Here is a 126,110-nt window from a genome sequence, read left to right on the forward strand (position 1 = left end):
ATTCCAACTCTACCTGCATCTTCTTCGACAGGAACACCTTCGGTGCCCTCTGTTGAGGATAACGCTGTCTTGAACAGAGTTGCCATCGATGTATTGATAAACTTAAATCAACTCAAAAAATAAATAAAAAACTAAAATCAAAAGACATCTCCAATGTCCAAACTTGCACTTGATTGCATATTATGTCATTAGGCAATTGTATAGATAATTTAGTGGGAATCCCAAGTCTTTATTCTGAATATACAACTTTCAAAAAGCGAGGGAAATAAACAAGACTTAAAAGCTAAAATCTTTTGTTAATCTACCTTTTCCCGGTTACTTTGTTTACACCACTCCTATGTAGCTGTTCTCTATTGGAATGGCAACCGGAGGGGGCGGGGATGGGGAGCCACTCCCCATTTTCATCCTCGGAAAAATGAAAAGTCCATCTCCCCATCACTGTTCCCGCCAATAGGAACAAGATTATTCCCATCCCCATCCTTACCAGGATTCTCACTCATGATTTTTTATGATGTCAAATTCATTTTATTTTTTATTTTTATTTTATTTTAAAAATTAGAAATAAAATAGTTATAATTTATAATCCTATTACAATAGATCCAGACACACTCAAGTATATTTTAAAAACATTTACACACACATAAGTGGGCATCCCCACCAGGCAGGAGTGATCTCCCCATCCCTACCAATAAGGATGAAAATTTCTCCATGAAAGCTGATCCTCATCCCCACCCCATTCGGGGCAAGTTCCCATGGGTATTAGGAAAATGGAAAAAATTGTCATCCCTAAGTATCTAGTTCAAAACAAGTGAATGAATCCAATGATTTTGTTAGTGAAATTCCTAAATGTTGCAGTAAGATGTAGTCTCTTTCCGGGTCAAAGAGACACCTCAAGGCTAATGTAGGGCAATCATATGCTTGATTGTCTTTTGCCTCATTCAATGTTCCCTGTTGAAGGAAAATATATAAAAATTATACATTCATTCGTGAATGATTAAACCTAGGTCTATCACATAACAAGCACGAGTCTCACTGCTAAACCACACTACTTCATTACGTTAAAATAACTTGAATTTAGATTTACACCGATGTAAAAGGAGTTGTCGGTTAGTGATCAATGTAATGTGGAACCGGGTGGATTTTAGTTTTTACGCTTAAACTGTTTGGTTGTTAGGGTGTAAATTTTAAATGTATATTTTGTGGGTGTTTGGAATACACGATGGTTTAAATTTAACCATTATAATGAGTTTAGTGCATATTTCCAACAACGATTAGCGCATATTTCCAACCCAAATGAGATCTGAAAAAAGATGAGAAAACGCCACTATTAGAGTAGAAAAATGGTGAGAAATAAAAAAAAAAAATGATGAGGATGATGCATGTGGGGATAGAATGGGGGCGGATCTGAGAACGATGCATCCCTTCCGAGATTGATGCATTCATTCCTCCAGATCAGAAAAAATGGTGGACCTGCGTCGTTGCTAACAAAGAATATTGGTGATGTTTTGAATGTTGCAACGGATATAGGAGGTGCAAGAAGGGAGTTTTATACCGATGCGGGAAGACGATGGAGTTTTACATATAGGGATGGCAATTTTCCTCATTTCTCCAATTCCCGTGGAGATTGGCTTCAAATGGGGTGGGGATGGGGATGATTTTTCCTCGTGTGGACGGGGATGGGGAAATTTTCATCCCCGTTAGCGGGGACGGGGAGAGCACTCCCCGCCCCGTGGGATCTCTACTAATATATATGTATATATGTATGCATATATTATATATGTATATATGTACACATACATCTATTATATATGCATATATAATATTTTTAAAAATATGTTTGAATTTGTTTTAATAGGATTGTAAATTTTAATTATTTTATTTTTATTTTTTTAAATAAAGTAAAAAAACAAAAATAGTTAACATTATAAAAAATCATGGGGAATGGGGATCCCCCGCGGGGATGGGGATAACCTTGTCCCCGTTAGCAGGGACGGGATGGGGAGAGGCTACCCATCCCCGCCTCGCCCCGTTGCCATTCCTATTTACATATCGATGTAAAACTTGGGCATGGTGGAGTTTTACATTTTGTTTACAGTGTAAACCAACACTTCAAACAAATGCATGCTAACTCAAATCAGGATGTAAACTTTACACTGGTTTGATTTTCCACCTTAAACAAACGTGGCCTTGATCCAAATTTATTAACTTTAAAATTGGTTTTTTTCTTTTCTAAATTACATGTGCAAGTTTTCTAAATTTGACATTGGTTCCCTATGGCATATATGCATGTTTTAGTTCTTATTTCATTTTTCAACATTTTTTAAGTGTATGTGATTAATACTTGTCAAAAAGACAACTATTAAAATATGTTTTCCTTCTATGTTTATTATGCCTCATTCATAGTCATTTAGGCTGAGTTTGGGAGGAGTACAAATGCAAATATGTAAAGTGCAAAATCTTATATTTTGTATGTATTTATGCTGTACATATTTGCATTTGTACTGCTTCCAAACTGAGCCTAAGCATTAGATTTGGTGTTACTGATACAATTGTGGATTTATACAAGATTATGGGTTTCCCATATATATTTATATTTGTCGTGATCATTCTATTGTATCTATGTGTTTCACAAGCATATTTCAATTCATATCTTAAATGAATCTAGATCTCTTACTTAGAAGAATCCTACCCACACCTACTCAAAGGAAACTATAATTGTACATTGAAAACATATCTGCATGAATGGCAACATGTAAATATCCAAGATATTCCCAATATAATACGACTCCAGATCTCCTACCCACAAGAACTCTGCCCATGCCTACCCACAATACACTACCCCCCGTGAATTGGGAACATCTCCCCCTGCATAATACTATGTAGAGGATGAGATGTTCTCCATGTGTGGCTGCGATTAACATGGGTAGAGTTCTCGTAGGCAAGAGATCTGGACTCATATAATACAACTGTAGTGTCTTGCGGGTAGGATCCTTGTAGGTAGGAAATCCCAACTCATCTTAAATTTGTCTTTTTATTATTCTTTGTGATACCTTGCAAGATGTCAACTAGCTAGTTGATATGGTCTTAGCTGATAACAAGGACTTGGGATTGAATCCTGCCTGCACCATGGACCATGGTTGGGAGTGGTGGGGTTATGGGTTTGGGGATCCCCAATTTGTGTAGTCCTATGAAAAAAAAAGAAAAGAAAAACCTTTTGATACCTCTATTTTGAACATTGATTCTCTGTTAATTGCTAAATTGAGGAATTTTAAATTTGTTATTCCATGACTCAATAATGCAATGGTATTTATAAACATTCTTGAAAAATAATGAATAGTCATTCATCCACTAGGGGTGAGCAAAAAAAATCAAAAAACTAAATTGATCGAAACCGAACCGAAAAATCGGTTAATCAAATCGATCGGTTCGGTTTCAGTTAACCAATATAGAAACCGGCGATTAATCGAACTGACTGGTATACATATATTTCTATATATTTTATATATATTTATGTATATCATATATATTATATATATTATATATATTATATATATTATATATATTATATATATTATATATATTATAAATGGGAAATTGTCTAAAACTCACCATGAGTTTTTAGCATTTCTCTTAAACTCACCATGTCACTAACTTGACATTAAACAGACTAACAAGTGTTAATATATTACCATTTTAACCTTCATAGAAAAAATAAAATATATACGAAATAAATTAACGGGTGTTAATATATTACCATTTTAATATTTAGACATGAAAAAAGGAAAAAGTTCAAAAAATATTTTCAAATATAAAATACATAAAAACATAGAAATTACAAAAATATAAAAAAAAACTATCAAAAATGCAAACAAAATAAAAAAAAATATTTTCAAATTATAGAAACTATAGAAAATGAAAAACAAAATCAGAAAATAAAAAATTGTACAAAAACAAAAAAAAAAATATAGAAAAACACAAAAATTGCAAATAAATAACAAAAAATATAGGAAAGTTATAGACTATAGAATATAGAAAAATGTAAAAAAACAGAAATTATAACAAAACACTAAAAAAAGCAAAAAATAAGAAAATAAAAAATTGAAATAGACCATTTTTCCTCTAACTCACCATTCAAAGGTAATTTGGTCATGAAAATTGTTAGTTATGCTGACATGGACACCTCTGTTAAAAAGCATTAACGGTGCACTAATGGAAGGTGAGTTTTTGGAAAATAAAAACTTGCTGACATGGTGAGTTTTAGACAATTTCCCATTATAAATTAATAAATATGTATTATATATATTTATAATATATAATATATTATTTATTATTTAAAATATAATATATTATATATATTTATAATGTTTTATTATATATTTTTATAATATATTGTAAAAACTAAAAAACCGAAAAACCGATGAACTGAACCATTCAACCAGTTAACCAACTACCATCCACCATCTAAACATGCTTCATATCTCATTGGGAGATGTTCCCAATTCACGGGTGGGTAGTAGTGAAGTGTCTTGTGGGTGGAGATGTGGGAAGAGTTGGAAGTTGCATCTGCCCCCACAGAATGCGCCCCAAAAACGTGTCTCACAACACTTCCCATATGTGTATTGGACTATTGGGAACATCTCCCAATGACAAGTACAAAAAATGTTTTGAATGCACGCTGAGATGTGCATGTGAGGCGTTTTTTGGGTGCTTTCTGTGGTGGCCAAATGTGAACTCGAAGATTTGGTGGGTAAGAGATCGAGAGAGATGAGAAGGACCAAATGGTGTTATATATAATTTAATACAAAAATGACACTAACCACTAGACTTGTTCATGGGCCGGGCCGGACCGGGCTTTTACTCATCATTAATGGAAATACGCTAGGCTCGAGCTCGAGCCTGGCCTGACCAACGGGCCTATAACTTGGGCCCGAGCCTGGCCCTGATAAAAAGCTCGAAGTCCAAGCCCGAGCCTAAAGCCCGACCTAATAAAAAAAATTACAATTTTCCCTATTCAAATTAGAATTAAAAATTCAGATGGTTTTTTTTTCCTATTTAAATGAACAATGGGCCTATAAGATGGTTTTTTCCCTTTCTTTTATGTTTTAAATCACAGTTTTACTTTCTTAAATCAAAAAAATTATTCAAATGGACATAATCACATAACCCATTTTAAGTCTAATTTTAGGTTGGATCGGGCCGGGCCAGGCCCCATGAACAGGTCTACTAACCACATGTTTGTTTTTTCTAACATAATTTGAGTGTGCATGTGCATTTACAACATAAGCATGAAGACAAAGAGCACAAGTGGTTGGTTATTCATGACGTGGCAAGAGTTTATTGCTAACAAATTTGGGGTCAGTAACAATTACCCCCTGAACTTTCACCTTGCAAGAAATACCCCCTCCAGTGGTGTTTGATCATTTATTAACTTCAGAAAGGATTCTCATTCGGCTATTTATTTATTTATTTTTTTAAAATAAGTACTCCTTCCATTAACAATTCAGATCTCTTACCTACAAGAATCATGCTCACACTTACCCACACGGCACTGTACATTAGGAACATCTTCCCGTAAATGGTAACATGCAAATAGGGGAGATGTTCTCAAAAATGATTCAAATTTAATTATTTAATTTTTTTATTTTAAATTACCCTTTTGTTATTTATTTGAACAATTTATGATTCAATTAGCTTTCTAAAAAACTCTTTTCAATTCAATTCCTCTAATAGATTCTTACAAATTTTTAATTGAATTCAATGTACACCCGCAATAGTAGAGGTTTCTTTCTAATAGATATAAGTTTAAGGTTTTCTTTGATTTTTCTTAATTTATTGGAGGAAGTAGATAAATTTTATATTTTAAGATGAGGATAGACATTCGTGTAAGTGAAATGAAACAAAGAATGTAAAGATACTTGCTTTTCTGTATCATGAAATGATTCTTATTATTTTAGTTGGTTTCGATCAAAGAAAATGGAAGTGTTTTTAGATCATCTAGAGAAAATAAACGAAAAAATAAAGAAAAAATTAGGTTGAATATTTTGGTAATTTAATGTACATTATCATCTCACTTAACGGCCAGGGGTATTTTTAGCAAAATGAAAACTTAAAGGGTCTTTGTCCAAAATAAAAATTCAGCCATGGGTCTGTCCCCAAGGGACAATAATTTCTGTCCCATCCATTGACAGCCGAACACGCCACCCTCCCCTCTTTCTTTTGAATTTTGACGGTATTAGCGGTCTAGACTCCAAAATTTATTTAAAACAATAAATCTGCTTTTCATTTTCTTTCTTGCCCCACCACCTCTATACAACATCAACATACAACCCAGATCTCACCGTTGCAAAAGACGACCTGCAACTCATGCCTCCCTGTAAGAACTAATTACTCAATTTTTTCTACTGCAACTTGGTTATTATTGGCTACAAAGAAAACTCGCACAATCGAAGGTTGAAATAGGGGAATTCATTTGCTTTTTCAATGAAGAATATTAGAGAGAAAACTGAGACAAAGGCCCCTTGGATGACAACAAAACTTTTTCTTATTATTTTTGATAGAAAATGGTTTGTATTAGTTCTCAAAAGGCACTGTGGCACTCATCATTAATCAACAAGAACACAATTGATCATGTTTGTTAAGCTTGCAGAGCTATCTATGTTTATGCTTTTGGTTGGGTCGTTTGTAGACTCAAAATATTCTGGTTTCATATACAATGGCTTCTGAGGTACTGATTTGAGCATGGGTGGTCTAGCATGGATAAGAACCAATTGTACAGTGGAGTCTTCTCTTTCTCTACCAGTTTCGTGTTCGGCATCATCCTTCAGTGCAAGTACTCAGATATAAGTGGCAATGGAATGGCTTTCGTGATCGTGCCGTCAAGAGGCCTCCCGGGATCTCTACCAATCCAATCTCTAGACCTCTTCAACTATTCCAACAATGGAAACTCATCCAGCCATGTTGTTGTAGTTGAACTCGACACACTTGAGAATATTGAATTTGCTGATATAAATAATAACCATGTAGGTATTGACGTTAACAACTTAACGCATGTTGTTTTTGCACCAGCGTCTTTTTTTACTGATAAAAATGGTGGGCGCAAGAACCTAACCTCAAAAGTGGGACAATATTGTGATAGTGGCGGTTCTAACGGCAGTTCCGATGGCAGTGTTGTATTGCAGAGGAAGAGAGAGAGAGGGAGAGAATAGAAAGAAGGGACAGATTAATTGGAGTGGCGAGGGAAGTTGCAGAGTTGCCTTCAATTGTGGGTACAATTTGCTATGCATGTGTGAAGGGGCGGTGGGGAGGGAGGAGAAGAGAAGAAAGAGGGACGGCGAGGGTGCGGAATTGTCTCCGATGACAGTGAATGAATTTCGTGGTTTGATGTCAATGAAGGTGAAGGGGCAGTAGGGAGGGAGAGGGGAAGAGAATAATAGCGGGAATGATGGAGTGGAGGGAGAGGTAAGTTCGTGTTAAACGTATCCGAAAAATTTTGGGAATGAGACGTTACAATGAAAATAGATAAATTAGTAATTACATTTTAATTTATTTTGACTAAAAACAAAACAAAAGCTTAAAAGCATGGCCAATGTCTCAACAGCGTATGGTGTTGGGCACCAAGACAAAGTTACGTGGCCGCTGTGAACTTCCATGCTGACAAAATTACACTTGTTCCACTCATTGTCGTCGTGCTAGTTTGATCGTTGCGGTCACCGTCTGTATTCACAATTTCATCGTCTGCCACGTTAAAACCTTTGGAAGAACAAAAACAACCAGGCCTTTCGTTTCGGGTGGAGCGACGATTACGAAAGGGCAAGAAGCGCAGGAGAGGATGAAGAACGGGACCAAGAGATGGGGTTTCGTAGCCAATCAGGAACTCAACACAGCCTCAGGCATCACCGTTAGAGGCGTTCTCAATATGGTCATGGCGGCAGTTGATCCTGAAGATCCTAGGTCCACCATCCCTCTCGGCCATGGCGATCCATCTAAGTTTCCCTGCTTTCGTACGTCTGAGGTTGCCGAGGACGCCATTGTTGAGGCTGTTCGTTCCGCCAAGTTCAATCATTATTCTCCCACCGTTGGAATTCTTCCTGCAAGAAGGTAACCAACTTTTTAGGCAAATTTGTGATTTTCTTCTATTGGTTTACAACTTAACATACTACTGTGTTCTATTTGGGAATTGTATGGTTCTAATTAAATAGAGACGTATCAACGAGGTGTACTCTTTTAATTGATGTATACTATTCTCCCTGAACAGAGCCATTGCTGAATATCTTTCTCTTGATCTCCCATACAAGCTATCACCGGACGATGTTTTCCTCACTCTTGGTGCTACACAAGCCATTGAGATTTCTCTAACCGTCCTCGCTCGCCCTGGTGCAAATATTTTGCTTCCAAGACCAGGGTTCCCGTATTATGAAGCTCGTGCAGCTTTTAGCCATCTGGAAGTTCGGCATTTTGATCTTCTCCCTGAAAAGGGTTGGGAGATTGATCTTGATGCCGTAGAAGCGCTTGCAGATGAGAACACAGCTGCAATGGTTATAATAAACCCAGGAAATCCTTGTGGGAATGTCTTCAGTTATCAACACTTGGAGAAGGTGAGTTATATACTTGTATAGGATCTGGCATTAGTCTATATACTTATTTCTGATGAGAAATTGGGTTCTTATTTAGCATCTTAGGGAGAAATTCGGTTGGATGTGATGTTAATATCTGCTGTTCCTTTGTGTTTAGGTTGCTGAGACTGCAAAGAAACGTGGAATTCTGGTGATTGCAGATGAAGTTTATGATCATCTCGCTTTTGGAAGCAAACCTTTTGTGCCGATGGGAATATTTGGATCAACAGTTCCTGTCCTTACTATTGGCTCTATATCAAAGAGATGGATAGTGCCTGGTTGGAGAGTTGGTTGGCTTGTGACAAGTGATCCAAGTGAAATCCTTAAAAAGACTAAGGTTTGTATATCTGACTCCTTTTCAGAACATTTAATGGCAATGATCAAGTATTGCTTCAATTAGTTTTGATTAATATTTTAGTAGGCATTGTCATAGAACATTCAGCATATTCAGAAGATGCTTAGTTGAGAAAAGTTCTTTTCGTTTTAGAGGGTAGGGATTTTCTCTTCTCCCTTACCTTTGGCTCCTCAAGTATTTACCTGTTCAAGAGTTTAAGAGTGACATTTTTTTTATCCCTGCCAGATTTCCTAGGTCAAAAGTTCAGTGCTAACCTTGCAATCTATTATTGTTGCTATTAGACTAGCCAGCTGGACAGTTCTAAATTTGTTACAAAGAATGTTCTGGAACAGTTAGACAAGCGGGAGTCTGTTAGACAAGTGGCTCCATCTGCTCTGTAACTCTATAAATACTTATTTCTGAATACATTCATTATCGGATTTCATTTCCAATTTCTTGCTTTGTTTTCATGGTATCAGAGCCAGCGGTGAAGTAGCCTGATATCTTCTTTTCTTTTTTCTTTTCTGAATCAATCCGCTGCAACCATATGGAGTCAGTCCACAACATGTGATCCGTTCTGATAATGGACGTGAATTTGTGTCTAGCCCATTGCAAGATTATTTGGCTCAGCATAGTATTCTGCATTAACGCTCTTGCGCTGACACGCCACAACAAAATGGCGTTGTTGAACACAAGAATCGTCATCTCTTGGAAGTGGCCCGAGCCTTACGTTTTCAAGCATCTCTTCCTATTCAATTGTGGGGGGAATGTGTATTGACAGCAGCATACCTTATCAACTTCACTCCCACACCGGTACTTCAAGGGAAATCACCATATGAAGTCCTCTTTGATTGGGTGCCGTCTGATAGGCCCCAATTAATGCCAGGAAGAGGAAAGGTCAACAATCAGCTAAGGGGGGGAAATAATTGAACAATTATTCACATGAGGGCAATTATAGCTGGAGGGAATAAGGTGAGTCTTGGGGCATTTATAGCTATGTCAGTTATGAATAAAAAGAGTTTTTGGGCATTTATAACTAGGCCAGCTGGGCATTTATAGAGGGAGTCAGTTATGCTATCAGTAGAGTATAAGAAGGGGCTTTGGGGGATGGGGGTGGTATGTTTTCTTGGAGTAAAGAATATTGTGAGTGTTTGGGAGAGCCGGCGGTCTCTCGAAGAACCGACCAACTGTTAATGTTTTCAGCTGAATGAATACTAGTTTCTTTTGTTGATGTTCGAGTGTGTGAACGCTGCTGTAAGTCTGTGAACTTCGTGTCAAATTTCTGGGTCATATCACCGTCTTATGTTCATTTACGAGTGTTTGGGTGCTTATGCTATACCCATGAACACTCCAAATCACAAGACAAGTTTGCTGATCGTGCATCTAAATGCATATTTCTAGGCTATCCATTTGGTCAAAAGGGATACAAGCTATATTATCTATCTTCTAAGCACATATTTGTGTCACGGGATGTGTTTTTTTATGAGACAAAATTCCCTTTTGAGAACCAACAACCAACTATTTCCAACACTCCTACATTTTCTTTACCTCCACTCATTGATGACATCATTCTTCCTGAACCATCATGCTGCATTGACAATCATCATACCACTATGCCCACTGAACCTATTGGGTCCACGGAACCAACACACTCACTAGAACTCCACCTACTAGAACCATCCACTAGACCCCAACGCACTTGTAAGCCACCCATCCGGCTCCATGACTACATATTTAATAACTCCCAAACCACATAACTAGAACCCCACCATATTTCTCAATTTTTACATTATGATGGACTTTCCCCATCTCATGTCACATTCCTTAACCATGTCTCTTCTCATACATAGCTTCAATCCTTCTCAGAGGCAGTCAATGACCCCAATTGGCAGCATGCTATGGTAAATGACAGTATCAGAGAGAAATAATACATGGACTTTGGTGGACCTACCACCTGGCAAGAAACCCATTGGTTCACGTTGGGTTTATAAGATAAATACCATTCTGACGGAACTATTGACTGCTATAAAGCGCGATTGGTTGCCAAAGGTTATACCCTAGTGGAAGGCTTGGATTTTCACGAGACTTATGCACCGATTGCCAAACTTGTGACTGTTCGTTGTTTACTCTCACTTGTTGCTGTTAAAGGATGGGAACTTCATCAACTTGACATGAACAATGCTTTTTTGCACGGGCACCTTCATGAGGAAGTTTACATGGTGATTCCACTTGGTTTCTCCTCTCCCAGTGATTAGGGGTGTCAACGGTATTCGAAAATCCAATTTCAAATTCGAGATTTGGTATAATCGAATCGAATTCGGATAATTTGAATACCTAATCGGTCGAATTTGGATATCCTATTCATACCGAATAGCTAATGGGATTTGAATTTGGATATGACCTGATTCAATTCGATAAATATCCGAATTTGATCGATTATTTAATTCTTATATATAATATATAAAATTTTTAAATGTTTTATATAATTTATATCTATAATAATTAAATTATATAAATAATTTATATGTTTATATAAATAAAATATTTATTTTATATATTTATTAATTGCCTAAAATAATTAATTAGTTGAATTCAAATCGAATCGAATATTCAAATATTTAATCGGATTCGAATTTGAATATTAATTTTCAATATCCGTCAGATATTGAATCGAATTCGGATATCGAATTTTCTAATCAGATTCGAATTTGGATATTACCTGATCCGATTCGAATTCGATCCGTTTACACCCCTACTAGTGATCGTCGAGTTTGTAGGATTCATAAATCACTGTATGGTCTTCAGCAAGCTTCCCATATGTGGTTTGAAAAATTCACCCCGCTGTTCGGGACTATGGGTTCTCCCAATCAGCTGCTGACCACTCGTTATTTTTCTTATGACATGATGGTCATTACCTGGCTGTCCTAGTTTATGTAGATGATCGTATCATCACTGGGGATGCTCTTGAGTTGATTGCCTCATTTAAACAATATCTCAATAATTGCTTTTCTCTCAAAGATTTAGGTACCTTGACCTATTTTCTTGGAATTTCAGTCCAACGGTCTACCAAGGGCAATTTTCTTTCCCAACACAAATACCTCATGGACATCTTACAAGAAACCAACATGCTGCGTTGCAAGCCGTGTTCATCTCCAATGGAACAACAACGGCATTTTGTTGATGATTCAAGTCCTTTCCTTACAAATCCTTCGTCTTATCGCCGTCTTGTTGGACTATTGGTTTATCTCACCATTACCCACCCAGAAATCAGCTTTGCTGTCCATGTACTTTCTCAGTTTTTGAGTGCCCCGTGTCAAGAGCACCTTGATGCTGCTCTATGCATTCTTTGATACCTTAAGTCCTCACTGCTTCATGGCATTCTCCTCCCATCTGATAATAACTTCATATAGAAGGCTTATTGTGATTCTAACTGGGCCAATTGCCCACTCACTTGCCTCTCTACTACGGGATACATCATCATGCTTGGCAATTCGCCCATTTCATGGAAGATGAAGAAACAACACATGGTTCTAGGTCCTCGGCTGAGGCTGAATACTGTGTCATGGCTGTAGCAACCACTGAATTATTATGGTTGAAACGCCTTTTCCGAGACCTAGACATCCCGTTTACAGTATCAATGCAACTCCATTGTGACAGTCAAGCAGCCCTCCATATAGCAGCAAATCCCGTATTTCACGAACGAACAAAGCATATCGACATAGATTGCCACTTCATTCGTGAACACATTCAATGTGGCGATATCCAGACCTTTCACATATCTAGCAAGTTCCAGCTAGCAGATTTATTCACCAAGGCTCTGGGTATTGATCAATTTACCTTCTTATCGGGCAAGTTGGGCATTACAACTCTTCTTCATGCACCAACTTGAGAGGGGGGTATTAGACTAGCCAGCTGGACAGTTCTAAATTTGTTACAAAGAATGTTCTGGAACAGTTAGACAAGTGGGAGTCTGTTAGAAGTCTATTAGACAAGTGGCTCCATCTGCTCTGTAACTGTATAAATATTTATCTTCTGAATACATTCATTATCGGATTTCATTTCCAATTTCTTGCATTGTTTTCAGTTGTTGTTTGGTGAAGAGGCTTTGGTGTTTGGGTTGCTGATCAGGGATTATGACTTGATTAACATGCATGCATATATCTTTTTTAACAAATATGAAGGATCATTCACAGTATGGGGATTGTTGTTGCTGCTGTTGTTTGGTGAAGAGGATTTAGTGTTTGGGTTGCTGATCAGGGATTATGACTTGATTAACATGCATGCATTTATCTTTTGTAACAAATATGAAGGATCATTCACAGTATGGGGGTTTCATCCATCCATTATGTGATGCTATCCAGGTATCTGTAATATAATTCATCACCTGTCAAGCTCTGTTTCCTTTCAGTGTGTTCAGGCAGTCATTGTGTATTGTTAGGAAATAAATAAATTCTTAGGGGAGATGAAATGTCTGTTCACTTGAAATATTCAATTATACTTTGTACTTGTAATTTTCCTTCACACCAATGAATATTTTTACGTAGAACATGCTCTGTATCTTCTTTTAAAGGACTAAAAGGGAGAAGGCAATAAAGATATGCCAATTTTCATTGTATTCATTGTTGACACTTGAAATTATGCATGACCAATTCTAACTTCCCTTGCCTTTCTTCTCAGATTGTTGACGGCATTAAAGGTTGTCTCAATATCTCCTCTGACCCTGTAACTTTTATTCAGGTTTGTATCTAATTATAGTTTAAATTTGAAGAACATATGTATCCTTCAAAATTTTATTTCTAATACTACCATAAGTTTTTTGTTGGATAACTAAGGTTGCTTAATTGAGGGTGGGCCTTGGTGCAACAGTTGGGTTGCTCCATTACGACCTGGGCAACAAGGGTTCAAATCTTGGAAACAGCCTCTATGTGTCTGCAAGGGGTAAGGCTGCTTACATCTGTCCCTCCACAGACCCCACATTGGTGGGAGCCTCATGCACTGGGCTGCCCTTTTAATTAATGCTTCTTAATTCTGTTCTTTAGTAAATTTTAGGAGCTTCTGGATGTAAACTATTTGATGCACACAATATGCTAATGATCCCATACCGATATGGAATCAGTGCGTCAAATATAAGAAGGAACTCAAGGCTTCAATATCAACATCATAATTCATAACAACCTACTCTCTTATTCTCCATTTGTTTAGTAGAACCACTGAACCAGGTAAAATTTTACCTGGTCCAGTTTTTCATGCATTTGGTTGATTGTTTGTTGTACTTTGCAGTTTCTTATCGAACATAGGACATATGCTTGGTCCATTTTCTAAAGCTTTCTCTTCCATTGGGTTGGAAGATTGCCTTTTAGTGGATGTGTTTTTTAGGCAGGGTTGTTTATGAATCTTTTCCCCCTAAATATGCATAGAGTAGAGGCTAAATCTTCGGTTTTCAGGATGAACACCCAGTTCTCATAGGTCCAAGATCCAAGAACCCTTATCCATTTCACTTGCCAAAAGTTGTGTCTGCAGATAGACAGAACCAGGAATTTGCCTTGAGGGGCCATTGTATATAAATTCAATATTGATCGTACACACACACACACACACATATATATATATATATATATATTAATTAATTAAGTGAATTACAATAAATATTATTTTAGTTATGTGATTGGAATTTTTCATTTTTTTAGTTTTTTATCTTTAAATATAATATAAAGTTTAAATCTTAAAATCAATGGTTAGGTTGTACAAACGTCTATGGAAGGATATAGACTTAAAGAAAAGGAGTAGATCAAAAGCAGGAAGTAAATGTCTTGGATATAATCAAAGATTATATAATAACAAAGAATCTGGAATACAATGTTATCAATTAAACTCTAACAATAAAATAAGCTTAAAAAGTTCTTAGAGTTATATGATTAATCCCATCAGTAAATGGATATAGTTAACATAAGTATAGAAGATTGAATACATAAGAAGCTGTATTGGATAAATATAATCTTACCTCTTTCAATGGAGAACGGGAAGTAGGTTTGCTCCAACAGACGTATGAAGAGAAACAGTAGGGTCTTTAATATGCAGCTACTCTTTGATGCATCTGGATGGAAAGAAACAGCAGGGTCTTTTGTCGTTAGGGAGACTCAATAAATATTATCAAGTGGTTAGGCCTACAAGGTATAGGACCTTAGAGAATTGACACTATCTTTTTGAAGCTAGAGATATCATCTACAGTTTGCAATCAACTTTGAGATGGGTTCCAAGAGAACAAATTCATTAGCTGATAATCTTGCTAAAGCTAGGGAATATTTGTGTAGAAATACTTGACTGTCTTGACTCTTGCATGGGCCTTTTGTTATCCTTTTGCAGTGTACATTCTCTTATGTACATTTCTGCTTTCTTATTACCTCTCTCTCTCTCTCAAAAAAAAAAAAAAATCAGGGTCTTTAATGGCAAATCCTCACAGCTAGATGAAGTCTGTCAGAACACCAATTAATAAAATGATGCCATACCTTTTCGAAAAAAAAAAAAACTGACATACAAAGGGAGAAGGAAAATTGAGAGAAGGTCTGAGCATTTGAGTATGAGAAGGAAAATTGATGCACTAACTAGATTGGCCAGCTCAAAATTGAGAGAAAAGGAAAATCTGGTCTTTTTCTTCTTTTTGTGCCCCACGTTTCCAGGATTTCTAAAATATGATTAACTTCTTTGATAATTGAAATGTGGCAACTACAATTCCTAATAATTAAGGGAATTGAGAGTGGGCAATTACAGATATAACTTAGATTTTCTGTGGGGGCTCTAACAGAAATTTATTGATCATACTGAAAACCTAAGAACCCCTCCCCAACAATACAGACATATACATATATGTATGTATATTTCTCTTTCAGTAAATTTGTTTTCCTATGACAATTTCTTCTTAATAATCAGTATACGAAGTACAATAGTATTTATTAGTGGTTAAATCGTTTTTAAGATCAATGTTTATAGCATCTGGCATGTTCCTTAGCAATACCACTTTCATATCTATCATGACTTTGGGAAGAATGACTTTGAACAACTGTAGTCATGGTTCCTTGCATGGGTAAAATATCCAAATTTAAGCTCGAATTGGTAAATTTAGTTCACGTATTTAGCATGGCAATGCAAACATTCTTACCTTTCTTTAATGTTGTTTAATGAAATGTTTGATGCATCAGGGTGCACTTCCTCAAATCCTTGAAAAGACTAATAAGGATTTCTTTAGGAAGATCATAAATATATTGAGGCAGTCTTCAGATATTTGTTACGAGAAAATAAAGGAGATTGATTGCATTACTTGCCCCCAAAAACCAGAGGGTTCCATGTTTCTAATGGTGAGGACATAGAGATACCTGGGATGTGTTTTTTAAAATACATTGTAAACTTTCTTATTTATCCTTCTGCAATGCAGGTGAAACTGAATCTGTCACTTCTAGAAGACATAAATGATGATATAGACTTCTGCTACAAGCTGGCCAAAGAGGAATGTGTGATTGTTTTGCCAGGTGTGTGGAAAATTTACCAACTTTCTATACAAAGATTAGTTATCTGCTTACCACTATTCGTTACCATGCTAATCATGTATGCATTATTCATGTACTTAAGGTGGTTGATCCCAATTTTCTCCCAATGTATTACTCTGTTTTAATGGGTTAATGGCAATTAAATATGGCTCCATATTCCTCCCCTTTCAGCCTCTTGTCTTTCTGTTCACAACCACATGTTCTCTGTGAAGGCATAGTCCAATTATTGTGCAATGTTGTACATATGAGAACATGCTAATAAGAGCCATATAGAAACCTATGTTGGGGCACAATGACAGCTTCCAGAAGTGGTAATATTGTTCATCTATCCAACTTGTTTGTAATTTCTTTTCATCTTGTTGTTCTTTTAGTGGACAGTAAACACAGTTATATTAATTGGAAAACAGGAAGGATAAAACCAATAGGCATAAACTAATGCCAGCTGGTGAAGTCAGTGGATACCCACTGACCTGGGATTGAATCCTGCCTTTACCCTCCTCATCCCCACTCCCATATTTGTGTAGCCAAAAACAGATGGACATCAGCCAAAAGATGTGAGTCCATCCCTCAAGATGTAGAAACCATTTCAGCTATGGAATCTTTGCGTCAGGAATAAGAGTTACCACACAATTCCACCCCTTGCTCATCAGCTGAATTATCCACCCTAGAAGAAATGCATTTCTGATAATGAAGGGCATCAAGGGACAGGGACATGACATGTGATCCTTGCTGGCCTAATTGCCCCAGTTGATGGTGTTATGTGGTTCCCCTTTTGTCATAAATGATTCAAGTGACTGAACTATGGGTCCTCCAAGGCCATGAGAGAAGGCCATCTCCTCCATCTTAGAAATGTTCTCTCCAATCAGGCCACTGAAGGCCTTGAAAAATGTTGTTTTCCACATCTGAGATTTGATTCCTGATCCCATCTGAGCCAGGGTTATCAGAAAATCGGCTGCCAAAGTACAACCTGCCATAGGTCATGAAAAAAAAGGGCCATTACCCAATGTTGGTCTGTTATGGATGCCTTCCTCGGGAAGACGTACCATCGCCGCCGGCAACAACAGGCCCCGGGCCCACCGCCAGCAGCAGCACGGATTCAGTGATGCTCATCCTACCCAGTTCGGCAACGGCAGCCTTATCTATATTAGATTAGCTCATTTTGCTTGTTCTTATCTCTTATCTTATCTTGTTAATAGCTTATCAGATTAGGATTAGCTTAGCTTATCTTATCTTGTTAGTAGCTTATCAGATTAGGATTAGCTTATCTTATCCTTAGCAAGATAGAACTGGAAGTCTCCCTATTCAGCAAGGAGACTCCCTTTGATTAGGACTCTTGTAATCTCCTATTTAAGGAGACCCCATTATTGAATGAGATATCAAATTATTCAGTCAAGAGTGAGTTAGGAGAGTTGGTGATCTCTTGGACAAATCACCGAAGGTGCCAAGATAGGTTCATCACGAGCAGGAAGGAACAAGGGAAAACAGGAGGTTTTCCCCGTGGACCGACCCGTGACGAGATCCTATTCCCGGGCCCTCAACAACTTGGTATCAGAGCAAGGCGTCATGGGAGATCTGGAGCAGCTACCTTCCAGGGTCCATGACCTCGAGCACCAACTCGTGGAGACCAGCTCCGAAGTTCGTGAGATCAAAGGTGAAGTGCGAGAACTGTGATGACTAATGGAGATGTTTTTTTCCAGCAGGGAAAGGAACTCTGACGGAGGGACAGCAGCTAACGATCGCCGGCCAGATCTGCCGGAGTCTTCCGACGAACAGCAGTCCGTCGGCCATGGAGCAGCCATCATCCCCAAGTACAGCAGGCTGGAGTTCCCATCATACAACGGCAACGGAGACCCCCTAGGCTGGCTGTATCGCTGCGAGAAGTTCTTCCGGAATCAACGGACAAATGACCAGGACAAGGTAAGCCTAGTCGCCTTTCATTTAACAAAAGAAGCACAGCTTTGGTTTTATCGGTTAGAGCAAGAAGAACCCGGGCTCAGTTGGCCCCAGTTTAAATCCTATTGCCTTCTTCGGTTTGGACCCCCATTGACTAGCAACCCACCGGGCGAGTAATTAACCTTAAACAGACCGGAACAGTTGCTGAATACCAGCGACAGTTCCAAACCCTCCTCGCGAGGGCATCCTTCGTGCGACCAGACCAGCAAGTGGATATGTTCACAGCAGGGTTAGCAGAACCCCTGCGAGTGGATGTCGAGATGCATAATCCCCCAAATTTGGTCACAACCATGAACTTAGCCCACGCATTTGAGCGCAAGTTGCAGCTCATCCACGGAATTTTTAATGTGGGTCGTCCACCGAACTCGTGGGTGCCCCCAAGACCAACAACAACGACCCCCTCTTCTGCTACCAGCCGGGAAATGAAGCCTCCCACGGCCACCACCTCTAGAGCAGTGACAAGTATAGGCAGTAACATGGTCACTCCTCCCATCAAGCGCTTGACCAGGGCAGAAATGGCAGAGCGCCGAGCGAGAGGTCAATGTTTCAATTGTGATGACCTCTACTCGGCAGGACATAGATGCAAGAGGCTTTTTTGCCTTCTCATAGATGAGCAAGAGGAGGAAGAAGGGGAACCTGTCACATTCGAACCAGAGATCTCTCTCCATGTGATCACCGGTATTAAAACCTCTCAGACCATGTAGTTACAGGCACAGATCGCAGGTCAGCTAGTGCGCATTCTCGTCGATTCAGGGAGCACACACAACTTCATAAGTGAACATTCAGCCCTGCAGTTAAAACTACCAATGGAACTCCAGCCGTGACTATAGGTAGCCGTCGCAAATGGTGAAAAAGTTCACAGTCCAGGGATTTGTAAGGACGTCCTAGTACAGGTCAATTCTGAACTAATTCTTGTTGATTTATTTGTACTCTCATTGGATGGGTTCGATATTGTTCTCGGGGTCAAATGGTTAATTACCCTAGGCCCGATTTTGTGGGACTTCAGCGCACTCACCATGACCTTCCACCTGAATGGCAAGCAAGTTTCATGGCACGGTTGTAGGGTTAAAGAAAAGACACTGCAGGTTCATGCACTCTAGACAGAACCAGCAGCCATGGAAAAACTTCTCGCCGAGTTTTCAGATCTGTTCTAGGAACCGAAGGGCCTTCCCCCTTCCCGAGCTTGTGACCATCGTATTCCTTTGGTGGCGGGTTCAGCACCAGTCGTTGTCAGACCTTATCGCTACCCTCACTTACAGAAGGATGAGATAGAAAAACAATGTACAGCGATGCTGAACCAAGGGATCATACGCAAAAGTCACTCCCCCTTCTCTTCACCGGTTCTGTTGGTGGCGAAGCAGGATGGAACGTGGAGGTTTTGTGTTGACTATAGAGAACTCAATGACCGGACGATCAAAGATAAGTTCCCTATTCCCGTTGTGGACGAACTATTGGACGAGTTGCATGGTGCCCAGTATTTCTCTAAGTTGGACCTCAGGTTCAAATATTTCCAAGTTCGCATGGCTCCCGGTGACGTGAAGAAGACTGCTTTTCGCACCCACCATGGCCACTTCGAATTTTTAGTCATGCCATTTGGACTCTCCAATGCACCATCTACATTTCAGGCACTAATGAACGAGGTATTCCAGCCCCATCTGCGCAAATTTGTTTTAGTTTTCTTTGATGATATCCTTGTTTACAGCAAATCATGGGTAGAGCATGTCCACCATCTGAGGACCGTTTTTGTACTCCTACGCCAACACAGCTTATTCCTGAAACGATCCAAGTGCTCCTTCGGGGAGCGACAGGTTCTTTACCTTGGCCACATCATCCATGGGCAGGGTGTAACAGTTGATAGTTCCAAGATTCAGGCTATAACAGAATGGCCCAAACCTCAATCCGCCAAGGCCTTACGCGGGTTCCTCGGTTTAACGGGTTACTACCCCAAATTTGTACAGAACTATGGAGTGTTGGCAGCCCCATTAAACAACCTGTTGAAGAGAAACTCCTTCCGGTGGGATGACGTAGTTAACGAAGCTTTTTTGTCACTGTGAAATGCACTGTCTTCAACCCCTATCCTGCAATTACCTAATTTCGCCCTCGAATTTACAGTCGAGTGCGATGCTTCCGGAGTGGGTATCGGGGCCGTACTACAGCAGCAAGGGCACCCGATCGCTTTCTTTAGCCATAGATTGGCCGGCCGGCATCTGAAGCTTCCAGCCTATGAGCGCGAACTAATCGGCCTTGCCCGAGCCATCCAGCACTAGAGGCTGTATTTGTGGGGGTGGTCGTTCATTGTCAAAATTGATCATTACAGCCTCAAATACCTGTTAGAGCAGCGTCTCACCACTTCCCCTCAGCAGCATTGGGTTAGCAAACTGCTCGGGTTTGACTTCCGGGTGGAATATAAGGCGGGATCCTCTAATCGCGCAGCTGATGCCTTGTCAAGGCGAGAAGAAGACGCGATGGTTCTATGTAGCATTTCCCAACCTCGGATCTCTCTGTTTGACGACATTAAGAAGGCAACACCACAGTCCCCGGAATGGTCGCTCTTACTGCAGAAGATCCAGACCGGCTCGGCCGACCCCGATTGGTCACTTCACAACGGGTTGGTATTGTATAAGGGACGAGTCCATCTTCCAGCAGACTGCCCGTTGATTCCCACCATCATCACCAGCATCCATAACTCCACCCACGAGGGCATTCAAAAAACACTACACCGCGTTCGGACTGATTTCCATTGGCGAGGTATGAAAACTTCTATTTGAGATTGTCCAGAATTGCTCCACATGCCAATAGCACAAATGGGAAAACCTACACCCGACAGGCCTCCTTCAGCCCCTTTCCATCCCATCACAGATCTGGGCCGACATCTCCATGAACTTCATTGAGGGACTTCCCAAGGTAGGGGGAAAATCAGTTCTCTTTGTGGTAGTCGACCGCTTCTCTAAATACGCGCACTTCATTCCTCTATCACACCCGTACAGTGCCACTTCGCCTTCTTTACACATATCTTTCACTTACATGGGTTGCCGGAATCCATCGTCAGCGATAGAGACCCGGTCTGCACTAGTGCCTTCTGGAAAGAGTTATTTCGACTACACGGCACCACCCTGGCCTACTCATCAGCTTACCGGCCACAAACCGACGGTCAGACGAAAGTGGTTAACCGCACTATCGAGATGTATCTCCGCTGTTTCATAGGCGATCAACCTCGACGGTGGTTGGAATGGCTTCCTTGGGCCGAGTACTGCTACAACACAACCTACCATTCCTCCCTTGGCATGACTCCCTTTCGCGTCGTTTACGGCAAGGATCCTCCCCGCTTGCTGTCATATGAGCCCGGATCTACTCGCTTGGACGCAATCGATCACTCCTTATAGGACCGCAACGCCCTCCTCGCCGACGTCCGCATTCGCTTACAACAGGTCCAACTCCGCATGAAGCTCTACTATGATAAGCACCACCGGGAATTGTCGTTCGATCCAGGACAATTTGTTTGGTTGAAGCTCCAGCCCTACCGGCAGCGCTCCTTGCGCCACAAGGCTGCCCCAAAGCTGGCCCCTAAGTTCTATGGGCCCTACAAGGTTCTGCGACGGATTGGCAGTGTGGCCTACCAGCTAGAATTGCTAGAGACTAGCCGAATTCATGATGTCTTCCACATCTCCTTGCTGAAATCATTTACGGGTGTTCCCCCGGACCAAGTTCCCTCCCTGCCACCCTTGAAAGATGGCAAACTGGTCCCCCAGCCTAAAACTGTCACCCGCTCTCGTTTCAATCGTGGAATCCTTGAAGTCTTGGTGGAATGGTGTGATCTACCACCAACAGAAGCCACATGGACCCCATTGGCAGAGTTCCAAGCCACATATCCAGCTTTCGAGCTTGAGGACAAGCTCGTAGTCCAGGAGGGGAGTAATGTTATGGACGCCTTCCTCGGGAAGACGTACCATCACTGCCGGCAGCAACAGGTCCCAGGCCCACTGCCAGCAGCAGCACGGATTCAGTGATGCTCATCCTACCCAGTTCGGCAACAGCAGCCTTATCTAGATTAGATTAGCTCATTTTGCTTGTTCTTATCTCTTATCTTATCTTGTTAATAGCTTATCAGGTTAGGATTAGCTTAGCTTATCTTATCTTGTTAGTAGCTTATCAAATTAGGATTAGCTTATCTTATCCTTAGCAAGATAGAACTGGAAGTCTCCCTATTCAGCAAGGAGACTCCCTTTGATTAGGACTCTTGTAATCTCCTATTTAAGGAGACCCCATTATTGAATGAGATATCAAATTATTCAGTCAAGAGTGAGTTAGGAGAGTTGGTGATCTCTTGGACAAATCACCGAAGGTGCCAAGATAGGTTCATCACGAGCAGGAAGGAACAAGGGAAAACAGGAGGTTTTCCCCGTGGACCGACTCGTGACGAGATCTTATTCCCGGGCCCTCAACATGGTCCCAGTTATCTGGGGTCTTGGGAGGGGTAGGTACTTTGCTTGTATTACCAACATTGTAATTTCAGATCAAATGCAACAACTATGTATCAGAATTCTTCTTCAGCTTCCATTCTAGAAGATCATCATAACCATACAGAAAACAGCTTCTATCTTTTCTTACATGTCATAATGTTGAGTTTCTGATTGCTATACTACCCAGGTATCTCTGTCTCTCATTCCCCTATTTGTTTGATATACTTTTCTGTCAAAGAAACAGAGTTTGTATTGTTCTTACTTGTTAATTATCCCCAGAATACTTGAAGAATTAAGGCTAGATGAGTCCATGCCAACAATACCAAATCCCCAGAGCAATATATGACTAGAGGTTGTTGGTTTCAACAGTAAGACCTCATGGTAAAAAATTTATTAAATAATTGCTGATCGAGCCAGATACATGAAAACTATGATGTCAAGCTACATAATTCTTGGCCGAGTAAAAACCCTGGTCTGATGAACAATTAAAGAAATCTCTTTCTTTCACATATTCACTCTGACCTTGGGTTGTATAACCGGTTGATTGGTGGTTAACTGGTTATGTAATTTCCAGTAGTGTCAGGCTTATGGTATCAAAATACATACATGTAAACCTGATTGTGTGTGCATGGAGGCATGCAAGCAACATTTTGTAAAAATGTAATACTACTTTGCAAGGATTTGCTGCTTATTTCAACATTTTTTTTCCTTAATGCTGGAGTTCGGAAGAACCAATTCGTAGTTACCGCATTATCCTATACTATTATTATTATTTAATCACTTGGGAATAACATTTCTTGCAGGAATCGCTGTGGGAATAAAAAATTGGCTCCGGATCACTTTTGCAGTTGAGCCGGCTTCTCTTGAAGAAGCCATGGGGAGGATAAAATCCTTCTGCCAGAGGCACGCCAAGCGACCACAATGAACTATCCAATAATCTCTCTCTCTCTCCCCCCCCCCTCTCCCACAAAAAAAAATCCCCATAAAAGGAAGTAAACAGTACTTCTAGTCAACCAATCTGGAAGAGAATCAACTGCGCGTTGGCTCTCTGCTCCATTTTGGTGGTACCGTTATTTTAGTTTTTGTGCTAAAGCTTCTCTGAATCTGAACAATAAGAGGAGGTATTCTCACTTGAATACCGTAACTATGGTTTTTTTTCCTTAGTAGGGTTTGTAAATTGTTTATAATTAAAAAGAAAAAAAAATCTAATAGTGGAGCAAATGCACGGTTTGCTGTTGCACAAGCACCATTATTTTGCGTTTGGGGTTATGCCCAAGTAAAGAGATGAATGGATGAATGAGCTACTGGGCTCATCTGGAGTGGAGTTGGGGAGTACCTAGGGGGAGTCCGAGCCAGTTGATTATTTACGTCTCTTCTATGTCTCCTTGACCCAACCTGCGAACCCAACCCAACAGTGGAGTTATGATTGGTTCTGGACCAATCACCAATATGAATTAGGGTCTGCTACTCATTAAGCTCCTCATATCGACCTCATAGCCACATCCCATCATATATTGGGAACTCCCATGTGTGGCCAAGATATGCTGTGAGGTCGATGTAAGGAGTGCTCTATGAAGAGTAGATCCGGACTCCGTCAATATGTATGGAACTAACGTGGCATATCATAATTGACCAACTTAGAAGGCAAGTAATTGTAGAGTGTAGATGACACACCGTCTATTGGATGGCTCACTGCCTATTGGTCACATCTTGCCATTCCATATCCTCTCCATATCAGTGGGAATAGAATTCTGTACTAGCCATTTAGAGGTGTAAAACGGGCTGGGCCACCCTTGGGCCGGCACGTATCAGGTTGTGCCAGGCATGGCTCGCCAACTATGACTCCCTAGGTCAGGTTGGGTTAATGGATTTTGGCCTACGACCCTAAGGGCTCATGCCAGCATGGCCCACATGCCAAGCTCGGCATGATCATGGCAGTTGTATAGCTGTTATAAGGGGGGTATAATGGAAAAATACCCCTACTATAAAGAACTAGTGTAGGGAGTATTTTAAGTAAAGTGAAATAAACTTTATAAATGACCAAAATACTCCTTTCTTAACAACTATAAATAGCTAATTTATGAGGGTATTTTGATTAATTCAATTATTTCTGACCCTTAACCCTTGCCCATTTTTATCACAATAACAATTATTCTCATTCAATCAAATACAATCTCCCATTCTCATACTTTCACGTTATTCTATAGTCTATTTTCATATATTCTTAAGTTTTTTTTTTATTTATTTTTTTAATTTCAACAAGGAAGGCTTGATCAAGTATCTCAAGTTGAAGTTTGCAATTTGGAAGACTTAAAAGCTTTGCATTCAAGTTTTGATACCAAATCGGCATATCAAACTCTAAGGGCTAAAGTGTAATTATTGGGTTAGTTGGATTTTTTTTTCTAAATTTTAGATTTCATGTCTATTAAAATGATCGGTTCCTCTTAAACCCATTCTCAAACCCAATTTAATGTTGGCCCTAGTAATTTTAGAGTACCAAAAAAGAAAACCAGTTATGTTTGGAATTATTTCACCATGAAGGATGTACCGGAAAAAGGCATTAGAGAAATTTGCAATAAATGTAAACGTGTTTTTTACTGTCAAAGCAATAATAGTTTTGGAACTGACCATTTGAAAAGATATCTAGTAGACTTTTAAATGTACAACATAGAAAATTTTGATATTTTAACATGGTGGAAAGTACAAGAAAATAATTATCCTATGCTTGTTGTTATGGCACGTAATCTATTAACCCCTCCAATGTCCACAATAGCATCAAAACTTTGTTTTAGTATAGGAAATAAAGTGCTAGATGAAAGGAAGAGTCGGATGATAAATGAAACATTGGAGATGTGCAATTATCTAAGAGATTGATTCGATATAGAAGATAAACTGCAAAGATAAAAGAAGACATTACTTTGACATGTCATCCAATGTATCACCACTTAGTGGGACTTGAATAAAATTTTTTAGATTATTGTAAATTTTGAGATTTTCATCAATTTTATTTATACATTGTAAGTTATTTGTAATTTTTTTATTTGTTATAGAATTTTTATAATTTTATTGTTTTTTTCAATTTTATTAATCGGTGTATATTTTTATTTTATTAATTGATTTTTCATACGAAATAAAATTTTAAGATGATTTTTTTCAAATTGTTGTTACAATTTACAATCATTGAATTTGTCATTTTTCCTTTAATTTTTCTTTTTTAATTTCTTTTGTAGTGAAAACAAAAAAAAAAGAAAGAAAAAAAAATACAAGATGGCCCAGCCCACGGGCCCGGGCTCATGTTGGGCCCTACCCCAACCTACACGAGTCGTGCTAGCACAACCCACTATAGTGCGAGAATCATAAAAATGTGGGCACCTCTAGGCCATTCCAATAATTTAAAGCCAATTGGAAAAATTTAGGATGAAAAAATTCCCTTCCCCATCCCTCAAGGCGGGTTCCTACTAAAATCTGGGAAATTGGAAAAATTATCATCCCCATCCCCGCTGTGCGGACACCTACTACAAGGAAAATGGAGAAACTTGCCATCCCTAATTCACTTGTAATACTTGTAATGAAATAGTATTTTAATTTGAAATAACAAAAACTATAAGCAAGCAAAAAAATGGAAGGAGTAACTATAAGTGACATAATGACAATAGTGAATGAATCCTCTTCACTCCCTCCTCCCTGAAGGACCGAGTAGATGTAGAGGTGGACAGCTGAGATCTTGGCATACCAAACCTGCACACAAGGAGAATAAGAGTAGCTGCACAATATAGGATCCGAGACACCTAGCTCTCAAACAAAATTGCAAGAGAGAACTGTCAAATCTGGATGGGACCGAAATTTGGAGGTTGCTTGACCTTCTAAGTTATCTTGATTTTGCACATATGGCTATCTTTGTGATAGCCATATATATAGGTCTTTCCCTAATGTTCCCTTCCTTTTTTTGAGGAGGGAACTTAACCGACTTGAAGGTTTAGAGGGAAGACCAAGTTAAGAACTCTCCAGATTGAGACAAATGTCTCATACTGACCAAGGATCTAGCCACATGGTCATCCAATCTAGACTGGGTCAAATGGATATCCAATAACCCAATAAGAGCTCGAATTTGGATTCAGAACAATCCAACAATATTGATATCTTCACGCATAAAAACATTTACAAATAAACAATCAAATAAATTTTTTTTATAAAAAATAAATAAATAAATAATAATTTAAAATAAATGATTGTGTGTGATAGTATTACGTAGAGATAACCATAAAATAATCATCTTCTATCAACATGTAGCTTGTCACATAACCATTCGATATTCCAACATGTTGATGATCAAAGCGTCGGCCTATGGCCACTCTAACAACATCCCTCCCACTCCAGTGGTTAGTTACTGGTTGCAGGCTCACAGCTCTACGTCCCTGATCAAAAGTCAAAACGTTCTCTTAATCGTTTCGAGGGCATTTTCATCCGCAATCCGAAAGAGAGCGATTAAAGGGGTTCGTGGAAGAGCAGAATGTTTTGACTTTTGAGTTGGGGCCATAGGACTGTTAGACTGTAAGCCTGTAGTCACTTGAGAGAAGAGGATTCTTAAACCCATTAAAAAGATCGAAGTTTAACGGCTGACGTGGCTTTACAAGAGAGGAATTCGATCATCAGATCATATGGGTCGTTAGGCAGGATCAAAGTTGTGATTCGTGAGCAGTCTTCTTACATGCAAATTTGCAAAAGCAACTCCACTGTGGCTAGCATTCGACACTTTGACCTCCTCCCGCTTTCGTCACATCTCAACTCCTCTTCTCTTTCTTACCAAAAAAATAATTGCACCCCTTCTTTCGAATCATCGGTCATCTCTTGTTTTTTTTTATTTCCTTTGTCATTCCTTAATTCTTCTCCTCTTCAAGTTTTCTCCCTTCCCTCCATGGAAGTCTCCTCATCTCATCAGAAACCAGGTAAGTCCTGTTCTTCTTTCTTGACGTTTGAACCATTGTAACAGTGGTTAATGGTGACGGTGATCTCCTCGATTCTTTTCTTGTACTTTTTTTTTTGGTTTTTATTATTGTTTGGGCACAATCTGATTCTTGTCCGTGGTATTTTGAAGATGCATCTGAGGCTGAAAATGGTAACGATCTTCGGGTGCCTGTCTTCTCCTCCTCTGACGAGGTGAAAATTCTAATTTTCTCTTCTCCTGATTATAGTAGTTTCTACTGTTTCTGACGCGTCTCACTTTGTTTCACACTTAGAAGCTAGTCAGCTACAGTATTATTTGTGTTAATTTGTCACTTAATTATCTATTATTGACCTATTTTGACTAGCAATAAAGGATGTTAAGATAGACTGTAACGTCCAAGTAGCTTCTCTCTGTTCCTTTTCTGGACGGTCCGTGTGCCTTTAGCTCTGCTATATGAAGGTTCTGTATGGTTCTCAGAGTCCAGACTGTCCAAGAGCTGAGTTCGTCTGGATTGGCCATTTATGCATTGCTCTTCCTGCTTTTTACTTATCTATTTATCCATGGGTGTATGCCAGCTGCTGATCTGTTGAAGTTTTTAGAGACTTCAATTACAAAATGAAAATGCATAAAAAAGATTTCCTTCATCCCGAGGTTCTCCTATTCCTATATAGAGAGTCCAAGGCCAAGAGAGGTTGTCTGGAGAAGTTGCAAGGTCATTATTGTGATCCGAATAATATATTTTTAGTGATAAAAAAAATAATATTTTTTTTCTGCAACATAGCATAACGTGCACTCTTGTGGGTGAATTGGTAGTTACCTCTATGGGATTCAAGGAACCAGAGTTGGGTTATGATCTAATCATTTTATCACTTGTTCTTCAGTGAAGTGTGAAAACAAGAACGAATACACAGTGGGAAAAAATTAGATAAACTAGAGTTACCAATAAGAAATTTCTAGTTTCAGATGGCATTAATGGAAAATTAGATGTATCAAGCTGGAATTCTGCAAATGCAGACTGCAGGGTAACTGCTACACATGGTACTTTACCTAGTTTGCCATAAATTCTGATGTGGTTATATTCAGAAAAGCAAGTACTTGATATGCTTAACATATATGTATATCTGCAGCTACTTTCTGGCTTCTCCAATCAACATCAATTTTTTTTTATTTGATGGGGATTATCTTCATGAACTGTATGAATTAAATTTATTGCAAATCAAGTCAACCTAGGCTGGCTGATTTAATTGACAGTAATCAGCACAGTCTAAGGAGTCCCCTATTTTCTAATAAACTGATGAAAATTGCATACAGTTTGAAAAAAACCAGTGTAAATTATTTGTTACATTACCATAGGCCATGAGGAGGGCCAATGATGGCACAGAGAAAAAACTCTGTAAACATGCAAATGGTTTTGGGGTTTAGTTCATACAACCTGGCAAATCCTGGATAAAACATGGACTAATTGCATGATCCCAAATGTCCTATCTTCTGTAACATATTCATTTGTTCTATAACTGGCTAAAAGAAAAGAGAGATGGGAAGGGGAAGTAATCACTTAAATTGTTGAGTTTTGGGATGGAATGACCCTTAGTTGCAACTCAAGAATAAGGACTTTTCTGCTGAAAGACTTGATCTGCTGTTGATTAGGAAAACAATTAGAATTGCCTGCAATTCATGCAAACTTTTTTGTATTCAAATGGACCTGAGAAATCAATCTTGCATTTATCATATGCATTCATCTGATTGTAACCATGATCGTTGTTGTTTTTTTCTTATGTATTTAATTATTAGGTGCTTCAAAGACTACAGGGGAAATGGAAATCAGGAAAGAAGCAACCATATCCAGTAATGTATTCTAGCATTTTTGGTGGAATTACACTTGATCCAGCACTGATGGTTATTCCAATTGATGATCACATGGTTCACAGAGGACATGGTGTTTTTGATACATCCATGATTCTTGATGGGTAAATCCAGTATTTCCAATTCACAGTTTTAATTCTTACCTTAGCTTACATGCCAGCAATCTGTATTTCAGTTTTCCAACTTGCACAGTTGCACGCCATAGGTAATGCAAACCAGATCAGTAGCACTGAAACCAAGGCTTCACCTTTTAGTGTGGCACAAGATACCTGCATATCTGTTAACAGTGTCACTTATTGAATATGTTGTTTACTCTAGATGCTTATATGAGTTGGATCATCATCTGGATCGGTTTCTGAGATCAGCATCAAAAGCAAAAATTTCTCCTCCCTTTCCTCGATCAGATCTAAGAAGCATTCTTGTGCAACTGATAGCAGTGTCACAGTGCAGAAAAGGCTCTCTGAGATACTGGTTGAGTGCAGGCCCAGGGAATTTCTTGTTGTCACCTTCTGGCTGCCCAACATCTGCATTCTATGCAGTTGTAATTGATGAAGACTATTCTCAGTGCAAAGAAGGGGTGAAGGTGATAACATCGACTATACCAATGAAGTCACCACTATTCGCCACAATGAAGAATGTGAATTACCTCCCAAATGTCCTCTCAATGATGGAAGCAGAGGAGAAGGGAGCATTTGCTTCTATCTGGGTGGATGAGCAAGGTTATATTGCTGAGGGACCAAATGTGAATGTGGCCATTATAAGCCAGAACAAGGAGCTCAAGTTACCCTCATTCAATAAGGTCCTTAGTGGGTGCACCGCTAAAAGGCTTCTTGCCCTGGCACCCAAATTGGTTGAGCAGGGCCTTCTAAAAGGTGTCAGGACTGCAGATATACCAGTGGAAGAAGCCAGAAGTGCAGCTGAGATGATGTTTGTGGAAAGTGGTCTCCCCATACTACCAATCATCATGTGGGATGAGCGACCCATAGGAGATGGTAAATGTCTCCTAATTTCGTGACCTTAATTTTATGTATGCATTCTCATGTAGGCTATTCTAATTTCATGTGGACCTAGTGAACCACTTAATTAAACTTTTGTGTTCCATGAAAATCTCCTTGTGATGGAATTTTTCGTTTTGTTTTTGCAGGAAAGGTTGGAGAGCTGACTCTTGCACTCTCTGATCTGCTTTGGGAGGATATGTTAGCAGGTCCAGAGACACAGAGGCTACGCATTTCTTATGTGTAGAGGAAACATAAAAAGATTAAGATGAAGGAAACAGTGCTTTCTCTATAATGTTCATGTCCATTGTTGATGTTTTCTTGATCAAAATTACTTCATCTTAGATCATTTTGGCCTTTGTCCTCTTAAATGTCTTTTTTCTTTTCTGATAGCCAATGATGATAAGTCTGAGCCAATCTTGGTTGTTGACATTTTATGTTGATCTTGTTAAATGATATCTTATAATTTGCAATTTAGGTAAAACTGTCATGTTCATATTTCATACCATATTGTGATACATGAGATAGCTTATGACATCCCTGTCATTTATGTTAGATTTTGCCGGTATCCCAAAGTATCATATAAACAGATTCTGGTTTCTGTATCAGAGCATCTACATAGGCTGCTTGAGTTGGAACTGTCATGAGATGGGGGAACACTTAGCAGTTCCTGCAATGCACCTTATTTAACATCTTGATGTTATTTTCATTACAAAAACAAATTATCTCTTCTAATTTATCAGGGACAGATTTAAATCTTTTTGAGGATTTGCAATGTTTTCTTTGTTATTGTTCTTGGGACTGGGGAGATGTAACTAAAATTTCTCTTTATAACAAAATTTTGGCCCTTAACCTAATTCCTGTGCCATCTTCACCCAATCTGGTACAAGGCCTTACTGGAAATATATATAATATATCATCTGTTTCAGCATAAATTATGATGTGATAAGGCAAGCTCGAGTTTCCTTTGTTTCCGTTTTAGCTTCATTTGTACTCATGCTAACTTTTAGGCCACATTTGATGATTTTCCTCCAATTTTAGTGCCTTTATTTTTGGTCCTCAGTAGAATAGACCTGGTCATGTTTGGTATATATAAAAAAGAAAAGAAAATGCACCCATTTTCTCTTCTCAGATACAAAAATGATCTCCTTGCCTTCCCTTTCAAATCAGATATACGGGATGATGTATGCCTTTATTTCTTGGGAGAATGACGGTTCAGCCCAGGGTCAGAATTTTTAGGCCCAAGGTACAGTTAGGGTGGGTGCCAGCTCAGAATTGATGCTAATTCACAGGCGGGCCTTGGTGTATATAGTGGGGGTATTTGACATTTTGAATGTTTATAGGTCTGCAGTGGAATTCAGAAATCTGCATTGGGCCTGTCCGTACTTTTCTGTTCTTTCTTCTTTTGGATGGACTCATTTTGCATGTTTCTGTAGAAATCATTTTGGTGTCCAATACTTGATAGCCAGGGAAAGGAGGATAACCAAATGAGATGGACATGAAGCATGGGAATGTGGGAGTGGGACAGCAAATCTTGAAGAAAATGCGAAGTGTAGGATTCTAGGGTCCATTTGGTTCAAGGTTGGAATCAGAATCAAAATCCTCTGGAATTGGAATTGGAATTGCCTATTCCCCAACCTTTGGTTCAAAAGGGAATTGAAATCGGAATTGAATTTTATAAGATATGCACAACTCTCAAGGAGGATTGGCATTGGATAAAGAGATATAAGGTTTGGGGGTGTCACTTGTATTTCTCTTTTTCTATTTGGTTGGTTGGAATGGGATTCTCATTTCCAATGGGAGAGTCCAGAATGGCCATTCTGCCAAGAATGATAATCAGAACCATTCTGCCCAATCAAACATTCCAGACCTCTATTCACAATATCCAAACGAACCCTTATGTGTTGGGTTGTTGGAAAAGTTAAATTTCTTGTAATATGGCTGGAATCGGGATTTCCTACTAACTTAGGGGGCACTTTACAACATGAATATGTTTTTTGTTTTCATTTGTTTTTAGAATTGCCACATCATCAAAAGAACAAAAACATGTTCTTGAGCTCTGTTTTTGTTTTGAAAGGAAAAAGTAAGTTGGTTTTGTTTCAAAAACTAATACATTTTTTCGAACCAATAAAATATTGGTTTTTAAAACAAAAACAAATTTTCTGATATATAAATTATATGATTTATAGAATATAATATTAAATAATTACATGAAAACATGTTTTTAAAACCAGATTTAAGAACTTTTTTTCAGTTTTAAAAACAAAAAATACACGCAACCCAAAAATATGTTCTTTGTGTTTTAATTTTAAAAAATAATCTATTTTCAAATCAGATGGTTTTGATTTGTATTTAGAACCGGCAATTAATCTTCTCTCGTCTTTGCTAACCTAATAAAACACCACCTGTCCCTACCCATATTACAAGAAACAAACTTTTTTCTATTAACCCCAATTAAACATACACCACGTGTCCTTTCCCATGTTATAAGAAACAAAGGCCTAATTAATATAGAGATGTTCTTCCCCTTATCAGAATCAGATTATATGGGTGTGTGCTGGCATACTGCGGCTCGGCTGTAATAGGATAAGAATAAAAAACCATCAAAACCCATTGTAGTAGAGTTAATCTGTTGTCTAGCCGAACCATTTGCTGATGGACTAGTTAGTCTATAATCTGTATATCTCCAACACGTGGAGGAACACTTGTTTGCATTAGGCCAAACCAAAATTATATTGGCACATTGCGAGCCGATTGACAGGACTGCAACTCTGTAACACAAAAGAAAACCTGATTTACCGTGGTATCCACTTTGCCAATAAGCAACAGGAGAATTTACCAGACTTGTTGCAGATGCGGCAAAGACATCAATCTTGGCGAGCAGAATTGGTCAATGGAAAGAAAATCGGTGAGTGAGCTTGGTGTGGCCAATCCCAAGTGCCAAATTCTATTAACTGTCTTTGCAGCATTAGTTAATGGAGAATAAATCAGTGTGTGAGTTTGGTCAATCCAGAGTACTTGCATTCTGAATGGAAGTATGGAACATTGAAAGCAAACCCGCTTTTGATTTTCCTATCAAAAGAAACTAAGGAAAAAGTTTGCCAGAGAAAATCGTAATATTGTCGGTCTGGACGTGTCCTTATCCGAATCCCCGAGCCAGCCTCTATTCATTTTCGTGCAACTACACCAGCATCTGACTGTTTTATAAGTAACAAAGAACAAGACCATTGATTCCAACTTGAAGCGAAACTGTGATCACATTTTTTCGTCCATCTCACTTCCATTTGTTTTCTTCATTCCTTCCCTCTTCGAACTAACAGCATCTTCTCTTGTGGGGTTTCTGAAAAAGCATTTCCCGTTCCTCTAAGCTTTCAAGTTTCATCATTTCCCACCATGGAAATCTCTTCTGTTCAGAATAAAACAGGCAAATTCTGGCTTTTTTTTCCCGCTATTCTGTGATTCAATCCATCAAGAGTAGGATGGTGTCTTAAACTCTTTTTGTTCCTTGTTGCTTTAGATGAGACCAATGGATCCGAGAGTGACGGAAATAGCAGCCGTCTTCGAGTGCCCGTTTTCTCCTCGTCGACAGAGGTACCTCCGGTTCTCTTTATTTCATTCTAGGGCCATGGTGAGCCCTAACCTCCACTGCTGTTGCACGACTAAGCCATAGGCTTGATATGGGCTACACAATCCCATATCCAACATAGAGCTGAGGTGCTAGATCGTAGGACAAGTAATCCTTAATAACTAATGAACCACCATGATTATCAGTACTCAGAAGGTGAGGTTCTAATTGCGTAACAGAGAAATACCATACTGTAGCAGCAGGTGCTTGAAGCCGAGGTTGGTCAAACTAATTCATTGATCCTAACTTACCAGATATTAACCTTTTCTATTCATATGTTTTCAACTGGTTCTCTGAAATAATGAAGGGATGAAGAGATCATCCAATCTGTTGAAGTTTTGGAATGGTTGGATCCCTAGGTGTAATTGCTCTTCGAACAGTACTGGGTGAGTATTTAGTCTTGCTCTGCCGTTGGTTAGGCTAACACCGGTTCTCTTCTTGAATTCAATTGTCAGGTCCTCGAGAAACTGCAAGAAAAATGGAATTCAGGGAAGAAGCAACCATATCGAGCAATGTATTCTAGCATTTTTGGTGGAATTACTCTTGATCCAGCTTTGATGGTTATTCCAATCGATGATCACATGGTTCACAGAGGGCATGGTGTATTCGACACAGCTCGAATTTTTGATGGGTAAGTCCAACATAGTTGATTATGCTTAAACTATAGCTTACAGCCCACAACTACAAACTTGTGCTTCGATTTAAATCCAAAATAATCAAACTTACTAATTGTTTCAAGTTGCCCAGAAGTTTACTAGCTGTTTCACTTGTTGAATTTCTTTCTTGTTCTCTCTCTCTCTCTAGTTACATATATGACTTGGACCATCATCTGGACCGATTGTTGAGATCAGCATCAAAAGCAAAAATTCCACCCCCCTTCCCTAGATCAACTCTAAGAAGCATTCTTCTGCAATTGACGGCCGTGTCACAGTGCAGAAACGGCTCGTTGAAATATTGGTTGAGTGCAGGACCAGGGGATTTTCTGCTGTCATCTGCAGGTTGCTCAACACCTGGTTTCTATGCAGTAGTCATCGAGGGCGAGGGATCCCCACAGCCACAGAAAGAAGGCGTGAAGGTGATAACATCCACCATACCCATGAAGTCCCCGCTATTTGCCACAATGAAGAATGTGAATTATCTGCCCAACGTCCTTGCCAAAATGGAAGCCGAGGAGAAGGGAGCATTTGCTTCCATCTGGGTCGATGATGAAGGTTGTGTTGCAGAGGGACCAAACATGAACGTGGCTCTCATAACTCAGAAGAAGGAGCTTCTGCTGCCCTCATTCGACAAGGTCCTGGCTGGGTGCACTGCAAAAAGGCTAATGGCCCTGGCACCAAAATTGGTTGAGCAGGGCCTTCTGAAGAGTGTCAACACTGCAGATATACCAGTGGAAGAAGCCAGAAACGCAGCCGAGATGATGTTTGTAGGAAGTGGGCTTCCCATATTACCTATCATCATGTGGGATGAGAAACCCATAGGAGATGGTAAGCAACCAGCGACCATCCCCCCAAAGCTTTTGGCTTCTTGAGCTGCTTGAGCTCCGAGACAATATCTCTTGTTCTGATACAATTTCGGGTTTTGATTTTGCAGGAAAGGTTGGCAAATTGACCCTTGCGCTTTCAGATATGCTTTGGGAGGATATGATAGCAGGCCCTGAAACGCAAAGGCTACGAATTGCTTACGTGTAGCAACTGCAAGTTAAAAAGGAAAATGTAAATCACCATTTCTTCTGTACCCACTGAACAGAATTAACTCCGGACTTGATCCAGAGACTATGTTTGTGTATGGTGTGAGAAGGTAGGGTGAAACAAACTGGAATATAATATATATCTGTGTCTTTGTTTTTGTAATTACAAGTAGAAATTGAAATACGTCTTTACATGTGATCTGAGTCGGATAAAAATGTAGAATAGAAGATCTAAAAAATACAATCTAGCATACAAGGAAAGAATAAAGATATTCAGTTTAAAAGACATCTCTTTTTAGCCTAATATGCAATTGGAATTAGGCGTCTATGGAAGGATTAATTGAATCATGGCTGGTAATATGCCAAGGGTAAACCCCCATATCTTGTCGGCATTTACTCTCTTACATTCACCCATGTAAATAGAGATCAATTTATAAGAAATACAACTCAGTTTTCCGATACCACCCCTACCGTACCTACAACCAAGTGTGCTGATATGTTTTTTCGCTGCACCACCATCTCCACCGGTCTTCCCTTTATGGCAATAAAATTCGCCACCACTACTCCCTCTACGGCGATGAAATGTAAGTGAGAAAATAGACTATTCTTCCGCAGCTGCCTCCTATCTCGGATCATTCTTGACCGGTAACAATTGGGGAGGACCTTGTAGATGAACAATGAGGGCTTTTAAAGGTCGAATTCGTAGATCGAATTCTTCCTGAATGGCAAGAATTGGGATTTGGGATTTGGGATTTGGGAAAGGCGAAGGCTTCACCCACACCATCTGTGAAATCTTCCATCAATTTCTTTGCTTACCATTTGCGCTGAAGTCTGAAACCTTCCCCGCTTTGCCATCGTTGGGCCCAACATATACGAGAGTCGAGAAAATGGGAGTCCCCGGATTCAGTGGGACCCTTCGGGGCTTGCTATTCCGTTAACCTAACAAGTCTGTTAATCGTTGTCAGCCTGGTTCAACTGGTTAGGTAAAAATAAAACCCGAGCCTTATCTTTTTCCCTCATTCGTTTGAACTCTCTTTTCTTAGTTTTATTTTCACCCGAGCCCTAGCTCAAGAGTAAGAGGCCACTATCACCAGTGGCAATTTCAGCAAGTCCGATGGCGTGGAGTCAGTCGGCAACAAGAATCAACAGACGGTAAGCATCCATTCTCCTCATTTTCCTTCTAAACTTGTTATTCCTCTCCAATCTGATATTCTTCCTTTCAATAGACCACCAGCGACGATTTCTTTGTTTCACTGAACTCCGACAACATGGAATCAACAGGCGATAGGAGTAAAGTGGCAGTTGAGTTGGGGGTCTTAATTGTTTTAAGTTCTAACATTGAAAATCTAACCAGTTTTATCTCAACTCTATTTCCTTGACACCAAGATAAAAGGTTTGATAAAAAACGGAGAGAACAAGCTATCATTGGATGGGAATACTTGTTTTGCTAGACAGATTGAACATTTCAAGCTTTTGATCAATCTACGACAACATGAAGATTCATAAACCAGACCTTATTCTTCCCAAGATGTGGGACATTTGATTATGGCATCTTCACAACTCACAAGACTTCCACTCTTGTCCGAGTGCATTCTGCATGTTGGAACTTTGAACTAGAATTGCAAGAACATCTTAACACAGTTGGAAATGTTGACATGGTCATAGACTTCGAAATTTTAACTTACACAGGGAAGGCAATAGAACTATATTGTTGTTTCCCGATTCAGAGAGAGAGAGAGAGAGAACCCATCTAAATTACTCCATGGGTGATAAAAGTAAACTCTTCATTTATTCATAATAGAAAATCTCACACAAGGCCGGGGGATCCAAATAAAATGTGAAATACAAAAATAAGAACTCCATTATATCCGATTACTACATCAAATCCCACCATGGAGTGTTTCTTTGCCAAGCAATACCCACGTGCAAATCGGAAAACCCTCGTGCCTCCGACGATTGGCATCTCTCTTACTTCATTCACGATCGGGTTCCGACCCACCATTCTCAAGGACCCTATCATTGTATGGCCAGCTAACAAACGCAAAGGCGAGAGTCATTAGAAGGCTGAACTCGTTCTGCTGCGAAGACATGGCATAGAGATGCAATTGGGTCAGAGCTCGTGATATCGGATAGCTGATGGTAAATCGGCGTGGAGGCCCCAACCCAACTTCCGGTTTAGACTTGTCACCGGTTTATTCCACGCTGTCGAATCTCGGTAAAATAGAGAAATTGCCACCGGTGGTATGTAGAAAGGAAGAATATCATATTGGAGAAGAATAATAGGTCAGGAAGGAAAACGAGGAGAATGGATGCTACCGCTGGTTGATTCCACACCGTCGGACTCGTTAAAATTACCGCCGGTGAGGGTGGCCTCTTGATTGAGCTAGGGCTTGGGTGGAAAATGAAACCGGGGAAAGAGAGTTCAAACGAATGAGAAAGATAGGACTCGGGTTTTGTTTTTACCTAACCGATTGAACCGGTTGAACCTTTTATATATATATATATATATATAAAGGTTAAAAAAGAAAATGAAAAATAACTAATGAGTTCAAAAATCTCAAAATCGAGCTCTTTCAGTTTATTGAGTTCAAACCTCCTTACCAGTTACCTCTCAAAACCCTAACCCTCCATCATTCTCTTCATTGTCGCCAAATGCCAGCCGAGCAACCATCATTGGTTCATCACCAGTCACTGCCCCTCATCGTCTGAGCAACCACCATCCTTTCGGCGAACGTCGTCGTCGCTCATCTCATCTTTCCCCTTACCTTTATCTCTCTTCTCTTAGAATCTCAGTGAGACAATGACTCGTTGCCCGAGCAACCACCATCATCAACAGTAGCGTCAGTGATAGCAGTCGAGCACCGGTCACCGGCCATAGCTCAAGCTCAACGTTGTCTCCTTGGTCCATTCGCCACTACTCAAGCTCAAGCAAACCTTACACTTCAACCGTTCAGCATCATCAGCCTTGTGCTGCAACCCACGACTGCCACCAGGAACCCATGCCATTACATACTCACACTTGCCCACCGCCGGGAACCGCCTACCGCCGTCCCCTGCCTCTTTTCTCAAGGTAATTTGATTACAGTCTTACAGATTGGTTCCTATGCTAAATTTTTTAGACTGTTCAACTCTTTTTCTAATGAGATAGTGATTTAGATTTTTCAGCTCTTTTCCTATGCTAAAATTTTCAAATCACAAATTTCTGATAGTGGTTTAGATAATGATTTATTGTTTTTTTGGTTTTTGGTTTTGAGCTAAAATTTTCAGATTAAATAAGATAGAATAGATTACAGATTTAGGAATTGGTTTATTCATTTTCCTATTCTAATGAGATAGAATAGATTACAGATTTTCGAATTCTAACAATGTTTTTAGATAATAATTTATTGGTTTATTGGTTTCTAGTTATGACTTATGAGCTAGATTTTTCAGCTTAAATGAGATAGAATAAATAGAATAGATTATAAATTTAGGAATTGGTTTATTCATGTAGATAGTGATTATGTTGCAAATTTTTTTGTCCTAATTCCTAAATGATATTGTGAATATTTATTGCTTCTCATTTTTAGTAATTTTATTTTATGATTATCCATTTACCTTGCTAGTTTTAAACTTCTGATATTTTTTTAAACTTTATTTTGTGTAATTTTTATTTAGGTTCCACTTTTAGTTTTGAAGAAAATATTAAATGTCTGGATCAGTTAATCCTTCTCAATCTAGCACTGGACCTAATGCCAATAGTGAAAATGGTGAAAATGTGAATAGTCCTAGTGCTGCATTGCCTCCATTGGTCCCTAGAAAAAGAAAAAGAACATCTGAAGTATGGAACCATTTTCACATAATTCTTAATGCAAAAAATGAGGAAATAGTTGTTTGCAATTATTGTAAACAAGATGTTAATGCAACAAGCACTAGTGGGACCACTCATCTAGCTAATTGTGTCTCAAGATGTCCACTAAGATTACCAAAAGGACAAAGAGAAATTGGACAACAAATGTTGACAATTTCTACAAATGTAAGTGAGTCAACCCACAAATTAGAGGGATGGGGATATGATCCCATAAAGAGTAGATATGATTTTACAAGATATCTAATCAAACATAACCAACCATTTAGCATGGCAAAGCACGAGTTCTTGAGATTTGGGTTATTGGTCTTAATCCCATGTTTAAAATGGTTTCACGTAACACAATTAAGAATGATTGCATGAAAACCTATGAGGATGAGAAAGAGAAGTTTTATTGCATTCTTGATAGGCTTGATTCCCAGGTTAGTCTCACTACTGATATATGGATATCATGGCAAAATATTGGATATTGTTGTTTAACTATACATTACATTGATGATAAGTGGCAATTGAGAAAGAAGATTATAGTTTTTCGAGCTATTAGAGAGAAGCATGATGCTATAAACCTTACTAGAGTCATCAAAGATCTTATTTTGCATTGGAACCTTGATAGTAAAGTGATGACTTTTATTGTTGATAATGCTTCTGTGAATGATGTTGTAATTAGAAACATGAAGGAGTGGCTTTCTGGGTAGGGTAAACTTCTTTTGTCAAGGGAATTGTTTCATGTGCGTTGCATAGCACATGTTTTGAACCTCATTATGCAAGATGGGTTGGATGTTGTTAGGCAATTGATGGGAAAAATTAGAGAATCAGTCAAATATTTACAAGTTTCAAGCCAAAGAAATCTGAAATTTGAAATGGCAAAACGTCAATTAAAGATTCGTAGTAAAAAGGAGTTGGTTTTAGATTGCCCCACAAGATGGATACATCCTATGATATACTCAAAACAGCACTTAAGTATAGGGCTACATTTGCTTGATTGAAACAAATTGATAAAGAATATAATCTTAATCCATCTTTTGAGGAGTGGGATATTGGTCAAGTTGTTTGTAAATGTTTGGAATATTTTTATGAGGCAACTAATGCATTTTCAGGGACTACATATCCAACATCCAACTTGTTTTTCTCCCGATATTTGTGAGATTCGTGTGCAGATTGATGAATGGCTTTTGAGCAAGTATGATTATATTCAAGCAATGGTTGGTGATGGTGCGCAATCTGGCCGATCTTAGCTGTCAACGACCTTGCCTCTGAACTGAATTGCAGGGAACCTAAAACAGAGAAGATGAGGAAGCTCCGGGGGGAACCCGGTGTAAAGGCTCCGAAGCTCAAGTTAGAATCCTTCAAAAGCAAGATAAAACCAAATAGCTCGAAGTTTGCATACCTTGTTCTTGGGGGGTAGAGAGCCTTTTATAACCACCTCGCGCACTCACTCCTAAGCTTCTGCTAGGTCGGCATGATTACTTTCGTGCTTCTGCCAGTTCGGGTGTCATCACCTTTGCTGGGGCAGAACCGCCACTACTTATTTTGTCGGAGCCGTCTCTGTAACTGGAGATGGCGGTGGCAGGTGGCGGTGGCAGGTGGCCGTTGAAGTGCGGTTGTCAAGCGTCAAATCCCAAGTCAGTCAGGTGCGCCGCCCCTGGATACGGACTCCTTCGGTGTCAGGTACGGTGTGGTTTGTCTAGTTCGGCGTTCTGGAGGTGAAGTGCTGGAGTGGTGTGCGAGGTGAACTCTTGAGTTCGGATAGGGGGTGTCCCGAACTGCCATGAGGCGGGCCAGTTCGGGTCACTGCTTTGTGTGGCTCGGGGCCTAAGGGAGAGTTCGGGCTCCTCGTAGGGAGTTCGAGCTCTTAGTAGGGAGGTCGGGCTCCTCGTAGGGAGTTTGGGCTCCTCGAAGGGAGTTCGGACTACTGGTTTCTTCCCTTTGGTGCTTGCGCCCTGGGTACGCTGTTTTAAGTGCCGAGCTATTTGTTTTTGCCACGTGGAGTGATTGCGAGGTCGGGCCAAATCTTCCTTCATCAATTGCCCCCACTCCTCGCACTAAGGGTCTTGCCCTGGTGCGGGGAGTTCGCAAGGTGTCAAGTGGATTTGCTCTATACTTTGAATCTTGGTTCGGATGGCGCGAGGTGCGTTGTCAGGGTTCCTTGGGTTTCTTCGAGCGCTCAAAAGGCGGGAAACGTACCAACCTGCCTAAACGCTGATAGATGCGACAACGCGTGCTTTATTTCAAAATTTCAAAAAAGCGCGCCACTTGGGAGGTGCGATAGCAGGCGTCTTTTCAAATTTGAAAAAACGTGCCGCTACCGCTTTTATTGTGAGGAGACGTGCGCTGGCGTTCCGTTAGTTTTGAAAAGACGTGCGCCGGTGCTCTGTCAGTTTCAGGAAGACGTGTGCCGGTGCTCTGTCAATTTCAGAAAGACGTGCGCCAATCACGTCTCGGTCTCAGGGGACGTGTGGTCAGTGCGGCTGTGGGCCGTCGGATTGGCTTTGATGTAAGCCGTCGCTTTTCGATCACTGTGAGTATAAATAGCGGGGGGGACCCCAGTCGTTGTCACTTCTGTATTACTCTCGAGCTCGCGTTCGAGTTTCACCTCGCATCCAGGTTTTTCCAGTTCACGTCCAGGTTTTTTCAGTTCACGTTCAAGGTCTTTTGCTCGTCCGAGCTCTTGTGGTCTACAGCCTTTTCCGGGTAAGTACTTTCCTGGAATCCATCTTACTCCCCGATGTCTATCTTGGATAGCTCAGATAGTCCTTCCAGCGGGTCTGATAGCCCTAGCGAGCCAGAGGTAGAGCTCGAGGAAGAGTTCGAGCTCGTAGGCCGAGGCGCTTCGGGTAGTTTGGCGTCTACCTCTCATCGGGGTCGAATGTTAGACAAGTTTGGCCCTTCGACCATGACGCCCGAGGGGCTCCAATCCCTCATTACCTACTATAACTTGCCCGGGGAGTACGCTTATTTCATACCTTCGAGTAGCTTTCCTTGGGAACACGGTCCTGATGAGATCGTGATATTCTGGGAGCAGCTCGCCACGGGGTTGCGATTGCCTTTCCATCCCCTCCTTGTCGAAGTCTTGAACCACTTCGGCGTGACGGTCGGCCAGGTTCACCCGAACTCCATTCGAAATTTGGTGGGGACAATCTCCTTATTTTGCAAAAAGAGCTTTCCTTTGGACTTGGAGATTTTTTCTTCAATCTTGATGCTTAAGAAGCAAGTGGGTCCCCTCCCCGGGCGTAGGCGGGCATATTACCTGTCTCCTCGCCCGGGCTTTAAGCTTTTACATGAACTCCCCAACAAAGTCCCAGCATGGAAGCGAGATTATTTAGGGGTGCGAAGTGTGCTGGGGTGGCCGTTTCAGACCGGGTGGGGGATGGCCGCTCCTGACTCCGGGGTCACGCTTGACAAAGAGACGGCGAAGGGCCTCCGGCAATGGGCGTGGCTTGGGATGAAGTGTCAACAGTATCTGACGGAGGCCAAGCTCATTGCGGCCAGCCTGAGCTCAGGTAGGTTCTTCATTTAGAGATTCTGTCTTGCTGTCTTTTTTGCTTTTTACTGATGGCGAACTTCTTTTCGCAGGTGTGATGGACTCTCGAGGGACCCGTGGTGGGCACTTGTTCCAAGGCATGAAGAGGAGAAAGCGGGTTGCCAAGCGAACTCGCGCCGAGATGCCCCGGGATGCGGAGCCCGAGGTGCTGAACTATCCGTCAGAAGATCTGCCTAGGGAGCCCCGGATGGTTCCTCCAATGCAGGAGCCGACAGGGGTCCCTTATGCTGAGACTACTTACACAGGGGCTCCTATATACTCCGGTGCTCCTGCTAACTCCGGTTCTGCTCATACGCGAGCTGGGCCCTCAGGCTCGGGGGACCCGGGGGATTTCAGGAGTGTGCTGTCGCCGACCCATGCTCTTCAAAAGAGTAAGGAGGTCATTTTCCTCGAGGAGGTCGCGGCGTGGACTGATCTCCCTCTACATCAAGTGCCTGTCATGTCGTTACCCATGCCATGGTGGTAAGTGTTCTCCCTTTTTTAGAGCTCTTTGGCTTTCGTTTTGTTGGTTTTTTTGATCACTCGGTTCTTTTTGGTAGGTGAATTCTTCTATTCACGCCTTGGCGGCTCAAGTGGAGAGGAACTTGAGGTAGGCGCGAGCTTCCGAAGAAGCTCTTCGCGCTGCTGAGACGACTTCGCGAGCTGCTGAAGCGGCTGCTCGTGCTGCCGAGGAGGCTGCTCGTTTTTCACGGACCAGGCAGGCGAGGTCTCTGAGAGATGCCGAGGCCATGGGAGTGGTGGTGAAGCACATGGTGGACTTGAGGCTGGATCTCCAGCATCAGGTTGAGTACCTTCAGGAGGACATCAGGGAGAGGAGACAGATCTTTTCTCAAGGTATCGAAGATGCCAAGAAGAAGGCTGTCGATGAGTACATTGCTTCGTCGGGCTTTGATGATCTAATGGTGGATTCATACAGGAAGGTTTTAAACTAAGCCGGTGGATGATCCGGAATGCGTACCCCAAGCTCGATATTAGCGCATAACTCAGGAGATGGCCAATGCTGCTGATGGTGAGCCAGACTCCGAGGGCGAGGCGGGGCCTTCGAGTATTGTTGAAGTGCCTTCTGATAATGAAGAAGTAGCTCCGGGCTTGTAAATTTTTTTTTTGAATGTACTACCTTACTTTTGAAATGGAATAACTTTTTTTTGGTTAAGTGTTGGTTGTTCTTTCTCCCGAACTGAGCATATTGTCGAATTAATCATACGTCCAATCTGTTTCCTGCCCGGGCTACCGCACTCGCGCGGCCAGTTTTGGTGGTGATTTTATCCACTTTGCTTGGCGGTCTATAGGTAGTATCGCCTTAGGTTGACGATGTTCCATGCTCGGGGTACTTGCTTACCCTCTAAGGTTTCGAGCTCGTATGCCCCCACGAGTGCTTTCTTTACTCTGTAGGGTCCTTCCCAATTTGGTCCGAGTTTGCCCACGCCGGGTTCGAGTACCATGATCTTACGGAGAACAAGGTCGCCGACGCGGAAGCTCCTCTTCTTTACTTTGGCATTATAGTACCGAGCTACCTTTTGCTAGTAGGCCGCTGTTCGGATGTGCACGAGGTCTCTTACCTCATCCAGTAGGTCGAGGTTGGTGCGTAACTTGTCTCCGTTTGTCTAGTCGTCGTATGCTTCAAGTCCCAGTGTAGGTATTTCGATTTCCGTTGGGAATACCGCTTCGGTGCCGTAGGTGAGGTTAAAGGGGGTATTTCCCGTAGCGGTTTTTTCCATGGTTCGGTGATCCCATAGGACACTTGGTAGCTCGTCCACCCACAACTCTTTAGTTCGGTCTAGTCATGCTTTCAGTCCGCGGAGGATGGCTCTGTTCATTACTTTTGTCTGACCGTTTGCCTGCGGGTGTGTGACCGACGTGAAGTTCTGATGAATTCCCATATTTTGGCATCTTTCTTGGAACTTGATATCCTCGAACTGTTTGCCGTTGTCGGAGATCAATACCCGAGGTAGCCCGAAGCGACATACTATGTTCTTCCAAAAGAAGCTCTGTATGTTTCGGGCTGTAACTGTTGCCAGAGGTTCAGCTTCTCCCACCTGTTGCTGGTGGGAGTGGCCCCAGAAGGTCGATGCCCCATTGTGCAAAGGGCCATGGACTGGTGAGGTACTTGAGGTCGATAGCAGGCTGATGGTGGATATTGGCATGCTTCTGACACTTGTCGCATTTTCTGACGAGCTCGACAACTTCTGCCTTCATCATTGGCCAGTAGTATCCTTGTTGAAGTGCCTTTTGAGCGAGGGCTCTGCCCCCAGGTGTCCACCGCACAGACCTTCATGAGTGTCGCGGAGTACGAGCTCGGCTTCAGCAGGTCGTAAGCAATGCAGGTAGGGGAGCATGTAGGATCGTCGGTACAACCGTTCGTCTATTATGACGTATTGTTGCACCCTCTTGGCTGCATTGCGGTTTGTAGGGAGGGTTCCATCTAGCAGGAAGCTCGCGAGTGGGTCGATCCAGCTCAGCTCTGCTTCAAGAACGGGAGCGACCTCTTCTGCCCCATCGAGAATGTTGGGCCGAGGTAAGTCCTCTATGTACACAGTTCTCGTGGCGTTTTGACTCGTGCTGGCTAACCGGGATTTTCCTGATGAAGTGTGATTGGAAGTTGAGCAGAGCCTCCTTTACTTTTGCCAAGTCTGCAATCATAGTGAGCTCGCGTGCTTCGTACTCGCCTGTAACTTGGTTGACCACGAGCTGGGAATCATTGCAGATAACTACGTGCTTTGCTCCGACCTTGTGCGCTAGGTTCATCCCGGCTATCAGTGCTTCGTACTCCGCCTCGTTGTTGGATGCCGCGAACTCAAAGAGTAGTGCGTATTCCAATTTCGTCCCACTCGGGCCGCGTAGCACTATTCCAGCCCCGTTGCCCTGCTGGTTCGAGGAGCCATGTACGTGAAGGATCCAGGGCTCCTCATCCCAGTTCGCGTTTGGCCTAACCAGGAGAAATGCTACACTGGTTGCTACTTCACGGGGTTCGGACTCTATCGGCTTGGGAGCTCCGAGCTCGCCCAAACTAGGGATCTCGGGCTCGACTGGCTCGGGGGCTTCGAGGCTAAATGTGCACTCGGCGATAAAATCTGCCAAGGCTTGGGCCTTAATAGCAGTTCTTGGCTTGTACTGGAGGTCATACTTGCTGAGTTCGATGGCCCATTTCGTCAGTCAACCGGAAACCTCGGGCTTGAGTAAAACTTGCCTCAGAGGTTTGTCAGCCAAGACGATGACGGTGTGAGCCCAGAAGTACGGGCGGAGTTTCCGAGCTGCTATCACCAGTGCGTATGCTAGCTTTTCTATCTGCGAGTACCTTGTCTCTGCTCCCTACAAAATTTTACTAACATAATAGATGGATCGCTGGACCCGATCTGCTTCTTTTATTAGTTCCGAACTGACCACCTTGTCGCTTGCAGAGAGGTACAGTTCTAAGACCTCGCCCTCCTCGGGCCGGGCAAAGGTTGGCACACTAGCAAGGTAACTTTTTAGCTCGTCAAACGTGAGCTGGCAGCCTTGGGTTCATTCGAACCCTTTGCCTTTGACTGCTTTGAAGAAGGGTAGGCAGCGGTCTGCTGATTTAGACATGAAGCAGCTTAGAGCGGCTATGCGGCCGTTTAGCCTCTGAACTTCTTTTACTTTCCAAGGTGGTCTCATATTTAGGATGGCTTTTATCTTGTCCGGGTTGGCCTCAATACTGCGCCGGTTGACAATGTACCCTAGGAACTTGCCCGAGGTGACACCGAAGACACATTTGTTAGGGTTCAGCTTCATGCTAAATTGACGCAGGATTTGGAAGACAGAATCTAAGTCTTGTATTAATTCCTGTGAAAACTGTGTATTGACGACCATGTCGTCTACATAACATTCTATCTTCGTGCCAATCAAGGGCCAAAATAGCCTATTTACAAGTCTTTGGAAGGTTGTCCCGACATTTTTTAATCCGAAGGGCATGACCTTGTAGCAGTACAGGCCGAACTCGGTTATGAAGCTGGTTTTTTCCTCATTAGACTGGTCCATCCTGATTTGGTTGTAGCCCGAGTAGGCGTCTAGGAAGCTTAGCAACTCATGTCCCGAGGTCGCATCCACTAGGCGGTCAATTCTGGGGAGGGGGAAGCAATGTTTTGGGCAAGCTCGGTTCAGGTCAGTGTAGTCGACGCACATGCGCCACTTACCGTTTGCCTTTTTCACCAACACTGGGTTGGCTACCCAGCTCGGGTAATGGACTTCCCTTATGAAATCTGCTGCGAGGAGCTTTTCGACCTCCTCATCGACTGCCCTCCAGCGCTCTGGGGCTAAGTTGCATTTCTTCTGTCTAACGGGTCTGACTACAGGGTTAGTATTAAGTTTGTGAGTTATCAGGCTGGGGTTAATACCGGGCATGTCGGCCGCGGACCAAGCAAAAATATCTAAATTTTGAAGTAAAAAACTCACCAGTTCGGTTCGTAGTGGTTCCTCGACGAAAGCACCGATCTGTAGTGTGCGAGCTGGGTCTGTAGCCGAAGTTGGGACTGCGATCGTTTCCTCTGTGGGCGAAGCTCGTTCCTCGCCTTGCTCCGTAGGCCACTCTAGTTCAAGGTCGTCGGTCACCTTGGTTTTTCCCTTCAGGGCGGCAACATAACACTTGCAGGACTCGAGCTGGTCGCCCCGCGCTACCCCCACACCGAAGTCTGTAAGGAACTTCATTGCCAAATAGTATGTGGAGACCACTGCCCGCAGGATATGCGTGATTGGCCGCCCTATTATGGCATTGTATGGGGAGGGGGTCGCGACCACCAGGAAATCATGGTTGAGTCTGACCGCACAAGGCCATGTGTCGACTTCCACAGGTACTGTTATTTTTCCAAGGGGCCTGACTTCCTCTCCGCTGAAACCCACCAGAGGAGTGTTCGCGGGCTTCAGCTCGCTCCTCTGTAACTGTAACTGGTCAAATGCTAACTTGAAGAGGATGTCCGCTGAGCTACCCGAATCTACGAGTACGCGCCTGACCTCGAAGTCGCTGATCCTTAGTTTAATGACAAGCGCGTCACCATGGGGGTAGTGGACCCCTTGCGCATCGTCTTCCGTGAAGAAGATCGGTTCTTCAGTCTTTGGTCTTTTTGGGGGGTTCTGTTCCTCGAGGGTCGCTTCGCGAACTGACGTCCGGGCTGCTACCGAGGTACACCCTGCTACCACTAAACCTCCCACAATTACATGGATGGTTCCCCGAACTGGCCTCTCTTCCGGAGGCTGTCGCTGCAACGGTTCGGCTGGTCTACTGCTAGATTCGGGGGCATCCTTTCCGTGCTCCCCTTGCCAACCTGCCTTATTGTTATTATTGTCGTGTTGTACAAAATTTCTTAAGTATCCGCGACGGATGAGTCCCTCTATCTCGTCCCAGAGATTATTACACTGTTCGGTACTATGACTGTGGTCTCTATGGAAACAACAGTACAAATTCTTATTTCTCTCGTTCGGATTTCCCTTTAGGCGAGGTGGCCACTTTACGTATGGGGCGTCCTTGATCGTCATTAAGATCTCGGTCCACCTCGTGTTTAACGGCGTGTAATCCGTCCGAACTGCTAGGGGAGCTCGGAACGACTGGTTCGGCTTCGGCTCTCGGGCCGGGTTCTTCTTATCGACTAGGTTGGAGGGCTCGCCTTCCCTCTTTCTTTTCTCATTCCCGCTTTCGGTTCGTTGGTTGATTTCTTCCTTTATTCTCATGAACTTATCCGCGAGCTTGAGGAATTCGGCCACGGTTGCGGGCTGGTTAGCTACCATGTGCCATTTGAACTCTTTGTGCGTTACTCCTCTCTTGGCCGCCGCGAGCTGCACTGCGGGGTCTAACCGCGGTATCTGTAAGCATGCTTCATTGAACCGCTTGATGTAGGCCCAGATGGATTCTCCTTCCCTCTGGACTACTCCGAAGATGCTTTCCTCTGTTCTGGGGCACCACTTGCTGGTGACAAAGTGTGCGGTGAAGACTTGCACGAACTGGGCCCAGCATTTTATCGACCCGGGGGCCAGGTTCCTGTACCAAGTGTGGACTACCCCCCTGAAGGTGGTGGTGAAGGCCACACACATGCACGATTCACTAGCCCTGGCGATGTGCATTTGGGACTGAAAAGCGTCAACGTGGTCGTTGGGGTCGAAGGACCCATCATACTTGTCCAAAGGTGGGAACTTGAAATCTCTGGGCAAGGGGACCGCCAGGAGTTCTGATGCGAGGGGGGAAGGAACTGAGAGAATCGGGGCGGCTCCTACCTCGTCCGAGCTCGTCTCTTCCTTGCCTCTGAGCTCTGGCAGGACACGGGTGGCAGTTCGGCGACTTCGCCGGCGCCTTCGTTGTTGAGTGGGCCTGGTACTGGCGTTGTTGGCCTCTGTGTTGCCGAGCTCGATGGGCCCGAAATGCTAGTAGTCTGCTGCCAGGGCGCCAAATCAGTTTTCCGTGAGCGGGAACTCGGGCCTGGAGCGCCGAGGTGCCGACCTTGCGGGTGAGGTTCCTGACCCACCTGCGAGCTGCGAGGCGGGGATGATTTTTCTCTCTCTTCAGCCTGGGGACGAGGCCTGGCTGTTAGGGGGGTTCTGGGGCTAGGAGGCCTTTCCCTGGTGGGGGTGTCCATCCTATGGGGAGGCCTTAACCGGCCTCGGAGCAGGGTGCCGAGGTGGAAGTAGTGGTTGGTTCAACGGCAATTGGGGAACTACTGTTGATAGTGATACTGGGAGATGTTGTGCAGTACTTGGTGCTGATGGAGCTGGTGTTGTTGGAACTGTTGCATTTGGGCTTGCATTGCCCACATACACTGCATCAGGTCGTCCAACCGGTTTTGGCTGGCTGCCAGGGGGACGGCATTTGGTTCAGTAAAGGTTGTCTCGATAGGGGGAGGAAAGGGGATGCTCATGGCAGGAAGGTTTACGGGCGCCACTGCTTGTGGCGCATTCAAGCTGGGGATCCCATCCACCGAAAGGGGGATTGTGAACTGTCCGACGCACACCACGAGGACTTGAAGTTGTTCCCCGGTGGTGTTTGTCTCCGTGCCACGTCCGGCGTTGCTGGAAGAAGCCATGAGTGTTGGGTTTTTTGAAGAAAAGAGGTTATGAGAGTCTGGAGGGAGGCTTTTTGAATCGGTTCCCACAGACAGCGCCAATTGATGGTGCGCAATCCAGCCGGTCTTAGCTGTCAACGACCTTGCCTCTGAACTGAATTGTAGGGAACCTGAAACGGAGAAGATGAGGAAGCTTCGGGGGGACCCGGTGTAAAGGCTCCGAAGCTCAAGTTAGAATCCTTCAAAGGCAAGATAAAACCAGATAGTGCGAAGTTTGCATACCTTGTTCTTGGGGGGTAGAGAGCCTTTTATAAGCACCTCGCGCACTCACTCCTAAGCTTCTGTCAGTTCGGTATGATTACTTCCGTGCTTCTGCCAGTTCGGGTGTCATCACCTCTGCTGGGGCAGAACCACCACTGCTCTTTTTGTCGGAGTCATCTCTGTAACTGGAGATGGCGGTGGCAGGTGGCCGTTGAAGTGCGGCTGTCAAGCGTCAGATCCCAAGTCAGCCAGGTGCGCCGCCCCTGGATACGGACTCCTTCGGTGTCAGGTACGATGTGGTTTGTCTAGTTCGGCGTCCTAGAGGCGAAGTGCTGGAGTGGTGTGCGAGGTGAAGTCTTGAGTTCGGATAGGGGAGTGTCCCGAACTGCCATGAGGTGGGCCAATTCGGGTCACTGCTTTGTGTGGCTCGGGGCCTAAGGGAGAGTTCGGGCTCCTCGTAGGGAGTTCGAGCTCCTCGAAGGGAGTTCAGACTCCTCAAAGGGGGTTCGGACTGCTGGTTTCTTCCCTTTGGTGCTTGCACCCTGGGTAACACTGTTTTAAGTGTCGAACTATTCGTTTTTTCCACGCGGAGTGATTGCAAGGTCGGGCCAAATCTTCCTTCATCAGTTGGGAAAATTCAAGAAATATTGGGATGAGGTTAATTTACCTTTGGCAGTAGCAGTGGTTCTTACTCCAAGATACAAGTTGGCATTTGTGAGGTATAATTTGCATAGAGTTTATGGTTATGTGGGAGAAGATAAAGTGGCAAAAGTGTGTGAATGCAAATTATGATACCTCATCCACTCCTAATGTAGAGAGTACTCCCCTTGAATCATTCATAACAAGTTCAGCTTCGGGTGTGATGCAAGAGAGTAAGAAGAAGTATCTCAAAGGCTTTCAAAAATCGTGCACAAGTGATGAAACAACAACATCGATGTTCTATTACAAAAAATTAGAATTGGACCAATACTTGGAGGAGTCATTGATTCCAAAAATGCCAAATTTTAATGTGCTAAATTTGTGGTCAATTAATCATTCTAAGTTCAAAATTCTCTCAAAAATGGCTCGTGATGTCCTAGCAATTCAAGCAACCATTGTAGCATCAAAGTCAGCATTTAGTATAGGTGGTAGAGTGTTGGATCCTTATCAGTGTTCATTGCTTCCAGAAATAGTGGAGGCTTTGGTTTGTGCACAATATTGGATTGAAGCACCTAAACCAAAAACTCCATGTAAGTAACTATATTCATATATATTTTTGGTATTAAGCTTATAATTTTTTTTAAATGAGTGTATTAATCGTATTCTATGTTTCTCTTTGCATGTTTTAGTTTCTTTTGATGAAACACCTGCTTCTTCTATGTGTCCTATTGGTAAATCTATTGAAACTCCGATGACTCCATCCTCAAATCCAAGTGGAAGTGAAAGTGCAAGCACAAATGTTGATGGAAATGGTGCTCATGCAAGTGGTGCATCTAATTAGCATATGTAAGATTGAAAATAATTTTCATTCTTTTAAATATTTATGAGTTGTGATTAATGTTTCCCAAGATTTGGACTAACATGTGGTTTTATACTTTTCTTGTTGTTTTTGTTTTGTTTTGTTTTTTTTTTTTTTTGTAGGCTTAAACTTTGGTCATTTGCATGAAGGATAGTTTGGAGCCTTAAATAAGTTAATTGGTCATTTGCATGAAGGATAGCTCATTAGCCTTGAAGAAGTTAATTGGAGCCTTGAACTATCTTTTATAGTTTTTTTGTAATGGTTGTATGGATAAATTGGTTATTTTAAACTATTTGGGACTGATTTTGATATATGCTAGTTAGCGTTTTTTTCTTCTTTTTGGTTTTGTTGAGTTGACACTTAGTGTGGCTATGTGAGTCTTTAGTTTTGGTACTTTGATGAATATGGTTTAGACTATAATCTAAAGTAATCAAGTAACTTATGTTTTTCCTTCTCTTTAATTGATTATGGTTGTTGAAGTATTGAATAGTTCATGCTTTGATTAATAAGGGAAGCAATGAACAGGTAATACTTGAGTTTTGACATCTTTATGTTTATTTTTTCAAAGTATAGTTTCAAAGGAATTTTACTAATTAGGTTATAATTTTTGCAGTCTTTTGGTTTGAAGTTGAGAGAAAACAAGTGAGAATCCAATCCAAATGCAGCCTTAGGTGATGGGCAAGTGAGGGAATGGGCTAGTTTTGTCAACCTTCCTATGGGCAAACAAGTGAGAATCCAATCCAATCCAAATGCACCCTTTCTCTTGATGAACTTCTGACACATGATGCTATGAAAACCAAATTAGTAATTATATTTACTTATCAACCTTCCTATGGGCTAGTTTTGCACAAGCACAAACACAATATGTCTATATTGTTCTGCCAGTTCCGGAAAGCTCCCGAAGGCTCACCCAAGAAATTCAAAGCTCAAAAGCAGTTCCTGGATATGATGTCCCACAGGATGCACATAGACCACAGTATGATGCTCATTGGGAAGCTTTTGTTTGGATATGAGAAAGGTCCTAAAGTGCTGAAGACTGTTCGGCCTGCAGGGTAGCCTCTGGTAGATGACTGGGATTGCCTCAAGAGTTAAGACTATGGTAAGAAGACGATGCCTAGGGATGTATACTAGTGGAGCTGATTATGTTGATTTCAGTTTAAAGGCTTGTAATTAAAATGATGACTCAAGGTACAGTTTCTTCTCTAAAATGATGTATGTACTCTCCACCGTGCAGGTGAGAAGATGATTACATGGTACCAACAGTATAGGAGGAGAGCATTGTTAGCTGCTGCCTCATAATGATATATTGGTGGCAGCCTTCAATATACATGTACATATTTTAGTATTGGAAACTCTTTTCCCTAAAATTCTATTCTCATGTTAACCATTTGACTATGTTACCCTTTCTGTCCTGTAGACACGCAAGAGAGATGTCATCCTAAAATTTGCAGGATCTGATGCTAGTAATTTGTTTGGCACATTTGTGAAAGTTAGACAGACACAAAACAGTTTCCCATTTGGCTCATGTATCAACAGAACAAATATAGACAATGAAGATTTTGTTGATTTCTTTGTTAAGAATTTCAACTGGGTTGTCTTTGGAAATGAGTTGAAATGGCCATGGACAGAAACACAACAAGGCAACTTTAACTATAAAGACGCTGACGAGATGTTGGACTTGTGTAAGAGCCACAACATAGAGATCAGTGATCATTGTATCTTCTGGGAAGTGAAATATACCATCCAGTCATGGGTCCGCTCATTGAACAAAAATGACCTGATGATAGTAGTTCAGAATCGTCTTAATGGTCTTCTCACACGGAATAAGGGCAAGTTTAGGCACTATGATGTAAACAACGAAATGCTGCATGGTTCTTTCTACCAAGATAGACTGGGAAAAGATACCAGATCATACATGTTCAAGATAGCCCATCAACTGGACACATATGTCATATTATTTGTGAATGATTATCATGTTGAGGATGGAGATGACACTAGGTCGTCTCCAGAGAAGTACATTGAACATATCCTTGACCTGCAAGAACAAGGTGCACCTGCTGGAGGTATAGGAATACAAGGACATATAGATAGTCCAGTTGGGGATGTCTCCTCAATAAACGAGCATGTTCTAGCTGCAGGTCATGCTCCGGGAAGCCTTTGCTCACCCTTCAGTGGAAGGCATCATGCTGGGAGCTCTTAAGAATGAGTGGTTGATGCAGAAGGTAGTATTAATGAAGTTGGAAAGAGATATCTTTCTCTTAAGAATGAGTGGTTGACTCATGCTGATCACGGTCACATTGATGATAAAGGAGAGTTCAAATTTAGAGGCTTCCATGGGGCATACGAAATTGAAGTTGTAACGCTTACCAAGAAAATATCAAAGACGTTTGTGGTGGACAAGGCTGAGTCACCTCTGGTGATCACCATAAACTTATAGTTCCTTGGGCCCGAATAAGTGGTCCATTTTTATTGTATTCTCTGTTAATGGTTTTCTCATTGGAATTGGAATTGTCTGTATATCTCTCCTCCTATTCCTCAGTGGTTATAGACTTATGGTTATTCCATCCTATTCCTTACTTAGAGGCATTATATATAAATGTACATAAATCTGTGTATAAATGGAATTACATATGTTTATATGTAATGAAATGTCATGGTTTTTGCTTTAAACCACAGTTCAAAATGTATACACTGTGTCTATTGATATCTGCTTCTAATTGAATTCGAATTGAATTCGATTCAAATATATTCGAATTCATATTCGAAAAGTCAATCGATCAAATTCGAATCAAATCAAATATTCGATTTAATAATCGAAATTGAATTCGAATCGATATATTTCATATCCATCGGATATCGAATCAAATTCGGATATTGGTATTTATAATCGGTTTCAAATTCGAATCTAGATTGATTCGATTCAAATTCAATCTATTTACAGGCTTAACTGTGGGCCTCTATTTTATGGTTGAACAGCCTTATCCATGAGTTCGAATCTATTGACCACAATACATTATTGGCAATGTTCACACAGTTGCATATCAGGAACATCTCTTGAACTTCATATTGCCTATTCGGATCTACTACCACAATATATTGCGAACCACGATCACCCAACCATACATTGGTAATCTCTTGTATATTATATTGCTGATATTCTCAATGTACGGTTGGATGGATGTGGTTAGCAGATCTGGGCTCCCAATATGCAACCGTGTAAATGTGCAAGCAATGTATTGTGGTTAGTAGATCCGGACACAGAGAGAATTAGGATTTGTTCTTCATAGAGTGTGCCTCACACCGACCTCATCGCCACATCCCACCCTGTATCGGGAGCTCTCCCTATGAATAATAAATACAAGTACAGGAGATGTTCCCAATGTGCGGCCAAGACATGCTGTGAGGTCGGTGTGAGGCATGCTCTGTAAGGAGCAAATCCGACTTCACTGGAGATTGGATTTGCTCCTCGCAAAGAACACCTCACACCTAGGGGTGTCAACAGTTCAGTTAACCAAATCAAAGGCACTTTTTTTTCAAACTGAACCGGTTTTTCTATTTCTCTGTACTGAAATCGAACAGATACCATCGATTAACGAGTTTATCGAGTTTGGTTTTTGACTGATTTGATTCTTTGGTTTTTAATATTTATAATATATATTATATAAATGTATACGTAGAATAGTATATTATAAATAATAAATGATATATACTATATTATAAGTATTATAAAAATATATAATATATACAATATATTTATAAATAGATAATTATAAATATAATATATGTATATATTTATATATAATATATAGATAATATGTGACATATATTAAAATATATATAAGATACATATAAATATATATATTGGTTGGTTCGGTTAATCACTAGTTTTTTTTAGGTTAATCAAAAACCAAATCGGTCCAAGTTTTCAAAAATACCAAACCAAAAGTTAACTAGATTTTCCAGTTCGGTTCGGTTTCAGTTTTTTATGGACACCCTTACTCACACCAACCTCATAGTGCATCGCAACCATTCATTGAGAATATCTCCCAGACTTGATGTTATCATTAATGCACAGTTGTAGTGCACTGTAATGTTGGTGTAAGGCACACTTTGTGAGGAATAAATCCGAATTCATTTTCTTCCTCCTTTTTTTATCTCTTTTTATGATTTTTTTAAACAAAATTCTTTTTATAATTTGGTAACAAGTAAAAAATAATAATTTATTAATATTTTAAAATAAAGTATGAGATAAAATGAAACTATGTGCTATTTATCTATTTAAAAAATAAAGTTGTAATAAAAATTTTAAAAGAAGAACTAATACCAATTCTATCATTTAGTTGCCCTATTTAATTGGGGATGGCAATTTCTACCCTATCTGGTGGGTACCCGCCCCTACCCTCCCCGACAGGGTGGGTTTTTTTTTATTTGAAGAATGGGTTTTGGGGCGAGGATGGGTTTTGGGATTCTACACCCCATACAAGTATAGATAAGATACAATATTAGGTTAAATCCGACCCGCATATTGATGGAAATCATATAAACTTTATGTACTAGGTCTTGAATTTAATAATATTTTAAATTTTGCATGAAGGGATAATTGATAGTTTATGTGTTTTTTACATGCCTTAATCAAATAATTGGAAATTTTGTTGTTTATCTGTGTTATTTTTCTTATTTATTACTTATATATGACAAGAAATAAAAGGAAATTAGATGCAAGTTCTAAACCCAACCCGCCCCTACCCTTGAATGTGGGTAGGGTAGGGTCGAGGAGGCTTTTGCATTTTTATGTATAGGTAGGGGTTGGATTCTCAAATCCAACCCACTATGGGTTTTGGGGTGGGTACGGGTTGAGAGGCCTAGAATTTACAATAACCCTCTCCAAACTTGCCTTGTTGCCATCCCTATATTTAATGTTTATTTGTTTACAGTAAATCTAAATTGGTAGCAAATTTTGCAACTAGTTCGTTTTGTATCCATTTGTTAATATCTATGATTTAAACTCCAACCTGATGCAAAACTTGCAATTTTGTCTCATTTGTATTCATTGGCATGACAATCTTAACATCTACCAAACCGATTCAATATTTTATGGTTCCATCCATGTTCTAAACCCATACCTACTTCACAATCACTTAGCAAATCTCTACTGAAACATATTCAACATTTTATGGGGCCATATTCTAAATCCAGACCTAGGGGTGCAAGTTGAGTGGATTGAGCTGGGTTTAAGCTCAATCAAAGCCCATCCTAAGAATTGGGTCTAAGGCATGAGGCCAAAATCAAGATGGATTTGTTCAATCTAGGCCCAATCCACGATGCATTGAAAATGGATTTGGACAGATTAATCAATTCATACTATAATTTAAAATAAATGTATATATATATATATATATACATGGATGTATGCATATTCGGGTTGGGCTCATGTTAATTAATATAAGGTCAAATTGGCCTTGGTATGCATAAAATTTAGATTCAAGCCCAGACTAAAAAATAAAAAAGCTCACGCTTTTAGGCCTAGGTCCAACCAAGGTATGAAAATCTAGCCCGTGTAAAATTGTCGGCTAGATTGATACTTTTTTTTTTTTGGTAAAGAAAAGCAAATTTTATTCAAAAAAAAAATGAGAAGCAACTACAGCCAACAGTAAGTAGCCCCTCTTGCATCTTGGTCAATAAGGCAAGAGAGGGCCTCAGGAAATTCATTCGACTCTAAGAAAACCTCATTTACATCCAAAATTAACTTTGACAAAAAATCATCCACCCTATTAGTCTCTCTATATACATGAGTAAAGGTAAAAGACTCAAAATGGTTTCAAATATTCATGATCTCCATGACGTGCCATAGTGCTTTCTAAGGAGTAGACACATGCCCATTCAAGTTGTTTACAGCAATCAGAGAGTCAGACTGGATAATAATCCTTTGAAAACCCCTTCTCTCGCATTCAATGAGAGCTCATCTTATGGCTTCTTCTAACTCTTGGGTAAGAATCGGCACTGGGGGGTACTAGCTATGAGGGCACCGATGGGGAGTCACCATATGATCCCTTAAATTGAATCCAAAGCCACCATGTTCCTCCAACAATGATCCATCAGTGTTAACACAAATGACCCCCAAAGCGGGAGGTTCCTACAGAAGCCATAAGCCCTCAGGATTAGAAAAGGAGGCTTGGATCTCCCAATTTCTGATAAATTCACAAGCACTTGTCAAATCTTCAACATCCAACTTTTCTGACTCAATCCAACCCAGTACATCAGAAACAACCCATTGTTGAGTAACGTTGGGGGTGATAATCATTTCAGAAAACTCTCTAGTTCCTCTCTGACCAAATATGGTAAGTCATTGCATTCCAAGTCAAACAAAAAAATCATCAAAGAATGTTGTTCTCCCTCAAGTGAGCACGACTCCATTCAACAAGGTGATCCCAGGATAAGATATTGGGCCACATTAATCCACAACGACCTAGAACTAACCACCAAAAAGTTACAAAGAGCAAAAATATGGTCATGAGATTCAAGCTCACGTTTGCACAGGACACATTTTGCATTGCTGATAACAATCGCGTGCCTAGATAGCCGATCTTTAGTAGATAGAGCTTTTTGGAAAGCAAGCCAAGAAATGAAGGAGTGTGGCAAGGGATATTTCCATGAAACCAAACTAGGATAGAATGGGTCCAATCAGGGCTACTAACGCGAATACAATTCCAAGCCAACTTCACTATGAATTTATCGTTTGATTTAAGGTCCAAAAGACTAAGTCCTGGGGGCTTTTACGATTTTAACTTGGTGAAGCTCGTACCATAATTCTCGAAGAATGGGGATTTGGGAATCTAGAGGAATCCATTGGTAGTTACTAACAAAGGAATTTACCTTGGCCACTTGGGAGGTTCGAACAATGCCACTTTGGATTACTTCAGGGGTTTGGGAGATCAGCCCCCTCCCATGCCAAGGGTCAAGCCAAAGGAGGGTGTGACGACCATTGGCAATCAGATGAGTAACAAAAGGTAATGCAAGGTCCCGCACTTTGATAATGCTTCTAACAGCCCAGGAACATACCCTTGGCATAGGTGAAGACCAAATGGAATTCTGCCTTAAGTATCTTTTAGTGAACCAATTCAGCCACAAGGATTCACCTTTCCCACTAGCTAGCCTCCAGACTTGGCACAACAGGAGTGCTGAATTCCAGTCCTTCACTCTTTGGAGGCTCAAACCTCCCTTCGTCTTAGGGGAATACCACATGGCCCAACTAACATTGTAGATGCCCCTATTCCCATTGCCAATCCACAAGAATTTTGAGCGTAACTTCTCAATCAAATCCACTATACTCTGTGGCAAGAGAGCAATGCTACACAAGTATAATAGCAGACCATATAACACAGACTTAATAAGCTTGACCCTCTCTGCATAGGATAAAGATGAACTCTTCCAAGATTTAACTTTGCTCTCATTTACCTTGACAAGGGGACCACAATCTACATGAGATAACCAAGTGCTAGAAAGGGGGAACCCCAAATATCGGACTGGGAGAGAGTCCATTCCTATGTTCAAGACTGAACATATCTAGTTTTGCAAACTAAATCCACTATACTCTACGGCAAGAGAGCAAAGCTGCACAAGTTTACTAACAGACCATATAACACAAACTTAATAAGCTTGACCCTCCCTGCAAAGGATAAAGATGCAAGGGGAGCACAATCTACATGAGATAATCGAGTGATAGAAAGGGGGAACCCCAAATATCAGATTGGGAGAGAGTCCATTCCTATGTTCAAGACTGAGCATATCTAGTTCTGCACATCATTACTATCCCCCGCAATGAAGATGGAAGATTTGCCATAGTTAATCAAAAGCCTGGAAGAATAAGCAAATTCCTCCATTAACAATTTGAAAGTATAAGTGGTGCCAAGATCCACTTCTGCAAAGACTAATAATTCATTAGCAAAAGGTAAATGTGAGACCATGGGGTCCTTACACCTAAGGTGGAGCTTGAACTTGAAGGTTCCTTCCTCAACCGCCCTTGTGAGGTTCTCTGATAGCACTTATACAACCAAGAGGAATAAATATGGGGACATAGGGCCCCCTTGTCGGAGTCCTCGACTAGCAGGGAAAAACGAGTTCAGTTGGGCTACACATCTACATGTTACAACGGGCTGCACTTCCATCTGCCTTGTAACACATAGATGGTTTAAGTGACGTACAAAAAAATAAAGACGGGAGTGTTAACTTCCATTACTTATTTTTTATACAATTTTTCAACCTAAAAAATAAAAGAAAAGCTTTAAGTTTATTTATGGTTTTTGAACCGCTGTTGAAGTAAAACGGAACCGGCCGTCTGGACGATTTTTGGGCTAAATGGTTTAACCATCTAATTCAACAGTGGTTCAAAAACCATGAATAAACTTAAAACTTTTCTTAGAGAAAATAAGTAATGGAAATTAACACTCCCATTTTTACTTTTTTTGTACGTCACTTAAACCGTGTCTACGTGTTACAATGTGGATGGAAGTGCAGCCCGCGTTGTAACATATAGATGTGTAGCCCATCCGCATTTGGGAAAAAGCCTTGCTGGCCCCATTAACCATCACCCCAAAGTGTGGGATAGAAATACACTCCTTAATCCATTGAACAGTATGGTCAAGAAAGCCTAAGTCACTTAATACCTGGATCAGAAAGTCCCATCTGACAAAGTCATAAGCCTTTTGGAGGTCAATTTTAATTTCCATCCAAGTGATACCTTTGTAGAATCTTGTGGGCTAGGAGGATGTTGTCAAATATCAATCTCCCTTTAATGAAGGTTGATTGAGATTCCGACACAATCACTGCATCCACTACCTCCTCCCTAACCACTAGCCAAGCAAAGTGGGAAAAAATGGGCATTGGACCTGTCAGGGCTGGGGCTTTTTATCCCCATTCATATTAAAAATTACATGTTACCTCCTCTCTCGATACAGGGCGTCCTAGCACTCGTATGCAATCAGTCGAAATCCTAGCTTTTATGTGAAATTGACTGTCAAGGCCATCCAAGTCTACCGGCCTATTTAACAAATTAGAAAAGAACCGATGCAATGACCTTAATTTCCCTATCATCAGTAATAAAATTCTCTTGGTGCTCATCCCAAATTGAAGCAATTTGATTCATGTGCCTTCTAGAACAAACGGAACAATGAAGAAGCTAGTATTTGAGTTGCCTTCTTTGAGCCAAGAGATTTTGGACTTTTGTCGCAAGAGTGATTCTTCACGCGCTGCAGCTTTGCGATAAATTGATCCGACTAGGTGAGTGTCTTCCACTGCGAAGGGGGAGATAGGCTCTTCAACAAGTCTACATTGAGCATGGCCCAACACTATCTAGGCCTGAGAAGTTGACTTTGATAGGTTGTCGAAGTTGGTGGAACTCCATTGTTTCAGAGTTGCTTTGACTCGCTTGAGTTTTTGCATCACAACGAACACTTGAAAGAATTTTTTATGATCAGTTAAGAAATTACAAAAATAAAATGGTCGTTTACATGTCGCCACCTGAAAAAGGAGGAAACAATTATCAATGAGTGATCCGGTACGCCTAAACGGAGGAACCAAGCCAAAGAGTCTGTGCATTCCATCACATACTACTGGTGATGGACAATCAAGACAAGAGGACCTTCTAATGTGTGTGACAAATGGATGATGGAATGGATGGAACTATTAATACCTTCCTTTTTTTATAAAAAAAAAGGGAAACAGAAATGTACTACACACAATGGAGGGTAGTATGCCCCCAAAAGTAAGCAAAACAAATATGAAGAAGAGAAGAGGGAAGAGATGAGATGCTAAAATCTAGAAAAGAAGAAGAAGAAAGGGCCTCATGAGCCAGCCAATTAGCCGCCTAATTTGCTTATCTAAAAACATGTTGATAATGAAGACCTCCTTCGAATAGATCTCTCCTCCGCAAGCAACTTTAGATAGTACCTTTACAAGAGACGAATCTCCCTATATGATGATAGGAAACTCCCTGTAGTTTGTAGCTTGGACATGGGCTTCCCATGCAGCCCAATCTTTAGCCCGATTGATAGAACAGGAACCAAGTTTATATGCTTTGATCGCTAGTACCTTACCAGCAAGATGGTCCTAGACTATAAAAGCCACTGAACATTTTCCATCACTATTGCGAGAGGCATCGAAATTTATTTTAACAAAACCATACTTTGGAGCATTCCAATTAATTTGTTTCCAAATCTTGCGAGATGTGGTAGAGGTACTAAATTTATTCCCATCAAAAGTTTCCATAAACATATTGAGAGTTCTATCTAACATTATTGGAATGGGAGTAGTACCTTCATTAAAGGTTTTGGAGTTCCTATTTTTCTAGACCACCGATAGAACAAAAGCTAGTTTTGCCTTTATGAATAGAGTTTTGCTTTTTTTAACGCCCATTCTTGTCCACCAATCACTGAGATTTTCATTTTCATTTGGGCCCTCCAAGGGTGTGTTTAACGTAAGCCAAACTTGCTTTGTGTGATCACAAATTTTAAAGATATATTATGTATCTTCCTTAAACCAACAAAAACTACAAGAGCCATCAATATTAAATCCTCTTTTCCTCAAATAGCTTTTAGTAGGCTGTTATTATACAGAAAAATATAAATAATTTAATCTTTGGAGGGCATTTCAAATTCCAAATGCTACTCAACCAATTAAAGTTGCCAGGTGGATTTAAAATAGAGGAACATTTAAGTAAATAAGTTGTTTTTATAGAAAATGTCCCCTTGGGATTGCACCCCCAAACCCTTTTATCCTCCATGTAGTTAGGGGCAATATGAATAATCTTAATGTCTTGCCAAACATTTTCAGATACCTCATTTTTAATTTTTTTTCCTCCTTCCAACATCCCTCTCAAAATCAATCATTTCTGCTACTTTAATATTAATATGTGTGATATTTTCATGGTTCGAAGTTTCAATTAGAAGTTTGTCATATACCCAATTATCCAGTCAGAAGTTTATAAAACTTCCATCACCCATTTGCCAACGAGATCTCATTTTAACGAGATCTCTAGCAAGGAGGATGCCTCTCCAGGCCCAAGAGATTCCCTTTTTAATTTTAATGTTCAAAAAGTTTTCCCTTCTCAAATATTTGCTTTTAATAACTTTTACCCACAAGTTATTTTCCTCATTCAGTATCCTCCACCCTAACTTGGCTAAGCTAGCCTCATTGACCTAGTAAAGTCTTCTTATCTCATACCTCCTCACCTTTTGGGAGTGCAATTTTTTTCCCAATTCATCAAGTGGGGGGCTTTTTTACCATTAGTATTGTCCCAAAGAAACTCTCTTTGAATTTTATCCAATTCATCTATTGCATTTTTAGGGATTTTGAATGAATTCATTATATATCGAGACATCATGTTTGTTGTTGAATTGACGAGGGTTATTATACCCGGAATGTTTTTTTCTAATTTGCCAATTTAACCTAATTAAATATATTCTTTGTAACTCTTCCGATGATAATGGGACCCCATAAATAAGAATTAAAATTAGCCTGAGGAATTCTGAGCTTTTCAAAGATCATCTTATGGAATCTATGAGGAGTACTCTGAGACTGCAGATTTGTTAACACCTCCTTTGTTGGACTTCAGTTCTCACTTCTTACCGTTTGCCGTTTGGGTCCCCCCGGGCCCACGAAGTCCAAAAATTCAAACTTAGAAAGGAGACAAAAGGAGAAAGAGGTCCACTTTCTCTTCAACGGCTATGGGGCTAGCCATTTTTCACTGTCACCAGTCGCTAGCAAGGAAGAGGGAAAAAAACAAGTACAAAGACCTAACGTCCTGCTCCATCTTTTCTTCGTCTTCTCACTATCATCATCAGACAACAGAGTCCTTGCAATCAATCACACAGGATGAGCTCAGCTATGGATTCCACTCCTCCGTCTCGTCGTTCCGAACCCCGCCTGCATATCAAATCCGCTTCTCGACTTGCTCGCTTGGAGGATTTTGGTGCTGAACCTGAGGACATCCCCCACTTTGATGCCATCCCTTCTTCTCCTAATGGAAGCCCGTCACCTTCTCATCCCTCTCGACAGGCGCTTCCCCTTCAAGAGCTTCTCCTCTCTCCTTCCCCTCTCAGAAGATCGAAAACCCGGCTTGTCGAAAAGGCTGAAATAGCAGAAGAGCCAATCGATCACCTGGGTTCTCGCAGGCGATGCAAGAGCAAAGCTACTTCAATGTCTCTATTAAGCTGCCCGTCGCCAAGAAACAGCCGGCGGACACGACGGAGATTGGAGCACGAGATTCGAGAAGATATGGGTTTGGGAGATGAGATCGGGAAAGCAAGAAAAAGAAAGAGTACCCGATCTCGAAAGGAGAAACCTAGTCTAGCCCCTTCAGTTCCTTCTCCAAGTATCTTTAGTTTCCCATTGTTTTTTATATTAACCTTCCATTAAGAGTTTCTTTTTATTCATCTGGGCTCATTCGATTGCTGATTTTGGGCTCCAGAAACCAAGGGCGATGAAGATAATAGCAGCATAGATCGCATTGGGCAGTTCATATCCGATTTGATTATGTGGAAAGATGTTGCTAAGTCAAGCCTCTGGTTTGGGTTTGGGTCTCTCGGTTTTTTGTCTTCTTGTTTTACCAAAGGATTAAACTTTAGGTATGTAATTCCTCCCTCTCCACAACCTGTCTCTATTGTTCTTCTGTTCTTCATATTTGCAGTGCTTGAAGATAACAAATGAGTTGTCATGTTTGCAGCATTTTCTCTGCGGTTTCCCAACTGGGACTTTTGTTTTTGGGTGCATCATTTTTCTTTAACTCAGTCTCCCAAAGGTAGAATTCCATTTTCTCTTGTATCTCTCTTTGTTCTCTCTTTTCTGAGCTCTAAACTTTATTATATTGCAGGGATAAGGAACAGAAGGAGTTTATGCTAAGAGAAGATGACATTGTAAGGGCAGCTCGAGTAATGCTTCCTGCTGCAAACCTTTTGATTGCAAAGACAAGACAGCTTTTCTCCGGCCAGCCATCCATGACTCTCAAAGTAAATAACAGCTACCTTTCCTTCTTGGTTCCCATGTTTAAGGTCACTGAGAGGGGCACTCAGAAATGTACATGTCATCCTGGTTGCAGGTAGCACCATTCCTCCTTTTTGGAGCTGAATATGGCCACTTGATGACTCTATGGAGACTATGTGCAACTGGTAAGACTAAATGCCTCGGAACCACCTCCCCAATTTTCGTTTTGTCATTTGCATTTTTATGTATTTATTTTGGAATTGGCAGTGTTCTAATGGACTGTGTAATTTGAGCAGGATTTTTTGTTACCTTCACTGTTCCCAAACTCTACTCTTGCTACCATGAGTCGATAAACAAGCAAGGTATGTAAAAACTACCGAGGTGTTTAGGAGTTCTGAATGTATTATACATACATAACTGGATTGGATGTTCTGTTTCTGGTGTCTAGTAATCCTAATATGGAGATGATGTTTTTCAATTAAGCAGTTAAGTACCTGAGTAGTTGGATGAAGGAAACATGGGAAGCCTGCTCCCACAAGAAGATTGTGGCAGCATCTGCAGCTACCCTCTTTTGGAATTTATCCTCTTTAAAGACACGTATTTTCACAGGTATTGTCATGTTGCATTTGTAATTATGTATCCATTTTCTTATATGCTAACTGCTCTTTAATTGTGATAACACCTCTACTCTAGATATTCAGAACTGAACCCTGAACAATTGGAGATAATATCACCAATAAATTTCATATTCCAACAAATATTTGGCCAAAAGATCGCCAAATAATGTTGATATTTTAGTATTGATGTATTCTAAACTCCCAAGCTCTCTTTATTTGCCTATGCCCATACCCTTGAAGCTCTCTTTTTGGTTAATGAAGTCACTTTTTCTGGTTTGGTTGAAAAACTGTGGTTGTCATGTTCATGTTGGGATCCAAACTCCAAAGTGAGTTGAAAAAGACCTAATTGAACTAAACTGTGAACTTGGAGACCATTTTTCTTTGTAAAAGTATTTTAATTCATTCCATCATTTTAGACGTCTACTGCTAAGTCTGGTGGTACTCCCTTTTAATTTAATGTTTGTATATTTCAGCATTTATTTCCTTGGTACTGCTCCGTTTCCATCGACAATACTCGCAGATAGAAGTGGAAGAAGTGGAATGGGAAAATCAGCACCAGCAGCAGCAGGACATGATGGTAGTAGCTGAAGAGGAACATCAGCAGCAGCAGCATCAAGCCTTGGTTGCAGTGCAAGAGATATCTAAAAATTAGCAGTTTTAGACTTCTAGTCTGTATCCCATAATAATTGTGTACTGTTTACATTAGTAAGCTGATGAAACTAGTATCAAAATGTATAAATTCCTCCAATGCAATAATACTGAATATATTAGTTCATAAAATGAACACAATGTTCCTCTTTTCTGTGAGTCCCCTGTTGGCAACTCTGCAAGATTCTTTTGATTGAGCCTTGAGAATCAGAATATCGCATTTCTAGGATGACCAAGAGAAATAGCTTGGTGATATTTGATATAGACGTATTTGGTCTCTGTTTGAAGCCCTGATGCTGCAACATCAGCACATGATCTCAACGGTAAAAAGACCTGTTTGAGGAGCTTCCTGAAACAGCCATGTGTTTGAGAAGCAATGTGATGCATGGCGGTGAGTATGCCTGTTTGAGGTGTACAAATTAATTTGTACTTTTGAAGTACCTCACCTAGATTTGAGGGGAACATCTTTTGAAGCACCTCACAGCACACCCCAGCCCTGTATTGGGAACATCTACAAAATCAAGCCGGGAGATGTTCGCTGAAAATTTCTGTAAGGTTGGTCTGAGGCTAAGGAGAAAATCCGACCAGCTGATCTTTTTGGTATAGCCAAGAATTCACATCACTGATCTTTTTGGTATAGCCAAGAATTCACATCGGCGTCCCACAAACGCCCGACAGCATATTCCAACCGTGTATTGGTAACATCTCCCACTATTGGTAACATCCCAACCGAGTATTGTTAACATCTTCCATTAGTGGGAGATGTGCATGTGGGGTGTTTGTGGGGGGCAGATGTAATCTCTATAGCCAACCCTCTGCCTTGTATGCCTGAGAATGGGCATACAAAGGAATTTGGATTTGCTTCTCACAGAGCACAATTCACACCAACCTTACAATATGTTGCAGTATGGAGATGTTGCAGATGTGCGGTTCCAAGTGCTGTGAGATTGATGTCATGATTAAATAATAAGAAAATTTTAAAAGGATGAAAACACAGAAATATAAAAAAATACAAAAAAAAAGTTGTAGAAAACATTTGAACACCTCTCTAATATTGTATATTTGTCATATTAAATAAAAATAAGTGTGACAAACAAAAATATTTTTTTATAGAACAGAAATATAAAAAGATTGCAAAAAATTTTGAAAACATATTATTTACTATCATCACCATCATCAAAAGTTGTCACATACAAAGCATGTGTGGAACTATTGTTTGATTAAAATATCCCAATTTTTGAATTTGGTCTCTCTAATTATAAGGACAGAAATGTAATTTGAACCACTACTTTTTTCCTCATTCAAATCCCTTTCATTAAGTCTTATATTCAAGGTATTAATTCCCATTAACATTCATTTAATCATATTCTTGATTAGATTACCCATATTTATGAATTTTATCTTTAATTGAATCATATATTAAGTAACCATATTAAAAAAAATAAATGCGACAAAGAATAATTGTTTTTATTCATAATATAAATGAAATACAAATTTAAAACCAATCCAAACTATAAAAGTACAAAAAGAAAAATTGTAAAAAAACATTTGGACACATCTATAATATTGTATATTCATCATATTAAACAAAAATAAGTATGAAAAATAAAAAATAATTTTTATAGACAAAATATAAAAAATTATAGAAATTTTTTAAAATATATTATTTACTATCATCGTCGTCATTAAAAATTGTTACATGCAAATCACATGCATATTTACTAATTTTATATCAAACTAAAGTACAAATCATAGTTACAAACATATACAAAAGTGAAATGAATACAAAAGTTGCACCCCAACCAAACGCAACCCGAAGTTTTGATTGCGAACTCCAACGATTGAGATTTTCCTTTCTTTATTTTCACAACTAAAAATCGCATTGCTACACAAAAAAAAAAATCGCATAACAAACATATTTGTCTTTCACGTGGTACATTCCCCGAATATTCTTATTCATGAAATCATTCAAACAACAAAATGAAATTGTCTAAAACTTACTTGACTTTTTCAGCATTTCTCTTGAACTCACCACAACTTTTCAAAATGTCTAAAACTCACTATGTCACTAACTTAATAAATTAACAGGTGTTAATATATTACCATTTTAAGCTTCATAGAAAATATAAAATGTATATATATATATATAATTAGACATGAAAAACAGGAAAAAGTTCAAAAAAATATTTTCAAACTATAGAAACTATAGAAATTGAAAAACAAAATCAGAAAATAAAAATTGTAGAAAAAACACCAAAAATTATAGAAAAACACACAAATTGCAAATAAATAACAAAAAATATAGGAAAATTTATATATTGTAGAAAATAGAAAAATGTAAAGAAAAAACAGAAATTATAAAAACATTGGAAATTATAACAAAACACTAAAAATGCAAAAACAAACATGAAAATTGAAAACTGAAAAGACCATTTTTCCTCTAACCAAGGTTCAAAGTATCGATACATATCAGCCTGTATCAATTGATACGTATCATTTCGGGAGCTCTCGATACATCCCTACAGAGGGTGTATCAGGGTTCTGACTAGTTCAGGGGGTGGAGGAGCCTTAAACCTGCCCCCTAATCTGGTTTTGAAAAAAAAAAAAGTATCGATATCGCCCGATACATTGTGCCTCTAACTTGCCATCCAAGGGTAATTGGTATGAAATTTGTTATTTATGCTGATGTGGGCACCTATGTTAGGAAGCATTAACGGTGCACTAACAGAAGGTAAGTTGTGGAAAATAAAAACTTATTGACATTGTGAGTTTTAAACATTTTGAAAAGTTATGGTGAATTTAAGAGATGCTGAAAATTCATAGTGAATTTTAGACATTTTGAAAACTAAGGCTAAATTGCAAATACCTTACCCAAGGTTTCCAATAATTACAAATATGCACACGTTGTTAAAACTTTTGTGTTAATTAAGGTTAATTATTTATGTATATCCTTATATTTGACAAACTATTTATATTTATACCAAAGCAACTTAAACATGTCTTATTAATTAACCCACATAACACAATAGAATTATAGTAGATAAATATCAATAAAAGTAATATTTTTAATAAAATTTAAAAAATAGATTAACTTTTTTAAAATAATACCAAATAAATTACTTTCATCTTCTTCCTCTTGTAGATTAGTGTTGCCGCTTCCGGCTATGCCTCCGCCTCTGCTTAGGCGGCAAACCCTAACACCAAAACATTCACAATGGTGCCCTCGCTTGGAATATTCCATTTGTTCGAAGAATGTTTTCCATTTTCTGACAACTGTTCTTCACCGGCAACTATTCTTCACCGAGTGTTCAATATTGAAGCCCATTTACTCCATTCGTTCTCTGAAAAGAGAACGAGCGATGGCGCTACTGAGAATAACTTAGATGCTCTTTCTTCATTTAACATGAATTTCAAGAGTTCCAATGATCTGGGGTTGTACAAAAATTTAGCGAGCAAGAGGCAATTACAACGGTTGGGCTCACTGGGATTAAACAATTCTTTTGTTGATGCATGGGATGACTGGCGTTTTTCAGGCAAAGCAATTTTAGATTTTGTTAATTAGCGTTCCAGGAAATAGAGAAAAACTCGACATCTCGTGATCATCAACGAGATATTTGAGTTGAGGCAATGAGATAACTCATTTACCTCAGCCATTAAATTATGGAGGGAGATAACATAAATGATGCCTATAGAGAATGCCGCCACAATCATGCGGCCAGCCTCGGCAGCTATGCCACGGACGGCTGCGGAGAGCTCACGACCGATGAAACCACCCCAGGACTAATGTGTGAGGCGTGTGGGTGCCACCACAACTTCCACCAGAAAGTCATTGTCCTGGAAAAGGAAGGTGGAAGGGGCGGAAGCAACACCAACCAAAACCACATCGACAACAACAGGGTTTGGGATGCGGTGGTGGTGGAGATAATGGACTTATGGACTACGCGTATACCCAACCAGCAACGGTGGTGGAATTGCAAATGTATCGGAGCGAGAAGAGGATCAGGACTATGTTCGTAGTTGTCTGTGTTCTTGTTATTAGTTCTATGGTTGCTAAAGCTTGGAGGTTTCAGAACCACTATTATTTTTAAATCAACCTATAAAACCGTTTGTGTCAAACTATTACCAAGATTCTAATTTTTGTGGCAAATACTCAACTATTTCACATAAAAACTTGCAAGGACCTTTGCCGATGAAGAACACTCGCTCCTAAACTCAAAAAATCGTAGAAGTGTTGTTAAGGCGGAGGCGGAGGCATTGCCAGAGATTGTTAGAGGCGGCCGCACTATTGAATAATATACAAGAAGAAGAAACTGAACAATAATTTTACCCTTATTTAATATTATTTTTAAAAAATTAACCTATTTTTAAAATTCTATTAAAAACATTACTTTTATTGATATTAGGGCTCAAAAGTTGCCCTTATCTATTATAACCCCACACCGTTAGTGTGCCATTAATAGCTGTGAACACCTTCTGAACTCCAAACTCTATCGTAATATATGTTGCATCTGAACTCCAAACTCCAACACAGCAAGAATTAACGATGAATCCAACACAACAACGGTTAAAACTTCCAAAGATGAAAAACTCAAGGTTTGTAAGAATTCAATCTGGCTTTTCCGAGCTCCCTGAGCTTCGTTTCTCTCTCTCTCTCAGCATTTTGTTTTTTTTTTCTCCTTATTTTTTATATATTTTTCTTCTATTTCTCCCTCTCTAAATATTTCTAACCCTCTTGATGGCTCTAAGAAAATGATATTTTAAAATTTTAATGAACAGTTAATGATTTTATAATTTATAAATGCCTTGCAATTGATGGCTTGGTGCCCTCAAACCTTTTTCTATGAAGTGTTTTAATAATCTAATTATGCTTTAAGGGTCATTTGGTTCGAAATTGAAATCAGAATTGAAATTCCCTGAAATCAGAATCGAATTATCTATACCCAACGCCTGTGATTCAGAATGGAAAAAATCGTATTTTTCTGATACTGAGTACGAATGAGCGACCTGAATTCACTGAGAATGATGGACTAGCATTCTTCTGGGTTTTCTTAGTTGGCACTTGGCACCACGTCTACTGCCTGACTGGGTGAAAGCACACCTCTATGCAGTAATTGTTAGTTAAAATTTACCAGTTCTAAAGACAATGTATTCCCCTTTGTAAATGGAGGCACACAAATAAGTACCCTTAAATTTTTCTGTAATTTTTTTTCCTGATCACTGCCTTAAATTTTCTGTTTAATAGCCTCCACTGGAATCTATATAATGATGCATCACTATCAACAATTTCTGGCATTGAACATTAATGCTCAGGGGCGCTTACACAGAACAGACCGGTTTACCTTATTTAGCTGACAAAAATGACTTCATTTCTGGGGCAGTAATGTAGAAGAAGACGGCTGAGGAAAATGGTAACTATGCAAGTAGCCCCATAACTATTGAGCTGGAAAATGACACAGGATAAGTTAAATCCAATTTCTTACTACTAACAAATTAAGCAAGAATTGTCTGAGTAGGTAAAATTAGGGGAGGAAACAATAAAATGGTGAAATGGTCAAATACCAGAATACTAGTAGACCATCTGCTTCTTCATTAATAGAATATCTTGGTCAACAGACAGCAAACTGGATGGACGTTCCCAACACCATTGGTGACTGTTGCTTTTGAGTGGAACATCCAGAGAAGGCACTTATTGGGCTATCCCAAGGTTTATATAATTGCATCTAAACACCACTAGGACCCCATAACTGCCTCCAATCAGGATTATGCAATTGCTCGTTTAACTCTTGTTGGTGGGGCCCCCCTACTTCCATTAGTCCCCAAATAAAGTTGAGATAAGCAGATCCTGAACAAAACCAGCTCTCCCAGTAGCCTGTCTGATTTTCTGTTCTCTCTCTTCATGACTCAGTGAGGAATCAAAACTGCAAGCGAAAAGAAGATATAAAAATGTCAGAACTCAGTCTCCAGGATTCATTTGTTGTCACTAAACATTAATCACATCAAAATTTCCAATTCATGGTCAAGGATAATAGTAGCATCACAGATGCTAACATATGTGCACAGAACAAGTGAACAAAGGGAAAGAAGAGAGTTATGCCACTTGTGCACACAAGAGCCTTCATTGCAATATAAACTGCAACTAGACAAGGCTACATTTTGCCCCCACTTTTCCTTCCATTTTCCCCCCCACCAAAGTAAAAATTAAAATCATACACTGCTACCAATGGAACTCTTAGACAACTTGATTTGTCCGTTTATTCACTGAAGATATATTCCTGATTGTCACAGTTATTTTAGGCTGATGATTTGGACCTATTTTCTAGATCAAAATAAAATGAAGCCCTGATCAATAGTGAACAAAACAAGCTTGTTAAGTGCCAAATGAAAAACTCACACTGACCCTCACAACCAAAAAAAAGTGTGTTTGGTTTTTTCAATGGAGATCTATTTATCAAAAATGTGATGTATAGCACCTCGCTTTGAGCATTTCCAAGTTGCTCATAATTCTTGAATTTCTTTTGTGAAAAGATAATTCTTAGGTGATGTTAGATCCATAGATTCAAACCTGTCTTCACTCCCTCCTACTCTCTGGACGACCACCACCCCAACAATCCACTGGCCTAAAAAACATGCAATATGCACACGGGAGGTGCTCACATGAACAAAACCACACAACCTCCAATAAGCTCAACTGTCCCTCCCCCCCCCCCCCACCAATAACCACATTATTTATTTATTTATTTATTTTGATCAATACCCAACCATTTTATTAATAGCACTTTCACAGTGATAAACACAAGTACCATATAGAGAGACCAAATAAAGGGAAATTTTGAAAAGTACAATAAAAAAACTGTGCAAAAAGAAAAGAAAGTTGTAGATCAGTACACAAGCATGGCCCTGCTTTTCCTGCCTGAGTGAAAGTCCACAAAATCTATATGTTATACAACAAGAACAATAAGTGCCTTTAAGTGGTTTACCAGTAAACTTAGAAAAATCTATACTGCAAACATATTTGGAATCAAGAGAAGAAATGATTAATGTTAATACATAAACCAGAAATTCCCACTCCCCATGAGCAAGATCCTATTGCAAAGACAAAAAAATCGCGTTGCCTAAAGGATAGGTTTTCTAGTAATCTAGTACAAATTTCAATGACTTTAATGGAACTAGATTATAGAGATCACTCTAAGATGAGGGATCTAAAGGAAACAACAATGTTTGACTATATAAATTTAAAATTTGTGCATGCAAAGATCTTTGTTATGAGCAAAATAAAAGGGCTAGCACTTTTTCCACAGTTTTGATCAATAAAGATCCTCATTTATCTGCATCAGAATTGTATCATATAGAGAATGATGGTTGCCTCTTTCGATGGGTTAAAAAAAATCAACATCCAATCAAAAAAATCAATTCTCGTTGCCTTTCCTGATGAAGCTTATATCATGCAGCAAAATAATCCTAAACTTCAAAAACATTAAAAATACCAGCATAAAAGGAGAATAAAGAAAAGAGAAAAACCTATGGAAAACATAGATTACTAAATTTCAAAACAATGAAAAATAAAAAAATAAAAAATGAATCCAGTACCTTGATTTCCAAATCTGAGTTGATACTGTACTCTTTACAGAAGTATCCTCAGCACTGGAAACTGCAGACTTTGATATTTCATCTGCTTCAGATACTGGGAAGTTCAACACAAATGATGAAAGGAATGAATCTGTAATTGCATTAGATGTATTAGCATTATTTGACCGGTATCCACCACCTCCTAGTAGAACCTGCATATGAGCCTCACGAAGATCCCGCCCCAGCAAGGATAATGCCTGACTATTGGGAATAGCAAATCTGCGTAATCTGCGATGCCTCTGCAAGTGAACTTTAGTTAAGGTGAGCAACTCTGAGGCTTTTCATTAAATGGATGTAACCCAATAACTGCATCTGGATAATCATACCCTTCCAAAATCATCTAAAAATTAACTTAAAATATGCAATTTCATTGGCAAAGAAAATTAAAGACAATTCTATGAAAAGGATATCTTAAATAGGTGTCCATGGTGCAGCATAATATGATTTAGCAAGTCCCTCGCAACCTTAACAGAGCAAATGGGACAAACCTGCAAGCAGAAGGGCAGAAAGAAAAGAGTGGAAAAGGGTAAGAAAGTTGTGCAGGCAAGTGAAAATATAACAATCTTGACAACAAAATCATCTGTCAAATATTATTTTCATCAATCTCACACATTGGAAAGTGAAAACTGAAGAAACATTTAGATGAACAATACTTGTTGTGGAAAGGACCACTAAATGGATAAGTTTTCTTGTTTTTTAACCTTGTATAAGAAAAATGATATAAGAAAGTGAAAATGGCTTTTGAGTGAAGAAAGTGAGCAAGTTGGAATTCTTGGTTCTGGTCCTGTTAATGCATTGGAAGAGACTTTCGCCAGAATCCATTCACTAGTTAAGATCATATTACTTCATACATGCCCCCAAAAGAAAAGGCAAGAGCACAAAGTTGTGAACTGAAATAAGTGAGCAAACTGAAAATGGCTTTAAGTGGAGAAACTGAGAAAGGCACCATTGTTAGTTCCGAGTTCTATGGATATATGGACATGAATAGGAAACCAAATATTCAAGGACCAAAGTCGCAAGGTAGTTTGCTTCATATGCTATTACTTATTAAGGCACTTGATTCTTAAGTGATTATGCAATTCAGATCAGATGAACAGGTAACTTCTTTTCTTCTTTAGGCTGTACAGATATCAGAAGTAACTGTAAGTAACTTGGTATATAAACAAGTCGAAGAACAAAACAAAACCACCTAATCACTAGTATCTCTGTCAATTTAACAATACTATTGCTAGTTTTCTCCTTTCCCTTGCTTAGCTTTTCTGCAAATGAAGAACCACTTCAGATATGTTAAGGAGAAAAATACCCCCCCCCCCAAACACACACAAAAGAAAGAGGGAGAAAGACAGTTCAGCCCAGGGTCAGAATTTACAGGCACAGAGTACTGTTGGGGTAGATGCCAGCTCGGAATTGATGCCAATTCACGGGTGGGCGTTGGTGCATAGAGTGTGGGTTGTTACCATTTTGAATGTTTATAGCTCTGCAGTGGAAATCAGAAATCTGCGTTGGGCCTGACGGCCTTCCGTACTTCTCCGAAAAATAAATGGTGCCAAAGCAAGTCCATCCTTAATAAGTTTTGTGTCTGAACTGAAGCCAAAAGGAACCCCGACACTGGTGATGCAGGAGCTGAAGAGTCAAAATTGGAATTTTGCGAAATTTTATGTATTTCTGTATTTTTGGAAACTGGGGATAATTCTGCCATTTTACAATTTTTCTGTAGGGTCCAATGATAGGGTTTGACTGTCTATTTATAGTTTTTTATATTTAAAATTTTAGAGTCATTGCATAAGTAGGATTGTAGTTATTGAGTCTTTTTTGAATTGAAATAGGATATGCCAACTTAGTTTGAGTCCTACTAGGATTATTGAGTCTAACAGTTTGACTCCTAGGATTATTATGAGTTTAGAGTCTATAAATATGTATGGAAGTTTTACACAAAGAGCAATGAAGTATATTGAGTTTTCTTCAGCTTATGCTAATTATGGTTGAGTGATTCTCATACCCTGGAGCGATTCTAGGCACCCTGTGAGTTATTCCAGGTATTTTTTTCTCTCTTCTTTATATTCCTATTTACTTTCTTGTTCATTCAAGAAGCCATTACAGCCATCAACAGCCATAAATATTTTATCAAAGAAGACCATTCAACATTCTCTAAGGACTAGAATTGAGCTGGTTCTACATCAACTGGATATCGCTAACCAGGATAGACAATGGATGGATACTATTAAAGTTTAGTAGAGGACTGTGGTTAAGATCCCATTGGTTGGCCTGTGCATAGTGTAGGAAATGGCTGCACTGATGAAAAGTAGAGTTCTAACCCTACAATGAAATTAAGAGGAAAACAAAAAACAGAAAAGGGTAGATATTTTGTCTCATCAAGGGTATTTACCTCTTTGATCACCTCATGCGCATCTAAGCTATTAAATTTGCTTAGTGCCCTAAAACCCACTCACTGTCCTAAAATATCAATTACATGCAATATAAATAAGATCGAAGCAAACCAGAAACTCAAAATCTCAAACAGAAAAGCGGAGTTTCTACACAACAGATTGGAAACAAGTCATCTTATAATCTACATAAATAAATAATGTTACAGAGAACATCCTCTCCCCATGTATGGGCTGGCCTTCCCCTCCAAAACAGAGTAACCTTAGAAAGGTGAAAGGTCCTAAGGATGCTCCAGACTTTCCCTGAATCCAAATGCCTAGCCTGATGCACGGGAAGGCACATTCTCCAGTACATCTTCTTGAAAGAAATATCACTATGTACATTAACCCCAACCAAATGCGCTTTGCAATGTCACATTTAGGATAGATAAAGGTACAGGCCGACTAATCCTCTTACCTTACAAACTCTTATTGATAAGTATACAACGACAAGATGACAAACTAGAACCTTTGGTTATCTCTCTTGATACCAATAGAGAAAAAACCTTTTCCCCCATACTATTCATAACAACAACAGAATGCAAGAAGATCATAAAACAAAATAAAGTTACTTTTCTCATCCGATAAAAATATATGGAATAAAAGTGATTTTTTCTGTTTTTTTTTTCTTTTTGTTGTTTTTTGTTTGGTTAAGACTTAAGAGGTATCAATGAACCAGAGCCGAAATAAAGAAAAATATGGTTGTAGTCCCTATATGCGTTATTTTTACAAGGACCTCGTTTCAAAAGAATAGTAACTCTGTAACAAAAGACATATCAATAACCAATGCCCGAAATTCTTTCATTCCAGAACATCAATGAAAAATCAAAACAATGAATGAATGAAATTATCAAATCAAATGAATAAAATGAACCAGTACTTACAGTGACTTTCGATTCAAAAGGATGCTCGTCTTCGATATGCGAACATAGAGAAGCAATATCGTAATCCTCATAACAAAACGGGCAGGGAAAATCAGGACGAACCTCCTCTTCAACCTCAAAGTCGTCGATGCACAACCGATCTAGAATCCATTGTCATGGAAGAAAATTCGTTTTCTTATAGAAAATAACAAATCGAAAACCGAAAAAATCATACATTTAATGATCAAATCAAAATCAGGATGCCTACCTAACTGAGAGTTCTGATGGCGCTGCAACGTGTATTGGCGTTTGGCGGCAGCAAGGCGTGATGTCCAAAGATCGGAATCCATTGAAGACCAGACGTTGAAGACGATTAAACAAATATGTTTTCACTTCTAAACGATCAATAAAAAATATAATTGCAAAAACAACCCAGTACGAAAATATACAATCTTTTCACTTCTCCTCTCTTCCTCTTCTTCTTCTGATATTTTTCTGGTGTTCTTCGTTGATCTTTTTTTCTGGTTTATTTGACTTTTTCTTAACAGAAGACAGCAGAGGGAAGAGGGAGAGAGAGATAAATGAGGTTTTTATTTTAATTTGAAGGACTCTGCGATGGCTGAAGGCTGACGTGGCAGTTGGAGGGTGAAGGATGAGAGGGAAACAATGACACGAGAAGATGTTGGGATATTAGTTAGGATTAACTACCAACAGACCATTGCAGCCGCACGTTCGGAGCATCTCCCTTCTCAACCGTGCATAGGGATAGGGGTGCATCCAATCATCTGCCTATTTTTCAAACCGAACCGGTACCATAGTTTGTGGGTGAAAAACCATGAACCAAAACTAATTGATTGGTCCTATAATGTATACATACAATTTATAAATAATACAAAATATAACATATTATAAATATACATATATGTATGTTGAATTAACTGTCGGTTTTATATTAGTTAATCAAAACTGAATCAATAATTTGAATTTTTTCAAAAATATCAAACTGACCAATTTGATTTAACTAGAACTTTTGCTAGATTTTTTCGGATTTTAATGATCACTCCTAATATTTTTATTTTCTTTTTGAAGGGCTAAACATATGTGGATAATCCATCGCCCAATCGATCGTTACAACCTTAGCAATCAGCTGATTGGCACCTCTACTAATCATACATCATTACATTATTAATTCAGGAACATCTCCGCTGCTATCCACAATACGTTCCAACTATTAATGACAGCCGCACATCGGGAACATTTCCCAGTGAAAAGAAAATGTTTCAAATATACGGTACGGCTGCAGTGGATTGTTGAGACAATGTGCGGAGCGTATTATTGATATTGGAACGGGATTATGTGTTGGTGTTGGAACTGGAAGCGTTCTGTTTTAGCATATTAGGTGTCGTTATTGGTTATCCTTCTTAACAAATTAATAATCACATCTGGCGTCCTAATGTCCTATAATAATCCATTGCATCAATGCCATTGAACACGAGGGCCTACATATTACATCATCAATTCCTCGATCTACGCCCTCCAAGATTATAATATCCGTACCCGGTCCTTTTGTCCCAGTAAAATACAGTTCATATACTATTATAGTTAAGATTGTGTTGGGTATCGGAATTTTTTGGCGAGATCCACGTGGTGGCCCATCAAATCAACGGAGCGGATGGTTCGTGATACAATTCAGAAACAAACTTTTTGGCTCTTTCTAGAAAGTAGCAACATGAAGCTGGCTCTCGTCTCTCCTCCGTTAATATTATTGATAAAATAATCTAGGGTTTTCACTTGTTCTACTTTTTTTTCTTTTTTGTCTAGACGAATTACCGATGGAAGTTGGACGTCACGTGACGCGTGTCATGTGCGAGCAGCATCCAAACAAGACTTTGGTTGGATGGATTGGCATGTGGACTCCAAATCCCAACATCCCATACCGTTCGCTTCGTTCAAACAATGGTACTGGACCAATCAATATGAGCCACGTCATTCAGCTTTGATGTAATGGTAGCAGCGTATCTGTATCACCCTGGAAAGTATGATACCTGCACTGATTAAACAATTAAATTGGTTAAATTAGAAAGAAATTCAAGAGGAATATTGGGGCCTCACGTGAGATCATCACTGACAACTGATGTATTGTGGGTCCTAGACTCCCAGTTAAGTATTCCAAATTCCAATTTTGAAAGTTGGTGGAGGTGGTGCTTCCTTGGAACCATCGCAAAATTCATGAAAAAATAAAAATTGAAAATCAACCATTTCCTGTTTTAATCATCGGTACTTACAGTTTCGGGTGGTTCCAGTTCCGACGATAACAATTTTGACAATTACATTTTTGGGTGGTTAATATTTTAATTGGTTTTAGTTCCGGTAATATCAGTTCCGACGATTTCATTTTTAGGTGGTTAAATTTTCAATTGGTTCCACTTCGGGTCATAATAGTTCCAACGGTTACAAATTTATGGGTGGTTAAAGTCTCAGTTGATTCCAGTTCTGGCGGTTATGGTTTTAGATTGTTAAAGTCTTAGCTAATTCCAGTTGGATAGTTAAAGTTATGTAAATCGTTATTGTTTTTATTCCTCTATTTCAATGGTTGCAAATATGCTCATTTGTTTCTTCTATTGGTGGTTATGACTCATTTTATGTCTGTTGTAGAAGTTTCTTTATTTTCTCTTTATCCATTATGAATATTTTATTCTTTCTAAAGATTTGTATCTGTGATTTTTCGCTTTGGGCCGTTACCACTTTTTTGTTGTCATACAATGTTTTTGTGTTTTTTTATTTGGTAATATAACCAGTACTTTGTATTCATACAAATTTCTTAGTTGAATGAAATGTGATTTTGGTCTTCAAAAAAAAAAAAAATTAGATTCCAACTGATTGATTGGATGTAATTAGGATCTTATTTTCATTTCCAGTGAAACTAGATTTTCTCATTTGAAGGAATGGCCATGGCCAAAGAATAAGAATCCATTCTAACTAATTCTAATTTGAATTCTGATTTCAGTCTAAACCAAACAAGTGAGGGGAAAAGCTCATTCCAATTCCAAGTGTGAATCAAATGCACCCTAAGTAGAAGTACCCCGTTAACTGATCTTACCGGGTCAGACGGGTTAATCCGCTCAGCAATAAACTTGGGTCAAAGTGGGTGTGAGGCTGTGACCTGTGAGAAATTTCTGATGACCACCCACGAACCCAACTCCGGCCTCTCTGAGTCACCAACCAATCAAATCTATGTAACGTAGATACCAAGTCTAAAGTGTTTAGTTTTTATTTTTTTGACTTGACCTTATACAGATTGGTCTTAATTAATATAAAGAAGAAAAGGGTACAGTGGGGACACGAATTACAGTAAATGAGAGATGGGTGGAATTGCGAGTGGATGATACAACTCACATCCATCCAAGTAGTTTTGCTTTGCTCAATGTCACGAGAAAGGTGTGTGGACTGTGGAGTCAGAATCGTTGCTCCAGTTTCCGTAGGCTGGAAGCCTGGAACTGGGGGTGGGGGCACGGTGGTGCCGTGTAACCAGGGGAGGGGCTATCAGCCAATCAGCTAATCAGCTATATATGCACAATAAAGCAAGCTATCATGGTCAACCGAAACGAACAATAAGCAAGCTACTGTTGGAGCAGAGCTTGGAAGGGCGCCCCCAGAAAGCACGCAGAGGCAGTCCATCAATAAATGACAGAGAAAGCTGTCACTATTGCTAAGCTGGAGTTTTCTACTTTCTCTAACTTCACGCAGGGGACGAAATATATATCCATTCAATTCATCTGCTGCCTGCTGGTTATAAATCAATTGCCAACAGTCCTCAACCCCCTACCCAGTACCAGTACCCAGCCCACCTGATCTTCAAAGTTTTAAAAGAGAAGTTGGCCCACTGGAGCAGGTTGATATTTGAGTCAGTCTGTAACTAGGTACCTTTTTGTTGCAACCACACATTATCGCCACAGACATGTCTAAGGATCGCTGTGGATAGAATAGGCTCATAATGTGTTATGTCAACTATTTTCTTTGTCAGTTTTGGGCATGCAGGCTGCTAACATGCCACAACAACCCAACCTTAGGGAGGGAGGTTTGGGGCTAAGGCTTATAGGCCCTTCCACTTAGCCTGACCCAATATTATAATATGCATGTCAATTCTTTGTAACATTTATTCAATAAATCTTTTAATAACTTTAGTAAGCACTAAGGACTCATCTTCATTCACGGTGCCTAACTAATCCTCTAGTCTTTATCGGGTGGTAACTACATTTAAATGTTTTATACTTTTATTTATATAACCTAAAAGAGTTCAAAAGGGCCAAGAATCTACCGATATCATACTGATTAGGGTTGTTTATGGGTCGGGTTTAGTCGGTTTAGTAGTATTTTTTCAACCGATCCGATTTGGTCGGATTATTTATAGATCAAACTGAAATTGATCCTCTATTAAGTAAAATCAACTTGGTCGGTTTGAGTTGGTTTGGATCATTTTGGGTTTCAATCAACTCTAAGCTTGCAAAATGCACATGAAGTCAAAGTGCTAATATTATATATAATATTTCAGAATATATTTTATGGAAATATATATTTAAAACCAAAACGTATATACAAATATATAAAAAATATATATTTTCTAATTTCTGGAAATATATATCTGATATATTTCAGAATATATATTTTTTTAAAAATATATTTATTATTTAAAACTAAAATATCTATATTTAACAAATATTTTTTCAGAATATATATTTTTTCACATAACTCGGTTCAGTTTGTTCATCTTTGCAACCCGAAACTGGTCAGTAGTGAAGAAAAACCGGCCAAATCAGGTTGGGTCAGGCCGGGTTGGTCAGTTTGGATTTATTTGTGAACAGACCTAATATTGATATCGGTATCCAAACTTAAATTCCCCCCCCCCCTTTTTTGTTTTTTGCATGAATGGATGGATTTTGGGCATTTTGAGCCCACAAAATCATGCAACTAAAGCCTGGTTCATTTTTAGTAAAAGAGGGTGTGGGCGTGTAAATTGGTCAGCATAAAAGTTAACTAATTAGTGGATCCCACCGTCAAGAATGAATAGCGAAGGGAACCTTCTTCGCAAGGGCTGGAATGGAATTGTAACATTGTTATTTGCTATATTAAAGTAGATCGTCTTGTAAGAAAATTAAAAAAAAAAACATTGTACAAGAAAACCCAAAGAAAAAATAAAAGAGAAGAAAAAAATGGTGGTAAACTGTAAACCCTAGAGTGTTTTGGAGGATCTTGAAGAAGAAGAAGACCAAATACAAAAAACAAAAAACAAAAGCAAAAGCAAAAAATGAGAAAAAAAGGAACGTACCGCACGCTCTCGAATAAAGCCCACAATAGAAAAAAAAATCTTTGAATAGTGAAAATCCAAAAGCATAAAAAACCATGGTTTTCAAACCGTCATTGACTTGGACAAATGGACATTTCAGCCCGGGAACCGTCCAGGCAACCGGTTTCGTTTTACCCCAATCTCAATCCTTGGCCAAAAATCATTGAATCGGTCAACGACCCATTGACCCAGGTGGTCGAACCATCGACCCGTTGACCCGTTCAATAATTTTCGGCCATTTTTTATGATTATATTTTTTATTAGGAATCGTCTAGGAAACCGGTTCTATTTTATCCCCATGCCGATCCCTAGCCAAAAACCGTTGAATCAATCAACGACCCATTGACCTGGGCATTCAAACCATTGACGGTTGACCCGTTCAATGGTTTTTGGCCATTTTTTTTTTAATTTGTGTTGTTAGAATGGGTTATTTGTTCGAACCGAATGGTCAAACCGTCGACCCGAAACCAGTGGTCAGAACGATTCTGTTTTCATGTCAGATGAGTCACACGCTCGAATGACATAACATGTATGATACTACTTAATGGACCTCACACACTCAATTTTTTTGCTTATAATTTTTATTGTCAGAATGGGCCGTCCATTCGAACTAGGCAACTGAACTATCAACCTGAAAATCGGTGGCCAGAATGGATCAGTAATTTTTTGCTTGTAATTTTTGTTGTCAAAATGGGCCATCCGTTTGAACTGTACGGTCGAACCGGTGGCATATATATATATATATATATATATATATATATATATATATATATATATATATATATATTAAAGGGAAATACTGTCATTTGGCGAAAGAGGAGACCACCCCTTTCCCTTTAATATATATATACTAGCAGAGGGGCTGGAATGGAATTGTAACATTGATATTTACTACATTAAAAAAGACAATGGTTTCTTAAAAAGAAACTTGCAATTACAAGTATTCAAGTCTTGAAACTTATATAAAGACTTAAAAGAGATCATCATGTACTCGTTTTTTAAATATTGCTTCAGCAAAGCATCTCATATAAAAAAACATCATCACAAAGTGATAGTTATGAGTTCTATTTCATAGTTGTCCCATATTTTACATCGAGTACCCCCAGTTGACCCAGACGGTAGGATCATTCGGTTCGGGAACCATCTAGGCAACCGATTCCATTTTACCCCAAACCCTTCTAGGTTGTTTTTTCTATATGTCAATAATTAGACGAAATAACTTTATAGTCATAGTCATGGGAACGGAGGACATTGCAAGGGATTCCAAAACCGTAAAGATAAATACGAAGTGACCTTAAACACAGAAAAAAATTGGTAGTAAATCCACCAAATTGGAAAAACCAAGGAAAAAAACCAGAAAATCGAGTCCAAAGTTCTGCTTTTAGATGGATTTAAACATACATGCAATCAAAGAAATAAGAAGATCGTCTTGTAAGAAAAAAAAAAACATTGCACAAGAAAACCCAAAGAAAAAACAAAAGAAAATAAATAAAATGGTGGTAAACCCTAGACCGTTTTGGAGGATCTTAGAGAAGAAGACCAAACACACACACAGAAAAAACAAAAAACAAAAAACAAAAGCATAAAATGAAAAAAAAAAGAACATACTGCACACACTCAAATAAAGCCCACAATAGAAGAAACCTTTGAATAGTGAAAATCCAAAAGCATAAAAACCATGGTTTTTGAACCGTCGTTGACTCGGACAAACGAACATTTCGGCCCAGGAACCATACAAGCAACTGGTTCTGATTTACCCCAATCCTATTCCCTGGCCAAAAACCGTTGAATCAATCAACAACCCATTGACCCAGGCAATCAAACCATCGACCCGTTCAATGGTTTTTGGTCATTTTTTATTTCTTTAATTGGGAACTGTCCAAGCAACCAGTTCCGTTTTATCCCAATCCCGGTCCCTGGACAAAAACCGTTGAATTGGTCAACAACCCATTGACCCGAGTGGTCGAACCATTGACTCGTTCAATGGTTTTTGGCTGTTTTTAATTTTTGTTGTCAAAACAAGCCATTCGTTCGAACCATTAACCCAAAAACTGATTGCTAGAACGATTTCGTTTCCGGGTCATGTGAGTTACACGTTCAAATGACATAACACACATGATACTGCTTAATGGACCTCACACACTCAATTTTTTGCTATAAATTTTGTTGTCAAAACAAGTCGTCCATTCGAACCGGAGAGTCGAATTGCCATTTTTTTTTTAATGCGAACCATCCAGGTAACCGGTTTTATTTTACCCCAATCCCGATCCCTGGCCAAAAACCATTGAATCAGTCAACGACCCATTGACCCGAGCGGTCAAACCGTCAACCCATTGACCCATTCAATGGTTTTGGCCATTTTTTATTTTTTTAATTTTTGTTGTATGAATGGGCCGTTTGTTCGAACCGGATGGTCGAATCGTCGACCCGAAAAATGGTGGCCAGAACGGTTCTGTTTTTGGGTCGTATGAGACATGCTCGAATGACATAACACGTATGGTACTGCTTAATGAACCTCACACACTCAATTTTTTGCTTGTAATTTTTGTTGTCAGAATGGAGCATCTATCGAATCGAATGGTCGAACCATCGACCCGAAAACCGGTGGCCAGAACGATTCCGTAATTTTTTTGCTTATAATTTTTGTTGTCAGAACAGGCCGTCCACCACATGTTCCATGGTTTTTGGCCATTTTTTTATTTTTTAAAATTTTGTTGTCAGAACAGCCTGTTTGTTCGAATTGGACGGTCGAACCGTCAACCCGAAAGCCGGTGGCCAAAACAGTTCCGTTTTTGGGTCGTATGAGTCACACGCTCGAATGACATAACACGTATGATACTGCTTAATGGACCTTATACACTCAATTTTTTTGCTTGTAATTTTTGTTGTCAGAATGGGTCGTCCGTTCAAACTGAATGGTCAAACCGTTGACCCGAAAACCTGTGGCCATAATGGTTTCGTAATTTTTTTATTGTAGTTTTTGTTGTCAAAATGGGTCGTTCTTTCGAACCGTCGACTCGAAAACCAAGTGGCAGAAAAGTATATAAGATTCCTTATATTTATTTCTTATAATTTTAGAATTTTGAATGAAGAATCTTATATATATATATATATATATATATATTAAAGGGAAATACTTCCATTTGGCAAAAGTGGAGACAATTTTTAGATAAGTATTACTTTTCATTCATTTGGGCAAATAACTTTTTCATCCATACAGAAAATTGTTAGTAGATGGTGAGACAATATTATCCCTTCAACAATCACACTTTTACGGATAAAATAATAATTTTTTAGATTTATCTAAGAAACAGAAAAAACACTAATAAATGCACTTACCCCATTAAATGTTTCTATAAAACATTTGCTAAGATAAATGCATTTACCTAGGTACATAACTTCCCCGTAAACAAACTAGGTGTAAGACAAAACTATGAAAACAAAGACAAACAAACATCAACTATAGACACACACAACACAAAATATCAACTTAACACTAATCCACAACCCAATTTCTAATAAACAAACACCTTGGTGTGTCATTTTTTGTGGTATTTTATAACCTTTGCTTACTCTTGAACAAAATTATCTTTGAAAGGCCATTTATTGAATGTTGATCCCTGCTATATGGGGTCTTAGGAGGGGTAGATTGGATATAGTTCTAACTTTTGGCTTTTTTTGGCACATGGCTGCTCTCAAACTTGAACTTACATCCTCATAGCCAAGTCCAAGATTTTAGCATTACACCAAGTAATGGCCCCTTAGGCTATGTTTGATCTAAAGGAAAAGGTAGGGAAAATTAGGGAAACCCATACAAGGTTCATATAGATTTCCTAAACTTTGCTTTCCTTTCCCTACCTTTTACTTCAAACCAAACACATCCTTAATGAACCTATCTTTCCACTAAAAAAACAAAAATATGCTAGGTTTTGAAACTCATCATTTTTATAGTTTGGCATATTGCAAAACTATAAAAAAATTGATTGATTTTTTTAACAATGGTTAATAAAAATTTAAAGGGGCTGACTGCCTGCCTCTCCACCTAGAATAAAATTTGGGATTAAAATCATGTTTTATTGCCAAAAAAATGCTCATTTTGTTGAACAAAGAAAAATAAACTCACCTAACTTCATCTACACATGACAACTTTTAACTGGCCTAATGATCAACAGAGTTACGGTTCTATTCAATTTTTTACCCGAGTACACTTTATATGAAAAACCACCGAATTGATCAACAACTTATCAACCCTGAGGTGCCAACCATCTAGTTGGTTATAAATAGAGTTGTTCATGACTTGGGCCAAACCGACCAATCTGATACAACTCGATCTGAGTTGGTTGGTTTTCTTAAATTTTTGGTTAACTCCAGTTTAAAAATATAGATAAACCAACTGATTGGTTTGGGTTGGGTTTATAAATTTATAAACCGGGCAAAACCAGCCCCAACGGCTATATATAGTGTAATATAGTATAGCCGTTAAAAAAGTGATCTCTCTCATATAAGAAATGTCTGCAACCTATTTTAATATTTGAATAAAATATTCAAAATTTTCAATAATGATTGCTCATAACACTTGTCCTAAAACTATAACTCTATAATTCTAGGATTCATAATGATTTCTTTTTTCTTTTTAATTTTTTACATCATTTTTGATAGAACACTAAAAGCTACATCTTACAATAAACTGAAACTGCAAAAGTACAAGAAAAAAGTACCCAACGCTATAATATACTAACTAGCAGAAAAGGCCCATGCTAAGCACGGGCAAATGAGATGACAAGTAAACAATTTTGATTAATTCTTTATTGAATAATTGGGAGATTAAAAAAAGAGAAAAAAGTTAATATAATTTTCAATTAAAAATTGAACTTCAGCAATTTATACTAATTCTGTGCTATCTCATTCTTTGGGATAAATAACTCAATTTATCCATACTTGTTAAAGAATGGGTACAAGAGAGAGCCCTTTAGGCTCAGTTTGGAAGGAGTACAAATACAAAACTGACCAAACCGAGCACTTGACAGAATTTTTACAAATCAGTTTATGTTATTTGTCGGTCGGCTTCTATCGGTTGGCACAATAGTCAATTTGAAATATTCAGTTCGGTTGCCAAATTAATATTCTATAACCGAACCAAACCGACCCGTGAACAGCCCTAGTTATAAAGTCTCTTGCTGGTCTTAACGGAGATTTGGGATTGAATCCTACTTGCACCTGGGTTAGGGGGATTATGGGTTTGGGGATGGGCTACCCCTCCCCCTCTCCTTGTGTAGCCCTTCAAAAAAAATTAAAAAAAATGATTAAATTGAAACATTTATAAATTTTGGTCATCCATACATCGGGAAATTTGTTGGTAACAGATCTGATCTTGCTTTTAAAGCTTTAGTCCACCTAAATCCAGCCATTTAGGTCAAATTTAGAGGTGGGTTAATTGGGTAGTCTGATGGTTACTTATCATGAGTTGTCCTCCTATATTCCAATGTTCTCTTCATCGTCTTCACTCTCACTAGGAAGTCACATCTGCCCTTCACAGAATGCACCCCAAAAACGTCCCACAATATATCCCAACCATGTATGGGATATATTCTTAATGCACACTGAGATATGCATGTAAAGCGTTTTGGGGGCTCAATAGGCCCTATGATTAGATTAGGTTAGGTGATAAACCATGTACATACTATATGAATGGGTCATTCCCATTTATTGGTCTAGTTGGTTCGTGGATGAGCCTCACATGAATGGATCAAGACACATAGAAATTACTTAAAACACAAATCCAAGGCCTACCATGGATTAATGGATGGAAGCATATGCAAAGATGACAAAGGTGATAAATTTGTGCCAACTGCATTAGTCTTGTGGCCCTTTTACTAACATTCCGGGTGTCAATCAATTGGTTTTGGATTGGATCCAATCCATTCCAAACCTTATTAAATCGGATTTGGACGGTTCATTATAATTATTGGATTAGGCCAATCCAAAATAAATTGGTCCATATTCTTATTCGTCTGAATTGGATCTAAACCAAATTTCCAACAATCCGATCATGATGCGAAACCCATGTCCAATTTGGTACCAATCAAAACTGAAGCCGGCATAAAATCACTTTTATGAAAGTGCTTTTACGAAAACACTTTTACAATATCACTTTCTTAAAAGTAATTTTATGAAAAGTACTTTTATGAAAGCACTTTTACAAAAAACCTTTACGAAAGCACTTTTACAAAAGTACTTTTATGAAAATACTTTTATAGAAGCAGTTTTATAAAAGCATTTTTACGAAAGCACTTTAATAAAAGCACTTTTACAAAAGCAATTTTATGGAAGTACTTTTACACGAAAGCACTTTTATGAAATCACTTTTACAAAAGAACTTTTATGGAAGTACTTTTATAAAAGCACTTTTATGGAAGTATTTTTATAAAAACACTTACGAAAGCACTTTTATGAAAATACTTTTAAAAGTACTTTCATAAAAGCATTTTTATGAAAGTACTTTTAAAAGTACTTTCGTAAAAACATTTTTATGAAAGCACTTTTATGAAATAACTTTTACAAAATCACTTTTATAAAAGCACTACTACGATAAAAGTACTTTTATGAAAGCATTTTTACAAAAGCACTTTTATAAAATCACTTCGAAAGTACTTTTATAAAAGTACTTTACAAAAGCACTCATACGAAAGTACTTTTACAAATGCACTTCTACATAAGTACTTTTATAAAAGTACTTTTACAAAAGCATTTCTATGGAAATACTTTTATAAAAGTGCTTTTATAAAAACACTTTTATGAAAATACTTTTATTAAAGCACTTGTACAAAAGTGCTTTTTCAATGACAAAAGGGTATATCTTTTTAATTTTCAAATTTTCTTTATTTTAATATATTTTTGTAATGTTTATATGTTCTGTTTTTTAATATAGTTTTTGATATTTCATTTGGTTTGAATTGGATCCAATTCAATCCATTTACATTTTAATGGATTGGATTGTATTGTATTGGATTTGGACTAGATTGGGTCTGGTCCATTTGTAAGTGGATTCACATTGGTTGGACCAAATCCAGTCCAATTGACACCACTACCTACAGAAATAAGAATCATTGTGAATAACTTGGATTTCACAAACATTTTTATGGGCATATGGATAGTTTAGAGGTTAGTAACATAACGAAGAGAAAGTCAGAGATCTGAATTTCCATTGAACGCGTGTTCAGAGGAATCAAACCAAGCAACGAATGGTCTTGCTAAGGGGTGGCTTAGTTGGTATGTTAGTTGTATTGTTCCAATAGAGACATGATTTAAATCCCGCTACCACCTAATTTGGAGAGGGGGCTACAAGTGTGGTGTTGCACTACTCAAAACAGTCTCTATGGGGATTCAAGCCTACCACCAAATACCCAAAAAGAAATGCACCATAGATTTTAATTGTATTGTTGTGTCAACCTTATTAAAAAATCCAATTTCAAATTTGAATAATTCAAATATCATAATCGATTGATTTTGGATATCTTATTCATACCTTTTAAGTACTCGAATTGAATTCAGATATGATCTGATTAGATTCGATGAATATCTGAATTTGACTGATTATTTAAATATTGTATATAATTTATATATAAATAAAATATTTATTTTATATATTTATTAATTACATAAAATAATTAATTGATCGAATTCAAATCAAATCGAATATTCAAATTTGAATATTGACTTTCAATATTCTTTGGATATCGAATCGAATTCAGATATTGTATGATTCAGCTCGAATTTGATCCACTTACACCCCTAGTATTGGGTTGGGGTAATGGACAAAGTCTACCATGGTTGATTCGTTTGAGTTCTAAACCTTTGTCCTTTTAGGCTGGATTTTGTTGTAGTGTGAATTTTTATTTGTACTGATGCAAAATTATAATAGTGTAAGTGATTTACAAGAAAATTGTGATTTATTTTTGTTTCAAATTTCATTTTGCTTTGTTTGATTTGCAGCATAGATGAAGTAAAATAAAACCTAAAGCAAAAGAAAGTAAACCCAAAACAAAAATAAACCAAAATTTGCATTTCTTTGTCATTTTCAATTCCATGCATTTGTATTGATGCAAATAAAACTGCACTACAACCAAACACAGATTTAATGTTACAAACATGCATACTGATGATGCGCAATCTAGAAGCTCCTAGTTGCAAGACTACCTGGACATTGATTGCGTAGCGAGCTGGACCAAGCTGCAAAACAAAGGATAAAAGAACTCGGAGTGCTAACCCGGAGAGGTCGCTCTGATGCTTAAGTTAGTGCTGTATTCTAGTTGCGAGCTGAAAGCTTAAATGCTACAATGCTAGTGAGCAAGTAATCGCATGTACTTGAGTCTTGGGGGTTGATGCCCTTATATAGTTGGGCTGTCGTAGGTCTCGTGAACACTCCTAGAATCCTCGGCCCGTGATGTACGGATCCGTTCCGCGTTGGAAGGGGGTAACATATCAATTAATGAGGCTTACTGTTTCCCTTCGATTCAGGCGTGGTAAGGACGAGGCCCTAAACTTATGCAGCGTGATCCCAAGAAGTTCGAAGACGACTGTGGAGCTCCTAGGTTCGGTTACATGGCACCTCGGCGCAAGTGGGTACCGAGGTGCTCTGGGTCTGAAGTGGCCAAGCACCCGAGGTCCCCCAATCTGCCGACATGGCACTATATGCCAATTTGACATTTGGCTGGCAAGCCGAGTCCATGTGTCCCTTACATATTAGGTCAGGCCAAATCACCCCTCATCGATTGCCCCCTACTCCCCGTGCCAGGGGTCCTAACCCGGTGCGGGGAGTTCAGAACGAGCCCAGGTGGATTTGGCACGACTTCTAGACGGTTCGAAGGGTGGCTCTTTGGTCGGACCTTCATGACCCGTTTGGCTCAACCAAGGAATGCCCAAATCGCGTACTGGGTACACGCAGACGCCATGCCGTTTATAAACTCTGCAAACATCAAGAAGCGCACTTAACCGATTTCGATCTCAGGAGGCGTGCAGCTAATTTTCATGGGAGCCATCAGATCGTGTAGATCTTGACCGTTGAGTCCCGATTGCAGTGGCTATAAATAAGGGCTAGAGAGGCCCATTTTTCACACCACATACTGTGTGCTCGAGTTTGTTAAGGTCGCGGTTCAGTCTTCCAGGTCGGTGTTAGTTGCCCTTGCATCCGAGGTCTTTTCGCTTCCTTCAACCTTGTTGCCGTGTTCGTCCCTCTTTGTTTCCGTTTCCTATTGTCCTTTTCCTCTTAGTTCAGAATGTCTAGTGTTAGCTAAGGTAGTCTTTTTGACAAGAGTGTAGAGTTCATAGGGGTCGAGGTGGGCACCTCAGCGCAAGCTATAGAGTCACACCCTACCAAGGTGAATGCCTCGGTGCGGGGTTTGGACTCCAACCCATCCAAGGCGGATTCACCTCGGCAGGAGTGCGAGGCTTCTAGCAAGGGGGCCTCCACTTCGGGTCGGGCTTGAGGACCACACAACTTCGATTCTTCCATGATGATGGCTGACAGACTCCTATCTCTGCTAACTCGGTACAAGCTGCCTGATAACCTTGTATACAGCATTCCCTTAGGTAGTTTTCCTTGGGATCATGGTCATGATGAGATCGTGTGTTCGAGGAGCAACTCGTAGCTAGGTTGCGATTCCCACTTCACCCTTTCATCATTGAGGTCGTCAAATTTTTTGACATCGCCATAGATCAGCTCCTTCCCAACTCAATCCATAACATTGTAGGTACCATCTCTCTTTTTCACGACTATAACCAGCCTTTGACCCTCGACATCTTTTCTTCGATTTTGCTCCATTAAAAGGAATTCCGCCTATGTTCTCCCCAAGCATAGACGAAGCTACAACATATCTCCCTGTCCTGGCTACAAAATTTTGCATGACCTCCCCAACAAAGTCTCGGCCTAGAAGAGGCGCTACTTCGTAGTTCGTAATATTGAGGGGTGGCCATTTCCAACCCACTGGAGGCCTACTATTCAAGACCCCAACATTAGGTTGGACAAAGAGCTATAGGAGGAAGTCCGATCTTGGACGAAGCTCGGGTTGAAGTTTAAAAACTTCGTGTCCGAAGAGAAGCTCGTACAAGTCGAGTTTAGACCTCCTGGTAGGTCGCCATCTTGGTGCATGCACTTGTTTTCCTTTTCATAGCTTGTCTTGATTTTGTAATTGATTTGTTTGTTACCTTTTGCAGGAGTCATGACTGATATCCCTACTACCAAGCTCTTCAAAAACATGAAGAGGGGGAAGAAGAGGAAGGCCTCCAAGAAGGCCCATTCCCATGAGGCCGCCACCACACCCCATGTTGACACTGCTGTCCCTGAGCATCCTCCCATCATTGACTTGGTCGAGGAAGACCAAGGTAGGGCTTCTCCACCTCACTTACCCGAGGAGACTCCAGTGTCCAAGCCCCAATCCACACAGGCGGCCACCCCTTCGAGGGATGACTCCTCTTGAGCAACTCAGAGCATTTTGACCCCGAAGTTCGGTTTCCTCAAGAGTAAGGATGCGGTCTTTGCCGAGGAGGTCGTGCAATGGGTCGATCTGCCAGTGACTCAGCTTAGGGCCAGAGTGGCGACTCATTGTATGGTGGTACATATCTTATCGTTGTACTATACTCTTTATTGTTCTTTCTTGGTACTTAGATTTTGTTTCTTCCTTGGCAGGTGAACTTCACAATTCATGTTCTTGCTTGCCAATCCGAGGTGCAGCTGAACCAGGCCCTCCACGCTGAAGAAACCTCTCAAAGCATTCAGCGCGAATTGAACTTTGGTCATGGCGAGATTCATAAGCTGGAGAAGAAGAAGCTCAAAAGGAGTTGATCATGCAGTTGAGGGAGGAGAAGAAGCTCAAGGAGGAAAGGGAGGTCCTCCATAGGGAAAAGGAGAACCTCGAGGAGCTCATGAAGGAGCGCACGGAGATCTTCGACGACGCGATCAAGGACACTAAGGTTCAGGCCATCGAAGAGTACAAATCTTTGGAGGAGCAGTGTAAATTACTGATCAAGATCGACACGAAAACTTATCGCAAAGGCTTCAAGTTCAGTAGGTGGATGACACGGCGTGAATTCCCCAAGCTCGACCTCATCACTATCACCATATCCAGGGTCACCGAGGAGATGGCTGGGGAGGCTTCTAATGACTCGGACTCCAAGGAGGAGAGTGACAATGACCTCCTCGATGAAGAGACAGCGGAGGAGGGAGATGAAGACACAGCCGTCGAGGACCATATGGAGACCGACCGGCCTGCTATAGTTACCGATGGGGACAAGGAGCCCCACGTTGACTGATGTTTTACCTACCTATTTTATTGGACCCCCCATACATATGTGATGTCCTGAGCCTCCGAGCTTGGTTGAGTAAATGTAGCTCTTTTATTTCATGTACTTCAAACTTCCTTTCGTTAATACAATGTAGTAGCTTAGAAAATTATTGTTGTGCAAAACTTTTCTAAGTATGGATTACTCCTGAACTCCCAAGTAGGAATAACTTGATCTCAATGTATGCCGAAGTGAACAAACATTGTAGGGTATATGGTCAACATGTCTATGCACGAGCTACTTATTTGCCTGTGCCGAAGCGACTGGGTTCTCGGTTGCCTATGCTGGAGTGACTAGGTCTTAGCTTGCCCATGCCAAAGAGGCAACTGGGTCTTAGCATGCCTATGCCGAGGAGGCGACTAGGACTTATGTCGTACCAAGGTCTTTTGCCAACTTGGCACCATAGCCCTTAGGCTCTGGGAGTGACTTATAGTCCTCTCTCCAATTTGATGTCCTTTTGACCAGCTCGGTGGTCTTGTGGACTTAGAAAATTTTTTAGTCATATTGGAGTCGTGAGCTCATAGATAGTATCTCCTCAAGTTGTCAACATTCCAAGCCTAAGGTACCCATTTCCTTTCCATGTTCTCGAGCTCATATGTGTCATCTCTGAACACTCGTCTCTTTTCCTAGTGGATTTATTTTCTTTTTAGGCTCTGTTCGCTTTTTGATAAATTACTTACCCAGGTAAATGCACTTACCTAGGTAAGTGTTTCCTAGGAAAGACTTACCCGGTTAAGTGTATTTACCCATGTTCTTTTATTTCCTATGTAAATAAGGCATTAAGGCAATGACCATTTTAACCATAAAAATCCAATAGTAAAAAGGGGATTTTTTTCCCATTCAAGTGTTGGCAACTTTCCCTCCAAGTGGGAAAGTTATTTACCCACCTAGGAGATGGGGAAAATAAACTTTCCATGGCCCCAACACAATTTTGAAAAAAAAAACATGGGTTTCTTGGTCAATGGGAATCTAAATCTCATTGAGTAACTTTCCCCTTCTCAAAATCCAAAAAAAAGAATGCTCCCTTATTGTTTTTTCTTCTTTTTTTTGCAAAGACCAAATTAATTAAGCTATTTCTTTCTTCTAAACCTAATATCCAATATATGAACGATTCTTCATATGTTTCTGATGGAGCGCAATCCGGTCGGTCCTACCTGTCAACGATCTTGCCTCTGACTGGAGCAAAAGGTGCCTGAAATGAGGAAGAAAGCGAGTAGCCTCCGGGGAGGAACCCGGTGAGAGTGCTCCGAAGCTCAAGTTAGTATTTTCTCAAAGGCAAGATAAAAACCTAGATGGCGCAAAGTTATCACGTACCTCCATTCTTGGGGGGAAGAGGGCCTTTTATAACCACTTCGCACACTCACCCCCAAGCTCCTGTCAGGTCGGGTATCATTACCTTTGCACTTCTGCCAGTTCGGGTGTCATCACCTCTACTGGGGCAGACAACCGCCACTACTCTCTTCGTCGGAGCCGTCTCATTAACTAGAGGTGGCAGTGGCAGGTGGCCATTGAAGTGTGGTTGTCAAGCGTCAGATCCTAAGTAAGTCAAGTGCGCCGCCTCAGGATACGGACTCCTTTGCAATCAGGTACGGTTGTTCAGTTCGGCAGCCTGGAGATTAAGTGCCAGAGTGGTGTGCGAGGTGAAGTCTTGAGTTCGGATAAAAGTGTGCCCGAACTGCCCTGGGGTGGGCCAGTTTGGGTTGTTGCCCCTTGCGCTCCTCGTAAGGCTTGGGGTCAAAGTGAGAGTTTGGGCTCCTTTCGGGGAGCTCGGACCGCGAGTTCCTCTTCTCGGAGCTCGTGCCTTGAGCGCACTGCCGTGCCGAGCTGCCGCTTTGACCAGGTCACCCTCGGTTGCTTCCATGTGTTGGGTGGCCAAGAGGTCGGGCCAAATCTTCCTCCATCAATTGTCCCCCACTCCTCGCGCTAAGGGTCTTGCCCTAGCGCAGGCAGTTCGCGAGGTGACGGGCGGATTTGACTCGTACTTCAAACCGGTTGACCGATGGCGTGGAGTGTGCGTACGTCAGGAGATTCCCGGATTCCTCGAGCGCCAAAAAGTCAGAAAACGTGCCAATCCGTCTTTAAATGCTGGGAGACGTGACGACGGGTGTTATTTCAAATTCAAAAAATGCGCCACTACTGCCTTCAATACTGGGAGATGTGCGGCCAGTCACGTCTTGGTCTTAGGAGGCCTGCGGTCAGCTTGATCGTGAGCCGTTGGATTTTCCGCGATCAGAGCCGTCGGTTTTCGGTCACTATGGGTATAAATAGTGGGGGGGCCCAGTCGCTTTCCATCGCCATTCTCCTGCATTCGATTCTTGAGCTCGCGTCAACCTTTTGTAGTCCGTTAGCTTTTTCCAGGTGAGTTAGTACTTTCTTCCTGGTTTTCCTTTCCTCCCGATGTCTAGCTCAGACAGCTTAGACAACTTCTTGAGGGGGTCAGATGCAAGTTCCACGAACCGAGCTACGGCCCCCGACAGCCTTAGTGAGCCCGAGGTAGAGCTCGAGGAAGAGTTCGAACCCGTAGGCCGAGTTGCCTCGGGTAGTTTGGCGTCCTCCTCCCGTCGAGGTCGGACGTTAGACGAGTTTGGGTCCTCAACCATGACGCCTGAGGGGCTTTACTCCCTTATCACCCAGTTCAACCTGCCCAGGGAGTATACTTACTTTATACCCTCGGGCGACTTCCCTTGAGAACACGATCTAGACGAGATCGTGATATTCCGGGAGAAGCTCGTCGCCGGGCTGCGCCTACCTTTAGACCTAGAGATCTTCTCTTCTATTCTCATGCTTAAGAAGCAAGCGGGTCCCCTTCCCGGGCGTAGGCGGGCGTACTAACTGTCTCCTCGCACGGGGTTCAAGCTTTTACACGATCTTCCCAACAAGGTCCCAGCGTGGAAACGGGACTACTTCGTGGTACGAAGTGCAACGGGGTGGCCGTTCCAAACCTGGTGGGGGTTGGCTGCCCCTAACCCCGGTGTTACGCTAGATAGGGAGACGGCGAAGGGCCTCCGGGACTGGGCCCAGCTCGGGCTAAAATGCCACCATTATCTGACGAAGGCCAAGCTCATCCAGGTCGGCCTGAGTTTGGGTAGGTTCCTTGCTCAAAGGCTTGCCTTTGTTTTGCTTTCCATTCTTTCGTTTTCCTGATGCCGAGCTCTTTTTGCAGGTGTGATGGACGCAGAAAAGACTCGCGGTGGGAACCTGTTTCATGTCATGAAGAGGAGGAAGCGAGTTGCCAAACGGGCTTGTGCCAAACCGCCCCGAGATGCGGAGCCCGAGGTACCGAGCTCTCCACCAATGGAGCCGCCCAGGGAGCCCAAGATGGCCCCACCAGTACAAGAATCAACAGGGGCCCCTTACGTCGAGGCTGCTTATACGGGGGCTCCTTACGCTGAGGCTGCTTATACCCGGGCTAGGCCTTCAGGCTCGGGAGGCCAAGGCGAGTTCAGGAGCGTGCTGTCGCCGAACCACGCTCTTCAAAAAAGTAAGGAGGTCGTTTACCCTAAGGAGGTCGCAGCGTGGGCCGAGCTACCTTTGAACCACGTAGCCGGGTGTGCTGCCTCTTATGCCATGGTGGTAAGTCCGCGACTTCTTGTTAGGCTCCTTGTCATTACCCTTCTCGTTATTACTCTTTTAACATTGTCGTTATTTTTCTTTTTGGCAGGTGAACTCCTCCATCCATGCTTTAACGACCCAAGAGGAAAGGAGCTCGAGGCGGGCACGAACTGCCGAAGAGGCTTCCCGCGCTGCCGAAGCGGCTTCTCGCGCTGTACAGGCCAGGCTGGCGAGGTCTCAGAGAGACACCGAGGCCCTGGGAGTGGTGGTGAAGCACATGGCGGACCTGAGGTTGGACTTGCAGCATCAGGTCGAATACCTTCAGGATGATATTAGGGAGAGAACTGAGATCATTTCTCAGGGCATCGAGGATGCCAAGAAGAAAGTCGTCGATGACTATATCGCCTCGCCGCGCTTTGACGACCTGATGGTGAACTCGTACAAGAGGGGTTTTAAACTGAGCCGGTGGATGATCAGGAACACGTACCCCGAGCTCGACATCAGCGCCATAACTACTTCGCGCATTACTTAGGAGATGGCTAACGCGGCTTATGATGAACCGGATTCTGAGGGCGAGAAAGATGTACCTCCCGGCCTGTGAGCACGCTTCTGTTGTTTAAGTGTTGTAATGAAATGTCATAACTACTTCGCTTCTTCTTCTTTTTTTTTTGAAATGCAAACAGAGTATGCTGTAATGAAATGTCCTCCTTTTGGTTAAGTGTTGTTTTGTCACCCTCTCTTTTTTTCGAACTGACTATATTGTCGGACTGCTGGAATAAGGGCCTAGGGCGGATTAACATAATAAGGCTATACGCCCGAACAGACTATATTGTTCTGTCGAGAACCAGACTCGTGTGGCCGCTTTTAGCGTCAACACTTGGCCCCCGATGATGAGATACCGAGGTCCTTATCAGCTCGTTGTTAGCGCTCTACCTCGTCAGCTTGGTGCTAGCATTTTGCCTTTGCTTTCCCACGTCAAGGTCCTTGGTAGCGACTTAGTCCACCTCTCTCGGTGATTTATAGGTAGTATCGTCTCAAGTTAACGATGTTCCACGCTCGGGGTACTTGTTTGCCCTCTAAGGTTTCGAGCTCGTATGCTCCCCCGAGCACTCTCTTAACTCGGTAGGGCCCTTCCCAATTCGGTCCAAGTTTGCCCACTTCGGGCTCGGGTGCCATGATCTTACGGAGAACCAGGTCACTGACACGGAAGTTCCGCTTTTTTACTCTGGCATTGTAGTACTGAGCTACTCTTTGCTGGTAAGCTGCGGTCCGGATGTACGTGAGGTCTCTTACCTCGTCGAGTAGATCAAGGTTGGTACGTAGCTCATCTCCGTTTGTCTAATCCTCGTATGCTTCTAATCATAGTGTGGGTACTTCGATCTCCGCCAGTATTACTGCTTCGGTGTTGTAGGTGAGGTTAAAGGGGGTCTCTCCCGTGGCAGTTTTTTCCGTAGTTCGGTGAGCCCATAGAATACTTGGTGGCTCGTCCACCCACAACGCTTTAGCTCGGTCTAGTCGCGCTTTTAGCCCGCTGATGATAGCTTTGTTCATAACTTCTGCTTGACCGTTTGCCTGCGGGTGTGCGACCGATGTGAAATCTTGCCGAATCCCCATATCTTGGCACCATTCCTAAAATTTGATGTCCTCGAACTGCTTGCCATTGTCGGAGATCAATACCTGAGGTAACCCGAAGCAACATACTATGTTCTTCCAGAAGAAGTTCTGTACATTTCGAGCTGTGACTGTTGCGAGAGGTTCAGCTTCTACCCACTTTGTGAAGTAATCTACCGCCACCACTAGGAACTTCCTCCCACCTGTTGCTGGTGGGAATGGCCCCAGGAGGTCGATGCCCCATTGCGCAAAAGGCCATGGACTAGTGAGATACTTGATGTCGGTGACAGGCTGGTGGTGGATATTGGCATGCTTCTGACACTTGTCGCATTTCTGACGAGCTCGATGGCCTCTGCCTTCATCGTTGGCCAGTAGTACCCTTGTCGAAGTGCCTTCTGGGCGAGGGCCCTACCCCCCAAGTGTCCGCCGCACAGACTTTCATGAGTGTTGTGGAGTACGAGGTCGGCTTCGGCAGGTCGCAAGCAACGCAGGTAGGGGAGCGTGTAGGATCGTCGGTACAGCCGTTCGTCTATTATGACATATTTGGCTGCCTAGCGCAGCACCCTTCTATCTACATTGCGATCTGCAGGGAGGGTCCCGTCTAGCAAGAAGCTCGCAAGTGGGTCGATCCAGCTCGGCTCTGCTTCAAGGAAGGGAGCGACCTTCTCTGCCCCCCCTAGAATGCTAGGCCGAGATAAGTCCTCTATGTACACGGTTCTCATGGCGTTGTGACTGGTGCTGGATAACTGGGACAGGACGTCGGCCTCAGTGTTCTCTAACCTCGGGATTTTCTTGATGAAGTGTGACTAGAAGTTGAGCAGAGCATTCTTTACCTTTGCCAAGCAGGCGATCATAGTTAGCTCGCGTGCTTCGTATTCGCCCGTAACCTGGTTGACCACAAGCTGGGAATCGCTGCAGATAACTATGTGTTTCGCTCTTACCTCTTGCGCTAGGGCCAGCCCGACTATCAAAGCCTCGTACTCCGCCTCGTTGTTGGATGTCGCGAACTCAAAGCGTAGCGCGTATTCCAATTTCGTGCCACCTGGGCCGCGTAGGACTATTCCAGCCCTGCTGCCCTGTTGGTTCGAGGAGCCATCTACGTGAAGGATCCATGGCTCCTCATCCCAGTTCGCATTTGGCCTAACTAGGAGATATGTCACCCTGGTTGCTACATCACGGGGTTCAGACTCTATTGGCCAGGGAGCCCGGGCTCACCCGAACTGGGGATCTCGGGCTCAACCGACCTGGGGACTTCGGAGTTGAACGTGCACTCGGCGATGAAATCTGCCAAGGCTTGGGCCATAATAGCAGTTTGTGGCTTATACTGGAGGTCGTACTCGCTGAGCTCGATGGCCCACTTTGTCAACCGACCGGAGACCTCGGGCTTGAGTATGACTTGCCTCAGAGGTTTGTTGGTCAAGACGATGACAATGTGAGCCTGGAAATATGGGCGGAGTTTCCGAGCTGCAATTATTAGTGCGTATGCCAACTTTTCTATCTGTGGGTATATCGTCTCTGCTCCGTACAAAATTTTACTAACATAATAGATGGGTCGTTGGACCCGATCTACTTCTTTTATTAGTACCGAGCTGACCACCTCGTCGCTTGCCGAGAGGTACAGTTCTAAGACATCGCCCTCCTCGAGCCTGGTTAAGACCGGCACACTAGCGAGGTATTTCTTGAGTTCGTCGAACGCGAGCTGGCAGTCTGGGGTCCATTCGAACCCTTTGCCTTTAATTGCCTTAAAGAAAGGCAGGCAGCGGTCTGCCGACTTGGACATAAAGCGGCCCAGGGAGGCTATGCGGCCATTTAACCTTTGGACCTCCTTCAATTTCCGGGACGGTCTCATGTCTATGATTGCCTTAATCTTGTCCGGGTTGGCCTCAATGTCGCGCCGATTAACGATGTGCCCTATGAACTTGCCCAAGGTGACACCGAAGATACATTTGTTCGGATTTAGTCTCATGTTGAATTGTCTCAGGATTTGAAATACATAACACAAATCGTGTATTAATTCGTGCGAGAACTGTGTCTTGACGACCATGTCGTCTACATAGCACTCTATCTTTGTGCCAGTTAAGGGTTGAAACAGCTTATTCACAAGCCTTTGAAAGGTTTCCCCAGCATTTTTTAATCCGAAGGGCATAACCTTGTAACAGTATAGGCCAAACTCTGTGATGAACGAGGTCTTTTCCTCGTCGGCCAAATCCATTCTGATTTGTTGTAGCCCGAATAGGCATCTAAGAAGCTCAGTAACTCGGGCATCGAGGTCGTGTCTACCAAGCGGTCGATTCTGGGCAATGGGAAGCAGTCTCTTGGGCAGGCCCGGTTCAGGTCGGTGTCGTCGACGCACATGCGCCACTTGCCGTTGGCCTTCTTTACCAGAATGGGGTTGGCTACCCAGCTCGGGTAATGGACTTCTCTCACGAAGTCGGCTGCGAGATGCTTCGCGATCTCCTTGTCGACTGCTTTCCATCGCTCTGGGGCTAGGTTGCGTTTCTTCTGTCTAATGGGCCTAACTTTAGGATCAGTATTAAGTTTGTGAGTTATAAGGCTGTGGTCAGTACCTGGCATATCGGCCGAGGACCACGCAAAAATATCTAAATTTTGAAGTAAGAAACTTACCAGTCCGGATCGTAGAGGTTCCTGGACGGAAGCACCGATCTGTAGCATCCGCAACTGAAGTTGGGATCGCGACCGTTTCTTCTGTGGGCGCACCTCATACTTCGCCTTGCTCCGTAGGCCGCTCCAGTTCGAGGTCGTCGTCCACCTTGGTTTTTCCCTTCAGGGCGGCAACATAGCACTTGCAGGACTCGAGCTAGTCGCCCCGTGCTACTCCCACTCCGAACTCTATAGGAAACTTCATTGTCAAGTAGTAGGTGGAGACCACTGCCCGTAGGACATGAATGATTGGCCGCCCTATTATGGCATTGTATGGGGAGGGGGTCGCTACCACCAGGAAATCGTGGTTGTGTCTGACCGCACAGGGCCATGTGCCGACTTCCACAGGTACTGTCACTTTCCTAAGGGGCTTGACTTCCTCTCCACTGAAGCCCACCAGAGGAGTGTTTGCGGGCTTCAACTCGCTTCCCCGCAACTGAAGCTGGTCAAACACCGACTTGAAGAGAATGTCCGCCGAGCTGCCTGAATCAACAAGCACGCGCCTGACTTCGAAGTCGTTGATCTTTAGTTTTATGATAAGCACATCATCGTGGGGGTAATGGACCCCTCGCGCATTGTCTTCCGTGAAGAAAATTGGTTCCTCCGTCTTCGGCCTCTTTGGAGGGTTCTGCTCTTCTCGGGCAGCTTCGTGAACTGACGCCTGGACCGCTGCCGAAGTACAACCCGCTACTATCGAACCTCCCACTGTCACGTGGATGGTTCTCCGAACTGACCTCTCTTCCGGAGGCTGTCTTTGCGACTGTTCGGCCGGCCTGCTGCTGGACTCGGGAGCATCCTTACCGTGCTCCCCTTGCCGACTTGTCTTATTATTATTATTATTATTATTATTATTATTATTATTATTATTATTATTATTATTATTATTATTATTATTATTATAATTTCTTAAGTACCCGCAATGGATGAGTTCCTCTATCTCGTCGCGGAGATTATTACAATGTTCGGTAATATGACCGTGGTCTCTATGGAAACTACTGTACAAGTTTTTGTTCCTCTCGTTTGGGTTCCCTTTTAGGCGAGGTAGCCACTTCACGTACGGGGCATCTTTGATCGTCATCAAGATCTCATCCCGCTTTGTGTTCAAGGGCGTGTAGTCTGTCCGACCTGCCATGGGAGCTCGGAACGGCTGGCTTGGTTTCGGCGCTCGAGTTGGATCCTTCTGGTTGTCTCCTTGATTGGGGAGTTCTTCTCTCTTTCTTTTTTCAAACCCGCCCCCAGTCCTTTGGTTGATCTCCTCCTCCGTTCGCATGAACTTGTCCGCGAGCTTAAGGAACTCAGCAATGGTCGCGGGCTAGTTGGCCACTATGTGCCACTTGAACTCCTTGTGTGTCACCCCCATCTTGGCCGCCGCGAGCTGAACTGCGGGGTCCAGGCGTGGGATCTGTAGGCATGCGTCGTTAAACCGCTTGATGTAGCTACAGATGGGCTCCCCTTCCTTCTGGACCATGCTGAGGAGGCTCTCCTCGGTTCGGGGGCACCGCTTGCTGGTGACGAAGTGTGCGGTGAAGACCTGCACGAACTAGGCCCAGCTCCTTATTGACCCGGGGGCCAGGTTCCTGTACCAGGTGCGATTCACTCCTCTGAAGGTGGTAGTGAAGGCTACGCACATACAGGACTCGTTGGCCCTAGCCAGGTGCATCTGGGACTGGAAGGCATCGACATGGTGGCTAGGGTCAAAGGACCCATCATACTTGTCGAGTGGGGGGAGTTTGAAGTCTCTGAGCATAGGAACTGCAAGGAGTTCTGATGACATGGGGGAAGGGACTGAGAGGATAGGGGCAGCCTTTACCTCGTCCGAGCTCGCTTCTTTACCTAGGAGCTCGGGCAGGATGCGGGTTGCAGTTATCACGTACCTCCATTCTTGGGGGGAAGAGGGCCTTTTATAACCACTTCGCGCACTCACTCCCAAGCTCCTGTCAGGTTGGGTATCATTACCTTTGCACTTCTGCCAATTCGGGTGTCATCACCTCTGTTGGGGAAGACAACCGCCACTGCTCCTTTGTCGGAGCCGTCTCTGTAACTGGAGGTGGCGGTGGCAGGTGGCCATTGAAGTGCGGTTGTCAAGCGTCAGATCCTAAGTCAGTCAGGCACGCCGCCTCAGGATACAAACTCCTTTGGTGTCAGGTACGGTTGTTCAGCTCGGCGGCCTGGAGACGAAGTGTCGGAGTGGTGTGCGAGGTGAAGTCTTGAGTTCGGATAGAAGTATGGCCCGAACTGCCCTGGGGTGGGCTAGTTCGGGTTGTTGCCCCTTGCGCTCCTCGTAAGGCTCAGGGTCAGAGGGAGAGTTCAGGCTCCTTTTGGGGAGCTCGGACCGCGGGTTCCTCTTCTCAGAGCTCGTGCCTTGAGCGCACTACCATGCCAAGCTGTCGCTCCTGCCAGGTCACCCTCGGTTGCTTCCACGTGTTGGGTGGCCAAGAGGTCGGGCCAAATCTTTCTCCATCAGTTTCCTTTCTTCCAAATTGGTAATTTGAATTATTTGAGAACTTTGCACTTTTAAACACGAAATGTAAAAATATTTATAATTTTCAGCTAATTTGTTATTATTTTGTTTAATACTTAACCACTGAAATTTATTACTTATTAACTTTTATTTTTGGATATAATTTATACCTTCTATCACTCTAACTTAGTATATTTTACCAGTACTTTTTATCAATTTATAAATTTTAATTAATTTCATTCTTAAGCTTTGAGGCTTACACCTCGTGTAAGCCTCAAAGAAAGAGAAAAAGGGCGTAAATGTTTCATAGAATAACTTTTTTGGCATTCAAATGATGTAAAAAAATACTAAAATATAGGAGTTGAATATTGAAAAGCACATGCAAATTAGAGCTGTAAAAGTGACTTGGGCTGACCTGGGCTGAACCACAAAACAAAGGATGTATGTCGTGCAAGTAGGAGTGAACATTCGATTTATTTGGTTAAAAACTGAATCAAATAAGTCGAAATTTTAAAAACTAAACTAGTAAAATAGAAAACCAAACTAAAATCGAATTATCAAAAAGTGAAGATAAATAAAACCAAAGTAGTGTAAAATGTTAACTCAGTTCATCCCAAATTGTACCTCTACCTCTACTAAAAAATGAAACCAAACCGTAATATAAAATTGAATTGACTAACTAAAAAACCAAAAGTTGAAATAACTAAGCCAAACAAATCAAAACCAAAACTTTCAAATCGTTTTTTTTTTCGGTTTTAACAAACAATAGTCACCCTTATGTGCAAGTTAGAATTGTGTGTATGACTTCAAACTCGGCTTATGATCCAATTGCCACTTTGTACTGGCTGATAATTTGAATATCTAATTGGTCAAATTCAAATATCCTATTCATACTAATTAGTTAATCAGATTCAAATTCATATATGACCTTATTCAATTCAATAAATATTCAACTTCAACCGATTATTTATTTTTTATATAAAATGTTTAAATAGTTTAAACTATAATTTATATATATATATATATAATAATTAAATTATATAAATAATTTAAATATTTATATACTCTATATAAATAAACTATTTATTTTATATATTTATTAATTATCTAAAATAATTAATTAGTAAAATTCGAATTTGAATCAAATATTTGAATATATAATCAAATTAATATTAATTTCAATATCCGTTAGATATTGGATTTTCTAATTGGATTCGAATTTGGATATTGCTTGATTTGATTCGAATTCAATCCGTTTACACCCTTATAATAAATGCATGTTGTGAATCCAATTTGCTGCTGTTAGACTGTGTTTGGTTTGAAGGGAAAGGTAGGGAAACCTTAGTAAAGGCAGCAATGGAAACTTGTGCATATGCACCATGAAACCCATTATTGAGACATTTAATAAATATATTTAACTACCACATAATTAATAATTATACTTTAATTTCAATCATTATTACTATCATATTTCATTTCTCTTATTGTTTGGATCATTGGAAATTTAGATGGCATCTTACCGTGCAGGATTCTGTTTTTAAAACAGAAAATAAATGCCACATCAGCAATTGTTTATGCAATGTGGCACATTCTCTTACTTGTCGGTTCAGGATTTTATACATAAACCTTCATTATCAAAACCATATCCAAGCCTACCAATTGCATACTTCCACTCTCCCCCTGGCTGAGGGATGATACATATAAAGCTTGATCTATGGGTAAAGCAAATTCCTCGGTAATTATGTTTTTGATGAATGAATTTTAGAAGAATGGGTCATTATTTAGAGTACTGTGGATCATCTCTAACCTTTTGAAATAATGAGAATCCAAACAGGATTTCACATCTTGTTTTCTTCAGCCTTTTCTTTTGTCATGTCACCACTTTGACCAAAGCAGCAAAAAACAAGATACATGATGCAAGTGGAGAAGAATAAAGGGGAAGAAAAAAAAAGAAATTAGGACAAAGTCCTGTTTTTGTGTAGAGTTTACATCTCCGCCTCACAGTATATCTCCGAGAACATCTCTCAATGATGATATCATCAAAACTAATACTATCATCAGGAGATATTCCCAATACACGACGATGATAAGCTGTGGAGTGGAAGATGTGATCTCTTTATGTCACGTGAGAAAAGGTCCATTAACGAATCTCCATTTCTTATTGTCCTATAGTGTGCTTTGACATGGCTTCCACAACCACACACACGAAGTAATAAAGAAAAAAGTTAATGATCCACCATTATTTTATATTTTATAGCTAAAAGACCTGGGCATCTTCTTAAAGTTTCAGGAACATTTTTCTTTACGTAACAGTGAAGATGCACCAACACTATTCAGGCACATTTTTTCTTTACGTAACACTGAAGCTATCGAGTCATCCACTAATTTGATTCCACTGTGTTTGTTTTCTTTTTTTTCGGTGGGGTGGGGTGTAAAACTATAGATTCCCCATTGAAGATTTTATGGGCTCATAGTAACAAATATCAAAACGATGATAATGACCATTAGAAAGTATATATTGTTTATAAAAAAATTCGTTTTCTGTATTTCGTTGCAATACATATTTATTTGCATTAATGCAAAACTTGTTTCAACTGAAATAAATGAACAGGTTGGAATAAAATCGAAATTGCTTTCTGATTCCTTGAATCGAGCCCCACTAAATTTTGATTCCTTGGTTCGGATTAATGCAATTGAGCTACTCAACAGCTATACACCAATTATACTGTGACTTGCGAGAACTGTAATATCCCCTTACACCTTTCTAAGATCTCTTTTGTATGTTAACTCTCTAGTTTAGTGCTGATAGGGAGCACTCTTTTTCTTTTGGGGATAACAGAATGAGAGTAAAGCTTGAAGGAGAAAACCAAGAGGGATCACACCTCTAGGGGATAACAGAATGTAAACCAGAATTTACATTCTTTTCATTTGCACTCCCATACATTTGTATTAATGCAAATAAAAATGCACTACAATCAGTGGCACAGTCAGGAATTTTCTCTTATGGGGCCAAGAGAATGAGAGATGAGGAAGAATGGAAAACGGAGACTAAGTGAAAATTTCTAAAGTGCACATATGAAATGTATTCTACAACTAAAATCCAACTAAAAAGTCCGATTTAAAGTTTTTGTTAAGGTTAAAGTTAACAAATATGAACCCTATTAAATTTTGGGCTGGGTTAAGATTGAGACGTTGTTCAATCCGACCCTATAATATATAAGTAAATATGTAATTCTAATTCAAGTATAACCTGAAAAATTCAATTCAAACAAATTGAATTGACATAGGAGAAAAAATAATGGAGTTTGTTAAAGTTTAAATTAGGATTTCAAGAAATCAAGTTGGGTCATGATTGAGATAAATGAGTATTAATGTGACTTTGCCCATCCAATAACCTATAACTTGGGTTCATCCCTGGTTAGAATCAAACACAACTAAGGCTCTGTTTGTTTGTAATACAAATGTCGAATTGGGGTATTTATGTACTATGGTTCGCGTACATAAATGTATTTGTTTGACTTTAACATGTAAAAAAAGAATGATTATCAAATCAAAAATGTATTTTTTGATATTTTTGTACTATGAAAAGAGAGCAATGTTGTACCTATTTTTTGGATACAATTGTATATTCTTTGGATAATCAACTCTTTAACCAAAGTTAAGGTATTGGAGCATTTAATGATGGGGCCCATACTTAGCGCCGATTTCAAGCAAACAAGATGAGTGCAAAAACGGTTTAAAATCTGAGCTGTGTTTGCATTTTGAACCAAAAAGAGGGTAAATATGCGTGTACATACTTGCATTTGTATTGCAACCTAAGGCTCGATTTGAAAACAATACAAATACAAATATGTAGACCTGGCAAAAACTTGACCCAACCCAACCCGAAAAAACAAGGTTAGAGTCTCATATTTAGCTACCTGAATGTGAGAATGACCCGACCTGACCCAACCCGGAAAAAAATGGGTTGGGTCATAGGTCAACCCGCTGACCTGATTGTCAAGTCTAATTGGGACTATTTATGCATTATTAGAAGTTTCCACTCTTTAATTTTTTCTATTTAGTCTTTACTCTTTAAATTGTTAAATGTTCAAGTTTTTTTAGTTTATATTTGGAATTTTAAGGTTAATTCTTTTAATTTTGGCATTTTTCATGTAGTTGTTCTTTGTTTTTTTAAATTTCAGTTTTTTTTTGGGGATGACCCGAATTGACCCATGGATCAACCCTAACCCGAACATTTAGGGTTAGGGTCTAGCATTTGACAGCCCAGCCCAGAATTCAACCCGACCCAAAGCAACCCATAGGGGTCCTAACCCGACCCGAACCCGACACACACAACCCAATTGCCCTGTCTACAAATATATACTATGCAAATACAAGGTTTAGAAGTACAAAATATAAGGTTTTGCACTGTACATATTTGTATTTGTACTCTTCCCAAACTGAACCTTTATACAAATAAAGGTATGTGCAATATTCAATTTAAAAAGAATCCAAGTACAAATAAGTACAATACAAATATATATAAAATAATATTTTTTATTATATATATATAATACAAGATTTTGCACTCCACATATTTGCATTTGTACTCCTTCCAAACTTTAAGTCCACGACTTAATTTGAGAAGAGTGCAAATACAAGTTTGGACATTACAATGTAAAACATTGTATATTGGATTCCAAAACCTTATATTTGCACCGAATATATCTAGACATATACATCTGTAAGAGAAAACATATGAGAGATGTGATTTAGAAAAATTAAGCTAAAAGGGTAAAATGTCTAATAACAAAACCAAGGGTTTCAAAATCCAACTGACATCGCTCCCTTACTAAGATCCATGACTTATCGGAGTAGTTCGTAGTTCGTGTAAGAAGGTTTTACACCAGAATTGCACCCTTGATTGCACCGCAAGCGCGAAGTTTGTTTTACACCAGAATTGCACCCTTGATTGCACCGCAAGCGCGAAGTTTGTTTTGATCCTAAAACAGGAATTTTTTGTCTCCTTAGATGATATCGCCTCCTAGGTGGGGCTCATTGGTAGGTAATATAATATGGTAGTGTGAGCATCACCTAATCTTAGCCTAGAGAAAAGTTTACTAGTCTAGTCTAGCATTCCTACCAATCAGCGTCGTTCTCTCACTCCCAATAACCCATGAATTAAAAAGGAAAGAGAGGCCCCGGGGAAAACTTTGGGATTTTAGGAAGGGAGAGAGATCGAACGAGGAAAACCCTACCGCTTTTTTGTCTTTTCTTAGGGCTTCGTTCATCTTTCAGAGTTTGGTGGATTAGGGTTAGGGTTACGTTTTCTCTGCTTATCCATGGAGACGACAGGAACGACGACGACGACGACGACGACGACAAATACACAGCAGCAGGTCAGTGCGAAACCGGGGATGAGGAAACCTGTGTTTACGAAGGTTGACCAGCTGAAGCCCGGGACCAGTGGTCATACCCTCACGGTCAAGGTCGTGAGTTCGAAGACCGTGTTGCAGAAGGGCCGAGCGGCGTCTCAGCACCTTCGCCACACTCGCATCGCCGAATGCCTTGTCGGTGATGAGACCGGCACGATTATCTTCACTGCTCGTAACGACCAAGGTATAACCCTTTTTATCATCGAGTTTCTTTAATAATCGTTTTGGCCACCCTTTTACGCCTTCAATCAATTGACTTGCTTTTTCTTCTCTTTCTGTTTTTTTTTTTTTTTTATTTTGCTACATGGATTCTGAAATTTATGTGCTTGTTCAGAAATTGCACTTTTTGTCTCCATAAATTGTGCGCTGATTCTGGTTCCCAGGCTTTCCATGCATATTGAAATCCAGAATATGTTTCAGCTTTCAAGTGAGGGCAGCCCTCGATCGCATTCTCTGATGCTAATCTTGTAATCCCTCTTATAATATGTTAGTACTTAGTAGTTAGTAATGAAGGTGAGGAGGCTCTATTTTAGTATTTGATATTTCAAGTTAATGCCCTATATTTGGAGTTATTGGTAGTTCAATATCGAGACATCCATTATCCCAAAATAATAATGGTAGTTAGAGGACCGTTTCTCGAGGAACCGTGCAATAATAGCCACAATTCAGAACATGGGGAAGCATTCACGGCGGAAAAGAAGATGTTTTTTCTTTGAGCTGTGTCAGGTGCTGTTTTGGGGCCTCTACATAGTCGGTGACATCGAACGCCAGGCGGTGGCAGAATACTAAAGTCTAAAGTGCATTCTGTGCACATTCAGAAATTTCTGTAGGCTCTTCACGGGCAACTACATGTTCACTTTGTGGACTCCTCACACGTGGTGCATTATTGATAACAATGCTGTGTAGTCTCGGTATTGTATGCCAGTGACCAATTATAGATTCGTCTGCTTCTGCAACCCATTATGTTAATTCATATCAATCAAACTATACATTACCTGTTCAAGAAAAAAATTCTTATCAATCAAACTAGAGGGAATATTGTGCAGGTCTAACTGTGAACCATCATTTTGGGAACCAGGGTTTAACATGTACTAAAATGACTTCAGCAATACTTGGATGTTGAGTTGCAGTGGCAAGAATTTGAGGGATAATTATAAGCATCTTCAAGGCGTAGGACTCCAGGGTAATTTTTTTTTTTTTTCTGTTTTGCTTTGATCTTTTACCAAACATAGTTGTCAAGGTGTCAAGGCAAGGCTAGGTGACGGGTAGCCTAGGCGAAAGATTTTTTTTTATGTAAAACCATATATCTTAGGGTAGTTCAGTAGGTTCCATAACCATCTTTCCTTTAATTATCCATAATTTTCATAAGAGAAGTATAAATTTCATGTTTAAGTCTAGAAAATCAACATTTTATGAGAAGAAAAATGTCAAAGGAAAGAATTTGAGGGATAATTATAAGCATCTTCAAGGCGTAGGACTCCAGGGTAATTTTTTTTTTCTTTTTTGCTTTGATCTTTTACCAAACATAGTTGTCAAGGTGTCAAGGCAAGGCTAGGTGACGGGTCGCCACCTAGGCGAAAGAATTTTTTTATGTAAAACCATATATCTTAGGGTAGTTCAGTAGGTTCCATAACCATCTTTCCTTTAATTATCCATAATTTTCATAAGAGAAGTATAAATTTCATGTTTAAGTCTAGAAAATCAACATTTTATGAGAAGAAAAATGTCAAAGGAAAGAATTTGAGGGATAATTATAAGCATCTTCAAGGCGTAGGACTCCAGGGTAATTTTTTTTTTCTTTTTTGCTTTGATCTTTTACCAAACATAGTTGTCAAGGTGTCAAGGCAAGGCTAGGTGACGGGTCGCCACCTAGGCGAAAGAATTTTTTTATGTAAAACCATATATCTTAGGGTAGTTCAGTAGGTTCCATAACCATCTTTCCTTTAATTATCCATAATTTTCATAAGAGAAGTATAAATTTCATGTTTAAGTCTAGAAAATCAACATTTTATGAGAAGAAAAATGTCAAAGGAAAGAAAATTCAAAAAATATTGGGGCTGAACCCCTACTTTTTTTATAGGAAAAGAAGAAAAGAAAAGTTGGAAGAAGAAAATGTGTTGATTAGACAAAATTTTAAGTTCTTCTCTTGCTTATTGTTTCAGGTTTTGAAATCTTTGAGGGTTCAATCAAGGATCAAAATTTTGATACGGTACGCCCTGTATCGGGTGTACTGTATTGTATCTTTGTGGTCCCGGTACACCTATTTATAGGTGTTTTCAGGGGCCCATTTTTTAAATAATATATATATATATATAGAGAGAGAGAGATATATAAATGAAATTGAAAACCAAAGAAATAAAAAAATAGGTGGAGTATCGTTATAAGTACTGATACACAGAGGTGTATCAATACTTTGAACCATGGGTTCAATGCAACAGTTAGCAATGTTTGTGTTGATTAAACCCTAACAAATAAGAAAATAATAAAAAATTAGTATGTAAACACATAAAATGAATATTCTAGTTTAATAATGTTTATTTTACAATTATAATATCAAAAAATTAAAAATATAAAAGTATTTTATAACATAGTGCACAAAACTGCTTGATGACTGGGCGAGGCGACATGTAGGTGTCGCCTTGACAACTATGTTACCAAAGATCAATGACTCCACCAGCTAAAGTAAGGGAAGCATGTTAAAGGCTAGAGAATGGGGATGGTGGAAATTGCATAGTTTGAAATGACTTGTTTCTCATTCTCTAGTGAAAATATGACACTAGGCTAGAGAATGTAGATGCATCCCTAGAAAGTGTTGATTGGAAGATGTCTCTTTTATTTTTAGTTGAAACAAAATAGTTGAGACTTGGAATACTGTTTTATGATGGTTATGTTAATCCTTTGATGCATGCCAATGTTTATTGATAGCTGTAGGGGTTCGTAAGAGATTTAGAGATTGGTAACACTTTACAATTATTTGCGTTGGTATTGTCGAAGATCAGCAGTGCAAGCAGGTGAAATATGGCTATAATGTATAGCATCTTGTTACACACGAGAAACATGTATAACATCTTATAATGATTTATCCATTGGGATTGTAAAACCTCTCTTTTAGGAAAATTGAACCAAGCATTTCATTCAGAGATTGGTAACACTTCACAATTATTTGCGTTGGTATTGTCTAAGATCAGCAGTGCAAGCAGGTGAAATATGGCTATAATGTATAGCATCTTAGAATGATTTATCCATTGGGATTGTAAAACCTCTCTTTTAGGAAAATTGAACCAAGCATTTCATTTTTCCAAATAAAGCCACTTGGACATTTTTATACTAAAGTATTGACAATTAGAAGATGGAAGATGACTCGTTTTTTCTGTGCCCACTAGTTGGTATAAGAAACACCCTGTTTGATGATGTAACAAGGAAGTTCATCTCTCAGACCATCCATACTGTTTTACTTGGTACTTGATAAAATATTACATTGTTTTCATGTAGATAAGATCTTTGCGTGTGCTGTTAAATTAGGGTTTTATGTCCATAGACTGGTCTGACAAATTCATGGGCCTAAAATTAAATGCTTGTGAAGTTATGGTATCTCCATATTTTGTAGAAAAAAAATAGATTTAAAGACAAGACATGAATTGAAATATCTTTTAGTGCTTTCTTCGTCATGCAGTTGGAGCACACTCATCTACTGGGTTTGCTTGCTGATTTTTCAAGTGTTATGAAATTTCGACAATTATGTGCCTTTATAAAAAAACACGATAGGTGAAATTTTACAAGTGTATGATTGTTTATTCTACTTTTGACCCGTGTATCAATAATCTAATCACCTCCCCCTCCCCCCCCCCTGGTGTAAATAGTTGCATTACTCTACCATGTAGTTACTTAATCAGCAGTTAAGTATAATTACATATTTTGTGGTTCACCAAATTTATTTAATACAACTGATATATGAGCTAGCTAACTGACATTTACGCATGCTTCATGTATGATGTATCACATGACCTTATGTATTAATATCCATCTCATTTAAAGAGACATTGTTATCCAATTGTGGAAATGCGCCTTTAACTATAAATGGGTTGTGGTATATGATTAATTCTGCTGTTTCCTTGAAAATCGCCAGCACGCTGATCTTGGTGACATGTGAGATCCAATTTTTTTTTTCATACAATTCCTCATTTGCAATGATAAATTCTTCAGTGTCCAAATGTATATGGTAAAACAGCAAAGAAAGCGTGTTTGTAGCGTAGGAGTCACGTCATAAGAAATCTTCCAGGAGGGTCCTGGGTTTTGATAACATATTTGTTGCATAAAACGATTTATGCACCAATTTTGCTTCCTTTGGTTTATAATTTACTGCAATTGTACCGTGCAGGATTTTGCTTTGTTGGGAACCTGAAGGGTTCATTTGTTATTTTGGTGATTAAATGAATTCATTGTGGAAGACAGTGTTGCTCAGTCTTGTATATGGTGATTAGTGAGGGATTTTATTATCTTTTAAAAGCTTTGTTATTGTGAATTTTTTGTGATGATATGAAGAATGCTTTGTAAAATTGTTTTGGTAATGATGGGTTTTCTGTTTATTGGCAGTTGACTTGATGAAGCCAGGTGCCACCGTAAACCTGCGTAATGCTAAGATTGACATGTTCAAGGGGTCTATGAGGTTGGCAGTAGACAAATGGGGCCGCGTGGAGGTTACTGAACCTGCTAAATTTGTAGTTAAAGAAGATAACAATCTGTCTCTAGTAGAGTATGAACTAGTGAATGTTGTGGAGGAGTGACTGGGCTCTTTGCAGTTAATATTTTGATATCCAAGGAAGCCTTTCGAAAAGTTTCCCAAAGCCCAGATGGTTTATCTTATTCTTGTTCTGTGGTCATGAGCTGCTAATCAAGTTTTTTATAGAAGGAACATTTTGAAGTTGGGATACGGATCTTACTGAAATCGGACGATATTTATCCCTTTTTTAATATTATATTTTGATGAACTGAGTATTTTAGTGCCTGATGGATACCTGGTTGGATGTAAAATAAAAAAGGGATCTTCAGTTCTTCACTTGTTGCTTCCCCCTTAAAAGGAACTTATACTATATACTGAAAGTTACATGAGGATATGATTGAGTTATAGAGTAACTTAAATTGGCCCTTCGGTTATATTGCTTCCCTTGTGCGCATATAGAGCCCAGCCCATTTTGGTGGAAGAGGAAACATGTATTGTTAATAATAATAATAATAATAATAATCTTGTTTCTTTCTTTCAAAAAAATAAAGAAAATTGGCATAGAATATATACCAAAAATATTCATTTTCCGTTTTCCAATGTTTCTTGGGTTTATCGCAACAATACAAACATAATATGATTTTTTAATATGAAATATTAAAACGTGTTCTTAAGTATTTAGTGTTATCAATGTATTTATTTTTATAATGTAATTCTTATATTATTGTTATTTATTTAATGTATTTTTGTAGGATTTTGTTGAGATTTTTACATCGATCTGTTTCGATTTTTTGGTTAGCAAGAGATTCATTAAATAAGAACAAAATAATACCAAACCTAATCTTTTTATTTTTTTTGGTAAAAAGCACTTGTATTCAAGGTTCAAAATATTGATATGCCTGTAGGGGTGTATCGGGTGATATCAATACTGTTTTTTTTACTTTTTTATTGTTTTTTGAAAACTGGTTCAGGGGGGCTGGTTTAAGGTTCCTTCACCCTCTGAACCGGTTTGAACCATGATACATCCACTGTAGGGGCATATCTGAGAGCTCCCATAATGATATGTATCGACTGATATACAAAACCAATAAAAGACCGAGAAACAAACAAAACAAGAAAAAGATTCATTAAATAAGAACAAAATAATACCAAACCTAATCTTTTTTTTTTTCGGTAAAAAGCACTTGTATTCAAGGTTCAAAATATTGATATGCCTGTAGGGGTGTGTCGGGTGATATCAATACTGTTTATTTTTTTTTTGACTTTTTTATTGTTTTTTGAAAACCAGTTTAGGGGGGGTCGGTTTAAGGCTGCTCCACCCTTTGAACCGGTTTGAAGCCTGATACATCCACTGTAGGGGCGTATCTGAGAGGTCCCATAATGATACGTATCGGTTGATATATAAAACCAATAAAAGACCGAGAAACAAACAAAACAAGAAAAAGAAATAACTACTCAGACCATCCAAGTCTAAACTACCGTTGTTTATGTATGTCTAAACTACTCAGACCATTCTAGATGGATGGATCTAACGTTGTTTATGTGTGTCTCTACCGTTTGAACTACTAAGACACACATCATTCCGTTTGAAAACACAGGGGCCTAATGAAGGAAGCTATTGGATTGAAACTTTGCTATTCTTTTTTAAATTATTTTGAATTGTTACTTGAAATTAAATGTTTGTTGCTTGAAACTTGAGAGTCAAACAATCTATGAAAGGAACATTTGGTTTGCATTTTGAATCTTTCAAATGTTTAGACAATGACATGGTTTGATTGATGCGAGTTAATTGGATTAAGATGAAAATGGAAATGGATTCATGGAACTGGAATTGAGGAGGTGGAACAAGAAGCTTAGGAGACCCTTCAAGTTCCATATGTGGGTCACTCATGATGGCTGTCCTAGGTAGAAGTGTAAATGGATCGAATTCAAATTGGATAAGGCATTATGTGAATTCGAATCCGATTAAATATTTGAATATTTGATTCAATTCGAATTCAATTAATTAATTATTTTAGATAATTAATAAATATATAAAATAAATATTTTATTGATATAAAGTATATAAATATATAAATTATTATATATATATATATAAATTATATAAAATATTTTATATATTTATATAATTAAATAATCGATCGAATTCGGATATTTATCGAATCAGGTCATATCCGAATTCGATCGATTAGAGATTCGAATTATCTGAATTCGATTCGATTATTTCGAATATCGAATTCGAAATCAGATTTTCAGATACCGTTGACACCCCTAGTCCTAGGATCATTGAGGATAGCTAGAAAAAGGTGGATTATAGGGAAGGGCAAAATTTAATGATCAAAAAATGTAAAAATTTACAGTCTTAATGAGGAGGTGGAATAGGAAGGTTTTTTCAAAAAATCCAAGATAGGATAAAAAGCTTTGCAATTACAATTAAACATCGAGAAAGGTGCTCCATGATATTCTTACAATCAATCAAGAATTTATAAACTTGAACAATAATTGGATGAAGAGCTAGGGTGAGAAGAGATTTTGTGGGCTCAAAAGTCAAGGCAAAAATGGTTAAAACTTGGGGATGAAACAGTTTTTTCATCAAGCAAAATGAAATAAATGTTGAGGAGATTGAGGAAGCACTGTTCTAGATGAATCCCCACAAAGCCCCAAGCCTTGATGGTTTCCTGAACTATTTCTTTCAAAATTACTGGAGCACTATTGGTCCTATTTTGAAGAAAATAGTTAGAGTTCTTCCAAGAGGGTTTCCTTCATGGAGAAATTAATAGAACCTTCATAACCCTTATACCAAAATGCATAAACCCAGAAAGAAGCTAGCCAATTCAAACCGATAAGCCTGTGTAACACAATGCATAAAACCATAGCCAAGATTCTAGTGAATAAGCTAAAACCCATCCTCTCAAAATTTATCAGTCAAAATCAAAATGCCTATGTTCCTGGAAGAATGATCTTTGATTATGATTTATTTTCTCGTGAGCTAATCCATTTTATGAAGACTTTTAGGAAAAAGCAAATATTCATGGTTATTAAACTATATGTTGAAGGGATGAGAGATCCATCATATGGGTGGCTGAACCTTGTAGGAAGGTTGGGCAAAATTTCAAAAATTTCTTTACTTTCATCCGGGAATCGCATTCCCAATTTAGAAAACTGCATTTTCAATATTCATTCTTGTAACCAAATCAGACTAAATCTGAAACCAAGATTAGGGAGAGGTATACCTGATACAGAATCCACACAAAAATGCTCCTCCCAACGCAAGTGTTCATGCCCAAAGAGTGTATCAAATCCTCCCTCTACTGAAGATGACACAACTTAGGATGAGGCAGGACAACAGGTAGTTTTTCACCAAGAACCTTTGATTCTTCAGCAAGAATCGAATGGGGTATTGAGCACAACTTCAGAATTTCACCAAGAACCTCTGATTCTTCAACAATAATTGAATGGAGTATTGAGCACAACTTCAAAATTGTTTCTTCTACCAAGAAACAATATCAATATCAAATCTTGATCAGTTCCAAGAAATGGAGATCGAATAGGGTAGGGCGGCAAGAGCAGGGAGAGAAAGAACTAAAGGCAGAAACAGTCAAACTGTTTTGTCTTCTGTCTATCTTTTCAAATCCGCCCTATTCTTTATATATAGCCTTAAAGAGATGATCTCTTAATCTGATTAGGAGTCTCTTGATCCAAATCTTTATTTGCATCTGAACTCTTTAAGTGATAAGGATAATCCCTTATCTTATCTGCAGATCAAGATCAACTACTCCTAATCAAATTAGAAGTTTCCTAATCCAAATATCTATTTGGATTTGGACTCTTTAAGTGGATAAGAGTTATCATCTTATCCTTATCTACTGATCCATATCCAGATTCGGCACTATTTAATTAATCCAATTAACCCAGTTTGAAATAGGCTTTAGGCCCATTAAGCTTTCAGACTCACTTCCTTTTAATATTGGTTAGTTTGGCTCTCTTTGTATGGCGTGGGACCCTATCATTAATCTACACATCAGCCACATGAGTTCAACATAGCCTCTGTTACAAGGCTTGGCCGAATTCACTACTGAATACAATGAACCCCTGAGTCCATCACCATGGGCTCTTAACGGGCCCAACATTTACACTAAATGGTCATTGGGTCCAGCCATCTTATGATCAAACAATGGCTGTGGGCATATGCAATATTAGCCCATCAAGCATAACCCTCAACGGTTTTACACTTAACCTCTCAGCCCTTAATGATCAAACAATGCCTGACAAGAGATGACCTCTCCCTTGGTTGCAAGGTATAGTGTTGCACTCTCTACTCACATGGATCTCGGAAATTAAAACATTTTGCAAACAATTTGTAAAAACATAATATATAAGTATATCTCTATATAAATATATTTTGCAAAACCAAATTTCAAACACATTTGAAATCCACTGCCGACAATTTAGGTTTTCATTAGAGAAAGTGCATTTCCCCGACCATTCACTTTGTCCGACAAGGGGTTGATCCTTTCACTATGATCACCCACTTAGATGAATTCTTAGACTGTCCCAACATACGCAGGTTTTGACCCCCTCTAAGGATCTTACTGATTGGTACATCAAAGACAGTCCAATCCAACACCTAGTGCAATACCATAATCGAGTCTAGGGGTCAGGTGTAACATTCCAGTTTTGTCCATCTGTTTCTAAGGTCCAGGGCAACAGTGGAATTTGGTCCGATTCAGGGTTTCAAGAAAACCTACACTACATGTACATCAGGTCTCACCCTAGCAGTTGAGATAAGCCACCCTAACCAACTTGGTGGCACATCAGTGTCAGCCTTGGTAGAATAAATCTCCCCAGATCTATCCAACGACTATGAAGATTCTAAACTAACACGAGTCTCATATGTGTTCAGTTTAAGGGTATTACACAAAAACACACCATAATAACATGAATCAAATATGTACTTTATTCATTTGCAATAAATGTCATAATGTATATCAAGCTGATTGAAGCTAAGGGCATACACTATCTAACATACATGAATAAGGGTTTTTTTATTATTAACTGGGTTATGATTTGCATAAGTTCTATCTCCTATCAATTGCTTGTAAATGTAAGCCCCAATAAAAAAGTTTTATCCATCTAGGGGTCTTAGGAAAGGGACCTATCTCACCATATTTGTTCCTAATTGTTTCATAGGTTTTATCCTTAGCTCTCCATCATGCTCATTCTTTAGGATCTATTTCTGACATAAATATTAATCAGAACTGCCCTGCCATTACTCATTTGTTTCTTGTAGATGACTCCTACATCTTCTCAAGTGCAAGCATTGCAGAGGGAGGTGTGATCTTAGAGATTTTGCAAAAGTACTGTGATGCCTCTAGAAAGGTGAACCTCTCAAAATCTGAAGTATTTTTTAGTCATAACTTTCACCCAAGACTCCAAAAAATTATAATAAGATTATTGGAATTCAAAAGGTAAAGAATCCATCCATTTACTTGGGCCTCCCTTTTTCTTTGGGCAAATCAAAAAAGAATATTTTTAATTACTTATGTGAAAGAATGTAGAACAAATCAAAAGGGTGGGAAACATCTTTTTTGTCTTTTGCAGGGAAGGAGGTTATGATAAAAGTTGCCCCGTCATCAATTCTTTCTTATGCCATGTCTTGCTTTCTGATCCCATTAAGTGTTTGTAACCATCTTGCTAGGATCCAGAGGAAATTTATGCGGGGGAAAACAAAAGAGAAAAAAAGGGTAATTTAGGTAAGTTAAATCCATGGATGATTTGGGCTTTAGGGACCCACATTTGTTCAATTTAGCTCTATTGGCATAACTAGCTTGGAGATTTTGTACTAACAAAGAAGGCTTATGGGTAAAACTCCTAAGAGGGAGGTAGCTCTCAAGGAAAAAAAATTAGAGTGTGAAAACTCCTCATAATTGCTCTTGGGGTTTTAGGAGTCTCTTAGCTTGAAGAGATGTTTTAAGAGGTGGGGCCCGCTAGAGCATAGCTAAAGGAAAAGAAGTTGACATATGGGATGAGCCTGGGATCCATGGGATCTAGCACTTTCAACCAATGGGATCGAGGCCTATGAATGGACCTGGTAAGTGGGTTGAAGATCTAATTGACACCTCATTTAGAACTTGGGATGCTAGGAAACTTAAAGAATTGTTTGGTTAGAATTTAACTAACATGATTTGTAAAATGGAGATTCCTACATTTTGGAGGGGAGGAGATAAACTCATTTTGTTCTATGATCCAAAAGGTATATTCTTTGTGAGATATGCATATCAATTTGTTGTCAATAAAATTGCAAAAATGGTTTAAGAAAGGTTTTCATCTTCTTTGACTCCAACACTCTAGAAAAAAATGGGCTTTGAAAGTCCCCCAAAGATGAAACATTTTATCTGGAGATGCTACCAGAACAACATTGTAGTAAATCAAATCTTGTGCAAAATAAATATTGTTGCAGGGGATTAGTGTAAATCATGTGGAAAAGCCTTAGAAAGTATTGTGCATGCTCTCTTTCAATGTGAGCATGCTAGAACTACTTGGTTCAACAATAGTATCAATTTAACAGTAGGAATTATTGATTCTTTTAGGTCTTTTGCTGATTGGTGGGCATGGTGGTTAGCTTAAGAGGTAGCAAGTGCGGATCTAGATGGCTTTGTGATAGAACTTTATGTTGTTATTTTGTGGTTCATTTGGAAATCCATAAATGGTTTTGTGTTTGAGGATTCCATGCCTAATCCACATGTTTCTTTAATTCATGTGCACAAGTAGATGCTGGAAGTGAAGAGAGTTTCCCCTCCAAAATCAATCGTTTGTTCTAGAATTAATCAACTGAAGGGTTCTCATTTTTTTTTAATAATTGTTTTAAAGCACTGACTGATGGTAGTTTTTGCCCCTCTAGGACTAGTGGTTTTGGTTTTTGGTTAGCAAATGCCTCTAGAGACTTTTTGTTTGCAAAACGTGGTTCTTGTAAAGTGTTTTTTTTTTTTTGCTGAAGTATCAATAGTCCTAGAGTGTTGTATTGTTGCTAGAAGACTTGGAATTCAGGAACTTTGCATTTTCTATGATTCAATTAACGTGCTTTCCCACAGATCTTTTGAATGTGAACCTGAAGTCTGGCATATTCTACACGATTTTTATGCTTTTTCATATGTGAAGGTTAGTCTTCTTTGTGTTGATCGAACCTCATAAGTTGGCGACCTGAGGAAATTATCTTTCTAAAGAATCTTAGTCATCCCCTCCCCTTTGGATGCTTCCCCTTCTGCCCTCTAAAGTTTTTGGAGTGGTGTCTGAAAAGGATGATGATCCCTTAAACCCCCCTTGACTGATTTAGTTTTCTTTTGTGGTAATTTTAGTTTGTTTCTTTTTTTCTTTCTTTCTTAGGTTAATTTGTTTTCTTTGCTGTTTTTGTTCTATTTTCATGTGTTTCTATGTTCAGTTTCATATGTTATTCTAGATCTGTTTATTACCGGAAAAAAAAAAGAATTGGAATTGGGAAGTTTATAAGGCCTCTCTTCAATAAATTTTCTTCCATTGCCACCTCATCGCGACAACATCTCTAGATTTTTTTTTTGCTCAATTGGGATTTTCCATAGATCATCCCAAGAGCCTAAAATATCTTTAGAGATAAGGAATCAAAGTTTGATCTTTCAGCTAGGTTGAGAGCCAATAGTAGGCAGATTTTATCATGAACTTTCGATTTTCATGCAGGGACCACACAAGTACATCCTCCCAATTGTTTCTAACAAGGTCTGATTCTAGAATTTTCTTAGTGAGGAACTCTAGAAATAGGTTATTAACTTTTTGCCTATCCCCAATACCTTCTTCCATGATCAATCAAACTATAGACTTTTGACTCATTTGAGGGATTAGTTCTTTGACCAAAAGGCTTAAACCCTTGTATTTTTGGGATCCATGAGTCATCCCAAATATCTATGCTATTCCCACATTTACCTTTCAAATGATGTCTTTTGTAAGGATATTTCTGCCTCCTAAGATGCTTTCCACCCCCAATATTGGAAAATATTTATCCTTCAACATTATGTCTCATAGGCTAGAAGGATCCCTACATGGTCTCCAAACCAATTTTGCCAAAAGAGCCAAGTTAAAAGCATATAGGTTCCTAATTCCAATTCTCCCGTTTAATTTATTTTTGTAAATTTGATCCCAAACAATATATCTTACCTTTCTTTGACTTTGTTTATCCCCCACCAAAATTTTCTTTGGAGCTTAATAGAAGTGTCACAGGTATGATTTGGGAGCAAGAAGCATAACAAGTAGTAGGTAAGGGTGGTAGTAATTACAGATTTTAAATGCATTTCTCTACCTGTTTGGAAGAGGAGAGACTCCCTCCAACCCTTTAGCTTATTTTCCACCTTATCCGATAAGTAATTGAAGACTTGTTTTTTTTTAATCTACCCATGAAGGGAAAAGTCCCTAGATAAATAGATGGGGAATCCACCCTCTAGACATGCAAGGACTTGGCAACAATTTTCTTTGGCCCATGATGCATTTTGAAGTTGAAAAACTTCAAATCTTGAATAATTCACCTTTTGACCTAAGGCATTCTCAAAGGTTGAGATGACATCAAAAAGAGCAATTGGGAATATCTCTCTTGTCATTCATGGGAGATTTTCCCAATATGTGGTGGTGTTCTGTGGGTAGGGATGTGGGAACTGTTTGTGGGTAGTATATATGGAAAGCTTGTCAAGCCCCTTTTTGGTTGTATCTTTTTCAACATCTCCCACATGTATCTAGTCTCATATTTTTCTACCAAAAAAAATCATATTTTCTTAAGTTATCTTTCTTTTAAAATACCCTTAGGCAATTTCAGTGCACTAAATCCTTTTTTATTATACAGGTGTTAAGAAAAGAAGGAATACTATATCAAGTTTGGGGTTTAGAGAGAGTATACACATATTTGGTAATGGCATGACCCTCATCCTATTTACCTTTATGAGGGGTAAGGGAGAAAGAGAGCACAAAATGATGAAACATGCACAAAAAGACTCTTGAAATTGGCTATCGAATTTGATATGTGCCAATGAACTAAAATCAAACGATCCAGTAGGAGAGAGACAATCTTTTCTACATCTCATTTAAGCTAAATAGGAGTTTAAACCCAATTCACCAACAAATTTCAAACCCTCGAGGAAAGGATGGGCTTCAACCAATTCATGAGGGCTATTAGAAATGTTCATAGATGGTGCCATGAATTATCTAGTAGAGTATCTAATTATTATGCATGCTTTGAATCTATATAAGGTTAAGCCATCATCTACATTAATCTTAAGGCAATCTACTCGGGTGGGGACTTATCGGTTCTTGAATGAAGTAATGGAAAGTTCTATAGAAGTCCACATGTTGAGCATTGGCTGCCGCTATTTTAAGGAGAGTGAAACTGAATTCGAATTTCGTCATCGTCCCCACTAGGGGTGGATCTAAGCCAAGCCGAGCCGAATAGTATGAGGCTCGAGCTTGGCTTGCCAAAGTAATACAAGGCTCGAGCTCGAGCTCGAGAGCTAGAACCTTGACCTCGAGCTTGATTTTTGAGAAAAAAACATTTTATAAAAATAAAAAATTATATATAAAATATTTTTTATTTGATATTTAAAAAATTAAAAATTATAATAATCAAGAATTATAATATTTTTATTATATATATTATTTTCTCCCTCTCTCTCTCTCCCTCTCTCTCTCTCTCTCTCTCTCTATATATATATATATATATATATATATATATTCAAGCTCGGCTCGTTTATTGATCGAGCCAATAAATTGGACTCAAACTTGGCTTGAAGCTCGGCTGAAATCGAGCCGAGCTCGAGTAGCTCATCAAGAGCTTGGCTCATGGCCACCCCTAGTCCCCACAACCTTTTTAGTTGTGTTTTGGGAAAATCTTTCCATGAATGAAAATATAAAATATGGAGATATTCCTGATGCATGACCAACAATGTTGTAAGGATGGTGTAAGGTCCAACTTTGTATGGACGAATCCCAATCTCGTTGAAACTCCTTACCTAAGATGTTAGTTTGTATTTGGTTTGATGGGAAATTAGAGAGAAATTCTTTAAGAACTTTTTTCCTCAAAGGAATTGTTCAACAACCTAAAAGCACAAGTTGTTAGGTGAGGTCCCTTAATGGGTTTTTATTCTACAACACTCCTGCTTTCCTCAATTTTGTTTGTCTCTTATTTTCTATCAAACCAAAACAGCCTTTTGGTTCTAACAAAAATTCAAAATATTAGTGTTGCATATTTCATGAATAAATTTGAATATGGACATACACTTCGGATACAATAAAGAAACTTATAAATCCCACAAGTACATTAATATTGCTAAATTATGGTTGAAGTGACTATGAATAATGCATAAACACTTAAGAAACTTTAATAATTTATATAAAGAGATTCATTACAATAGAATAGAACATATAGATGTCATACAATGATTGTACGAGTAATCAATGTTTAAAATATTGACGTACACGAATCATGATACACAAATTACATGTCATTCATTTCAAACAAGTTATACTTTTGCTTTTTTTTTTTTTTTCTAACATGATAATTGATAGATGAGCAACAAAGGATGGGTAGTAACATTTGAAACCACTAAAATGTAAAAACTCTCAACATTTATTGTATCAAGGAGTCTCTGATATAATGTACATGATACAATGCGATACACATTGATACTTTCAATCTATTAAAAATTTTTGTCAAACAATGAGTTTAGTAGATCATTGATAAATTCATCTTATAATTATTTCCTCTAATGAAAATCATTTAAATATAAAATTTATTAATATTAAAATACTTTGCTATCCAAAACATACCTGATCTCACATCCAAACCACGATTATTTTGGTCCATTTATTTTTATCTTCCACTATGTTTTTTTTCTCTATCATATGCACGTGCAACTGAATATAATATAATAGATTTCATCAAGGTTTTTAAAATTGATTCGGACAATGAACCGGTTAGGGGTCCGGTTCCTGGGTCAAATAGTCCAATCGTTTGAATCGAACGATTGGTCTGTTCTGATAAAAAAATTAAAAAAATAAAAACGATCAAAACCATTAAACGGTTCAACTACCCGGGTCAGCGGTTTATTGACCAAATCAACATTTTTTTAGCAAAAATCCGGTTTTAAGAAAAAAATGGAATCAACCACCTGATCGGTTCTCGATTTTTCCGATCCGACCGTCCAATCCGATCCTGTTTTGAAAACCATGGATTTCATCAACATGATACGGATTAATTGGCTTGAGATTGCCCAATCTCATCGAGTTTATCTTCGCTTAATCCATGAAGGAAGATTTACAGACACGTAATCAAGTTTTAAATCAGCTTGGAAAAAAGTAAACTATAGACTACCATCCTATAAATTAGGGGGTTATAGTACTTTAGTCCCTACTTGTATAAACGTTTTGATTCCAATACCTTACCCTTGACTCACAAAAGATGTTCATAGGACTGTAATGTGCATGTTAAAAAATTTGCCCTTATATCATTTTTTGTGAAATCATTTTACAGAAAATTGATAAAATAATAAAGAAAAACAAAAAACAAGGGAAAAGTAAGAAATTGTAAAAAATAGAGGAAATACAACAAAAAATGAAGAAGTGGAAAATACATAAAAACGAAAAACTGCAGAAAATACAACAAAGAAAAAAATATAGAAAA

At 39.7% G+C, this 126,110-nt stretch overlaps 6 protein-coding genes, 1 long non-coding RNA gene and 1 pseudogene across 12 annotated transcripts; 7 read left to right on the forward strand and 1 right to left on the reverse strand.

Moving 5' to 3' along the window:
• Nucleotides 1-7,603: 7,603 nt before the first annotated feature.
• Nucleotides 7,604-24,121, forward strand: LOC104599457 (putative aminotransferase TAT2). Of its 2 annotated transcripts, XM_019198138.2 has the most exons (8): nt 7,604-8,097; nt 8,255-8,594; nt 8,731-8,949; nt 13,624-13,683; nt 13,813-13,884; nt 16,143-16,298; nt 16,376-16,469; nt 23,704-24,121. In XM_019198138.2, the coding sequence occupies exons 1-8, from the start codon at nt 7,829-7,831 to the stop codon at nt 23,823-23,825; spliced, it is 1,332 nt and encodes a 443-aa protein (XP_019053683.1). In that variant the 5' UTR covers nt 7,604-7,828; the 3' UTR covers nt 23,826-24,121. The 2 variants fall into 2 exon arrangements, with proteins under 2 accessions (XP_019053683.1, XP_010260307.1); XM_010262005.3 differs by lacking the exon at nt 13,813-13,884.
• Nucleotides 24,122-27,221: 3,100 nt separating this feature from the next.
• Nucleotides 27,222-33,311, forward strand: LOC104599460 (D-amino-acid transaminase, chloroplastic-like). Its single transcript, XM_010262009.3, has 5 exons — nt 27,222-27,846; nt 27,996-28,057; nt 29,637-29,812; nt 30,027-30,700; nt 30,853-33,311. The coding sequence occupies exons 1-5, from the start codon at nt 27,609-27,611 to the stop codon at nt 30,948-30,950; spliced, it is 1,248 nt and encodes a 415-aa protein (XP_010260311.1). The 5' UTR covers nt 27,222-27,608; the 3' UTR covers nt 30,951-33,311.
• A 148-nt stretch (nt 33,312-33,459) lies between these two features.
• Nucleotides 33,460-36,209, forward strand: LOC104599458 (D-amino-acid transaminase, chloroplastic-like). Of its 4 annotated transcripts, none has more exons than XM_088886926.1 (5): nt 33,473-33,611; nt 34,221-34,294; nt 34,784-34,959; nt 35,133-35,812; nt 35,919-36,209. In XM_088886926.1, exons 1-5 carry the CDS (start codon nt 33,557-33,559, stop codon nt 36,014-36,016), a joined length of 1,083 nt encoding a protein of 360 aa, XP_088743052.1. In that variant the 5' UTR covers nt 33,473-33,556; the 3' UTR covers nt 36,017-36,209. The 4 variants fall into 4 exon arrangements, with proteins under 4 accessions (XP_010260309.1, XP_088743052.1, XP_010260308.1 ...); XM_010262006.3 differs by lacking the exon at nt 33,473-33,611 and adding an exon at nt 33,683-34,127; XM_010262007.3 differs by lacking the exon at nt 34,221-34,294 and having other exon boundaries at nt 33,460-33,611.
• Nucleotides 36,210-39,539: 3,330 nt separating this feature from the next.
• On the forward strand, nt 39,540-53,533 carry LOC104599462 (uncharacterized). Of its 2 annotated transcripts, XR_016075719.1 has the most exons (5): nt 39,540-41,725; nt 51,114-51,897; nt 51,997-52,153; nt 52,289-53,265; nt 53,401-53,533. It is a non-coding gene; the product is annotated as an uncharacterized LOC104599462 (long non-coding RNA). The 2 variants fall into 2 exon arrangements; XR_016075713.1 differs by having other exon boundaries at nt 39,544-51,897.
• Nucleotides 53,534-53,586: 53 nt separating this feature from the next.
• On the forward strand, nt 53,587-54,829 carry LOC104599608 (endo-1,4-beta-xylanase 3 pseudogene; annotated as a pseudogene).
• Nucleotides 54,830-63,904: 9,075 nt separating this feature from the next.
• LOC104599463 (reticulon-like protein B17) lies at nt 63,905-66,547 on the forward strand. The gene is made up of 8 exons (XM_010262012.3): nt 63,905-64,533; nt 64,630-64,786; nt 64,885-64,959; nt 65,032-65,167; nt 65,257-65,326; nt 65,438-65,503; nt 65,628-65,750; nt 66,232-66,547. Exons 1-8 carry the CDS (start codon nt 64,035-64,037, stop codon nt 66,408-66,410), a joined length of 1,305 nt encoding a protein of 434 aa, XP_010260314.1. The 5' UTR covers nt 63,905-64,034; the 3' UTR covers nt 66,411-66,547.
• A 5,256-nt stretch (nt 66,548-71,803) lies between these two features.
• Nucleotides 71,804-77,892, reverse strand: LOC104599464 (protein DEHYDRATION-INDUCED 19-like). The gene is made up of 5 exons (XM_010262013.3): nt 77,587-77,892; nt 77,340-77,479; nt 74,443-74,520; nt 73,994-74,277; nt 71,804-72,324 (listed from the first exon to the last, which is right to left on the reverse strand). Exons 1-5 carry the CDS (start codon nt 77,666-77,668, stop codon nt 72,216-72,218), a joined length of 693 nt encoding a protein of 230 aa, XP_010260315.1. The 5' UTR covers nt 77,669-77,892; the 3' UTR covers nt 71,804-72,215.
• A 31,513-nt stretch (nt 77,893-109,405) lies between these two features.
• On the forward strand, nt 109,406-114,757 carry LOC104599465 (uncharacterized protein At4g28440). The gene is made up of 2 exons (XM_010262014.3): nt 109,406-109,885; nt 114,295-114,757. The coding sequence occupies exons 1-2, from the start codon at nt 109,609-109,611 to the stop codon at nt 114,483-114,485; spliced, it is 468 nt and encodes a 155-aa protein (XP_010260316.1). The 5' UTR covers nt 109,406-109,608; the 3' UTR covers nt 114,486-114,757.
• The last annotated feature ends 11,353 nt before the right edge of the window (nt 114,758-126,110 follow it).

Source organism: Nelumbo nucifera, chromosome 1, assembly GCF_055504915.1.
Source record: "Nelumbo nucifera cultivar China Antique chromosome 1, China Antique-T2T, whole genome shotgun sequence".
In the NCBI taxonomy this organism is placed as follows: Eukaryota; Viridiplantae; Streptophyta; class Magnoliopsida; order Proteales; family Nelumbonaceae; genus Nelumbo; species Nelumbo nucifera.

Coding starts and splice junctions, on each gene's coding strand:
- LOC104599457 (XM_019198138.2), top strand. CDS start 7,829: ATGAAGAACGGGACCAAGAGATGGGGTTTCGTAGCCAATCAGGAACTC. Junction 8,098..8,254: donor GGAATTCTTCCTGCAAGAAG/GTAACCAACTTT, acceptor CTCCCTGAACAG/AGCCATTGCTGAATATCTTT. Junction 13,885..16,142: donor CCTCTATGTGTCTGCAAGGG/GTAAGGCTGCTT, acceptor TTGATGCATCAG/GGTGCACTTCCTCAAATCCT.
- LOC104599460 (XM_010262009.3), top strand. CDS start 27,609: ATGCAAATTTGCAAAAGCAACTCCACTGTGGCTAGCATTCGACACTTT. Junction 28,058..29,636: donor TCTTCTCCTCCTCTGACGAG/GTGAAAATTCTA, acceptor TTTAATTATTAG/GTGCTTCAAAGACTACAGGG. Junction 29,813..30,026: donor ACATCCATGATTCTTGATGG/GTAAATCCAGTA, acceptor TGTTTACTCTAG/ATGCTTATATGAGTTGGATC.
- LOC104599458 (XM_088886926.1), top strand. CDS start 33,557: ATGCGGCAAAGACATCAATCTTGGCGAGCAGAATTGGTCAATGGAAAG. Junction 33,612..34,220: donor GGTCAATGGAAAGAAAATCG/GTGAGTGAGCTT, acceptor TTGTTGCTTTAG/ATGAGACCAATGGATCCGAG. Junction 34,295..34,783: donor TTTTCTCCTCGTCGACAGAG/GTACCTCCGGTT, acceptor TTCAATTGTCAG/GTCCTCGAGAAACTGCAAGA.
- LOC104599463 (XM_010262012.3), top strand. CDS start 64,035: ATGAGCTCAGCTATGGATTCCACTCCTCCGTCTCGTCGTTCCGAACCC. Junction 65,168..65,256: donor AGCCATCCATGACTCTCAAA/GTAAATAACAGC, acceptor TCCTGGTTGCAG/GTAGCACCATTCCTCCTTTT. Junction 65,504..65,627: donor TGAGTCGATAAACAAGCAAG/GTATGTAAAAAC, acceptor TCAATTAAGCAG/TTAAGTACCTGAGTAGTTGG.
- LOC104599464 (XM_010262013.3), bottom strand. CDS start 77,668: ATGGATTCCGATCTTTGGACATCACGCCTTGCTGCCGCCAAACGCCAA. Junction 77,480..77,586: donor CCATCAGAACTCTCAGTTAG/GTAGGCATCCTG, acceptor AATGGATTCTAG/ATCGGTTGTGCATCGACGAC. Junction 72,325..73,993: donor ACTCAGATTTGGAAATCAAG/GTACTGGATTCA, acceptor TTTCGCTTGCAG/TTTTGATTCCTCACTGAGTC.
- LOC104599465 (XM_010262014.3), top strand. CDS start 109,609: ATGGAGACGACAGGAACGACGACGACGACGACGACGACGACAAATACA. Junction 109,886..114,294: donor CACTGCTCGTAACGACCAAG/GTATAACCCTTT, acceptor GTTTATTGGCAG/TTGACTTGATGAAGCCAGGT.